The sequence below is a fragment of the Eleutherodactylus coqui genome, chromosome 6 (genome assembly GCF_035609145.1).
Source record: "Eleutherodactylus coqui strain aEleCoq1 chromosome 6, aEleCoq1.hap1, whole genome shotgun sequence".
Lineage (NCBI taxonomy): Eukaryota > Metazoa > Chordata > Amphibia > Anura > Eleutherodactylidae > Eleutherodactylus > Eleutherodactylus coqui.
This window is the reverse complement of record NC_089842.1, coordinates 81,759,131-81,881,026: the sequence shown is the minus strand read 5'-3', so window position 1 is coordinate 81,881,026 and position 121,896 is coordinate 81,759,131. Positions and strand designations below refer to the sequence as shown.

Sequence of the window (121,896 nt, the reverse complement as noted above, 5' to 3'; positions counted from 1 at the left end):
TATCCTAAGTGGAGGCACTGACTAGAGAAAACTCACTATTATGCTGATTCTTCCAATTAGCCAAGGTGCCAGGTCTCTGTGTACCACACAGGTTAGTGCCAGGGCCTGTTGGGAAGGGTCAATATACAGTATATATTCCCCCCTATACAGGATTACATTTGGAGGCACTGCTGAGATACAAGTAGGTTTACTGTAATATGAAGAGACAGTATGGCTCAGAGGGGCATCTTCCCCTAGCACATATGGGGGATTCTGCATTTCCTGATTCCATGAAAGCAGAACCCCTGTTAGCTGGTTACACTCCCAGTATGACCGGCGATGGAAGTTTGACTAGCAAGAGCGTAATGTGTACCTTAACCGAGTTGACTCAAATGTTGGCTCAGGGTCTGCAGGCCACACATAAGAAGCTAAAGATATTCTTTGGCACGATACCAGTGCCACAAAGAGAAGAGAGCTTTGAGATATGGAAACAGCACACATTTCAATGTTTGAAGGAGTGGTCCTGCAGTGAAGAGGGTAAGAGACGCCATATTAGTGAGAGCCTGCGGATCCCTGCTGCATAATTAATTCACTTGTACTGAGATACTCATGAAGGAACAAGTGCAAAAGACTATATACAAGTATTGTCTGACCATTTTCAACGATCCTGAATAAATGGTTGTTGATTATAGAATAACTCATCAGAAAGAAGGGAAGAATGTCTCTGTTTTCATTAACCAATTACAGCTTCTCCTATCACGTCTCATGTATCATTCAACTATACCCAATTCAGCTTTGGATACAATGAGGAGCAGTCAGTTAGTGAGAGGATTACTGCCTCATCAACCTCTTGCTCCAGTTTTCAAAATTCTGTTGGCTCACAAAGTCCTTCCCCCTTCATGAACTAATGCGTTGGGATCTCACAGCCTGCACACTCAGGCTCTTACTACAAGGGCTGCTTTAGCATAATCGTTATGGCCTACGTGAGTGCAAACTATGAATTCCTGATGGTAGAAGTCAGCAAGAATAGGCAAGTAGCGGATTGCAGTGTATTAGACCACACCAAATCCATGGAGATGTTACAAGCAAACAGGCTGCAACTGCTAAGCAATACAAAATTTGAATTTTGTGTTCATTGGAGAGGAGTCCTTTCCACCACAGGCACATCTACTAACACCTTTTCTCCAAAGACTATTGGACACTGAAAAGAAAATATATAATTATCGGCTGTCAAGAGCAAGACCTATGGGGGAGAATGCTTTTAGCATTATGGCCAACCAATTCTGCATATTTCAAACCACAATTAATTTGCTTCCAGAAACCATAGGCAAGGTAGTGCTGGCCTGTTGTGTCTTGCACAACTACTCGAGAATTTGTGATACACTGTCCTACTCCCCATCTTCAATGCTCAATAGCGAAAACATAGAGAGCATTAAAATGGGGAGTGGTGATCTGAAGCACCAGGGATCTTACCTCTCCAGCACCTTCATGTTCACTGTGCTTGTGATGATGCCATTTGCTGTCGTGAGTGCTACAGCACATATTTGAACAGTGATATGTAGCAAGTTGGTGTAACCTGAGTATCTTCGTTACATATTATATGACTTCTACACATATATAATTATATACTGCACATATATAGTTACACCACATGGTACCCGCTCCTCTCCTCTGGTATCAGACATCTCCGATAGGACCAATCGCAAGCAGCAATGCACTGATAAACAGCAGATATGAGGAATCACAACTGCAGTCAGTGGTAGGGAGGACTGCACACCAGGGAGTCTGCAGTGTTGAATTGGCTGCAGGCTGCCTCAGGTAATGACCCTCCCCCTCCCTGAGTGTCACGCAGAGCTGGCCCATGGTGGTGAAGCAACATATAGTGGTGGCCCATGAGCCTCCATTCTCTAAGGAGTTGGGTGACTATTGCGACTCCTGTGACCCCTAGTGGTACACCAGTGTTTACACCCCCTATAGTTTCAATACTATATATCACACATGTTACATGGATGTTATTAAATAATTGATATATGCATGTGAAGTTTTATTATAAAACCTTTAAACAGCAATTACCATATTTTTCGGACTATAAGGCACACCCAGGATTAGACAAAAGAAAATAGACTAAAAATATTTCATGCTAATTAAAACTTCCCTGGTGGGCTAAAAAAGTGGAAGGGTAAAAACTGAAAAATGCATGGGGTTCAACTGATCTTGAAAATGAATGACCTGCACCCCCTACTTCACAGTGCAGTATCCCTTTTCTTAGCTCTGTAATGTAGTTGCCAGGTCCGGCAGCTTTGGGGGTCTTTGTGCCCGCACTACTAGTCCTAGTACCTAGGCTGTGGGGGTGCAGCGCAGGGGAGACCCGGTTTTTGGGACCTCTCCTGGCCGCCGTGATCCAGTACGCCGGGCTCCGGGTGCGCACTCCCGTGTGCAGGAGGCGTGCGCCTAGTTAGTTGCTGGGATGCGGCGGGTGCAATCCCGCACGGCCTTTCCCGGTGCCATGACTCGTGGGCATGCTTGCCTATCTTTAGCAGGAGCCGGGGGCTTTCTTCCAGCATCCAGGTTTTGGCTTCTGCTGCTGTCAAGCTTCCTGCCACAATCAGCTGCTGGGGCAGGAGTTCTGACAGGATTTAAACTTCTCAGTTCCTGTGAGTATTTGCCAGTGTATGTTTTGGCCTCCAGCTACACCTGCGTTCCTTTGTATCGATCTCCTGCTTTGACTTACCTGCTCGGCACTTGACTTTGCCTTCACCTGACACCTTGTACCGTGTTCTCTCTCGTTGCTGACCCGGATTACCTGATCTGCCTTTGTGTTTGTTTGTTTCTTGTATTTGTCTGTTAGTCTGACTCTGCCCGCATCCCTAGGGAGTCTAGGGATTGTCGCCCAGTTGTCACCCTAGGGCCTAGCCTAGGGGGACAAGTAGGTACCGACAGGGGTTGCAGAAAGTTTTCAGGAACTCCCAGTTACCTGCAGCCCAGTTCCCTGACAGTAGTTGAGAATGGTCGGCTGGTTGGACATCTGCAGCTGTGGCTCCATTCACCTTAATGGCGCAGACAGATAGCCATGCCCTATTTTTGTCAGTCCCATTGAAATGAATAGTGCGTTGCGATCCATTGACTTCAATAGGAATGATGGAAATGGCCGAGCACTATTAGTTATCTTATCATCATTAGCTATATCTCTACTTAAAGGAGATGTCTCGAGGAAGCAGTGAATTTTTTTTTTTGCCCAGTCCCCCTAATTAAACATACATTACTAATTACCCCTGTAAATTACTTTCCTAGCTGGTTTCTACTTACCGTTCCAGCGTTTCAGCAACTTATAAAACTTTTTCCCAAGATGGCCACCAGCTCTTTTCGCATCGCTTGCTGTAGCCCGACGTGCGCGCTCCCGAGACGCTACCAGCTGTGTCTCCATGGCAACCAGACGCCCCGGAGCCGCCGACCGGACCCCTGGAGTGAACACGGCCGACCTGTCACCCACCGCCAGGCAGAAGGTAACCGGCGCAGCCCCCCCGGCCCAGCGACAGCCCCCCCCCCCCCCGGCCCAGCGCTAGTTCCCCCATCACAGCGGCAGCCCCCCCGGCCCAGCGACAGCCCCCCCCGGCCCAGCGCTAGTTCTCCCGGCGCAGCGACAGCCCCCCCCCCGGCGCAGCGACAGCCCCCCCCCCCGGTCCAGCGCTAGTTCCCCCGGCGCAGCGACAGCCCCCCCCATCGCAGCGGCAGCCCCCCCATCACAGCGGCAGCCCCCCCCGGCGCAGCCCGGCGCAGCGGCAGCCCCCCCGGCCCATCACTTACCAGGACAGCTGGACGGCGGGACAGCTGGGCGGCTTCTCCGGACAGCTCGGCAGCTCTGCACCTTCCTCTAACAGAGGAAGGTACAGAATGGCCGCTCCAGCGCGCTCCCGAGCAGTGACAGCTCGTCTGCGCATGCGCAGAAGAGCTGTAGCGGGGAGCACACTGAAGCGGCTCGTGCTGAATGGAGAAGACCGGACTGCGCAAGCGCGTCTAAAAAAGCAAGCTGCCGGCGAATTTAGACGGAACCATGGAGACGAGGACGCTAGCAACGGAGCAGGTAAGTGGAATAACTTCTGTATGGCTCATATTTAATGCACGATGTATATTACAAAGTGCATTAATATGGCCATACGGAAGTGTATAACCCCACTTTGTTTCGCGAGACCACCCCTTTAAGCAGAATATGGGGAATACTACAATGCAAATATAATATCTTATGCTTCATAAAACAAATGCAGACAAGATTACATGTAAAAAAGTGAAGGAAGAGCGGCCGGAGGAAATTACAAAACAGAGGAATGTTAAGCAATGAGTGCAAGCAAGAGCTTTCTCGTAAGCAACATGAGAGGAAGAGAGGAAGCTTGGTAAGAACTTTGTCAGTGGAAGGTAACACAGGACAGAGGGGTCAGTCAGAGGTGCCGTGTGTTATATTACCGTTATCTTACACATTACCAGGTGAGTGCTCCAGTCTACACTAAGTCATGCGATAATATAGTTTAACAGGATTTCATCTTTGATAAAGAGACAGTTTCTTTTTGGCTCAAAAATTGGCAAATAGGGGAGCAAATTAAAGACAGAATTGTACAGCTGGCATACATTTTAAGGAACCTGTAATGTCTGTCTAGTTTACTCCTCTAGTGGTTGCAGAGGTATATGTGTGTAACAAATCTGTACAAAGAGAAAGCGAGTAGCATATAGTTACATTAGTTTTTGTTTCAATGGTATTTATTAAAGTTTTCAATTGCAAAATAGAATGCAAGCAGTTAAGCAATCAACTTTCATGGAAGAAAATATGCAATCATATCACCTCAGATAGCACAGAATAAAAGATTTACATTAATTAAAGGATATGATTTGAGTCCATAAACTGAAAACTATATTAAAAAGAAAGGGCATGAAAACAGAATAAATAGGTGCTAAGTAAAAGGGAATTCATTCAGTCAGTGCTCCAAGTCTTTACCATCTTGCTATGGTGGTTAATGGGTGTTTCCTGCATGAGGATTTATAATAAATCAAGTATATAATAGGAGCTAGACCATCATATTCCCCATAAATTATAAAGGTTTTGCCCGCAAGCATTTTCTCATAAACATAAGTCTGATTAACCAAAGCTATTGTTTCTTTTAGATTAGCGACATTAATACTTTTCCAGTGTAGCAATAGAACCAAATCGGATAAAGCTAACATCTTACATCCAAAAATCCGAAATTTCTGTGGGATTGCATGTGAGCCAATGTTCAAAAGTGCAGAAAATGGATTTTCTGAACCATACATGCCACTAAAGAAGACAGCGTCTGGAACACGGAGTTCCAGTATTGTTGAAGTAAAGGGCAATCACACAATATATGCAATAGTGTTCCCCTACCGATGCAATTCTTCCAGCAATCGGTCATGCAGTTGGGGTATATATTGTCCAGACTGACTGGTGTAGACTACCAATGTAGCGTTATGTTTGTTAATGTCTACAACTGTGAGATACACTCAAGTGCTTTGTGTGTCAGATAAAGGCTTGTTTCCATTCTTTGTCCCTGAATACTTGGTTTAACTCCCTCTCCTCTTCCCTTAGTGGATTTTTAAAAGGTTACATGATCATGAAGTAAGGTATATATAGGTTTTATCCCTTTGGTGCCTCTGGAAAACACTTTAAATATATCTGGGTTACCTTGAGGCAGTGAAGGTTTGTGAGCATTTAATCCCTTAGTGACCCAGACTGTTTGTGCCTTAATGACGAGGCCAACTATTGAAAATCTGACATGTCTCACTTTAACATAGAATAACTCTGTAAAGGTTTTGCATATCCAAGTAATTCTGAAATTTTTTTTATGCCACTGCATTTAGGTGACAAACATAGACCGATAGACTTTGTGCATATTTATTAGAAGTGCGAAAATTTGGAAAATTCAGAAAAAAATGTTATTATCTCACATTTTCAATGGCAATTTGTCAAATATGTGCAAACATACTTTACAAATTTTTAATGAGATATATATTTCCATCTATTTACTTTATTCTGGAAGCACACTTGAAAAACTTGTTTTTTTTGCAAATAAGGAGGTGTACAAATTTAACATTTTGAATTAATCTAAGCAAAGCCGAAGGAAAAAATTATGATTTTCATTTTTTTGGGGCAATTGTGTAATTTAAAAAAAAAAATTGTACGGCACACATATGAATGAAAAGCTTTCAGAGCACAACTGAATAAATTTCAGGCCCCAATGCTCAGTTGTAGAGCCATCCAGTAAGATTGAAGAGCAGCAGAAAGACCCAAAATTAAAAAAAAAAAAAGATTGGTGTAGAAAATACAAAGTGTTAGCCAGTAGAGTAAAGTGTGATTGTTTTCAGTAAGAGAAACCTAGTTATCTTGTAAATAGGATACCTTTTAATAGATAACAAAATACATGATGTTATAGCAGGCATTCGGGTTCTATCGACCCTTTGTCAGGCTAATGAATGAAACTAGTTTGGATGGCACACAAATATAACATAAATTCAGAAATTTTTTGAAGAATGTTGCCATCCTATAGGTGGTGCTGCAGAGGTAGTATTTCCATCTTCTATGTGCAGTCTATTTCCATCTCCTCTTAGGTGCATTAGAGATAAGAGACATAAAACTGTCACATACCTCAGCTCAGTGGACTTATTGAGTATTTCTCTCTCTGCTCAGATTGTCTTGTGTTATTCTAAGTCTCAAATTTCTGTGTGTGAATATTTATTTAGATCAAGAGGGGTGTCCCTCCTCCCCTCTTCATCTGTATGTTATATTTGTGTGCCATCCAAACTAGTTTCATTCATTAGCCTGGCGAAGGGTCCATTAAAAGGTATCATATATACAAGATTACTTGGTTTCTCTTACTGAGAACAATCACACAAAAATAGAAAGCAAACAGTAAAACATTCTCTACGCTCATAAGGGTTGGTAGAAAAGATATTAATATTCACTAGGGATGAGCGAGTATACTCGGTAAAGCACTACTCGTCCGAGTAATGTGCTTTATCCGAGTATCTCTCTGCTCGTCCTGAAAGATTCGGGTGCCGCTGCGGCTGACAGGTGAGTCGCAGCGGGGAGCAGGGGAGAGCGGGCGGGAGAGAGGGAGAGAAAGATCTCCCCTCCGTTCCTCCCCGCTCTCCCCTGCAGCTCCCCGCTCCGCAGCGGCACCCGAATCTTTCAGGACGAGCAGAGAGATACTCGGATAAAGCACATTACTCGGACGAGTAGTGCTTTACCGAGTATGCTCGCTCATCCTTAATATTCACGTCACTTAAATGAAGAAGATGGGGTAAGAGACCAAATAAAGAATACTGGCATTCAACCAGTTATCTTGTTCCGTTACTGGATTAAAGAATTTAATTATCGATTGTCTGATAAAAAAGGATGGTGGGGTGGATTTAATCTCATACCCCCTCCTCTTCCTGTAAGTGACACAAATATTCATTTCTTTTCTTCCAACCTTTATGAGTGCAGAGAATTTTTTATCGTTTGCTTTCTCTCTTGTGCCAAATGGGCCCATAAGTGTACATGGTATGTAACAAGAAAAGTAGAGAACAAAAAATTGAGAGATGTAACATTAACAACAAACAGTTCTTCAGACCAGTGAGTGAGGGAAGAAGTGTCAACAGCTCTTCTATAGCTGCACAGTTTGTTTGGGGTATAAGTTCTCAGGTATTTCGGGGGTTATAATGTTCCATAGTTAAACACCAGCAGGGCAAGCTTATCAATTAACATTGAATTTGCATACGAGGTTTCACAGTGCACCATTCTCCTGTCAGCTGTTGAGGATGTTGAGTAGGACCTTTGGTTGGTAAAAAGTCATAAAAGGTTTAACCAGTCTTTCAAAGATTTGACGACGGAGCTGGTGTTGTTGGTAATCAGGAGACTAGAAATCCCCACTTGTATGGAATTTTATTGTTCCACAGTGTCGTAGAAACAGGAAGTAATTGTTGCCTTTCTGCTAGAGTATCTGCAGGTAGATTGGTGTACAAAGATAATGATTGATATGGCGCAGGTAATGGGTTTATTTTCTTTGCAGCCATCAGCTATTCCTCTTTGAAAGAAATGGACTCGGGCCAGGACATCTCTTTGTAAATTGTCTACCAGATGTTTGGGGAAAGAAAGTCTATGTGCTCTGCAAATTACAATGTATTGCCATGAACACTCTGGCAGCAATGTTTTCATAATGTTTCGTAGCTATTGCATCAGTTCAGCGGCGGTCACACTTTCTAGAATCCTTCGACATTTTACATTGCTGCGGCGTGACCTGTCTTCCAGATCCGCCACTTTGGCTTTGAGTCTATCTAGTTTCGATTCTACAATGTAATGTGCATCAATAAGGTAATTGTGCAATACTGCAAACTCTGTAAAGAAAAATATCTGTTTTCTGCCCCGGTAATAGGAGAGTTAATGGGTTGGATTAGCTGAGTAAACTTAGATTGCAGAGATAGTTGCAAAGTGACAGTAGCGTCAGATAATGGGGTATCGTCAAAAGTGTCTGCCATTGGCAAAGGTGAAGTGTTAGTAGGTGATTGATCACTCACCCAAGTACTGTATCACCCCTCTGTAGAGTTGATGCCGTCTTTATTTTGCTGGGCTAGCAAAAGCAGAAGAGGCCACTAATGCCATGTGGTTGTGCAGATGATAATGTTGTTGTTGTGGACTGCTCTCCGAATCACAGGGGTGCGGGAGTGATTTGAACAGCGTGGCCTACATACAAATCTTTGCTTTTCAAAGGTATAGGGCTGTTTCCCAACTGTTACTCAGCAGAATCCATCTGAAGATCGGTCTGTAGGCTCCAATACAGGAGAGCTGCCCCTGAAGCTTCCACAGCTCCATCTTGGTCTCGTTTCGGTGATCAGGAGAAGTAAAAATTAATAAGCTTCTCCGGCTTCGCAGGCGTCTGATTCCTCTTCCACGGCATCCTGGATATCTTAGCAGCAAGTGAGGCCCGAGGAACCTTATATTTTATCTCTGGAAAGTCACTTTTGGGCCCACTTGGATCTGGAGCTTTGCACTGAGCAGCCATTCACTCCAGCGGCAAAACCACATCCCCTAGTTACAATAGTTTTATATTAATCATGGTAAAATAAAATGTAATCATCGTAATAGTGACATAAAATATTCTGCTTTTTATTTGACTTCTATGTTACTCTTAAAGGACTCTCAACAGGACAGACTTAAAGTAAGACCTAATGTGCACTAAAGCATCTTCAATCTATACATGATCTTAAATAAAGATTCGTCTCTGTATCAAGATGAGGCACATAAAGCACAGCAGCATGCGTGCCGGTCTTGTAATTATGCTCCCTCTTTTCTGGAAAGGTAAGTACAACATTTGGCTATCTTGGTAATATTAATCTGGTCTGTTTTGCAACTTTAATATTAATGAAGGCATTGGATATCATTGTCCCACCTCAGGAAGGTGACATCTCTGGTGCTGTCTTGTAGAGTCTCACCTGGAAGAGCCTCTTTGCTATGTATCAAACAATGAATTCCTTTATAGTAAGGACAAATGGACACAGCTGTATTATAGACCTCTGTTATATGTATAATATGAGCTCCCTGCCAAAAAGCACCTGGGCCATATAGGTATGATTTGGGTTGACTACATACCATGACTATAAATTGCCCTAAACTGTCAAATGTGACTTGTCTGTTATCAAATAGGTGATATCATAGAAATACATATTTTACCCGAAACATAGAAGGGAGGGTCTCCGTAGTAAAGATCAAATTGATGCCCTAGTATGGGGATTGCCTTTATCCCCAAAGACAGAAGGGCCTGGTGTTTCCATGGACCAATTTCCTTTCTCCTTACTTGATAACTATGAGATTCCTGTGGAGAGAAAAGTCCTGCATGGGAGCTCCTCTGCCAATAGCAGATTGTATGATACTAATCACGGCCATACCCCCTCTTCCAGTTCTTAATAGCAGCCTCGTGGTCTTCTTCTATAGTATATTTACCCTTATCTATATATTGTATTTGTAGACTATAAGAAGTGCCTGACTATAAGATGCTTCCCATGTTAAAACAATGAAAAAATAAATAAATAAAAGTATTTCATACTAATTAAAAAATCTACCTGGTGATCTAAGGAACTCTGGGGGTTACAATTACTAACAATGGTGGTCTAGGGTTGTGTCTCCTTCTTGAGTATTAGGTGTGAAGGTTAATAGTTAAATGTCTGTTTCTGTTTGCTCAGTGAGTTGTATATCTAAAATCATTCCTCTCTGCAAATTCACTCATTTTTTTGAAAACACACCAGTCCTGACGTCCTACCCCCCGAACATCCCATCTCCACTCTGTTTACCCTTGTTTGCTTCTGGACACAAACTCTAGTAGTTCTTCAATCTGGTTGAGCATGCTCAGGTCGTCCTGCCTTCCCTTCTATGTAATTGCTCTGCCCCTATCTTTAGCACACAGGGTGAGTATGGGCAGAGTAGACACTGTATCTCTGCTTTCTCTCCCCTGCATTCAGTAAGCTCAGCTCCTCCACATCTGACAAAAGGTTACAAGCACTGGCGTACCACTAGGGTTGCATTTGCACCCAGGCCCCTTAGCGAACGGGGGCCGCCCGGCCCACTGCAATTTGCAGTCTCTCTCCCACTGCCCGTGCTCCAGCTGTGGGTGGCAATGAAGGAGAGGAGGGCCATTACCAAGGAGCCGGCAGACAATTACAGTCTGCAGACCCCCTGGGCATGAGCTGCTGCGTTCTACAGAAAGACTGCAGTTGTGATTCGTAACAACTGCAGTCTGTCAGTGCACTGCTGGCTGTTTGATATTGTCGGGAAGCGGAGCAGGAGAGCACAGGAGGAGCAGTACATGTGGTGGTAAGTACTGTACATACTCAACTATGCATGTACTGTACATACTCAACTAATTATAATATAGCAATGGGTGAATGCACCTCTCAACTCGAAGAAAAAAATGGAGGACTTTGTCATTGCTCATAATACTCTCGTGAACGCTCACAATGAAACGGAGGATAACATCGTTGTGATTAACTTGAATCTGCCAGATCTGGAGGACAGATCAAAGAAGGATAACATCCGTTTCAGAAATATTCCAGAAACTATTAGTGACTCACAACTAGTGGAGTTTCTCACTGACCTATATCCAGTGGATTTAGCTGTTCGCAGATCTCTCTCCTGCCACAATCGCCAGGGGAAGAGAATTCGCAAGGTTTACAAAGGCTTTAAGAGAACAACTTCCATCCCTAAACCAGGAATGGTCTACATTTCCACAAAAGCACCCTTCCAAGACCCCTACATAAACATAGAACTGCCTCCTAGCTGCTCCAGTTAGAAGCACCAACTTCCCAAGCTCTTCGAATATTCTGAAAGCTGCCTTAAATCCCTGTATGCCTTGGCCTACTTTCCCCATCCCTGGATGTGGAGACACTTTCCCACTTCTCTCTCATGCTGTCCATCCCACCCTTCCCCATTACAGATGCTTACAAGTGTTTCTCTTACAGCACCCATTTTGGTTCACATATAACCAGGACTTTTGTTAATGTTTTGCTTGATTTTATATTCATATTTTGTTTTGTGTCATGGTCAAGATACTTATATCAATACTTAGCTACAGACTTATCATTGGATCATAGTCACCCCTGATTTACCCCCCTGTTGGCTTCTTCTCATAGTTACACATTGCCTTCCTTGGAGCGGCTTCTGGGGGCAGGGGCTGTGTGGGTGGCCCCTGCAAGTGCAGCGCAAAATGCCACATTATATACCATGGTCATAAAAATTTCTTCAATTAACGTAAAAGGTCTCAATAGACTTTCTAAACAGTCTATCCTCTGGAAAGAAGCCATAAATCCGAATTGTGATATTCTTTGTGGCCAAGAAATTCACCTAAACAAAATAGTCTCTATCAGACTTCAAAACAAAAATTTCCCACATTTTGTATTCTTATGCTACAAAAAAAAAGGGGGGGGGGGGATTGTTAATAGCTATCAAACAGACAGTGGTGTTTCAATCCCTAAATATGGTCGCAAATGAGGAAGGGAAATTTATTATACTAACATGCCTGATCAACAATACCTTATACACTATCCTTTAGATTTATTCCCCGAATACCAAACAAGCCGCTTTTGTATGGGAAGTTCTAGATGGTCTTTCAAGTGTTAAGCAAGGGGCACTGATAGTTAGGGAAGAGTTCAATGCTGTCCCTAACAACTCCCTTGACAATAGTGGCCCACACCCTTCTAGTGATGCTCGGGACATACATGACCTCATATTCCAAAATGATCTATACGATTTTTGGAGAATATACCATGCCAGTGAGATAGATTATACTTTCTTCTCACACCCGCTTAGAGTATACTCCTGCATACTTCTTAATAGACAAATGGATATTACAAAGGTCCCACTAGTCTAAGATAGGCCTTATAATCTGGTCCAACCATGACCCTGTTTCCTGGGCTATCAGTGAGGTGTTTAACCTAGCCCCATCATCACGTTGGAGGCTTAATAACTCCCTTCTTAATGACTTGGACTTCTGGAATAAAACTTGAAACCATTTAGAGAAATATTTCTCCCTAAATGATAATGGCAACACTTCAATCTTATTTATTTGGTGCACTCATAAAGCTGTGATAAGGGTCATTTTCTTTAAAAAAAAAGCAGCATACGAGAAGAAAAAAGACAAAGAAATAGATGACCTCGTGTTACATATTAAACAGGGGCTTAAACAAGCAGAATTTCTCTGATAAAATTTTGATGGACCTGAAAAAGAATCTTGATTTTGTTTATAAAACCTCATGCAAAATAAGTATGAATTTCAATTTCGCAGATCCAAGCTCATAAATAGAGATGAGCGAGCACCAAAATGCTCGGGTGCTCGTTGCTCGAGTCGAGCTTTCCGCGATGCTCGAGAGTTCGTTTCGAGTAACGATCCCCATTGAAGTCAATGGGCGACTCGAGCATTTTTGTATATGACCCATGCTCCACTAAGGTTTTTTATTTGTGAAAATCAGGAAAGCCTACGAAAGTGATGGAAACGACATATTCATTCCAATCCTTTGCCACCTCCATCAGGAGCTGCAAACGTGGGCATAAAGGGGAGTCCGCTGCCAGCCCAGCACTTCTACACATCTCCACAATGCAGCAATACTCGGTGTGGGAAGTATGTGAGCGGGCCCTGGGTCAGCCTCTGTCCCAGCAAACACCTTGTGTGGCCCAAGGTGCTGCGAGTGACATAGCAATGGGGACTCCATGTTTCCACACACTACTCATTCTGTTTGGGTGTCGGAAACCTCATCGACAACGCAAGGGGTAAACCATCTGCACTCTGCACCCTACCCAAGTCTGTCAGTGTTTTGGGGACAGACAGGTACAACTCCGCTATGGCAAGTCTGTGTGCACCCGCAGCATGGGTGGCTAGCAGGAACACACAGACGGTACATAAAGAAATCCCATTGCAGTGCCCCGGATAGCTGAGGTTATGTGAGAGGAAATACATGTTGGCTGCAGCCCACACACCATGCCCTAGACATTCTGTTTTTTTTTAAAAAGTGCCAGGCAGGTACAACTCCGCTATGGCAAGTCAGCGTGCACCAACAGCATGGGTGGCTAGCCGGACCACACAGACGGTACAGAAAGAAATCCCATTCCAGTGCCCCGGATAGCTGAGGTTACGTGAGAGGAAATACATGTTGGCTGCGGCCCAAACGCCATGCCGTAGTCAGTCTGGGGTTTTTTTCGGGCCAGATAGGTAGAACACTGCGATGGGAAGACTTAGTGCACCCATAGTATACACAGACCCCTGTAATATTCCTGTAGCAAAGGTATAAGCTGACCCCAGTAACAGTTATGTTGCAGAAGTCTAGGGAGACCCCAGTAACATTTCTGTAGTAACAGTATAGAGAGACCCCAGTAACATTTCATTAGGAGAAGTATAGGCAGACCCCAGCAACATTTCTGTTGTAACAGTATAGACAGAGCCGAGTAACATTTCTGTAGTAACAGTATAGGCAGACCCCAGTAACATTTCTGAAGCAGCAGTATGGGCAGACCCCTGTAACATTTATGTAGCAGCAGTATTGGCAGACCCCTGTAACATTTCAGTAGCAGCATTATAAGCAGACTCTTGAAACATTTATGTAGCAGAATCATGGGCAGACCCCTATAACATTTTTGTAGCAGCAGTATAGGCAGACCCCAGTACCATTTCTGTAGAAGTAAAGGCAGACCCCAGTAACATGTCTGTCACCGCAGTATAAGCAGACCCCTGTAACATTTCTGTAGCAGAAGCATAGGCAAACCCCTGTACCATTGTTGTAGCAGAAGTATACGTAGACCTCTGTAACATTTACGTGACAGAAGTATAGGCAGGCCCCAGTAACATTCTTGTAGCAGAAGTATAGGCAGACTCCTGTAACATTTAGGTGGCAGCAGTATAGGCAGACCCCTGTAACATTTATGTGGCAGAAGTATAGGGAGACCCTAGTAACAGTTATGTAGCAGCAGTATAGGCAGCCCCCAGTATCATTTCTGTAGCAGCAGTATAGGCAGACCCCTGTAACATTTATGTGGCAGAAGTATAGGCAGACCCCAGTAACAGTTATGTAGCAGCAGTATACGCAGACCCCTGTATCATTTCAGTAGTAACACTATAGACAGATCCTAGTAACATTTCTGTAGCAGAAGTATAGACAAACCCCTGTAACACTCAAGTGGCAGCAGTATAGGCAGACCCCAGTAACATGTAAGTGGCAGCAGTATAGGCAGACCCCTGTAACTTTCTCGTTGCAGAAGTATAGGCAGGCAGGCAGACCCCATAAAAATTTCGGTAGCAATAGTATAGGCCAACCTCTGAAATATTGGGGTACCATGAGCGTAGGCGAAGGCCGGAAAAATTAGTTGGATAAGAGTGTAGGCGTGGGCCCGAAAAATAAGTGTACCAAGAGTACAAGTGTACCTCTGAAAAATTTATCAACCCAGAGGGCAGGTGAAACCCATAAATATTTTTTGAAAGATACAGCTCCCTGTTGCTTAATTTATAACAGAGCCTGTAGGCAGCCCTGTTGAAAAAATTGGTTCCTTTTTAAAGTATCAATACTTTTGAAACGTTGAAAAATTGTCAAAACATTGGTAGATGTAGATGAGCCTTTTGCGCCGCAGAAAAATTGGCCGTTCAGCGCGATGACATGTTGTTTCTGGAGGAGGAGTAGCAGGAGGACGACTAATGTCAGAGACAGATTGACAAAGATAAATGCCCCGTTTTCCTGGTGATAGAGAGGAGTGCTTTTATCTGCGGTTGCAGCAAAAAGAATCTTTAGACTCCGTTGCTCTCCGCCGGTGGAGAAGAGAAGTCTGGGGAAATCCAGGCTTTGTTCATCTTTATGAGTATAAGCATGTCGGCACTGGCAGTTGACAGGCGGGTACGCTTGTCTGTAATGATTCCCCCAGCTGCACTAAACACCCTCTCTGACAAGACGCTAGCGGCAGGGCAAGCCAGCACCTCCAGGGCATACAGCGCAAGTTCGTGCCACGTGTCCAGCTTTGACACCCAAAAGTTGTACGGAGCTGAGGCATCACAGAGAACGGTGGTACGATCAGCTACGTACTCCCTCACCATCTTTTTACAGTGCTCCCTCCGACTCAGCCTTGACTGGGGAGTGGTGACACCGTCTTGCCGGGGAGCCATAAAGCTGGCAAGGCCTTGGAGAGTGTTCCCCTGCCTGCGCTGAACATGCTGCCTGATCTCCGCGCCTCTCCTGCTACTTGGCCCTCGGAACTGCCCCTTCTGCCGCTAGCGCTTCCAGATGCGAAGTTTACCATCAGTTTGTCCACCTGGGCCCTGTGGTATTGCATCACTCTCAAATCCCTTTCCTCTTCGGGAATGAGAGTGGAAAGGTTCTCCTTATACCGTGGGTTGAGCAGTGTGTACACCCAGTAATCCATAGTGGCCAGAATGCATCTAATGCGAGGGTCACGAGAAAGGCATCCTAACATGAAGTCAGCCATGTGTGCGAGGGTACCTGTACGCAACACATCGCTGTCCTCAGTAGGAAGATCACTTTCAGGATCCTCCTCCTCCGCAGGCCATACACGCTGAGCAGATGACAGGCAAGCAGCATGGGTACCCTCTGCAGTGGGCCCAGCTGTCTCTTCCCCCTCCCCTCCCTCCTCCTCCTCCTCCTTCGAAACATGCTGAGATATAGACATGAGGGTGCTCTGACTATCCAGCGACATACTGTCTTCCCCCGTCTCCTGTTCTGACCACAAAGTGTCAGCCTTTATGCTTTGCAGGGAACTTCTTAACAGGCATAGCAGAGGAATGGTGACGCTAATGATTGCAGCATCGCCACTCACCAGCTGGGCAGACTCCTCAAAGTTTCCAAGGACCTGGCAGATATCTGCCATCCATGTCCACTCCTCTGTAAAGAATTGAGGAAGCTGACTCCCACTGCGCCGCCCATGTTGGAGTTGGTATTCCACTATAGCTCGTAGAGTTCCACTGTGTGGGCACGTCGCACAGCAGTCGGTGCACTGGCAGATTAAACCGATGTTGCAGGGTCCGCAGGGTGGCAGCGTCCGTGTTGGACTTGCGGAAATGTGCGCTGACCCGGCGCACCTTGCCGAGGAGGTCTGACAAGTATGGGTAGTTTTTCAGAAACCTCTGAACCACCAAATTAAAGACATGGGCCAGGCATGGCACGTGCGTGAGGTTGCCGAGCTGCAGAGCCGCCACCAGGTTATGGCCGTTGTCACACACGACCATGCCCGGTTGGAGGCTCAGCGGCGAAAGCCAACGGTCGGTCTGCTCTGTCAGACCTTGCAACAGTTCGTGGGCCATGTGCCTCTTCTCTCCTAAACTGATTAGTTTCAGCACGGCCTGCTGACGCTTGCCCACCGCTGTGCTGCTGCGCCACACCGACTGCTGGCAACGTGCTGCTGACACATCTTAATTGCGAGGTAGAGGTTGCGTAGGAGGAGGAGTGGGAAAGTTTAGTGGAGGTGGCATACACTGCCGCAGATACCAGCACCGAGCTGGGGCCCGCCATTCTGGGTGTGGGTAGGACGTGAGCGATCCCAGGCTCTTACTCTGTCCCAGCCTCCACTAAATTCACCCAATGTGCCGTCAGGGAGATATAGTGGCCCTGCCAGCCTGTGCTTGTCCACGCGTCCGTTGTTAAGTGCACCTTCCCAGTAACAACATTGGTGAGGGCGCGCACAATGTTGCGGGAGACGTGGTCGTGCAGGGCTGGGATGGCACACCATGAAAAATAGTGATGACTGGGGACCGAGTAGCGCGGGGCCGCCGCCGCCATCATGCTTTTGAAAGCCTCCGTTTCCACAAGCCTGTACGGCAGCATCTCCAGGCTGATCAATTTGGCAATGTGCACGTTTAAAGCTTGAGCGTGTGGGTGCGTGGCGGCGTATTTGCGCTTTCGCTCCAACGCTTGTGCTAGCGACAGCTGGACGCTGCGCTGAGAGACATTGCTGGATGGGATTGAGGACAGCGGAGGTGAGGGTGTGGGTGCAGGGCGGGAGATGCTCGTGCTTGTGTCCTGAGAGGGGGGTTGGATCTCAGTAGCAGGTTGGGGCACAGGGGGAGAAGCAGTGGTGCAGCCCGGAGGCGGTGAACGGCCTTCGTCCCACCTTGTGGGGTGCTTGGCCATCATATGCCTGCGCATGCTGGTGGTGGTGAGGCTGGTAGTGGTGGCTCCCCGGCTGATCTTGGCGCGACAAAGGTTGCACACCACTGTCCGTCGGTCGTCTGCGCTCTCAGTGAAAAACTGCCACACCTTTGAGCACCTTGGCCTCTGCACGGAGGCTCGGCGCGAGGGGGTGCTTTGGGAAACAGTTAAGGGATTATTCTCTCTGGCCCTGCCTCTACCCCTGGCCACTCACTGCCTCTTCCAACCTGTCCTGCGGCTGCAATTGCCTCCCCCTCTGAAGACCTGTCCTCAGTAGGCTTATCAAACCAGGTGGGGTCAGTCACCTCATCGTCCAGCGGCACTTCCTCCGAATCCTCTGTGCGCTCCTCCCTCAGACTGACTGCCCTTACTACTGCCTCACTGATAGACAACTGTGTCTCATCATCATCATCAGCCTCGTCACCCACTGAAAGCTCTTGAGACAGTTGCCGGAAGTCCCCAGCCTCATCACTCGGACCCCGGGAACTTTCCAAAGGTTGGGCATCGATCACGACAAACTCCTCCGGTGGGAGAGGAACCATTTTTTGCCAATGAGGGCAGGGGCCCGAGAACAGTTCCTGGGAGTCTGCCTGCTCATCTGAATGTGTCATTTTCTTGGAGTGAGGAGGCTGGAAGGAAGGAGGAGCAGCAGCGAGAGGACTCAGAGTTGCAGCAGTGGATGGCGTTGAAGACAAGTTGCTGGAGACATTGCTATATCGTGCATGTGACTTTCCCTCTAAGCGGGGGCTGTCGCCGTCCGCTGTGCGTGCAGTTGACGGCAGACACACAGCGATGTAAACAATTTTGGAATTATTGGCGTGCAGTTGGAAGGAAGCAGCGCTTATGATACACCAACTGCACCCAGGACAAAAAATATAACGGAAGCCTGCAAGCAGGCCTAGCTGTGCAATATGCAATAGTGATGCACCTAAACTGACAGCAGGCACTCAGTGAAATGCAGAGGGTCACAGCTAGCCGTAAGATTTTTTTTTTTTTTAATTTTTGGGAAATGCAATGCAGGCTATATATCGTGCATGTGACTTTCCCTCTAACCGGGGGCTGTCGCCGTCCGCTGTGCGTGCAGTTGACGGCAGACACACAGCGGTGTAAAAATTTTTGGAATTGTTGGCGTGCAGTTGGAGGAAAACAGCGCTTATGTTACGCAAAGTGCAGCCAGAAAAAAATTATGCACAAACCTACAAGCAGGCCTAGCTGTGCAATATGCAATAGTGAGGTACTACATCTCCCTCCAGCCATGGAGTTAAATGCACACGGTCACAGCTAGCCCTAAGAAGGACCGTTGGGGTTCTTGTAGACAGGATTCCCCATTACCCACTGTCCCTGCCTGACCAATACTGTCCCTATACTATGTAGTACAGGCTGCAGCCTGAGAACGCTATAGCTGTAATGGGGCTGCACGCCTGATATACGTGGAAAAAAAATGTGCAAAACTGCTCCCAGCAGCCACAACAGTAATGCACATGGTCAGATGTGGCCATAAGAAGGACCGTTGGGGTTCTTGAAGACGCTAACAGCCTTACACTCTCCCTATTGCAGGAACAGCACCTTCCCTAATCTCTGCCAGCGTGTGTCTGAGGCGAGCAGCGGGTGGGGCTGCCTTATATACTCGGCGGTCACTTGATCTCTCCAGCCACTCACTGCAGGGGGGTGGGATAGGGCTGGAACGTCACAGGAGGAAGTTGTAATGCCTTCCCTGCGTTTCTATTGACCAGAAAATGGCGCAAAACTTTCAGGGAAGGAAATGGAATTGACTCGAGCATTGCGTGGTGCTCGTCTCGAGTAACGAGCATCTCGAGTACCCTAATACTCGAACGAGCATCAAGCTCGGACGAGTACGCTTGCTCATCTCTAATATCTATGTTTATACGCGATGTCATTTCCTATTCACAAATCTTTCTGAATACTATGATATTGTAATGTAAATTCATGACTACAAAAAACTTTAATAAAAATCTAATGTGGAAAAAAATATATAGCTAAAATCAATGTCAAAGTTCAGTTATCATTTACTCTGTTACACACTAGCTAATCCAGAAATGCTGACCAAAGGGAATTGTCATTTTAGCAATAATCCTTATAACCTTTACTTGCCAGATGCTGCTGACTTCGGACCATAAGATGTAGGCCCATTTTAGCACTAATGATATATACAATACTTTGTGTGATTAAGTTAAGATTTGTTGAATTCTGAAATAAATATTGAAGGATTAAGAAAAACAACTGTCAATATCTTTTTGGATGACTTGATAAATGTAAAATACTTACTATGTGAAAATGACATATTTTCTCCTTCTACAGGTATCACATGTCAGTTCTCATATGGCTTTTCTATTAACGTGCCTCGTAGTGTCAGTGTACAGGAGGGTCTCTGTGTCACGATTCCATGTAAATTTACTGCTGCTTATAGAAATAAATTCAGCGATTCCTTTGGATACTGGAGGCTGGATCCACCCAATTCAAATTATATTGTAGCAACTAATGATCAGTCCAGTGATGTGAGAAAAACAAACTTCATTCTGACGGGAAATCCAGATACTGGAGACTGCAGCCTGACAATAACCGATGCCAGGGAAGAAGATGCCGGGATTTATTTCTTTAGATTCAAAGAAAACGAGAAAAATGGTGTGAAATATAGTTTTAATAACGCAAAAACCACTATTACTGTAATTGGTAAGTGTAAGTGACGACAGGGATCCTGCAGTAACAATAAGATGTAATTCATTTGGATCTTTATGTACTACAATGTTATAATTAGTTGTAGCAAATCAAGTGACATTAGATTTTTGGAAATTCCTATATTTAATGGTAAAATAAGTTATTGATAAGAAAATGCATATTTGCTGAATGCTGCAGTTTTTCCATTGAACTATAAAATGACACAAATATCCCACAAAGTTGATTAATATGTGTTAGGCATATTTACACAACAAAATTTGCATATTCTCTGTGTATTACTTTTTTGTTTTTACACTGGTGTTTACGTGCATAAAAAGAAATGCATGAATGCTCCTATTAATTTCAATGGGCAATCGATTTTAATATGGTCTATTTTATTGTGCATTTCACAACAAAATAGGACTAGAGATGAGCGAGCATACTCGTCCGAGCTTGATACTCGTTCGAGTATTAGGGTGTTCGAGATGCTCGTTACTCGTAACGAGTACCACGCGATGTTCGAGTTACTTTCACTTTCATCCCTGAGAAATTTGCGCACTTTTCTGGCCAATAGAAAGACAGGGAAGGCATTACAACTTCCCCCTGCAACGTTCAAGCCCTATAGCACCCCCCTGCAGTGAGTGGCTGGCGAGATTAGGTGTCACCCGAGTATTAAAATCTGCCAGCCCGCGGCTCGCCACAGATGTGTTCTGACATAGAGGAGGGAAAGTGTTGTTGGTGTCGGAGCTGCTATAGGGAGAGTGTTAGGAGTGATTGTAGGCTTCAAGAACCCCAACGGTCCTTCTTCCTTTCTATATGCGCTCAATGGGGCCGGCGGCAGCAGCGCCGACCCCATTGAGAACATATAGAAGACAAATCATTCTTCTCTGCCACAGCTGTAACAGCTGTGGCAGAGAAGAACGATGTTTGCCCATTGAATTCAATGGAGCCGGCAATACAGCCGACTCCATTGAAAGCAATGGGCTGCCGGCGTGCGCGGGATGAATTGTCGGGAAGGGCTTAAATATATAACCCCTTCCCTGCAATTCATCCAGAAAAGTGTTAAACTAAAAAATATATATATACTGACCTGCTCCCGGCAGCCAGAGTTCCACGCGGCCGTCCTGCAGTGGGTGTGAAGGGGTGTGAGTCAGACCTGCCCCCTGATTGGCTCAGCGCTGAGCCAATCAGAGGCAGGTCTCACTCACACCCATTCAGTGCGTGTGAAGGGGGTGTGAGTCAGACCTGCCCCCTGATTGGCTCAGCGCTGAGCCAATCAGGGTGCAGGTCTGACTCACACTCCCTTCACACCCACTGCAGGACGGCCGCGCGGAACTCCGGCTGCTGGGAGCAGGTCAGTATATATATATTTTTTAGTTTAACACTTTTCTGGATGAATTGCTGGGAAGGGCTTATATATTTAAGCCCTTCCCGACAATTCATCCCACACTCGCCTGCAGCGCATTGCTTTCAATGGAGCGGGCTGTATTGCCGGCTCCATGGAATGCAATGCGCTGGACAGCTCCGCCCGATTTTCGGGCACCGGTCACGCGATTTGCGGATGCGCATCCGTCATGCGATCCGCAAATTGCGCAAAAAAAACGCCCATCTGACTAAGGCCTTAGTCAGACGGGCGTTTTTCGCGCGATTTGCGCATGCGTCCGGCGAATTTTTATCGGACACATGAGCACTTTTTATGCGCTCGTCCGATAAATTGTAGAACAGAAATCGCAGATCGCACCTATCTGCGATCTGCAATTCCTGTTCTCTTCTCTATATGCGCTCAATGGGGCCGGCGGCAGCAGCATCGACCCCATTGAGAACATATAGAAGACAAATCATTCTTCTCTGCCACAGCTGTAACAGCTGTGGCAGAGAAGAACGATGTTTGCCCATTGAATTCAATGGACCAGCAATACAGCAGGTTCCACTGAATGCAATGGGCTGCCGGCGATCGCAGGATGAATTGTCGGGAAGGGGTTAAATATATAACCCCTTCCCTGCAATTCATTCAGAAATGTGTTACAATAAAAATATATACCGGCGTATAAGGCAACGGGGCGTATAAGACGACCCCTCAACTGTCACCTTATACGTCGGGAATACAGCAGAGCAAAGAATAAAAATCATTACTTACTTCTTCTGACGTTCTGCGGCGCTGCTGCAGGCTGTCACTCCCTCCTGGTGTTCTGCGGTGCTCCTGCAGGCTGTTGCTCCCTCCTGGTTCCCGGCAGAGCATTGATTTCTCTACGAAGGGCTTTAAATCCCCGCCTCCAGAAACACACGTGCCTTCAGCCAATCACAGCCAATGAAAATGATGTCATTGAATGGCTGTGATTGGCTGTGTTTCTGGAGGCGGGGATTTCAAGCCCTGCATCCAGAAAGCAATACTCTGCCGTGGACCAGGAGGGAGCAACAGCCTGCAGGAGCGCCGCAGAACGTCTGAAGAAGTAAGAAATGATTTTTATTCTTTGCTCCACTGTATTGCCGGCGTATAAGGTGACAGTTGGGGGGTCGTCTTATACGCCCCGTCGCCTTATACGCCGGTATATATTTTTATTGTAACACATTTCTGGATGAATTGCAGGGAAGGGCTTATATATTTAACCCCTTCCCGACAATTCATCCTGCGATCGCCGGCAGCCCATGCATTCAGTGGAACCTGCTGTATTGCTGGTCCATTGAATTCAATGGGCAAACATCGTTCTTCTCTGCCACAGCTGTTACAGCTATGGAAGAGGAGAACGATCTTTACGCTGACAGTGCGGGGGGGGGCACTCTTGCCGCTATTGTGGCTTACTAGTGGGACCTGGGAACTTGAGATGCAGCCCACTATGTACCCCTCGCCTGCCCTATCTGTTGCTGTGTCGTTCCCATCACTTTGTAGAATTGCCCAGATTTTCACAAACGAAAACCTTAGCGAGCATCGGCGATATACAAAATGCTCGGGTCGCCCATTGACTTCAATGGGGTTCGTTACTCGAAACGAACCCTCGAGCATTGCGAAAATTTCGTCCCGAGTAACGAGCACCCGAGCATTTTGGCGCTCGCTCATCTCTAAATAGGACATGTTGTTTTTTTTTACGTTACAGAAATCTGCTACATAAACACAAACATGTGAAGAAACCCATAGAAAGAAATGTGTTTTATTTACTGCATAATATGATGCCTATTTACACCTGTGTGAATCAGACCTAAGTGGGCAATAACAGTTTTGTATGTTGTAGAAAAGATATTTATATCAATAAATGATACGGCTTAACTAAGAGATAGTATCATGTTCAGATTAGTGAGCCTACGGATTATAGTATTGGCGGAGCCCCATCGTGGTTGGAATAACTTAGTCTCATATAATTCCTCCAGCAGTAGAAAAAGTAGATGCCTTTAGATTTCTGGTTGGCAGTAATTATAAAGTACAGTTGAGATGAGTTTAAGTTGGTGTCATTAAGGAAATTAAATTGTAGAAACGATCAGATTTGTTGAACTCTGTTAGAAAATTGGTATTTTTGCATTAAAGATGTGAAGTATAAAGTATAGTTTAAATCTAGTAAGTCAAAGAGCGTTGAAATTCCCTTGTCTTCCCAATTATCCAATCCTAGGTTAGGAATAAAATTATTCAGAAGTGATATAGGTACTTGCTCTTTTGGGAATTTTTGCATTTTGGGCAGTTTACACACATTGTTATATCTCACAGCTTGTTCCTCCTGTAGATTTCACAGAAGAACCAGTCATCTCAGATCCTGGGACAGTCATGGCTGGTATAAATAAGACACTGACCTGCACTCCTCCAGGAAACTGCTCTGCAACATCCTTAGTAATCCAATGGAGGAAGAGTAATGTGGCCGGCATCTGGGAGAATTCATCCACTGTAACATTTACCCCATCTCTATATGATCTCCAGGAGAACATTACATGTGAGATGACAAACTCCAATGGGATGACAACTCAAAAAACTATTCTTCTTGATGTCTGCTGTAAGTACATATTAGTTTGACAAATATCCTTCATCATGGTTGGAGAGACCCCCAGAGAGGATCAGAGGATCCTACAGAGGGCTTAGACTCTTTTATACAAAAATGAGTCAGATTCCCAGAATGGCAACCCCATTTTGAGGTGACTCTGGAACAATTACTTGCCTCTTAGTTTTTTTTCTTATTCAATTATTTACAAATATCCTATTAGTTCTTATTATGGTATGTCTTACGTGTACAACAGTAAGAGAAATTATGATGTCCCCATACTAGCTGTATGGTCATTTTCTGTGGCAGATATGCTCCTGGATCCCTATGACTTATTATGAAACCATTTTTACATGGAATTTTATCCTTTAAGAGGACTTAACTGTTTTGTATAAATCATTTCTTGAGGACCACCAGTATCCCCTTAAGATGAGGTAGAAACCTTAGACTATCCTAGAAGTAAAATCCTGGGGAGATTCAAGCTCCCCTGAAACTCTAAAAAAGCATTACACAATAGCATCTATTCAAATGATTTCCCATAAGTCTTGTCACCTCGACTACCCAAACTTCATTGATACAGTGAAAACCCCTTTGATGTTAAAGTCACAGTAACCGGCCTATCATTCTGAATCAAACTATTGATTTTGCTAGAAAAAAACTTTTCTGGTCATACAATGTAACATTACATGTCAGCCATGCAAATGAATGACTGTCCATACACTACAGTACATGGATGGTTTGAGTTTGCCTAAATGGGTGCCTTCTCCATGACATCCACATACCCTAATAGGAGTCAATTCCTTTAAAGATCATGCAGTGCAATTGGAGTAAAGAATGCATTTAATATTATTATTACCTTATTATCAAATTGACATATCATATATATTTATTCTGTCTTACAGGTCCTCCTGCAATCATAATCACATGGGAGATCAATGGTAAAGTCGGATGTATTTGATTAACTGTCTGTCTCGTGTGCTGTGATCATTTATTGAAGTATAATAATGTTGAAGGTTTCATTTATGTCCTAATTAGAGATGAGCGAGAACCAAAATGCTCGAGTACTCGTTACTCGAGTCGAACTTTCAGTGATGCTCGAGAGTTCGTTTCGAGTAACGAACCCCATTGAAGTCAATGGGCGACTCAAGCATTTTTGTATATGACTGGAGCTCCGCTAAGGTTTTCATTTGTGAAAATCTTAGCAAATCACCAAAGTCATGTAAAAAACACAGAAATGGATAGGGCAGGCGAGGAGCAACATGCAGGGCTGCATTTCGGGCTCCGAGGTCTCACTATTAAGCCACAATAGTGGCAAGAGTGAGACCCCCCCCCCCTGCACTGTCAGCATAATGATCGCTCTCCTCTGCCACAGCTGTAACAGCTGTGGCATAGCAGAAAGATGTTAGCCCACTGAATTCAATGGAGCCGGCAATACAGCCGGCTCCATTGAAAGCAATGGGCTGCCGGCGAGCGCAGGATGAATTTTCGGGAAGGTTCTTAAAAATATAAGCCCATACCTGAAAATCATCCTAAAATGTGTAAAAAGTAAAAAAAAATATATACTCACCTTGTCCCGGCAGAACGATGTTAGCCATTGAATTCAATGGAGCTGGCAATACAGCCGGCTCCATTGAAAGCAATGCGCTGCCGGCGAGCGCGGGATGAATTTTCGGGAAGGGCTTAAAAATATAAGAGCTGAGAGCTGCCCCTGATTGGTCCCTGCTGAGCCAATCAGAGGCAGCACTCACTCACCCATTCATGAATTCATGAATGGGTGAGTGAGAGCTGCCTCTGATTGGTGAGCCTGTGACCAATCAGAGGCAGCTCATTCAGCAGGCGGGGATTTTAAATCCCCACCTGCTGAATACTACAGAAAGCAGTTCAGGAGAACTGCCGGCCAGACACGCTGAACTCCGGCTGCAGCGGAAAGGTGAGTATACTTTTTTTTTTTTTTTTTTTTACACATTTTAGGATGATTTTCAGGTAAGGGCCTATATTTTTAAGCCCTTCCCGAAAATTCATCCCGCGCTCGCCGGCAGCCCATTGCTTTCAATGGAGTCGGCTGTATTGCTGGCTCTATTGAATTCAATGGGCTAACATCGTTCTTCCGGGACAAGGTGAGTATATATTTTTTTCTTACTTTTTACACATTTCTGGATGAATTTCAGGGAAGGGCTTATATTTTTAAGCCCTTCCCGAAAATTCATCCCGCGCTAGCCGGCAGCCCATTGCTTTCAATGGAGCCGGCTGTATTGCCGGCTCCACTGAATTCAATGGTCAGTGCTCGTTTAATCGAGACGAGTACCGCGTGGTACTCGTCTCGAGTAACGAGCATCTCGAGCACCCTAATACTCGAACGAGCATCAAGCTCGGACGAGTATGCTCGCTCATCCCTAGTCCTAATGAAAACCACAGCTGACACCTCATGTTGGACACGTTACACTAAAACCTTAGTTCTCAGCTCTGCTGCCTCTAAAGTTGCAATTTGGATGTTTTTAAAGTAAACTAACAAAGTGCATAAAGTAAGAAAGGAGTAAAAAAGTAGGTTTGGAGTGACAAAAAGAAGGAAATTGAAAATGAGAAGAAAAAATATGGGTAAAAGGAAAAACACAATGGTAGTTGATGATATAGTCATGTTTGTGTGGAGAATCACACAGAGTGGGACATGTTTTCTTTTAAAGAGTTTCAATGGATATCAGGTCAGATGACATAGAGAAAGAATTGATATACCCAAACCACAGGGACAAGGTCTGAAGGCATTTAGAATTTTGAAGCACATTTTTCATAATTTATGTACCATTTTTGAAATTAAACATACCACCGATCGTCAATGCTTTGGCCAAAATTTGCAATGTTTCAAGGAATATACTAGTATAATATACACTCTGGAGAGAGGTTCTTGTAATTTCAGCCGTTATTTTTTCTGGAGTAGCTTGCTTGTGCTTTGGGTATATTGTAAGCCATAACAGTATAGATCATTGAATCACAGGGGAAAATGTATTTATACCGCCGTTTCAAACACCTGGTCTTAATATAATCACTGTCATACACAACATGCTTAGTATGTGAAAATGTGCATGTCTCATCATACATTAGATGTATCTCAGGCCAACCGTGTGCCTTCATGGAAATCTATGTCACACCAGTTTGGGGGGCAAATTATGTATATATCAGGTCAGGCAGCCAAACCCTATCTTGACAAGTCATGACTCTTTTTCTAAAATGAGGAGTAAGTTGACATTCATGGCAAAAAGTTGCAATTATTTTGCAGAACCAAGTCTTGCGCCAAAATGTGTAACTGTTCTTGTCAGTTTTAACTTCATAAATATCCCCCAATAGAGTGTATTTTGTGCCATAACCTGGTCACTTTTCATTGCTGTCTACAAGGTAGAAGAAAGATGGAGGCCTGAACCCAAAATAGATTATGTATCTTTGGATAGTTATTTTCCTTTTTATAATTAAAAGATCAATAGGGAAATCTTTTATTTCCTGATGAATTTGCTGAATTAAAGTTGTTTTTTAATTAAAGACTGATACTGTAGGCTATCGATAATTTTATTAAAGCTACATAGAGTTGAGAGGTCATCATACCAAATGGTTAACATGGTGACCTCCTGGTATTGGCTAACACCATGACAACCCTAACCAACTAGGATAGGAGGACCTGAGTCTTGTTTGCCTCATTACCATTCTATGATCCTTGAGCAATTATCCATAGTTGTTTACTAAAGTTGTAAGGTCTGTAGAGATGGGATCCCTGAATTCTGTGCTTAGTCCTCTCCCTCTCTGTAACTCCATAGCAGCCACATAAGTTCAATGGTACAATATTGCCTTACCAACAAATTTGCTCCATTTCTTCTATAGGTTCTTTTGGACAGATAATAAATAAACCAGCCTCTATCGAAGTGGATGAAGGCTCATCAGTGACATTGATATGCTCATTACAAAGTAACCTACCACTTAATGTAACTTGGATGGATGGGAAGAATGATGTTCTCCAGCATGGGATTGGAACAGAGCTAGAACTCAGATTAGAAAACATGACAATGAACCATACCGGTACCTATACCTGCTCAGCATTGACTAAACATGTGATAAATTTCACAAGTATCAATGTTACTGTACAATGTAAGTATGGTTATTGCATATAATAGCTGTCATATTACCACTTAATAGCTCCTGGGGTGAAGGATATTAGGAGTAGTTACTGGTCAGGATACAGTACAATGCACCATCATGTTCAAAGTGTAACTGCACTTTCTAAAACTCTTGATATGTGATAGGACATGTCAAAAATTTAAGATTGCTGGGGTCCAGCTGCTGAGATCTTTACTGATCGCTAGAACTAGCGAGCCAAAATGCTCGCCCAAGCACCATCATTGCTAGATGAAGATGGACCCATAGACTTTCTACTGAGCCCATTATGGCGAGCAATCACAATGCTCAGGAAAACGCTTCAGCTGGCTTATTCTAGTGATCAGTGCAGGTCTCTGCACCTTCAACAAGCAAAACTTTTGACATGCACTTAAGACATGTCAAAAATGTTTAGAAAGTGCAGTTACACTTTAATGGAAAACTGCCATGACCTCTGAGCCCCATAAACCATGTTATGGGGCTCAAAGGTCAGGAAATGGAGAGTCTGGTTGCGCTGTTTTATACTCACTGAACGCCCCATTCCTGATTGGTAGAGTAAGTGCCCAGAGCAGACTCAGAAAAGTGACACTGTGTGCATACGCAGAATTCAGGGGGGATACAGCGCAGGATGAGGGTTCCAGGTGAGTATAAAATAACACACCCTGGATTCTTTGGTCTCTAACCTTTGAGTTACATAATGTAGTTTATCGGGCTAAGGGGTCATGAAAGGTTCCCTTTAAATGTTAAATATTTCACCAATTGATAATTATAGTATGGTAATTTCACCATAGAACTAAAATGCTGATAATGCTAATAACAATAATGGTATTATTTCGACTGTCATTTATCTGTATGATTATGTACTAATGTAAGCAAAGAAAGAAGAAGAGTGAATACTAGGAATTTTGTTGTGTTGCAGGGTTTCCCTTCTTCGTTCGTGCGCAGCTTCTAACCTGAGTATCCACCAATTGAACTTTTAATCCTTGAAACCTTTCTTAAGCCTTAACGTTCTCCTGGAGAACCTTCAGAGCCAACTCTTCTGTAAATATTGTGGCGGATATAGTAACATAGTATGTTAGGCTGAAGGGAGACAATGTCCATCTAGTTCTGCCTGTTTCCACCACCCCCTTGTTGATCCAGAGGAAGGCAAACAATCTTTAACAAGGCAAAAGCCAATTAGCCCATTTGGGGCGAAAAAATCCTTCCCGACTCCATAAAAACAGCTAGAATAATCCCTGGATCAATGTTTTGAAAGTTCCTGCCTGACTCTAAGACCCGGATCAACAACCCTACTGGTTATTTAATATCTATATCCTGTAATATCATACTGCTTTAGAAAGATATCTAGTGCCCTTTTATATGGCTAATATAGAGCTACTGTGGTACTACTGGAGACTATGACTTTCACTTTTATAAGTGTACCTTGATTGTCACTGTGGTAGGGGTACTATGGTTGTTATTGGGACACTGTGACACTTGTCAATGTTTTTATTAGGGTACCAACATTGTTACTGTTACAAGGCATTATGACAATCACTGAAGCTGTAACTGTCATTGAAACACAGTGGCTGCCAATGTTATGAGGGTTCTCTGATTGCAACTGTTATGGGAGTATTATAGATTTTTGTATTATGGGGGCGCTATTGTTTTCTGTGTTGTGAGAGCATTGTACCTGTCACTTTTACTTGTGCACATAGACATAGTGAGTGATACTTGCTTATGTTATTGTACTTCAGCTTAATGGCCTTTTAAGGAATATCTTCAACCAAGATAACCGCTTTCAGTTTTGAGCTGCTACCTTTGAACAAAAATTAATATAAGACACTGTCTTATTTTTGGGGAAACACGGTACCATCAGCCAGGAACCTAACCTGCAACTGCTGCAGAGGGAGGGAGGTAATACTTGAATCTGCCAGAATGGAAGCTGATCTTAGAGAGTGGCTCTCTATTTTGGTTCATACGTGGGAGCTGAAAGGGAGACCCCGATTTCATGTTATGCATAACCCCTTATAGGTCATATGGACAGTAGTTGCTTCCATAATACAACATCTTTATTCGTCAGTTGTATTTTGTTTCATGTAAATCTATGTAGAATTTTGCACTAATGAATAACATACCAGTATATTATTACATCGTTAATGAATTACCCCAAAAATTGGAATGTATTTTTAAAAATATTTTCTTACAGACCCACCTAGAAATATGAAAATTACCATCAAGTCAACCAAAGGTATATTTATTCTTATTATTGCATATTTTACATGTAGAAAAGCTGAGCTTTAGGCAATAGAACTGAATTTGTTATTTGGCACCAAACTCATTATGGTATCAAATATCTTACAGCGGGTTTGTTGTCATAATATGCTGCCCTTTACATAAGCAGCCTTGTATGGGATGGGTCCCGTGTATTATTTGACAAAGCAGCACAAACATATTGTGTCATTTGGCCATAATCCTAGTACAAAATAAAGTTGACTCATTTATGAGTTTACTATATTTATGAGGGGGAAATCCCCTCCACCCCTCACCTACCTCACCAGTGATTGAGGGCTACTATGTGTGCAGGTATAACTGCAGCCCATCAATCACTGAGGAGATGGAAGGTATGAGAGACCCTCTCACCATAAATAGAGTAGATAAAGATCCACCATGTAATGCACAGACATGCCAGGTCTTCCAAAAAGAAAGATGTTCGAAGCCCAATATCTTCTTCTAAAGTATATGAACAGTTGTAGCAGCATAGATGCTTCTTATGAAGAGTACTCATCCAGTCCCAGAATATCTTCCTATTTATTTCACACTCTTATCAATATGTTGCACTTTGGTGGACATACTTAAAAGCCCATAGTCTCTAGATTATAGTCCATAACTTAATTTACCTACCTGATTATAATCTGTCCAGAATCCCATGGGAAGAGTTTCTTAACTAAACTATTAAAGGCATTTCCCATTCCAAGTAGGCGTTCACTTCATTTCTTGGCAATTTATCAAGCCTTATCATGAGCTTGGAAGTGCTAAATGCCATATTATAAAGGATCGTCTGGTGTAGAACCTCTATTTCAAAATATTGTTTTAGGATATTCTAAATTATGGGAGATAGAGTTGGGTTGGGTATTCTTTCTCTCTGTTGGACCTCATACATCTATGCATTACATAGACGACCAATGTAATATTTTATTGTTCCTCTGGACTCTTGCTGCTGGGTTTACCAACAGATTACAGCTGATCAATAATGGGAACCTGTCACATTCCAACAGCGCAATAATATTTCCTTTCTGCATCCAAGTTACATTTAAAATTACAGAATTTAAATTAAAAAAAAACAACTGGATGAACTTAAAAAGAATATAACTTGCACATATTTAGAAAATAGAAGACCCTCTAATGGGAATCCTGCTTAACTCATGTTGGGGCCGTCATTAAAATGATGCAGTCCAAACTACCTAACCAGGGTGGTCGGTCTGCATTCCAGCTTGGAATGCAATGCTATCAGTCTTACAAGGGTGGATCCGCTCAACAGCACACATTGAGGCCAATTTAAAAAAGAAAGGAAAATGCAATATGCATTCCACCCAGAGACACATCTTCATGAGAGTTGGCGAATACACAATAAAAGCATGTACTAAGCCAATTGCAGAAAGGGTGTAACCCATGTTCCCCACTGGACCACATCCCCTGCGTATGCGTACCACCGTGAGATTTATAGATAGAATTCAGATCTTCCCCATATAATATTAAATTCCCAGATCAAGTTAAAATGGTACATTACTCAATTTTAAGAAAGAACATTAAAAAATGTATATAAATATATCCAGATCATCCACAGACACAATTATATGTTAAAAAGTAATACAAAATGTACATAAAAGTCTTCATCAAATAATTATAAAAAAAATTGAAGTGAACACGTTTATTTTTTAATTGTAGAATGTCTATAAGGAAACCTTACCACCATTGATTTAACTACTGGCTTTTACACTTTACGTCAACTGCAAATCTCTAGTGTTCCCTATTAACATTTGTTACCATTTATCAACACTTGCCCATGGTCTGATACTTATTGTCCCTAAAGTTTATCTTGACTTTTGGTTTACATTTTCATTACTTTAACCCTTGCTCCTGTTGTCTCATATTTCCTTATTGTGGTGTGCCGTATCTTGCATTGGTGTAACTTATGTCCTTTGTTGCGTTTGTGCTCATTGGAGACAATAAAAACCATTGAAAAATTTAATGAAACATTTTTTGACTGTTATTATGGTCAAGGATATTGTTTTTATTACAAAGCAACCAAGTTTGTGAATTCTTAACAACTCCCTTAATGTAATACTTTATGGTGAAATGTTTGCAGGTAGAGAACGTACCGCAAATCAACAAGTGATTATTGATCAAACAGAAATACTGACCTTTGTCTGCAAAGTGGATGGTAACCCAGCCGTTAGCGTGGTTTGGGTAAAGGGTGAAGTTGACACTGAAATCCCTAAAACAAGTAACAGTGAATTATCGGCAATGATAAATGTGACATCTTCAAAGCCAGATGTTTACCGATGCTTGGCATGGAATGCCCTTGGACTGAAGGAGCAACGTATTCATGTTGTCTTCAAACAGGGTAAAACAAATTGTATATTTACTATTAGAGTGGTTTTAAAGTTGGGGCTACCCGAAATATCTTCTGAACAAAAAGAGATGTAAGAAACTTTGTAGAACACTTAGATGGGGGGAGATGGGAAGCATTTTGACACTATGGTGGATCTGTTCTGGATTGTTTACAACCTGTACTGGTACCTGGAAAGATATGTAATTAGTGTTTTCCATACCACAAAATTTATTCGTAACAACTTTATTAAATATTCAACATGACATCCATAACTTGAAAGAGTTGTATAAGTCCTTGGGCCCAGGTTGCATCCCACCGAGAGCACTTAAAGAACTCCAATCTGTGATTGCCAAACCACTACAAGATTTGTTAAACCATTCTCCTCTAACAGAAAATGCTTCTGATGACTGGAGAATGGCCAATATTTTACCTGTCCATAAGAATGGTAGCTAAACTAAAAGAAAATCTCCTGAATAGGGGATAATTGCCCACTTAACCTCCAAAAGTTCATCTCTTTTCTGCAGGAAAAGGTCATTACAGTTTTGGGTGAACAAAGCTCATTCTAATTCAAATTTCTGCAGCTCCAGTTATAGAATTTTAAAGCCAAGGTTCTTGGCTTTTTTTTTTCATTAAAATTTTTTATTCAAGTTTTTACAATTTGGTTTTATAATCAGGTTTAACAATGATTCAGAATGCGGATACATAAGTATATAAAGTCATGATTCAAGTCTAGCACAATATTTTTATATTCTTCATATATTACTAACAATAAACTTTAGTAGGTAAGGAAGGGGAGTAACCTGGAATAAAAGAGGTGAAGAAAGGGTGCATGAGGGCTAGTATATCTAGAATATTTTACCTTTTTGTGAGATTAAGGTCTAAGGTGTTGCCATTAAGGCCACATGCACACGGGTGGGTCAGATTCTGCATGCTGAATCCCACAGCGGAATCTTGCCCTGAAACCAGCGACATTCGCATGTACCTGCTTTCTTTTTCTTGCCATCAGACATGTGTGGTACAGATTTTTTTGTTTAAACTCCTGCCTCTCCTGCAGAGTCCGCAGGTCGGATGGCTCCTATTGACTTCAATGGAAGCCGTCCATGCGGAATCCACGAGCGGAAAGCGTAATTGGGTTCTGCTTGTGTGCATGCAGAATCACTTTTGCATTGCATGCTATGGACAGTATTTGCTGCGGAATACGGAGGCGGTTGCCCGCTTCGGATTCTGCAATTCAAATACGCTCGTGTGCATTCACCCTAAAAGTAATTTTAGCAACCTAAGGTCTGTAACAGCTTAATACCAGTTCTCATCCTGTTCACTGGTGTCTTGGGAACCTTGCCACCCCCAAATCTTTCATAAACAGGAAATCTATAGAGCCAAAGACCCCAGCATAAGTGGAAGATGGAGAACCTATTTTGCTTGAAGAAAAACATGTGTTTCAAAAGCCAATGGTTGGATATTAAATCAGAGACTCCATAGATGGAGAGATGGAGGATGTCAATTTCCTAGCAATCAAAAACACGGCTGATTGGAAAATTAGTCTTCTTTTGCTCGTGGGGAACCATTAATGCCTATTGCAAGTAGATTTAGCCCTGGATTCATTGCAATAGATATGTTAGTTAATTCAGACACCAGCCTGAAAATAGTGGACCGCCACTGATTGATCTTCGGGCATTTCCAGAAAACCTGTAGAAGAGTTATCAGTTGGCCACAATTGCACCAACATAACTTTTAGGATCCTGAGAGTAGCTGTGCGAATTTGAAGGGAAAGTACCTGCTTTCCCAAAAATAAGACCTACCCTGAAAATAAACTCTACCCTGATTTTTAAAGATTTTTAGGGAGGCTTGAAATATAAGCCCTACCCTGAAAATAAGCCTTAGCTCCATTACATAAAAAAAATACATTACCTAGCAGGCTCAGTCCACGCCCCTCCCACTGCTCTCCGAAGCTCCAATAGGTTTCCTGCAGTCCCCAGCCATCCACAGAAGATCACTTCCTGGTTTTGGGATTCATAAATCCCATCTCTAGGAAGCAATAGCTTTGATTGTTTCTCGAGTGCTGCTAAGCCAATCAATGTAGCACTTGATGAACCAATGCGATGGGTGTTATTGGTTCATCCAGCGCCGCATTGATTAGCTGAGCAGCGCTCGAGAACCAATTACAGCCATCGCATTGTGGAGGAAAAATTTATGAATCAGGAGGGATGTGGACTGACCCTGCTAAGACATCCCCAAAAATAAGACCTAGTGCCTCTTTTGGGGCAAAAGATAACATAAGACAGGGTCTTATTTTCTGGGCCATCTATCTAAGATGAGCAGATCAATTCTAGAGAATGTTTTATGTCTGCTCGAGTAGAAGGAATACTCTCTTGATGCCATGTTTAAACATCTGAATGCATCAAAGAGATCCTTCTTGTGCAGCCAGGGTAGTAAGGTTGGGGTATTGGTAGTGCGTTACTTGAGCTATCTAGAGTTTAGGTCTGCACATAAAATCAGGAGTCCTTGTTGGACTTGCCTAATTTTCTTCAGTTCTCTGTTCAGGAAGTGTATTTGGGAGGAGTTTTGGTAGATATACGTTGGTAAATGTTACTACAGAGGAATTTAGTTTGCAAATCAGGATGATATACCTACCCTTGGTGTCCTTTTAGAAGTCAATTAGGTGAAAGGTTATTGTTTCCTTAACAGCAACATGAACCCCCTCCATTTTTGTAGTTGCATTGGCCATGAAGATGTTAGGGAATCGATTGTGGGAGAACTTAGGAGGGTTGGAGAGGACAAAGTAGCCATAAAGTCGCAGCATCATAGAAGAATTTGGGAGTCTAAAGCTTTGGCCATTTTTGATACCCTCAAGAATGAGAGGAACCTTGAAGTGGGGTTCTTGCATCAGTGCAGAATAAGAAAGGTCTGAAGGAGGTCAAGAGAGCTGTCCTTAAGGAAAGCACCTGGGAAGGGGGTGTGTGGAGACACGTCAGGGGTGAGTGGGTCAGGGGATGGTATTGTCTCTTCCCAATGAGAGCCCCCAGAAGGGGTGCTATTCCCAATTATTGTTTTACAGACTTGGTAAAAAGTCATACATTTATTTGAAGGAATGCTGTCAATAGGTGGCATTGGGACCCCTAACACCAATTTAGTCTGCCTGTCCATGGGCGTTGCAAAATCTCACGGCGGATCTCCACCACTGGAGACGCCGCCCAGGAGCAGGAACCGGCAGATGGATCTCCGCTGTCAGCCTTTCCTAGTAAGTGTCTAATAGGAATTAAAAAATCGGAAATATAACATGAAGTGATGCATAAAGAGGAATCTAATGTACAGACCATCAAATGAGGAACAACTGATGCTATAAAGAATAACTCAAACAGGAAGTCAAACACAAGAATCTGGAAGAACAGAAAAGTCTATTGCAGAGCATTAAAGCTTAAACAGTGTTAAATTTAAAGTTCTAGTTTTTGGATTTATGGCACCAGATAAGTAAAAATAAGCAGAGATTGAGAATATATTTCTTATTAAAGGAGTTGCTTTCAGCTATAAGCAGTGCTGGTCTACAGGCTATGTGTGTTAATGCAGCTCAGTTCCATTTAAGGCAGTAGGTTAAGCACATGAATGGAAGAAGCACTGTTTCTGGAAATAAAAAATACCTGAGACAAATACTTTATTTTATCAACTTCTGTAAATTCTGTTCAGATAACATTATTTCATGTTTGTAATGTGATTTCTACACTTTTCCAGATAATCCAGAGACAACAGCTGCACCGAGGAGTGGTAGTAAGAGTTTACTTTTCATTCCTTTTCTTACAGTTTGTTTCATTTTGTCCATTTTATATGATCACTTCTCCGCTTTCCTTCTTCCCATTTGTCTCCTCGAATTTCTTTCCTTCTTTTCCTCCTTTAATTCTTTCTCCATTCCTTCCTCCTTGGTCATCTTGTTTAGTACTTTCTCTTTCTGTTTCTCATTTGCCCCATCTTATGTGTGGCAAGGAATTTCAACCAAAAATGTATACTGTGCAGCGTGCTTGAGATACGCCATCATGTACAGTCCAAAAAACGCTGCCATACGCAGCAATAGGCCAGCTTACTGACTGCTCCACAGCAGTAATATAACGGTTTTACACTTGAGTTTGTGTGAGCCCGGTCTTATCTGTGCTTCTTGTACAGTCTTGTCTATTTTGCCTATTTCTCCTGCATTTTGCCCTACCCTCTTGTGGTTTACTCATGATTCCCCTTTACCTCTGCCGTCCCTCATGTCTGAGTTATTCTCGTCTAGTAAACCTTGTGTTATGTCTTTTTCCTTTCCTATTTTCACCAAGGATAAGTAGGGAATCCAACAAGGTTCCAGAGGTGGGGTAGCCCTTACTGGATCTGCTGGGATCACTGCCGGGTTGACGGAGTCCGGTGTTGGCTTTAGACATGGTTCTGCACCTTCTAGCTTAGTAGGTGTGACACAATGTGCTCACCTCTGTATGATTAGATAGCTATTTAGCTGGGATGGAGAGGAAGCTTAGGTGCACTAAATTGTCATTTGCTCACTGTCTGAGCTGCCAGTTAGTGGCTCCTGTGGATAGCCTGGTGTCCATGGTTCCTTACTTCGGACACCTCTGTGTACTGCGGCTTACTCTACTAAAGCTAAGTGCTGTGTTTTTTTTTTGTTTTGTCCCTTATCAGTTTGCCTAAGTAGAGTTACTTAGGCCCCAGGAACGAGTGCAGGCTCACATCTATCAAGGCGATCAGTCTGCCGTGTCAGACAGGACCCTCTCCCTCGTTCGTTACGTGTTTAGGGAAAGACTTTAAGATTTATTATTTGTCAGTTTGTTTTTGCCTGCTCAGCAGGTCTAACTGTTTCCACTATTATTACTGTATTGGGGTATACCACCCATGTCTTTATTTCTTCAGCTCTTTCACAGTGTTAAAATCACCCTCTGGGCCTGAACTAACAAAGATGAGCACATTGGTATTCATCATTAGTCTGAGACACCACATATATGCTAGGATTAATCAGTGTTGCCCACCTGACAATAACTGACCAGTCACATCAGCATGGGGTGTCTTAGACTACCAATGCATACCATGCACAGCATGCATAAGGTTGTCAGAGAAGCAGTGCAGCCATCTTTGTTTTCCAGGCCTGAAGGGTCACTTTAAGTGTTCCAATAGAACTGAACCAAAAAAGTATTACTAATGTAATTATTTTTTCTTGTACAGATAAAATTTCATACTGGAATGTAGCAATTGGATTCATATGTGGAATCGGTCTAACAATTTTAATCCTTCTGCTATACAAACTAATTACAAGGTAAGAATTGACTGGCTGTAATGGTCCTGGGAAGCCACACAGTGCCTATAGTTCCATCATATGGAACTATAGAAACATGACGCATATAAGCATCCTGCACACAACTACGCAGCATGAATTAAGCCTAATTTACATTTAAAACAATCAATATTATACTTACTTGTAATACCCAAACTAACCACATGATGTGCTCTAAACACACAAATATGTTCATTTTAATATGGTACTCCTAGTGGTCTAAAATGTGAAAAAAAAATTGGATTTTTTCCCAAATCACTAGAACATATACAATATATCATTTTCTGACAACTTATTCAACATATTTTCAGGAAAAAAAAAAACAAAAAAATGATCAACATGACAGCGGAAGAATCGTCTGCCAGCACGGAACCACCAACAGAAGACATATATATGAACGTCAGTTGCCCTGAAGAAAAAGCTGAGGTACATAGGGTAGATTTATATATATATATACATATATGGAACTGTGACATCCATCTACCTGTCACCAAACCCTACACTGTATTAATTCCTTAAGATATTACTTTTTTTTAATACTAAATGTAAAAAAAAATAAGAGACTGGGCTATAACAAGACAAACAAAACACATAAGGATCCACCACCCCGACCAAAATTCCAGAAGGATAGGCTTCAATATTATCCCCCAATAGCAGCTAAAATATGGGGTATAACCCCCCCCCCCCCCCATTTGGTTAAGGGTAATTACAGAAAGCCAAAGTATAGTAACAGTCTATATGTCTAATGAAGTCTACATTCTAAAGGTGTGGTTAGTAATTGACCACCTATTTTAGCTGGAGATTGCTTCACTGAGGTCTGCAAGGATGTATATTGAGACCACTAGTTAAAAATTATTCTCTCAGCCCTAATTTAGAACAAAAACGACCGTACTGGAATGGTGTTAGTGGAAGCTGATAACAACCACGATCCTAACAAAGGTCTGATAGTGGTGTTCTGCAAATCCCTTTTTGTCATTGGAAATATCAATGAGATAGATTCTGGTTCATATGGTACAACTCTCATTCATGTTATTCATCATCAAAAGTTCCAATGAGATTGATTCTAGTTCATATGGTTCAGTTCTAATTCATATAGTTCAGTTCTAATTCATGTGCTTCAACACATTTCTGTTGAGTATTCAACTAGCAATGACAGACCAGGACCAAATATGGAACACACTCTACAAGATGCTCAGATGCTACAACTGCGCCGACATATAGTGTGTCCTCTGTTATACAGCCTGGGTCCTAGACTGTCTGCTAGCCTGAGTAGAACAGGGCAGATAGACTTGTTTCTAAATACTTGCACTACCTGTGCCTTTAAAAATAGAGCAATGTCTATCGCTGGACCCTATGGTGATCCGTCCAATGACCTGAGTTCTCTAGCGTTGCTCCCCAGAACTAAATATAAATGCCCAGAGATTCTGGAAACCCTAAACCACCAACACAAATCAAAATAAACAGAAGAGGTCTAGCAGAGCCTTCAGCCTTGAAGGTAGACTGGAGACTAATAAACATTTTTTTTAATATATAGTATTATTAAAAGTTTTATATTTTATGCAATTAATCCAGTGAAAAGGTTGAAGTATAGTCAATGCCTCTGCCTCAATGAAATCGTTTAAACCCTACACTGTAGGTTCATCTATGAGCATTATTTTTTAGACTAAATATAATCTTAACTAAAAAAAGATGAACAAGTCTAAGAATTTTTGCGAATCATTCACCAGTTTTCACTGAACCAACAATGGGGCCACATTTCTGCTATAAAAAGTCATTGGAGACTAAAATACAGAATCTGTCACTTTTTAAAGGGTTATTCGCATCTCACGGAATAATCAGCTGTATGTTGCGGATAGAGGTGGCTGGTTGTTCTACAATGTGTCCATAACTGCCATAAAAGGGAATGGGAGATACGGAAACTAACATGGGTGCAGTTGAAACAGCTGAGTGATGCTTCAGGTCATATGTGCCTCCAACTTCTGAGCAGGAGCATTGTTAGGACAAGATGGAAGGCTGCATGAGCGAGTAGGGGTGGATTTACTAATAAAGCAGAACCGCACAGAAGTAGGAATAAAGATGTATTAGTAATTGGCGCTTAATCAGCATTATTAATTCATTACTGTACAGAACCAATAAAGTGGTCATCTCCTTTAATTGCTCGGCCAAGTTGTTGAAATAACAGGATGTCTCCTTTAAGACAATTTGTGAACATGAACTGGGATGATAATATCTTCACTACTGTAAACTTAAACCATGAGAACTGCAAAAATGCTCATGTGGTCTGACCAACTTTCTCTGACAGGAATACCCCTTTAACTTGGCAGCTCGAATCAGTAAGTACAGTTGTGCAATTAATACGATTTGAGGCTGCATGTGAATAAGAGCTCACTCACACAGGCATATGTGGTCGCATATGTTTTACATGTGTAACATGCAGTACACAACAAATGCGTATTTGCCGCATGAATGATAAATCCCTATAGCCTATATTAGTGCATAAATAGGACATGCTGTGTTTTATTTTTCACGCACATAATACACACATTAAAAAATGTAATCAATGTGCTTTTAGCACTGAATATAATGTGCATGAAAAATATTGCATAAGACACAGTGATAATGCGCCTGTGTGAGTGATCCCTAAGGGTAATACAGTTGCAAGAAAAAGTGAAGTCTGTGGAGTTTACTCTGTCATGGCCCGGGTCAAAGCTTTCTCTTTACCTTTAATTCCCCTCTGCTCTTCACTCCACAACACCTTGTCTCTGTTTTACCCTATTGCCCCTCCCACAGGACCTTCCCTTGTAACACCGCTACTGGGCTCCTTACCCTTCCCTGTGGTATGGGTTCTGTTTTAGGCCATCAGCTCACAATGCTAACACCTGAAACAACCACAAACAATGCAACACAGCAACAAAATAAGGAGTATACACATATACAACATTTAGTCTCTGTCATTATTAGAAATACAATGAATAAGAATGGTGTGCATGGAAGGACACCACAAAACAAGATGCTGCCCAAAAAGCTATTGTGGCTTGTCTCAGGTTTGCGTGAGACCACCTGGATGTTTCACAGTTGTTTTGGGAAAATGTTCTATGAACAGATCAAACAGAAGTGGAAGTTTTTAGCACAAATGCAAAATGCTGCGTTTGGAGGTAAAATAACACTGTACATTAATACCGAGACCTCATCCCAACTATGAAGCTTGATGGAAAGAGCACCATGGTTTGGGTCTGCTTTGTTGCCTCAGAGCTTGGATGCTTTGCAGTCATTGGATGGACAATAAATGTAAAATGTATCAAATCATTTTATAGGAGAATGTGAGATCAGCAGTCCAGGACCTCAAGCTGAAGAGATGTTGGGTGATGCAACAAAACAATGACCCAAAGCACACAATTAAATCAAAGAGTGCGTGAAAGATTTGTATTTAAGAATTTTAAGTCCTGACCTCAACCTTCTTGAGGTGTTGTGGCATGACCTAAAGGAGGCTGCACAAAGAGGCATTCCACAAATACTGATGAACTGAAACGCATTTGCAGGGAGGAATGGTCCAAAATTGGTCATAATTGTGTGAATCTTATTTGCAACTACAGGGAACATTTTGTGCAGATGATTGCTGCTAAAGGGGGATCTACAGGTTATTAAATTCAAAGGCTCACTTTTTCTGCCTATGGGTGTTTATTCAATAAAAGGCAAGAGTGTATAAATATCTGTGTGTTATTAGTTACTGTTACTTCAGTGCAGGTCTTATTCACCTTGCCTAAATGCAATCTATTTAAGGCTGTAGGGAAAGGATATAGAGATGTACACAATTGGACATCATGCACGCCAAACATTAAACCAAAAGTCCTATCACCTAAGGATAAAAGGAGTTACACCAAACATATACCAAACATGCAAGAAACTAAGGAAAAACAGGGACAAAGACACTACAGCCCAACAAGGCAGATGTAAATATCAACACATATAAGGTATTAGTTAGTATTTTGTCCAAAATACCTAAGCTCACAAGCCCACATCAAGGGTCCTTGTGTCTTGTGAATCCCTACAAATAACAAAATTACAAAAAGGGAACCTTGCCTACAAGCAAGGCAATCGTGCCAATAAAAATGGCCCTACACTGGAACCTAGAGAACACCTGTCTTGACCTAGATAGGAATAGGCAGGAATACCAGATGAGGACATACTACACAACAGGCATCTGCACACCTTCAGACACACACAGCACAAGACATTGCTCACACCAAGTATCTGCACATCTACAGATACACATGTAAGGGGCAGAGTGTCAGACAACACCCATCTAAGTGCTCAAAGGACATCTGATGTCTGGGACCACACCTGACAGAAGGGTATGGGGGCAGGGGCCCACAGAACATGCAAATGGAAAATTCAGGTGTCCAGACCATCTTCAGAGAGTGTGCGTGAGAACAACTCAAACTAGCCTTACAGCTTGCATGACTCCAAACGGAGTTCTGAGAGGGAAGGATGAGGAATGGATAATGACCTGCACTCTCTAGTAAGAGGGCCTGGTACTTATATGTACAGTCGTTTAGTGATTGGCTGGCTGGAGAACTCCATACGATCAGCCAACCAAATCAACCACACCTGAGGCAGTGTGCTCCTGGAAATCCAACAGAACCACAAGTCCCAGGAGCACAGTGTGACAGTTACACTGCATTTATCTATAATTGTCTCAGATAACGATGAGACCACGTTTTATTAATATCAATGCAAAATTTTGTTTACATACAGAGGGGCTACATATTTTTTCTTCAAATGTAAGGTTCTATAATAGGTGCAATGAAGTTTTTGTGCCCCTTTCTATCATAGTGTTCATGTAAGAGTGGAACATCAATTATCTGATATTTTATAGCTATTTTTTTTTTATTTGTTGCACAGGAAGCCACAGACAATATGCAACTGGATTCAAGTGGGGTCACATTGGATGAAGATAACCTGCATTATTCCGCAGTCGCTTTCACTGCTAAATCCTCCAAAGTGCCTTCAAGTTATCCAGAAACAGAATATGCAGAAGTAAAAGTGAAGTAGACTGAGCCAAGGATGATGATGATAATGTGCAATCCCATCATCTTGTGTGGATTCTCTGTAATTTATGCTGTTTAATATATGATGATAAGCTAAACATCCAGTATGTTCCACTGTTTGATCACACATATTACCCGTTTATTACTCATTAAAAAAAAAAAAAAAAGACATTCCCTAGAAGGAGTTGTTAGAATCGAATGAAACTTTCTCTGTGTGGTTGTAACGTTGATGTCACATTCGTCCTGGACTGCCTACAAGAACAGGGTACAGGGGGCAGCCAAGACGGACACGGGAACTAGCTTGTACAGGTGGCTAGATGCAGAACGGATAGAGAGCACTTCTGCAGGAAGGTGAAGGCCTGTATATCTTGACCGTGCCACGTAAATGCAAAATAAACTAAGGGAAATCCTCTCCCTGCAAACCCAAAATTAATCGGCAACGCCCAGGCAGCAAGAGCTGATTCTTATAGGGAGGAGGGAGAAGACGACTGGCTGACAGAAATGTCAGTCACCAGTCACACCTCTTAGACATTAGCAGGACTAATTAACCTAGACTATAAAGCACAGGAGCTGTTAACCCTGGCTAGTCTGGATAGAACCTACAGAAACTAGGTGTGCTGGCAAATAATTAACCGTGTGCTGACCAAGACGTGACAGTTGATATAAGTGATTACAATATCAGAGCAAAAAGAAAATATATTGTGGAAAAAACTTGAAGGGAGGCTCTAGTACCCTGTTGTACCACCTCTAGCTTGGATACAAGATGTGATACGGGCAGGCATGGAGGCTCTAGTACCCTGTTGCACCACCTCTAGCTTGGATACAAGATGTGATACGGGCAGGCATAGAGGCTCCAGTACCCAGTTGTACTGCCTCTAGCTTGGATACAAGATATGACACAGGTGGGCATAGAGGCTCTAGTATCCTGTTGTACCGCCTCTAGCTTGCCTTAAATGGCAAGACCGTTCATCTAATCACACCACACTTCTAATCGTTTACATATCTGCCTGAGATGTGACAGCATGCCAAATTTTGCAACAAAATGACAACATCTTCTAGGTGCTTTATTATAATTTTTTTTACAAAGAGTGTAAATGTACTTACATACAGGACACTTGCCTATGGTTGGCCCAGAGAAATTTGAGGCTGATAGAGAGAAAATACATTCAAGCACACAACTGATCATTGCTCTTTTTTATGTTAAGGATATGAAAATTGTTAACTAGGTGACACAGTGCTCTAGGATGACAAGAAGACCTACAGCTAGAGGAAAATTATGTATGATAGCAGTCCCTTTTTCACTGGACTCTCCCCACTAACCAGGTCACTTGAAGGGGTGGATCTGTCAGTTTTCAGAGAATTCCTAATTAGGAAAGGAGGAGTAGGGATTAAAAACTAGATATAGAATTCAAATGATAGGAAGTATGTGATTAAAGGAACCCTGTGTGGTGTCAGGCCCTCCGATAACTGCAGGGATAGGGGACTTACCAGTGGGATGGGCCCATGGGGTCCTAGTCTTGTTCAGGGTGCTGATGGGAACTTGCAGTTCAGGCAATGGGATTCTCTTTTCCCATTGGGAGGATTCCAGGACCTGTACACGTTCTTCAGCCACGGTATTTCTTAAAGTGGCTCTGATTGCACTCCTGCATAAAGGTACACAACAATTTGTGCCTATAAACACGATGACCTGGCTTTTATGCTGCAACAACTTTTATTTTAATGCCCAACAGACACATTCAATTTGGAAAATTCCTACTGAAAAGGTCATTTTTTATTGTAGATTTTGAATATATGTCTCATGCAAATGTAATTATGGTGACTTCATCTTTTCACTCCTTTTTTGGGAGAAAAAATATATGTATATGCTGTTAACGTGGTTTGGGTGTCATTTCAAAGTCATTTAAAAACTTTTAGTATGTTGATACGGTTGATAGAACTGAAACTAGAGCCGTTTAATGTATAACAAGCTCTGTTCACTCAAAGCTGTAATGTCCTTATCCTGTGGAATGAACAGAGCTCGTCCTAAACTGAGATGGTGGTCTCTGCTTTGTCTTCCGGAGTTACCAGAGGTTACCTGCATAAAACGTTAAGGACACCGAGTCTCTATTGAATCTTAAAATTGGAGGTGAAAATGTTCAGGTGTAGCAACTTACTCGGTGGTGCATTCCTTCAAGTCCAGCTATAGTTGCATCTGGCAACCATGAATCCTCGGTTTGAGGGTCCCTAACACAGACAGTAGTAGGGCACAAGGGTAGTCCAGTCACTGGCAGCAAATTGCATTGAATGGGGATGCCTTGTGAGCTCTCACAAACAATTAGCAGCTATTCCTGGGAGGCTGTAGGCCAAATCTCGTTAAACTGTGCCATAGAGCCTGATGTAAGACACCATCTGGCAACCGTCTTCCTAAAAGAGAGAGCTGGCATAAACTACGCCCTTGCGAACTTTGTCACTGTTTGGACCGTAAAACGTAACTTTTAATAATATCTTTTAAAATAAAGCAAAACCTAACAGACACACATAGTACATAACTTCATATATCAGTGGTAAAAAATATTTTTTAGTTAATCATATTTGATAGTGCCACTATGGAGTATCCTGGGTGTTATTAAATGTTAATTACCCCCAGAGGCGTAAGGGAGTTTTGAAGTAGCATTTACAATCAGAAGAGGTATGTCGTCTGTGTGATATTAGTCACAGAAGATCCTAAAGATTACAAGAGTGACCGATGGTTCTGTCACAATTTGAAATAATTATATTCTAGATGGTTAAGTAGGTCTATTATGGTCCGACGCATTTCGCTCCGCGTTGGAGCTCCTCAGGGACCTATATGCTCAGTAGATATGCCTCACTGAATATTGTTGGTATCACTTCCCTGTGTTATATCTTTTAGTTATGATAGAAGATAGAGCAACATTAGATGGTAAGTGGTAGTGCAGAGTGCAGATATCACATTGTACTGAACACAATAGTTCATAGAGAAAACTAGAGGCTGACTGTAGAATATCATCCGATGTTAGATTTTAATCTCAGTCAGCAGGATTATCTGTTCAGTCTGGACGAGGTTACCACAGAATCTTCCTTGAAATTGATACAATTACTTCTAGATGAAGAAAAAGTGACTCTGGAAAGGAATCAAAAAATACTTGAAGATTAGATCACTCAGACAAAAAAAAAATTATCTCTGATCCTGAGTTCACCACAAAGGAAAAAATTCTACAGGATCAGATAGAAAAGTGCACACAATACATCAAAGAACGTAAACATAATTCCTTTTTACGTGATTTACAGGATTTTCGCGAAGATAAATCTCGAGACAATCCGAGACCAATAACCGACACTGAAGCCAGTTCTTCTGACTTGGACCCTTCTGACACAGAGGGTCCAAGAAATTATAGATCTTACTTCCCCGCTCATCAAAACAAAGCACGTCGTCCTTATAGAGGCAAAGGGAGAGGACGACAAGGCCAAGAAGGCTTCCTAGATCAACCGATCTCCTAGTATTTTTTACGGGGCAACCGAGTACCCTACAACCCGCGCTAATTGACCCTTCTCCCAGTGAGGGTTCTGACAAAATGCAAATCATTAATCTATCTGAGTATACTCTTTCTAAAGCCGAAATTGACGTTCTTGAGAGGGGGATGTCCTTCGTCTCGACGACCCGATACGATCCGTTTGTCTGGACGAAGGACATCTCCCTCTTTCTTAGAAAATTAAGATGGAAGAAGTTCTTTGTCTAAAAAAATACGAGTCGTACCCAGGAATTAGACTTGTCACTCGGAGACGTAGAAGGGCTCGATATTCTTGAAGCCCTAGAGAATGAGAATCCTGGCACCGGTCCATTTACAAACTTGAAACCAACCAGCAAATCATCACCGCCAAACAGCTATACCCCAGAATTGGACATGTTCGAGATGCTGGTTCTAAGGTATCTGAAAACACTACAGTAGAAGAAATCCACACAACCTTCTAATATGAGAAAAGAAGAATTCCAGGCTCTGAATTCATTAAAAAATAATGAAAATCTCATCATAAAACCCTCTGACAAAGGGGGCAACGTCGTACTCTTGAACGTTGCACAATATACACGAATGTGTCACAACATTCTAAAGGACACCAATACATATGAGATATTAAAAAAAGATCCTACGGTTGAATTCATGACCGATCTAAAAATCTTACTGACAAATGCCAAGGATAGACAACTTATAAGTGAATCTGAATCTGAATTTATGTCAAACAAATCACCGAGAGTCTCCACCTTCTATGCGTTACCCAAGGTCCACAAGGGCCTCGACCCCCTGAAGGGAAGGCCGATCGTTTCTGGCGTGAACAATCTCACACAGAACGCAAGCCTGTATCTTGACAAGATCTTGAGGCCCTTCGTGTCCCAGTTACCATCTTATACAAGAGACACCATGGACCTCCTACGTCAGATACAAAATATACACGTGGAACCGGGTACTCTCATCGCCACCCTTGATGTGGAAGCTTTATATAGCTCCATACCACACAAGGGCGGCCTGAGGGCCACCAAACATTTCCTCTCACAGAGAGGTCGTCTTATGTCAGATCACAACACGTTTGTTCTATCCTTGTTAGAATTCATCCTGTCACGGAACTTCTTCCTATTTGATCGCAAGTACTTCCACCAACTCAGGGGGACCGCGATGGGGACGCCCTGTGCCCCATCGTACGCAAATCTCTACCTGGGCTGGTGGGAGGAAAGGATCGTGTTCTCAGACAAATACCAACATCTGACACAATATATCTTGTTTTGGACAAGATATATTGACGATATCTTTATTCTATGGACCGGGGACACATCCCAATTTAATCAATTTGTGGCACTGCCTAACATCAACGACCTTAATCTAAAATTCATGTCTGTTATCAACACCAAGTCAATCGAATTCCTGGATCTAACGATCCAAATCAATCAGGATGGTACAATTTCAACCAACTTATTCCGCAAACCAACATCTACAAACAGCTTGCTGCGCTGGGATAGTTTCCATCCCTTGAACCTGAAACAAGGCATACCAAAAGGCCAGTACCTGAGACTCCGAAGGAACTGTTCCAATTTGACCTCCTACGACCAAGAGAGTCGAAAATTACAAGAGCGATTCCGTGAATGGAAATATCCGACAAACCTACTGGACCAGTCATATATATCCGCGAGACAGAAAAACTGAGAGTCTCTGTAACACCTCAGAAACATGAGACGCAATCTGTCACTCGGGTAATTGGCACTTTTGACATGGCAAATAAGGAAATACGTAACATCCTGTCAAGATACTGGGATATCCTGCTAAAAGATAAGGACATAAACAAATTTATAACCAAATCACCTTCCATCACATACCGTAGAGGTATGAATCTACGTGACCATCTGATTAAGAGTCACTTCGACAATAAGAGATCAGAGAACTGGTTGACAAGAAGCATTCCAGACGGCACTTTCCCTTGCGCCAGGTGTACAGCTTGCCCATTCGTACCAAAATCTGATCACTTTACGTCTACATCTTCCAACAAAACATACTCCACAAAGAGTTTTATCAATTGCACCACTCTCAACATTGTGTATTTAATCACATGCAAATGTTGCATACAATACGTGGGAAAGACAAATCGTGAATTCAGGAGACGCATTCTCGAACACATCGGCAATGTGAGAAGAAATGAAAGCACGCCGGTGGCTGATCATGTCTGGGAATTCCATGACAGAGACCCAAGCTGTCTGACCTTCCAAGGCCTTGAAGTTGTGCGACGAGATGTAAGAGGCGGTGACGTAGAACAGCTCCTCTTACAGAAAGAGGCTGCCTGGATATTCCGCCTCGATACCATAAAACCGAAAGGGCTTAATGATCACCTAGTGTTTAATTGCTTCCTATAAATCTGATTTAAATAATTTAGAAGACATTCGTACATGTCTAAATCTCTTATCCTTGTATCCCTCCTTGTCTAGTACCACCCTCTATCACCGCTCACCTGCCTTAGATCTCCAACTTAGAATACTCTCGATCCTCCTCTTCCTATTAATTATACGAACAGATGAGATATGTCTTCTACCTACCATCATCTTTGGATTTGCATCCTCTCTTAGATGGACCACACAGCCATCCGGCCATTGATGGTGGGCTGCTACTCCATGTTATTGATCAATCATAGTGACATCTCTCCTTCATCTTTTGCATCGGAGGTTATGTTTGTCCCTGTCATCTAGAAAGTTTAGGAGTTTCTAATTTAAATCATCCTGTATCTGTTACATTATTGACAGAAGAGTTTTCCCCTGCTTACTCTAGCCCCCCAGTATGAACCGCTTTTCTTCTTTTTTCACTAAGGAGAGGGCCTTCCCTTAACCAAGATGGCCACATACGTCCTAAGGTCATGAGACCGCTGGGGATGACCTCGCCGCGATGCCCTGCCTCTACCACCCAGTTTCATTCTAGAGGCGTGGCCCTGACCATATTACACTAAAGGGCTGCCTCACCGTCACTCCCCTCCCAGGGGCGTGACCCCTGGACACTTTGTACCAAGGCATACAACGCCGCGTCATATGGTGGGCGTGATGCGATGATGTTACATTGGGGCGGACCGATCGACGGCCTTCCACACAGCGACGTATATCAGTCGCGGCTGTGTTCTTGGGGTAGTGCCGCTCACTTCTGTCCCAGCGGTGTGGTCCCCACCATACCGCATACAAGGGCCGCCTTCAATATATCCTGATCTCATAAGCATGATCCACGGAAAACACCGTCGGGGGCGTGGTCTGACCACGTGACAGAGTGGGCGGGACGTTGTGATGTCACTCAACAGGACAGATCTCTATACGACAGCATATATCAGCTGCTGTCATACCTCATGAGTAAATGTTCCCCGCTAGTAATACATAATGTATTCCATAGCCCGCTCGCCTCTATTACCCACGGCAACTTCTAACGCCACAGGTTACTACTAGAATAAACTCATACACAGGGGGATTCCACAAGGTGACATCACTTGATAGGCGTCACCTCTTATTTTGATATATACGTCTGCCAGCTTTTTCTCTCTGTTACTGGGATCGAACCGCAACACCTCAATAATCAGATATATTTATGAGCGGCGTCTTATATCAAAATCTAAAATGACATTCAGTAAAATCAGATACTGGATCTAATTAGAGACCTAATTACCTTGACAGATCTATGAACAGCGGTGATTGGCTACCACTGGGACACTCCCCCAGGCAGGGAGGGACTTCAGACACTATTTAACACAGGCTTGTTAGCCTCTGTCAGTATGCCCCGTCCTACCATCAAGGCCGGAGGCTCTGCTACTCGCTCTCTGTACTATGTTTCTTGTGCTCTCAAACTTGCTATGAAATAACCCACACAGGCCCACCATCTATGATCTCGGGTTTATGCAAGGTTAAATGAGCAAACTTTAATCTGGTTCGGTTAATGGGGTCCTATATTGAGCACTGAGTATTTTTAGGACTTAGCCTCAAGCTTTAACTGCACACCTAATTTGTGGTGCAGTTATCTTAAAAACTTTAGGCAAATTGGAACTCTGTTTGCCAGCATTCCATATACATCTGAGTGGTGTTTTCTGGCTGAGAGAATTTCCATTATACCTGCATAAGTTACCATCTAGGAGATTTAAGTAGTCACCAACCAAGTAATAAGACAGTCGGTGCTAGTTTTCCCTAAAGCACCCCTTTACTAAGCTCATCCAAGAGGCATCATCCCTCACTTATGTTCGTGACTCCATCCAGTAGCAATACTCTCATCAAGTCCTCACACAAATTTCTTTTGGGCTAATACCCAATGCTGTGCTCTCAATAGGCTATAGCACTGATATACTCCAGGCTCAGAATACATACCTGGATATATGATATCACCCTCATTGGGACAAATAGACTGGTCACGGTATATATCTTTCCGTAAACAATCCAGTCTTACTATCCAACGAACCAGCCTTTCATAAACTTTATACTCCTGATGAACCGCTGCCATCTTGCGGAGAAACGCGTTGAGTTAGGAGTTAAAACAAATATACAAATAATTTTGTGAATCAAACACATTAAAGTGTCTCAAAATTAAGTATAAACTTTATGAGTTTTCGCTCCGAGGAGGAAACTCAGTCATGATAACTGATTTAACAGTATACCACATTAGACAAGCATATGCATCTTTGTCAATAAGCTATTATGCTGTTCTCTAGAGCTTGTACGAAGCAACTAACTCTATGAGGAACTTGAGACATCAATGCATGTGCACCAGCTATCATACGTCTGATGGTGATCTGTTAATCCAGAAACATAGTTTTTCGAACTATATTGTTGAGTGAACACTAACACACACGACCAACAGCTTTCCTAGCAGACACGTCGTGTCTTGTGTTAATATACTCTTCATATCTTTCCTATCCAGTGGGATATTGGAAAATAATTCATATTTGTTGCCCATTAGTGTCTTTAATTTTAAATTACCTAATAAACTTTGCATGTTTTAAACTAATCCTAACTGTGAAGGGTATCTGTTCAGTCACCACCAATTACTTATTCCCTGAATTAATTTTAATAAATAAATCCCTTGCTTCAGGGGATAACATGTCTGATTAGTTATGTTGCACTAGTAAGCTCCTTTAACTGCCTTATCTTGATAGATTACTGACTGCTCTCTTTATTATTGCATTATCTCCCCAAATATTAACATCTGGTGGGATATATAAAGGACTTAATAGAGCCTAGATATATTTGGATCATAACTCAATGTTAGCTGCTAGTAATAGATGATAGCTATATTGCTTGACAATCAAAGTTTTCACAGCCACTTGATTTTGTAGTGGCAATGAATACCAGCAGTACAAAATAAAAGAAAAGAAGGAAGGGATAGAGAAGCAGTAAGCCCAACTGCCTTGATCGTAGGCAATGGGTATCAATGAGTCTGGTCAAAGGAGTTCACTTAAATAAGGGCCTTAGGGAACGCCCTATGGGGTGTGTGTTGGGAAGCTCCAATCAGCATCCGTTCTATATCTGATGTCAAACTGTGCCATAGAGCCTAATGTAAGACACCATAAGGCAACTGTCTTCCTAAGAGAGAGAGCTGGCATAAGCTACGCCCTTGCGAACGCACCGCCCTTCCTTGTGACACCACAGCCAATCATATCCTTGCTTTACTCACTATGAAAAATATACAAACAGCAATAACAGAGAACAAAAAGCAGAAGTCACACTTATATTACAAGTTGTGTCTACCTATGAAACTGACCAGAGCTCATTACTGCACAAACTCATGATCATAAAACGCTTAACACCAGTATAAATATACGCTCTGCCGATTATCTCTCCCACAGTACAGAGCACATTTTCCATAGACATATAAACTTGATGCAGATTCTATGGTCCCTAGGATACAGCACTGTTTGTCTGCTGCTATATACTGTTTCACTGCAGCTTTTCCTGCAATTTTTCCAAAAATGGGATCAGGCTGACACAATCCGATGTCATCGCCTAGTCGCTCATGATAAGCAACAGTATTAATATATGACACCCTGCAACATTCTAGATCTTGTCACCGGCAAATTCAATGTTCTAAGCATTCTATAGAAACTATATTTGGGCTGCCATTACTCATCTGAGATCTGAACGGATAAGCTATGTGGCTATGCACTTTTCTGCATATAGAATAGGGAAATAACAGAAAAGAGAAGTTTGTGAGAATGATAAGATGTTTCTAATTTACTGGATTACAGACCACGCAGAGAAGTGAAAGGAGACGGTGAGTATCATGCTGGTTGGTAGAGGCTTATACTTTTTATTTGTCTATTATTTGTACACCTTTGTAAACTTGTTGTCTCCAGATAAGGTTGGACTAGTAATCAGCGGGTCTATGGGGTCAACTAAAATGGCTTGTAATGATTTTGTGTTAAGTATATATATTATTACGTGAAGAAACGGAAGGAAGACATCATATTTGGGATCATCTTCAGGGAAAAGATGGATAAAGCTCTGCTGGTCACCACTAAGCTGTGAGCCCATTAGTCCCACAGTGGCTGCTTGCTCTTTATTAACACCACTGGTGGGGAGAAGCCCCAGAGGGACATGAGTTTTGCCCACTGTTGTCCTTCACTGTTGTGAGTTTTCAAAATATGTTCAATGTTATTTTTCAAAGTCTGTAACATGAAAAACATTCCTACAACATAGAAAGTAACAAGTAAATTCCTGGAGTCTCCATGCTGTCTCTGGGCACTCGTTCATATGGATGATGCAACATGTTTAACCCCTGGCTTGCATGAGAGGAGGTAAAAGGTTTAGTAGCCCCAAGAGTTTTTTACTTTGACTTCCTTTCTGTGTTCTAATACATAGATGATATTCTGTTCTGCTCTTCGCTGTGTTACAATTTAGCAGAGCACAATAAAGTCCTTATTCAGATGATTAAAAGAAAAAAGTCTGTTACGGTGTTAGCCTGTTGAGCAAAATGTGATTGTTCCCAGCAAGAGAAACCAAGTAATCTTGTAGATATGATACCTTTTAATGGTTAACAAAAATACATGATGTTATAATGAGCTTTCGAACACACTCAGCTTTCACTGTGGCAGAACAATCAACTGTTCTTTGAATATACTTTTCACTGTAATGATTCTTATCTCTTTATTAATAACTATATTAAAAACAATAAGGCCGAACTGACTGACACACACAAAATCCCTTTCACTAATCTGATGGAAGGACAGATAAAATAGAAAATGCAGTAAGGACTAATTCTGGAAAAAGTGATTGCAATTCATGCAATCTTGTAGTTGTCACCTAAATGGATGGATGACATTCCAAAACCGTCATCCAGGTACGAGAATAATGGTTCCTAACAAGTGGAGAACCACAATAATCTCAATCTATCCTGGAAAAATTTTTACTGCACTATTCTCAGAATTTCTATAGTAGATGAATTTTTGCTGTATTGAATTAGAATACCAGGATTGTTTCTACTGTATTCTTATCAGTCTAATAGACATAAGGAGTGTTCACAAGGTTCAACGCGTTTCTGCTACAATAGTGCAGCCTCATCAGGAAACTAAAGTTTCTATTCCAAAAGGATAATCCAAGTGGTGAATTTACCCCCAAGTAGTCTGGAGGAGCTTGGGCTATATAAGAACTGACCCAATATCTGCATGGTTTAATTCATGTGCGGACGCCCATACTTCCCTGTGGGTGACCTGATTTGCAAATCTTCTACGCAAGTGACCTACGAGGATTCCGTAAATCAAATCCGCTTGTTGACTGGGCTTTACAGATGACAAACAAAAGCACACTGATTAAATGGCTAGTCTAATTAATTCCAGATGTGTTCATTTTCCAACGGCATTACACAGTGTATTACTCATTTCCTTGAATATTTTGTGCACATTTGCGCACCCCTATGAGGATCTTTGGTGTGTACATGCGCAGAAAAGGAGAGCTTGCAGCGGGGTTTTTTTGCGGAGCCAAAATGTGCAAAATATGGAAATGTGAATGAACCTATTAAAATCAATGGGCTCTATTCTCGGCATATTGTGGACATAAATACTCCCTTGTGAAATCTGCCTTATGCTTCCTAAAACAAATACAGAGACAATTTCAAAAAGAGGAAGTGAAAGAAAAGCGGCCAGAAGAATTTACAAGATGGAGACATATATGGGACTTTTCATACATGACAGAATATTACGTAACAGTGTTGCAGAATACATCATTCTGAAGAAAATATTCAGCCCAAACATCCACACTGCTAATGTGCAGATTTTGATGCAGAAGTGAAAATAGCAGAGTCCTGCCAGCAATTCTGCATCAAAACACACATTTCGCTTTGGAATTCAGGGACGGCAGATTAGCAGCGCTGTTGTGGAATATTCCGTCCCATGTGAAAGTTCCTATATTAAGTCATAAATGCAAGTAAGAGCTTTCTAGGAAGCAGAAGAGGAGGAAAGAGGAACATGGTGAGAATTACTTCAGTGGGAGGTAACAGTACAGGGGGGTCCGTCAGATGGGCCATGCATTATATTCCCATTGTTCTATACATTACCAGGTGAGTGCAGACTATTACTTACCTTTATATATACACTAACTGATATACCCGGCTTCACCCAACTTACCTTGGTATATGTGTTTACCTGTTGTTCGCAATGAAAATTCTATGAAGTCGTGGTTACTTCAGAGGAACCGAGAACTAAAATATGTTCACTATTTTGCATGGTTCTTGGCGTTACCCAGGAAACACCACGTGGAGGTGACCATGTAGACAGGAACCATCTGAAGGAGTATTTACTACTATATCGTGTCCATCACCAATAATGCATTCAATGGATATTTTGTTTAGAAATAAGTTTAGATAAAATAGATTTAATAGTTCAATGGGAAATAGATTTAATTTTACATACCAAATTTTCAAGATTTGCCTCTTGATTGCGAATTATCGTGGTTGGACAATGATTTCTTTTCAAAAAGGCCTGCTTAGTACGCCTCCATGACCTGAAGGTAGTGTGTGTGCAAAATACCATTTCCATAGGCTTTATGGTTTCTGAGAAAACAATTATCTCATGTATCACATTTTTTTACGGATTTTCGCACTTCGAACTGACTAATTAAGTTGTGACCCCTTTACATTTCCTATTTAGGACCAAAAGAATGGTCATGCCAAATTTCACCTTTGTTGGAGAATTAGTTGGAAAGTTGGAGAATTAGTGGTCAGTAGGATAGTCAGCGAGAGCTTTCGCATCTCTATATATAAAGCCGAAAGCCCTCACTCACTCACTGACTGACTCTCCACTAACTCTCTAACCTCCAGGTGTCATACAAACATGAAATTTGGCACAACCATTCTTTAGGTCCTAAATAGGAAAAGTAAAGGGGTCACAACTTGATTATTTAATGCTAAGTGCAAAAGTAAGTGCAGCCCTATGTGCAGCAGTTGGGCAAGACCGGGAATGCGAGGCTCCATGGCTCTCCCCCACAAACGGCGGCAGCATATGAAATAACAATAAGTCTCTAGTTTGGCATTTTCTTTAGCGTGATGCTATCCGTCGGCCAGGCAGGGTGGTAAATATTATTAATTTTGTTAGTGACGCCAATATATGTAATGGTCGGGGGAGATCGTGGCAACCGGAGATGCGCGGCTGCCGGTGACAAAATGGCAGCTGGCCTTGACCCAGCAGACTTTTTCTTGCAAGTGTGGGCAGCAGTTCCAGCAGCTACATATAAACAAGTCTCTTGTTTGGCATTTCTTAAACTACTACCCGTGGGTTGGGCAGAGCATGGTGGTAAATTGAGAATTTGTTTGTGACGCCAGCCCTTGCTCAGAGGGTCTGCTACCGTTTCCTTTCCTCTATAAAGCTCAGAGGGTTAGAGGTATCATGTCCTTGATTTTGGAGGCTCAAAAGGCTTGCAAATCTTGTCCCTTGCTTTAAGGCTCAGGAAATGTTATCCGGTATGTTTGTGGTACGTTTCTTTTAGGCACAGCGGCTCAATCCTGTTCGCTTTAGGCACAGCGGCTCTATCCTGTTCGCTTTAGGCACAACGGCTCTATCCTGTTCGCTTTAGGCACAGCGGCTCTATCCTGTTCGGAGACTTCAAAGCTGTAGCATAAAAAATAAAGTCTCTCTAGTTTGCTGTTTCTTACATTGCTGCCCGTGATTCGTTCAGGGTATGGTGATAAACTGGTAATTTGTTCATGACGCCAGCCCTACACCAGCCTCCTCCGGGCAAAAATAAATAAGAAGGAAAAAATAAAATAAAAATTGGGGAATGGTCCTTTTTCCCTGGAGGATGGTGTGGTGCTATTCAGTGCTGGTGTTATGGTGGCAAGAAGGAGACAAGGATAAGCAGTAAACCAAAATAACAGTTCATTTTCTTTGAGAGCAGTCCTCAATATATTACAATTCTCTGAGGTAAATCCTATTTCCTAGAAGTACAGGAGCCGCATCTGAACAAGTAATCAGTAACACTTCCTCTAAATGTATACAGGCAACACATCTGTATTTTGCATCCTGAGGTAAATAATTGCAGGCGACACACTTCTTGAGGTAAATTATTTCATATATGACTACAGGAACCACATCTGGACACTGGGCTTTCTCTATCTATTTTCCTGTTAGAAAATCTTCTTTTAGGCTATTTCTCTTTCAGACTGTAAATTTCTCTTTCGATTCAAACAAAAATTGTTTATTTTAGTTCTTTGCTCTCTCTTCTCCTTTGTTACTCACATATCTGCCTTCTTGCCGCACTATTCTAACTCTTCTGCCCTTGTCTATGCTTCCTTAGGCCCCTTGTACACAGGTGGAAATTCTGTGGCGGGATTTCCCGCAGAATTTTTTCCCATGCCCGCCTGCATAGGATTGCATTGCAGATGGCCGCAATTTGTACATGAGAAAACACACTTGGAAAACAAATCGTGGCATGTTCTATCTCTGTGCGGGTCTCGCAGAGGCCCGCACAGAAATGTCAGTGGTGATGGGCTGGCTCCTCTGTGCCCATGTAGAGAGGAGATGCAGGAAGTGGGTAAGCCAGAGGGCTGTGCAGGGGCACGGGTCCACATCCCGCTGCGAGAATTCTCGCAGTGGGATCTGACCCGGCCATACTACTTGACTACTGAACTCCACCTCTCTAGTCCTAACTGAAATTTGCTCTGACTGGAAATCCTTCAGCAATCACAGACCTATTGCTGGGTGGTGACATGCCCAATCAAAGTAAGACTCCTGACAGCCAATCAGGAAGGCTGCAGGTTTTCTGGCAGAATGTGTAATAAGCAATGAATATGCAAAACTAATTTTAAAGGCACATACACAGATTTTAAATACAAGCAATCTTATTTACTTTTGTAGTGCCCAACTCTGGGCTACTACACTATGTGATGTACCTAATGCCATACAAACTTGAACTTTGGCAGGACCATTCTATAGGTGCTAAATAGGAATAGTAGAGGGGTCACAACTTGATTATTCTATGCTAAGTGCAAAAGTAAGTGCACCCTTATGTAATTTACCTAATCTAATTCTCTAACTTCCCTGTGTTGTACAAACTTTAAATTTGGCATTACCATTCTTTAGGTCCTAAATAGGAAAAGTAAAGGGGTCATATAATGAGATTATTCAATTCTTAGTGGAAAAGTAAGTGACCCCCTATGTTATGTTTAGATCCTAAATAGAAAAAGTAAAGGGGGCACAACTTGATTATTCAATTCTAAGTGCAAAAATAAGAGACCCCCTTTGCAATATACATAATAACACACATCAGTGCCGCACAAACATGAAATTTGGCACAACCATTCTTTAGGTCCTACATAAAAAAAGAAAAGAGGTCGCAACTCGATTATTCAATTCTAAGTGCAAAAGTATGTGACCCCCTATGTTATGTAACTTCCCGGTGTTGTACAAACGTGATCATTCTTTTGGTTCTAAGTAGCAAAAATAAAGGGGTTGCAACTTGAATATTTAATATTTAATTCTAAGTGCAAAAATAAGTGACCCCCCTATATAATGTATGCATATGCGTATGTCCTGGGGAGAATATAACTGATCTCTGTATGTATATACTGAAGAGAATTGTCCTCACCTCTATGTGTATATACTGAGGAGAATATAACTGACCTCTGTGTGTAGATACTGAGAATATAATTGACCTCTGTGTGTTTATACTGAGGAGAATATAACTGACCTCTATATGTATATACTGAGGAGAATCTTCCTCACCTCTATGTATATATACTGAGGAGAATCTACCTCACCTCTATGCGTATATACTGAGGAGAATATAAAAGAATATAACTGACCACTGTGTGTATATATTGAGCAGAATAAAACTGACCTCTAAGTGTATATACTGAGGGGAATCTAACTGACCTCTGTGTATATACTGAAAGGCTGTAAAGTACATAAAGAAGCAACCATGAACTACAGGGATGGAGCATGCCTTTAAGGCTAAGAAGGGGCTGCAACCAACAGTCTGGGGGTAAATTTGATTAAAAATGGGCGTTACCTTTAAGAGTAAAAAATGAGAAGAATGGGAGGGGGGGCACATTCAGCAGAGGGACATTGGTACATGCAGCCTGAGGAGAATCTAACGCTCCTCTATGTATATACATATTTTATTCCTCCATTCCTCTGAAGTATCATGACTTCAAAAGAGCTGTGAATCTCGCCCTCATATCGCTTTCCCCACTATAAAAACACCAGTGGATGTGAGGTGCTTTGATATGAAAACAGCCTTGCATCTACGGGGATGAAAGGATCCTTCAACTCTGCTGTCATGGCCATGGCAAATGATGACACAGTTTCTCCTATTGCTTTCAATGGGTGCTTCAATATCACACAGACACATATAACATGCCACAATTTGTTTCCCATGCAATTCTATGCGGGAAAACATCGCTCATGTGTATGAAACCATTCAAATGAATGGGGTTCATATTTCTGCGAGATTTGTGCGTCTCAAAACACACAAATCTTGCACGATTTTATCGCCTGTGTGAAGCCGGCTTTATAGTAGTTTTATATCAGTCATAGTAGAATATGTTGTAGTCCTCATAATAGTGATGTAAGATGTTCTGCCATATATGTTACTCCTGTGAAACTCTTATAGGACTCCCAACAGGACAGACATAAAGCAAGAACTAATTTGTTACAAAGAATCAACAATCCATACATGATCTTACCCACGGGTTCATCTCAGAATCAAGATGAGGCACATAAAGCACAGCAGTCTGTGGGTCGATCTTGTGATTATCCTGCCTCTCTTCTGGAAAGGTAAGTACAACATATGAATGTCTTGCTGATATAAAATAGACCTGATGTCAATATTAATGAAGCTATTGGATATCGTTGTCACATCTCAGGGAGGTGAGATCTCCGGTCCTGTCTTGTAGAGTCTCACCTGGAAGAACCACTTTTCTGTGAGTCAAACAATGAGCTGTACAGTAAGGACATACGGAAACGGCTGTATGGTAGATCTATATTACACACATATTATGAGCTCCCTGACCAATAGCACCGTGTATTACAGGTTCCTGGGCCTCTCTGAGTATGAATGGGGTGGAGGGCATGCCAATAACTATGAATTGCCCTAAACTGTCAAATGTGAATTTTGTTAAGAACACTTTTAGTCTCATTTAGGTCTTCTCTATTATAAAATAGCATTTCTCATAGAAATACATATATTGCCCCATGCATAAAAGTAAGGTGACCAGAGTTTCCCAGAGTTAAAGCAGGACAAAGGGTTCAGCGGCGGGGCTTATCACAGCGTATGATTTTACGTTCGTTGTTATAAAAATCACAAGACCAGTTCAAAAAAGACAGGGAGCAAATTCTGCAGCATTTCTGCATCCAATAAGCATTCAAAATATGTACCATTGTTTGCAGATTTTGACTGCAAATCAGCCAAGTATCCGCAGCTGATTTCATGCTATGCGGCGCTTCCCCTCACCTCCTTCAAAGGCTTCCAGCTGTCATCGCTCCCTGGCTTCCCGTTCCCAGCTGCCTGTAGTGGGCCCACCTGACCAGCGGCGCTGCTCCGGACCAGGCCACTGGGACTGGAAGCTAGGGAGCGCTGACGGCGCTGCACACACACCAAGTTCACGCACACAGTTCTACTACACACAGGATGAGTCGGAGGATCCGGCTCACATACACAATCAGTTTGGCTACAAGTATCTTATTCATTTTAATCATGGCTATAAACACTTGTGTATACTAGACTAGTAGACGGTGTTAGGGCTCCTTCAGAGAAGCGTATATTAGCACGCAATGTGCAGACAATAGAACCCATTGTTTTTGATGGGTTCACTCTCATTTTCACTTTTGTGCGAGCATTTCACGTGCAGCATGCTCTCTTTTAGGGCACATTTACATAAGAAAGGCCCTATAGCAGTCTATAGGGGGTGTGCAAATGCACACCCATGACCCACATGATTGTGCAATACACATCGGTGACAGATTAGGCTAAATAGCCTTTTAACTCAAGGCATGTACCATGACCATGGGAACAATCCCGGTCAGTAAAATGCACAGATATGAGCTCAAAAGCGTGACGTTCACAGTACAAACACGTTGCGCTATTGCGTGTATACTCATGGGAAGCCGTACGAAGTCTTCAGTATCTCCAACAGATGCCCCATTTACACCTGACAACTGTCAGAATAACAATCTGTGCAAGGGGGTGATGTCACCACTAATTGTTAGCACTCATGCAGAGGGTTTAGACAGGCAGATCACCACTGACTATCGCTGATTTCTCGCTGACTTCTGGGTCAGTGCTTCTCATTGTATGTGAAGCACTGAGCGGGAAAAGTCTAGATTTTCATGCTGGTTGAAAGTGAGCGACAAACTAAAAGTAAACAAATTGTGCACGGCGGCTTTACATTTTTGGTGCAACAATTATTGTGTATTTTCGTTTGTTTGAATGAATTTTGCCCGATAGTCATCCCTTGTAAATGGCCTTTACTCCTACAGTATATCTAACAGCTGAATGCGATGCTTCCTCTTGTGCCCATCACTGATTACACGGATCAGTATTTCCTGCTGCACACATCTCAAAGATATCCGGTTGAATGCTTTAGCAGCACTCTGGATAACTGTTGACGATATAGTCAGGGAGGTCTGGCACTGGCAGATCCTTTTGAGTTTGGACTATAAGACTTTTTAGCATAATATAGCACACACTATAATTACTATGATTAGGTTCAGTTTTATAGAGTTGTGAAAGAAACAGATAAGGATTAAGAAAAAAAAACCTTCAATATCTTTGTGGATTATTGGATGAATGTAAAATACCTGATATGGAATATTTACATATTTTCTCCTTCTACAGGTATCACATGTCAGGTGGCTGGCTATTCTATTAACGCGCCTCCTAGTGTCAGTGTACAGGAGGGTCTCTGTGTCACGATTCCATGCAACTTTACTGCTGATCATAGAAATACATTCAAGAATTCCTTTGGATACTGGATGCGGGATCCACCCAAGACACCTAACGTACCAACTAATAATAAATCCAGTCCTGTGAGAAAAACAAACTTCATTCTGACGGGAAATCCGGACACTGGAGATTGCAGCCTGGCAATAACCAATGCCAGGAAAGAAGATGCCGGGACATATTACTTTAGATTTGTAGAAAGCAAGACCAGTGCAGTGAAATATAATTTTAACAGTATGAAAACCACAATTACTGTAATCGGTAAGTGATGGCAGGGATCCTGCAGTAACAACAAGCTGTAGATCTATATGTACCTCATTGGTATGAATGGTTCAGCAAATTAAATGAAATTACATTATTAGAAATTCCTACATTCCTCATTAAAATCAGTTATTAATAAGAAAATGCATATTTGCTGAATACTGTAGATTTGATATTAAACTATAAAATATCTCTTGAATCATTCGTGTGTTCACAGAATCTGCTCTCTGTGCATCCAGGCCGTGTACAGACCATAATGTGATATTGTAGTAGACAACTGGGGGACAGAAGTTTTCACAGATTCCCCTTTTGTTGTTTAGTATTTATTGTTTTATCAAAGAAGTTGTACAAAATAAAACAAGTAGAACATTCTATAATACCAGATATTTAGATTACCCAGTATTACAGATGTATCGATATAATTGGTTATGCTAATTAGATCGAGCTGTCCAATAAAACATTAACAAAAAAGAAAACACATGACAAAAACTGAGGCTAACTTCACACGGTGAATGTGATATTGGGCCATGAATCCCGCCCCCATATCGCGCTTCTCACCATGGGAAATACCCAAGGATGTGAGGCATTTTCATGTCAAAACAGCCTCGCATCACTTTAGGGATGCAGCAAAAATGCCCTGTGCATGCAAAAAGGTACAGTAAAATCTGCTGATATGCATGCAAACGCACCTCGTTCACGCACATATGTGTTGCACTGAAGTGTGTTCAAAAACGCATACAAACGTGTGAAGCTGCTCTCATATACAGCAAAATAGGACATGCTGCATTTTATTTTTTAACGTGACAGAAATACGAATGTGTGAAGAAACCCATAGGAATCAATGGGTTTTATTCACTGCCTAATATGATACTATCAGAGATAGCATCATGTTCAAATTAGTGAGCCTACTGATGAGAATATTGGTGGCGCTCCGTCGTGGTTGGAGTAACTTACAGTCCCATATAATGAGGACTAAAGAGCCAATAGAGCGACAATATCTCCAGCAGTAAGCAGAGCAAGTGGGATATATTCAGTGCAGTTTGCTTCAGGTGAGATACCATCCTAAGGGTGCGGGCAGACGAGCGCATAAACGGTGCGTTTTTGCGACCAAACGTATATACGTGACCATCTGAGGCAATGGTTTCGAATGTATTCGTTCACATGGGCGATTTTACGGCGCGTAAAAGCGGCAATTCGAAAAAAACGGAACATATGCGACCGAAATACGCGCCAACGCATATTCGATCGCCAAAAAGACCGTTTGCAAAGTAGGAACAAACGAAAATATGCTTTCTAGCTCTGGTCGTGATCGGTGAAAAACGATCGCTCGGGCGATTATACGTTGCGCTTGTGCGAACGTAAATACGCCTACGCTCGTCTGCCCGCACCCTAAAGGTCATGCTCAGAGCTTCTTGGGGGTTTGTGTAAAGTACTGTGTATCAGTCTGAATGTGCTGCACCATTCATCTGAAGAGGAACTGGGATTGAGGGCGATCCACCACTTGTTCATATATTCTGGTAGAGGGTTGGCGATTTTTTTTAGTTCAATTGATTGTAGAAAAAGGATATTCGTTTAGATTTCTGATTGGCAGCAATTAGAAAGTGCAACGTAGAGGAGTTGAAGTTGATGTCTTTAAGGGAATTATGTTGTGGAAACGATCACATTTGTAGAATTTCTTGCTGGAAAGTTGGTATTTTTGCATTAAAGATGTGAAGTATAAAGTATAGTTTGAATCTAGTATGCCTTGGATTGGTGAAATTCCCTTGTCTTCCCATTTATCCAAACCTAGTTTGGGAATATAATGATCTGGAAGTATATGGGTATTTGGGAATTTTTGCATTTTTGCGCAGTTTTTCTATATTCTCATAGCTCACTGCTTGTTCCTCCTGTAGATCTCACAGAAGAACCAGTCATCTCAGATCCTGGGACAGTCATTGCTGGTATAAATAAGACACTGACCTGCACTCCTCCAGGAAACTGCTCTGCAACATCCTTAGTAATCCAATGGAGGAAGAGTAATGTGGCCGGTGTCTGGGAGAATTCATCTACTGTAACATTTACCCCATCTCTAAATGATCACCAGGAAAATATCACATGTCAGACGACAAACTCCAGGGGGATGACAACTCAAAAAACTATTCTTCTTGATGTCTGCTGTAAGTACACATTATTTAACAAATATCCTTCTTCATGGTTGGAGATACCTACCAGAGAGGATCCTACAGAGGGCTTAGACAATAATGGCCCATAAAATTTAAAATTACCCTGCTCCCGGCTAGCATGAGTAGCTGAGCGCAGGGGGATGTCACCAGGGGCCGTGGTATGCTGTCCCTGGTCACATGATCACAGTTATCCAATAGATAATGGTGATCATATAAAGTTAAAAAAAGTGTAAAAAAAAAAAAAGTTTAATAAAAATTTTAAGTTTTATCTCCCCTTATGGATCATATCCAAGAGGGGAGATGAAATTACATACCTAAGGCCCCCGGATTTAACCACAGACCTTATCCCAGTGTTTCGGTACACCTGTTCGTCATCAAAATGGCGGATGCATGCACAAAAGGCACAGATTGCCAGGGTAATTTAAAATCTCCCCACTTCTAGCTACCAAACATAGCCAAGAGCCAGGAGATGTCACGGGGGCCGCGGTATGCAGTCCCTGGGGACGTGATTGCCGTTATCCATCTGTCGATGTTCCTCAACGGGATATTTATCCAGTCGCCGAAATAGTGGACGCAAGTGCAGAAGCTGGGGAGGGCCTGGGAAATTTAAAATTTACTTACTCTTGGCTTAAAGGTAGACGTGAGCCTGGAGCAGTGACTGGAGGTCTCTTTGAGTGGTCCTCGGTCACGTGACAAACAGGTAACGATCTAACTTAGGCCGGTCTTTTGAAACCGGATAGGAATTGAGGATTCTGCATGCATTAAATCTGCAGTAATATGCGGCTCATTCAAATTCCACAATTCTGCTCACATCAGCGGGTCAGAATTACATAATCCACTGACATAAAACAGAACGCAGCATGTTCTAGTGTACTGCAGATATCTGCAACATAGCCCATTGTGCTCTATGGTCGTGGATATACCTGCAGCCCATACACAACTACATTGTGTACAGGCTGTGGGTACCCGCATCATTGCTTAGCGATGGTGCGGGATATATAAAGAAAAAAAGGTGTACTGTGCATGACCACCTGTGTGAGTAGGCAGTTATGCGCAGTACACTACGTGGCCGTATACAGGGCCACGGCCACGCTCACAGCTGGGATTCGCTGCGGGCCTCTGCAAGCGGATTCCCCATATGGCCATGTGAGCCCGGCATTATTCCGATCGCTACCTATAAATCATAGTTTAAAAAAAGCGCCCGAGAACGCTCGCTTCCTGCAGTTCCAGGAGCAGCTTGTTGAGCGCCTTCGGTGTGAGACCGCCACACCTTAGCAAGCTTACGAATAGAGATGAGAGAGTGTACTCGTCCGAGCTTGATACTCGTTCGAGTATTAGGGTGTTCAAGATGCTCGTTACTCGAGGCGAGCACCACACAGTACTCGACTCCATTACATTTCCTTCCCTGAGAAATTTGTGCGCTTTTCTGGCCAATAGAAAGACAGGGAAGGCATTACAACTTCCCCCTGTGACATTCCAGCCCTATCCCACCCCCCTGCAGTGAGTGGGTGGGGAGATAAGGTGGCACCTGAGTATTAAAATCTGCCCCGCCCGTGGCTCGCCACAGATGCACCCTGAGAGAGATCAGGGAAAGTGCTGTCTTGCTGTAGCTGCTATAGGGAGAGTGCTAGGTGTTATTTTAGTCTTCAAGAACCCCAACGGTCCTTCTTAGGGCCACATCTGACCGTGTGCAGTACTGTTGAGGCTGCTTTTAGCAGTGTTGCACAATTATTTTTTTTTTTGTATATCAGGCGTGCAGACCATAGTGTCCTCAGTCTGCAGTCATTTTACAGAGTATAGGGGCAGTACTGGTGAGGTAGGGAAAGAGGTATACTGACTATATAGGCAGTGGGCTTTTCCCCAATAAGTGGAAAAAAATACTATATTTGGCCTGCCTGTGACTGTCTTCAGTTTACTGCGTGTCTGCTGGGGGTAGTAGTCGCTGATTAATACCCAGCCTTGCGCATAATTGTTTCCTGGCTGCACTGGCCTTTCAGTAACCACAGTCCTCCTCCAACAGGGAAATCCAAATACAGGGTATATCAGAAGCAGTGGGCTTTTTCCCAAAAAGTGGAAAAAAATACTATATTTGGCCTGCCTGTGACCGTCTTCAGTTTACTGCGTGTCTGCTGGGGGTAGTAGTCGCTGATTAATACCCAGCCTTGCACATAATTGTTTCCTGGCTGCACTGGGCTTTCAGTAACCACAGTCCTCCTCCAACAGGGAAATCCAAATACAGGGTATATCAGAGGCAGTGGGCTTTTTCCCAAAAAGTGGAAAAAAATACTATATTTGGCCTGCCTATGACTGTCTTCAGTTTCCTGCGTTTCTGCTGGGGGTAGTAGTCGCTGATTAATACCCAGCCTTGCGCATAATTGATTCCTGGCTGCACTGGGCTTTCAGTAACCACAGTCATCCTCCAACAGGGAAATCCAAATACAGGGTATATCAGAGGCAATGAGCTTTTTCCCAAAAAGTGGAAAAAAATACTATATTTGGCCTGGCAGTGACCGTCTGCAGTTTACGGCGTGTGTGCTGCGGGTAGTAGTCGCTGACTAATACTCAGCCTTGCGCATAATTGTTTCCTGGCTGCACTGGCCTTTCAGTAACCACAGTCATCCTCCAACAGGGAAATCCAAATACAGGGTATATCAGAGGCAGTGGGTTTTTTCCCAAAAAGTGGAAAAAAATACTATATTTGGCCTGGCAGTGACCGTCTTCAGTTTACGGCGTGTGTGCTGCGGGTAGTAGTCGCTGATTAATACCCAGCCTTGCGCATAATTGTTTCCTGGCTGCACCGTGCGTTCCGTAAGCGAAGTCAGCCTCAAACCACAGGCCAATAAGTGGCACATTTAATTACAGCGTTCTCTTTCTGCGCTACTCGTAATACACCATGCTGAGGGGTAGGGGTAGGCCTAGAGGACGTGGACGGGGGCGAGGACTCGGAGCCCAAGTCAGGGTGTGGGCACAGGCCGAGCTCCTGGTCCAGGTGTATCGTAGCCGACTGTTGCGGGATTAGGAGAAAGGCAAGTTTCTGGGGTCCCCACATTCATCTCACAATTAATGGGTCCACGCGGTAGACCTTCATTAGAAACTGAGCAGTGTGAGCAGGTCCTGTCATGGATGGCAGAAAGTGCATCCAGCAAACTATCGACCACCCAGTCTTCTACGCCGTCCACAGCTGCAACTCTGAATCCTCTGGCTGCTGCTCCTCCTTCCTCCCAGCCTCCTCACTCCATGAAAATGACACATTCTGAGGAGCAGGCAGACTCCCAGGAACTGTTCTCGGGCTCCTGCCAAGATTGGGCAGCAATGGTTCCTCTCCCACCGGAGGAGTTTGTCGTGACCGATGCCCAACCTTTGGAAAGTTCCCGGGGTCCAGAGGATGAGGCTGGGGACTTCCGGCAACTGTCTCAAGAGCTTTCAGTGGGTGAGGAGGACGATGACGATGAGTCACTGTTGTCTATCAGTGAGGTAGTAGTAATTTCAATAAGTCCGAGGGAGGAGCGCACAGAGGATTCAGAGGAAAAGCAGCTGGACGATGAGGTGACTGACCCTACCTGGTTTGCTAAGCCTACTGAGGACAGGTCTTCAGAGGGGGAGGCAAGGGCAGCAGCAGGGCAGGTTGGAAGAGGCAGTGCGGTGGCCAGGGGTAGAGGCAGGGCCAGACCAAATAATCCATCAACTGTTTCCCAAAGCGCCCCCTCGCGCCATGCCACCCTGCAGAGGCCGAGGTGCTCAAAGGTCTGGCAGTTTTTCAAGGAGAGTGCAGACGACCGACGAACTGTGGTGTGCAAGGTTTGTCGCGCCATGATCAGCCGGGGAGCCACCACCACCAGCATGCGCAGGCATATGATGGGAAAGGACCCCACAAGGTGGGACGAAGGCCGTTCACCGCCTCCAGGTAGCACCACTGCCTCTCCCCCTGTGCCGCAACCTGCCACTGAGATCCAACCCCCCTCTCAGGACACAGGCATGACCGTCTCCCGGCCTGCACCCACACGCTCACCTCCGCTGTCCTCGGCCCCATCCAGCAATGTCTCTCAGCGCAGCGTCCAGCCATCCCTAGCGCAACTGTTTAAGCACAAGCGCAAGTACGCCGCCACGCACCCGCACGCTCAAGTGTTAAACGAGCACATAGCCAAATTGGTCAGTCTGGAGATGCTGCTGTATAGGCTTGTGGAAACGAAGGCTTTCAAAAACATGATGGCGGCGGCGGCCCTGCGCTATCCGGTTCCCAGTCGCCACTACTTTTCCCGATGTGCCGTCCCAGCCCTGCACGACCACGTCTCCCGCAACATTGTACGTGCCCTCACCAACGCGGTTACTGCCAAGGTCCACTTAACAACGGACACGTGGACAAGCACAGTCGGGCAGGGTTACTATATCTCCCTGACGGCACATTGGGTGAATTTAGTGGAGGCTGGGACCGAGTCAGAGCCTGGGACCGCTCACGTCCTACCCACCCCCGGAATTGTGGGCCCCAGCTCGGTGCTGGTATCTGCGGCGGTGTATGCTTCCTCCACTAAACAACCCTCCTCCTCCTACGCAACCTCTGTCTCGCAATCTAGATGTGTCAGCAGCAGCACGTCGCCAGCAGTCAGTGTCGCGCGGCATGGCAGCACAGCGGTGGGCAAGCGTCAGCAGGCAGTGCTGAAACTACTCAGCTTAGGAGAGAAGAGGCACATGGCCCACGAACTGCTGCAGGGTCTGACAGAGCAGACCGACCGCTGGCTTTCGCCGCTAAGCCTCCAACCGGGCATGGTCGTGTGTGACAACGGCCGTAACCTGGTGGCAGCTCTGCAGCTCGGCAGCTTCATGCACGTGCCATGCCTGGCCCACGTCTTTAATTTGGTGGTTCAGCGGTTTCTGAAAAGCTACCCACACTTGTCAGACCTGCTCGGAAAGGTGCGCCGGGTCAGCGCACATTTCCGCAAGTCCAACACGGACGCTGCCACCCTGCGGACCCTGCAACATCGGTTTAATCTGCCAGTGCACCGACTGCTGTGCGACGTGCCCACACGGTGGAACTCTACGCTCCACATGTTGGCCAGGCTCTATGAGCAGCGTAGAGCTATAGTGGAATACCAACTCCAACATGGGCGGCGTAGTGGGAGTCAGCCTCCTCAATTCTTTACAGAAGAGTGGGCCTGGTTGGCAGACATCTGCCAGGTCCTTGGAAACTTTGAGGAGTCTACCCAGATGGTGAGTGGCGATGCTGCAATCATTAGCGACTTCATGGCTGACTTCATGTTCGGATGCCTTTCTCGTGACCCTCGCGTTACACGCATTCTGGCCACTACGGATTACTGGGTGTACACACTGCTCGACCCACGGTATAAGGAGAACCTTTCCACTCTCATACCCGAAGAGGAAAGGGGTTCGAGAGTGATGCTATACCACAGGACCCTGGTGGACAAACTGATTGTAAAATTCCCATCCGACAGCGCTAGTGGCAGAAGGCGCAGTTCCGAGGGCCAGGTAGCAGGGGAGGCGCGGAGATCAGGCAGCATGTACAGCGCAGGCAGGGGAACACTCTCCAGGGCCTTTGACAGCTTTATGGCTCCCCAGCAAGACTGTGTCACCGCTTCCCAGTCAAGGTTGAGTCGGCGGGAGCACTGTAAAAGTATGGTGAGGGAGTACGTAGCCGATCGCACGACCGTCCTCCGTGACGCCTCTGCTCCCTACAACTACTGGGTGTCGAAGCTGGACACGTGGCCTGAACTCGCGCTGTATGCCCTGAAGGTGCTTGCTTGTCTGGCGGCTAGCGTCTTGTCAGAGAGGGTGTTTAGTGCGGCTGGGGGAATCATCACAGATAAGCGTACCCGCCTGTCAACTGACAGTGCCAACAGGCTTACACTCATAAAGATGAACAAAGCCTGGATTTCCCCAGACTTCTCTTCTCCACCAGTGGACAGCAGCGGTACCTAAACAATACGTAGGTTGCACCCGCGGATGGAAGCATCGTTCTCTATCACCATAAAAAACGGGGACCTTTTGGCTTCATCAATCTGTGTATTATATTCATCCTCCTCCTCCTGCTCCTCCTCCTGAAACCTCACGTAATCACACCGAACGGGCAATTTTTCTTAGGCCCACAAGGCTCAGTCATATTACTTTTGTAAACAATGTTTTTACGTTTCAATTCTCATTAAAGCATTGAAACTTGCACCTGAACCAATTTTTATTTTAACTGGGCTGCCTCCAGGCCTAGTTACAAATTAAGCCACAGTAACCAAAGCGATTAATGGGTTTCACCTGCCCTCTTGGTTGGGCATGGGCAATTTTTCTGAGGTACATTAGTACTGTTGGTACACCAATTTTTTTGGGCCCTCGCCTACAGTGTAATCCTAGTAATTTTTATGGGCTTTGCCTGCACCCATGGTACAGCAAGGTGTGTGGGGTTGGCCTACACTTTTGCTACATAAATGTAACTGGGGCCTTGTCTATACTGCAACTACTGAAATGTGAAAGAGACTGTTATCTCCCTAAACTGCTGCAACGGGAATGTTACTGTGGCCTGTCTTGACTGCTACTACTACTGAAATGAAACTAAGACTGTGCTCCCCCTATACTGCTGCTAGTGATATGTTACTGGGGCCTGTCTTGACTGCTACTATTACTGAAATGGAACTAATACTGTGCTCCCCCTATACTGCTGCTAGTGATATGTTACTGGGGCCTGTCTTGACTACTACTACTACTGAAATGGTACTAATACTGTGTTCCCCCTATACTGCTGCTAGTGATATGTTACTGGGGCCTGTCCCTAATGCTACTGCTGAAATGTTACTAATTCTGGGCTCTGCCTATACCGCTGCTAATGCTATGTCACTGGGGTGTGGAAACGGAGGCTTCCCAAAGACATGATGGCAGCGAGGCCATTTCCCACCAACACGGTTACTGTTAAGGTACATATAACCACGGACACATGGAGAGGACACGTAGTGCCTCAAAAACATCCCCCTCCTCCTCCAACAATGAAAACATTCTTGGCAAATACCTTTGCATTGGTCCGTCTGGTGGCAGTCCAAGAATTTCACTTTTAACGACACAACAAGAGAGACCCCTCACCATCCCCCCGCCATGGCCCACTTAATCATGGCCAAATTCTGAAAACCAACTAAATAAAACCGCGCTACTAGGTCCACAGTCGCGACCACATTCCCACCAACGCGGTTACTGTTAAGGTACATATTACCAGTCTGACTGGGTCATGCACTGTGGGCCGAAGCCCACCTGTATTGTATCTGACGTTAGCTCTGCTGAGCAGGGCACTGCAATGGGATACATTTATGTACCGCTGATGGGTTCCAGGGAGCCACCCATGCTGTGGGTCCACAGGGACTTCACATTACGGATATGTACCTGCCAGTGTCTATGTATTAAAAACCCCAGTCAGACTGGGGCATGCAGTGTGGGCCGAAGCCCACCTGCATTTAATCTGACGTTACCTCAGCTGTGCTGGGCACTGCAATGGGATTTGTTTATGTACCGCCGGTGGGTTCCAGTGAGCCACCCATGCTTTGGGTCCACACGGACTTCACATTAGAGAGTTGTACCTGCCTGTGTCTACTTATAAAAAAAACCCAGTCTGACTGGGGCATGCAGTGTGGGCCGAAGCCCACCTGTGTTTAATCTGACGTTACCTCAGCCGTGCTGGGCAATGCAATGGGATTTATTTATGTAACGCCGGTGGCTTCCTGGGACCTACCCATGCTGTCGGTCCACACGGAGTTGTACCTGCCTGTGTCTACTTATAAAGAACCCCAGTCTGACTGGGGCATGCAGTGTGGGCCGAAGCCCACTTGTATTTAATCTGACGTTAGCTCTACTATCCGGGGCACTGCATTGGGATAAAATACAGGAGCTATACAGCGCTAATGAGACGTGCACAGCTACGCTAGCATTGGAGTCCGCTGTAGGCACGCGATTGCTGAGGGTTTGTGCAGAGGCCTATGTCCTGGGTACAGTGAAAGTCCGCTTCCAGCCTAGGATTGCTGAATCTGTGGGCCGAGGCCTATGCCGTGGGCGCGGTGCAAGTCTGCCATGTTTGGCCGCTCAGATCAATTTTTTGTTCATGTCTTGGGTTTCCTAGGACCCACCTATGCTGTTGGTGCAAACTTAGTTCCCATTGCGGTGTTTGACCTGTCTGGCACAAAGGCACTGACTGACTTGGGTAGAGGGCAGAGCGCTGACGGCTTTCCCCTTGCAGTGTGGATTGAGCTATGTGACAACTTGACAGAATGAATACTGTGTGGCACATGGATTCCCCATTGCTATGCCCATGTTTGCAGCTCCTGACGGAGGTGGCACAGGATTGGAGTTCTTATTGCTTCTGTACAGCATTGTGGGCTATCGCCCTGCCCCTTTTAAAGAGGGTTGCTGCCTGGCCCTGCCAACCCTCTGCAGTGTGTGCCTCTGGTTCCTCCTCATGGCAGACGCACTTATAAATAGACATGAGGGTGGTGTGGCTATGAGGCCAGTGTGTGGCATGAGGGCAGCTGAAGGCTGCGCAGGGACACTTTGGTGTGCGCTGTGGACACTGGGTTGGGCAGCATGTAACCCAGGAGAAGTGGCAGCGGAGTGTCATGCAGGCAGTGCTTGTGCTTTATTGGAGGTAGTCTGATGCTTAGCTAAGGTATGCCTTGCTAATGAGGGTTTTTCAGAAGTACAAATTGTTGGGGGGGTGCACTGTTGCCGCTATTGTGGCTTAATAGTGGGACCTGGGAACTTGAGATGCAGCCCAACATGTAGCCCCTCGCCTGCCCTATCCGTTTCTGTGTCGTTCCCATCACTTTCTTGAATTTCCCAGATTTTCACAAATGAAAACCTTAGCGAGCATCGGCGATATACAAAAATGCTCGAGTCGCCCATTGACTTCAATAGGGTTCGTTACGCGAAACGAACCCTCGAGCATCGCGGAAAGTTCAACTCGAGTAACGAGCACCCGAGCACTTTGGTGCTTGCTCATCTCTACTTACGAAGCTTCACGGAGCACCACTTTTTACACCCCATCCCTGCTGCTGATGTCAAGAAATACCTCAAAAAAGCATGGGAGGAAGAGGGATCTTTATTGCCTCATGTGCCAATAATTGTCCCATCCAAACCAGCCAAATTTAGAGAATGCCATACAAGGGGGAGGGTGGTATTATTTTTAGGGAGTCAATTTTTTTCTGCACAAATGAATAATCGGGCCTAGAACATATCCAACTGATGTTCCCTCCATTACAGGCCTAGCCATGTGTCCTATAAGTAGATTAAGGCTACAATGAGTATGTTTCTGAACAAAGTAAAAACGGGGGTATCCATTTTGGAGTGAAAGGGTTCATTCATATGTATGCTGTACAGAAAAAAACTGTTTTTAAAATGACACGATTGCTAAATTGGGGTCCTTTGTGGGGGTTCTTAATCATTTTGGATGCTCAAGGGCTCTACAAGCAGGCAATGGGGCTCAAAACACCTTCAAGCAAATTTCTTTTCTGAAAGCCACGGACTGCTCCTTTCAGTATGGGCTCGGTTGTGCATACAGACATAAGATTAGGGCCACAATGGGTATGTTTCTGAAAACAGGACAAACAGGGGGATCCATTTTCAGGTGAAAGTTTCCATTCATACGTGTGCTATACAAAAAAACCCTGTTTTTAAAATGACACAATTGCCAAAAAAATGAAAATCATAGTTTTTTCCTTCTGCTTTGTTCAGATTCATTTAAAAATGGTGGAGTCAAAATACGCAGTGCACGCCTTGTACTGGATGGCATTTTCTCCAGCAGGTTTCAGGGTATTCTGTAGCTTCCTAATTGTGTAATATGGTATGCGCACACCACCCAAGTCAGATGCAAGATATAAGTCTCAAGTCTAAACTGGATCTGGGCGTACAATGCTCAGAGCCTCAGGTTTATTGAAACACATAATACCTGCCCTTTATGGGCGTATAAGACATTCATCAGTAACATATAGAATTCTCCCCGCCCCTCCCCACACCTCTCTCAAGTCCAGTGTATGAGCTAGTCTTTGTATTTTCAACATGTGGCCAGGCAAAAGTAGTTTCTTTGTCTCAGAAGTTGAGGGTGGGGGAGGGCTGGGAAGAAGCCCAATGTGGATACAGTAACAAATATAGCAATGTGACTTTAACTCTTAGAGGCTGCACCAGTGCTTTACATTAGGTTAACATTATAGCACACATCTTTCACCATGCCATTGTCCAGCAATTACCATAATGAAATTATGCAGCCATTAGCCTCTACAGAGTTAAATCACTACAGCTGCGTAATACATCTAGCTTATACAAATCAATAGACATTTTATGCTAACTAATCATCATGTCTACTACAATCCCCCCTTGAAATGTCTATCCTCTAACTCTCCCTGGTAATTTTCACAGTCCTCTGCATGTGACCCTATAACTGGAGCACGTTGAAGGTTGGATTTAGGGTCTTCAAGGGGGTGTAGGACTTGTCCACTCCTTCTGGGGATACATCCAGCAAACTCATTGTGGGAGCGTCTTTTTCAGTGGCAGTTTCACAGGTCTATCTGACACAGGGGATAACACAGCAGACTAGAATGGAAAAGATAATCAGTACACATACAACAGCGACGCCTATCTGAGCCAGGATCCTTTGCCATCCGCTCATCCATGGAAAGTACTGGTCCCAAGGATTAGCTTTTTTTAGTTAGTGCGGTCAGCTTCTTAATGGCAACTGTGTCTTTACCTGTGGGTCCCGTGTTGTCTGGGATGTAGGTACAACAAGTCTCCCCTATCATCTTACAGACACCCCCCTTTTCAGCTAAAATCATATCCAAGGCCATTCTATTTTGAAAAGTCATAGTCGAGGTAGGTCCTAATTGGTCGACTAGTCCCTATAAGGCATCTCTAGTATAAATTATAAACCGTCGCTAATTATAATAAACACAATTAATCCAGTCAACATTTTATTTACCATAATGATTGGAAAAATGGACTCGAATCCAGCTTTAACTTGGTCTCTAGTTTTAAAACTCTTCAGGTACCCCCCTTGGTTGTCCTATGACGTCAATGTACATGTTTAGATCAAAACTACCAGCACCAGCCTCTCTCTTCGCTCTAGGGTAGTGTTACAATACTAGTAGTGTGCACAGGTATGCATGGTGCGGGACTCCCTGACCTTCACCCACAACAATGTCCCTTCCTGGAGATAGCCCTAAAGGTGGACAGGTCCAGGCCGCCAACACTGAGCCCTACGCTGCCTAGTGACAAGACTAGAAGGAACCGCCGTACCTATGCAGAAAACAAGGATGGACCAACATGACAGGAAAACCACAGAACACAGACAGAGTTGGATTGAGATAAGGTAACTATTGGGGGTAACCTCATTATCCTTAATGCTGTCTGACAGGATGTGGAGGAGCATAAGGGCTTTGCTAAGGCACACTCCCCTATCCAATTACCTTCCAGGCGGGTCCTCCACCTCATGTTCCCGCAAAGCCAGTAAACATCTCCTAAGGACTTGACCTGGTTCTGCGTCCATTCCCCTCCTAATGTACTGTAGGAAGAGCAATGCCCGTTGGTGAGTTCCCCAAAAATCTCCCTCCACCCTGCCTGTTTGCATAGCAGGTGTAGTTCCCAGGGTAGTCAGTAATACTCTCTCCGGGGCAAGACACTTAAGTAGTTATAGAGTATTCCTTTTTCCACTTCTCACAAGCAGTGTAATTAGTGGAAATGTTTGTGAAGAGACTAAGGAAACACTCTTTAGCATCTACAGGGAGATTTATGGGGACCGTCCCCGAGTGTGGTCGGGCACTAACGCACACGTAACAGTCAGACTTGTTGCTCTTGTACCTCATCCACTCCAGCTAGAGATTCTGGTCAGAGTAGCCAGTCTCTACTGTCAAGGAGTCCTCAAAGGTAGGGTCGGCTATGATCATCATGTTTTGCAAGGTTTTTTATTCTAGGGTATAGGGGGTTAATTACGGGCACAGGCTAGGTGAAGGCTTCCACTCGGGAGAATCTACCATATCCCCTATAGTGGCAGTCTTCTCCCCAGACATTATCAGTGGCGCAAACATATTGTATTCCCCAGAGCTAAAATTCAGATTAGGAAACATGACAATGAACCATACTGGTACCTATACCTGCTCAGCCTTGACAAAATATGTGATAAATTCAACAAGTATCAATGTAACTCTACAATGTAAGTACAATTATTGCATATAATAGCTGCCATAACATTAGTGAGTAGCTCCTGGGTTGCAGGGTGTGAGAAGAAATTACTGATCAGTGCTCAATACAATGTACCATCATGCTTAAAGTGTAAGGACTAGAGATGAGCGAGCGTACTCGGAAAAGCACTACTCGCTCGAGTAATGTGCTTTATCTGAGTATCGCTGTGCTCGGGTCTGAAGATTCGGGTGCCGCTGCGGCTGACAGGTGAGTCGCAGCGGGGAGCAGGGGAGAGCGGGCGGGAGAGAGGGAGAGAAAGATCTTACCTCCGTTCCTCCCCGCTCCGTGCCGGCACCCGAATCTTCAGACCCGAGCACAGCGATACTCGGATAAAGCAAATTACTCGAACGAGTAGTGCTTTTCCGAGTACGCTCGCTCATCTCTAGTAAGGACATGTCAAAAGTTTTTGATCACTAGAACTAGCCAGCTGAAGTGCTCATCCAAGCTCCATAACTGGTACATGTAGATTAACCCATAGACTTTCAGTCACAGTGCTCAGAAAAGCAATTTACCTGGCTTATTATAGCGATCAATGCAGGTCTCTACACCCAGACCTTCAACAGGGAAAACTTTATAGTAAAGTTAGAGGTTTGCAGCAGGGAAAGTCGTCCACTGAGGATTTAGGGCTGAGTTTTGTCGCTGGGCAACCAAGACTTAATGGAATGACCATCACTATGGAGCAAATATTGTTTTTTATTAGGTGATAAGATTAGTGATCTGATGGTGGTTGAGGTTGCACAACCCAGTGGTAGATTCGGAAAAAGGGGACGTTGTTAAGCGGCATACTTCTTGTAGGCATAACTGCATGTAAGTAAATATTTCCAAGCCGTAGAAATACCAAAGTTTGTCAGGGAGTTTGCTGATGTCTTTTTTAAAGAAGAAGCAGGTAAATTACCACCTCATAGAGAAGGGAATTGTACTATTAATCTTATTCCAGATTGTAAATTACCCAAGAGTCACATGTATAATTTATCTGGTGCGGAAAGACAGTCCCTCAAAGATTTTATTGCCGAGAGCCGGAAGAAGGAGCACATAAGACCATCTAATTCCCCAGTGGCCGCTGGGGGTCTTTGACTGTGTCTGGATTTTAGAGAACCATATAAGGGCTCAGTCACACGGGAGTTTTTCCACACGTCAAAAAATTCACACTAGATAGAACCAATTCTTTTCAGTAGCAGCGGTCACATGTGCGAATTTTACATGCAGAAAAACGCCTGTGGCAAAAATTATAGGACACTAGTTCGCAGAACGCATGTAACTGCGTTCCGCGGCAAACCAGTGTACTGTGTATGTGAAACCCCTGGATGCTGTCGCATCCAGGGGTTTCACCTTGCACTCTACGGGGCTGGCGGCAGCAGCGCCGACCCCATTGCGAACATATAGTGAAGATAGTGATTCTTTGCCACAGCTGCAATACAGCCGGCTCCATTAAAAGCAATGGGCTGCTGGCAAGCGCTGCAGTGATTTTCGGGGAAGGGCTTAAAATATAAGCCTTTCCCTGAAAACCATCCTAAAAATGTGTAAAAAGAAAAAAAAATCTATACTCACCTCTCTGCAGTTGCCCGGGCTCAGCCACGTCCAGTCGGCTCTTCTCCTGCACTGCTCTAAGGAGTATTCAGCAGGCAGGGATTTAAAATCCCCACCTGCTGAATGGGCTGTCTCTGATTGGCTGAGCACTGTAACCAGAGGCAGCTCTCAGCTATTGAATGACAGCTGAGAGCTGCCTCTGATTGGTCCCTGCGCTCAGCCAATCAGAGGCAGCACTCACCCATTCATTAATTCACGCAAATTTTTAAATGCATAACTGATGCGTTCAAAAGTTTGTGCATCAAAACGCCCGTGTGACTGAGGTCTAAGATCACTAAGTGAAATCCCTATCGGTTACCACTCATCCCTGATCTATTTAACCAGTTGATTGGTGCCAGGAGGTTCTATAAGTTGAACTTGCACAGGGCATACAACATAAGATGGATCAGAGAGGGGGATGAATGCAAAATGGCTTTCAACACTCCAAAGGGGCATTTTGAGAATCTAGTGATGCTTTCAGTTTGGCTAATGCTCGTGCAGTGTTTCGGGCCTTCATAAACTAAGTGTTTCCGAAGTTTATTGGATGTTTTGTACTAGTTTACTTACACAATATTCTTAATTCAAAATTATGACATAGTGATAGGTTAATAGCTGTTGGCTATTAAATGAGCCTTTGAGGAGTGACAACATCTCCTTGAAGGGACTCAACATAAGGTGATGATTTTTGGGATAACAAAAATTTAATATATTTAGAATTGGTTAAGACACTTAAACCTAGACAGGCGAGATGGTCGTTGTTCTTTTCTCATTTCGACTTTGTGGTCACATACCATCCTAGTAGTCAAAATGTCAAAGCAGGTGCTTTCTCTAGAAGTTTTGTCCTGGTGGTCTCTGATGAACCCCCTGCGCCTATTCTGTCTGAAGTAGTGGTGGTGTCAGAAGTGACTCTGGATCTAGAGGAGCAGATTTGTAAGGCCTAAGACTTGGCTCCTTTGGACCTGCCAGAGGGGAGGCTTTTTGTCCTGCTATATTTGAGGCTTCAAGTACTCTCTGAAATGCATAGTTCTGTTCTGGAGGGCCTCCAGAAATTAATAATACTCTAAGGTTGGTAACCAGAATCTTTTGGTAACCAGAATTTATATTTTTAGTTAGGTTTCCTCTTGTGAAGTTTGTGCTAGAACTAAATAGCCTCGGAGCCTTGGACCCATCTGTCCATGGGTTTATTCACTGACTTGTCTTCTTTTGAGGGAAACACTGTTATCTGGGTGGTTGATCGATTCAGCAAGATGTGTCATTTTATCAGTTTGCGTAGTCTTTCTAATGTGAAAACATTAGCTTAACTGTTAATAGCTCATGTTGTTTGGTTACATGGTGTTTTATATAATTTTGTCTCTGACCAGGTTGTGCAGTTTGTATCTAGGTTTTGGCTCTTTGTATGTCACTGGTTAGGAGTACAACAGTCATTTTTTTCTGCTTATCCTCGAGAAACAAATGGTCAGATGGAGAGGTGTAACCAGAGTCATGAACGGTAACTGCGGTGTTTTGTTTTTGGGGATCAGTAGGGCTGATGTGGGTACTTACCTCCTAGCAGAATTTGCTCTGAGCAATAGATCACTAAGGGCACATCTCCTATATTTGCAATTATGGTCTTGATCCGTGTTTTGGTTCATTTTCTAAATCTATATCTGAGGTACCAGAATAAAATGAATTTTCGTACAGCCTAGAGGCGGTTTGAGAGGAAGTCCATTGAAATCTTAAAAGATTTGTAAGGACTTACAAGAGGATGGTGGATAATAGTCGATCAGAGGACGTTAGTTTTCAAGTTGGAGATTTGGTCTGGTTGTTTACTAAAAACATCAAGCTTCTGCATAAGTCTTCAAAAATTAGGTTTATGTTTTATTGGTCATTTTAATGTCAAGGAGAGCATTAACCCTATATCATTCAGGTTGGAGATTTCCATTAGCTGAAAATAACCTATGTGTTCCACAAATCCTTAGTTAAGATATTTGTTCATCCAATGCATGGGTCGTCTCCTTCTTCTCCAGTAATGGTGGATTGGATTCTTCAATTCAAGTCCAACCGCAGCATTGACTCTCATTTAATCAGGCGCTCATAACTGTACCTGGTACATTGGCGAGGGCACGGTACTGAGGTGAGGACATGGCTACTAGCCACTGATGTCAACATGGAGCAGTTAGTTAAAAGCTTTCATATACATAATCCTAGTAGAACAGGTCTAAAGGGTCCTGATGATCCTCCTTTGAGGGAAGGTACTGTCATGGCTTGTCTGTCATAATGGTGTTGTGGTACATTAACCACAATGCGGAAGCAGACTGGATCATCTGCTCCTATACAGGTTGCGGGTATTTCCCTTAGAGGCCCCCACCTCTGAGAGAGGTTTATTAGGTGTGGTTTCTTCTCTGGTCTACCTATTAGCAGGTAGGGAGGCTTTATATTCCTACCCCTTCCTTAGCTAATTGATGGGTTTTTTTTCATTTCACTTAGCTGTCATCCTTAGAGCCATGTCCAAGTCCTCCTACAGTTAGCAGTTCATCCATCAGTAAAGTTACAGTTTGTTTTTCACACACTGGGTTATTTATACTTTTGTTTAGTCTTCTCCCTTACCCCCTGTTAGGATCAGGTAGCGGGCCAAGGGACATTTAGCAGGTTCGCACTTTTCAGAGCAGTCTATTGGCTTTCAGGTAGGAACCTTTCCCGGTTGTGAGCAGGGTCAGTTTTCCTATTTGTCCAGTGTTGACACAAACTTGCGTCTGTTCTGAGCATGTTGTGCATTGCACCCCGGAATGGACGTAACAAAGAAGGGAGAAGAATAAATGCTGGGTTTTTTGTTGTGTTGCAGGGATTTCCCTTCTATGTGCACAGCTTCTAACATTAGTACCTGCCACTTGAACTTTTAATCGTTGAAACACTTTGTCAGCGCTCGTGCAGAGCGTTTAGATTGGGCTTAGACATCGCTGGGTTTCTTGCTGGCCTCTCGCTCAGCACTTCACCTTCTAAGTGAAGCGCTGAGTGGGGAGTGTTTACACATAACGAGAAGCCAATGATCCATCAATAGTTTTTTCGCTGACTGGACCACAAACGAAAAGTGAGTGATTTTTTTCCCCCCTATTTACACTGTAAGTTTATCGCTCAAATTTGTTTGTTTGGATGAATTGTGAGTGATTGTTATGTGTAAATGGGCCATAAGTCTCTTGTAGATATTGTAACAATTTTGGCTGATATAAAGATACTATGCTACTGTTATATGGCCACTGTGGCTTTCACTTTTATAAGTGTACCTTGATAGCCCCTGTGGGTAGTTATTGGGACACTGCGAAATTGCAAACTTTTGTTAGGGCACTGAAATTGTTACTGTTGTGGAGCATTATGACAATCACTGTAGCTGTAAGGCTTGTGTCACACGAGCGTATGTGTATTTGCATGGGCATTTGCGCTGCATTTTTGTAAAATCGGTGTGGATTTTGACTCAAAATCTTAGAACATACCATGCTCCCTCTCACTTGAAGTCTTCATGCTCTTGGCAGCTTCTTCACCGAGCACACCACAACCTCTAGTGAGTGCGGCATCCCTGTTCAGGTGTTACAGAAGTCCGCAATGGTGCTGCGCTCCTTAAAAGTTGCCAGGAGCCTGAAATATTGAAGGTAAAATCATACGTTGTGGAATGCCCCACCCTTAACTCTTCCCCTGGCTACACTCTTTTTTGGTCCTAGTGCCCATTGTAATTTTTTTTTCAGGGGTTCCCTAAGGGTGAAAAGGTTGAGAAACACTTAAGTAGATTATAATGGGTCGCCATATAATGCACAGACATGATGGGTTTTCCAAAGAGAGAGATGCTCAAAGCCCAAGATATTCTTCTAAAGTATATTAACAGTTATGACTGTAGAGATGCTCCATGTGGAGAGTGTTCATTCAGTCTTGCAATATCCTCCTAATTGTTTCACAGACTGCTCCACTTTTACCAATGCACTCATGGTGGACATGCTTAAAAGTCCATAGTCTCTAGATTAGAGTCCATAACTTAATCTACCTATCTGGTTAAATTATATCCAAAATCCTGAGGAAATAGCTTATCAACTTAAACTATTAAAGGTATTTCCTGTTCCATGTAGGAAATAACTTGATTTTATTGCAATTTAGCAAACTTTAGTATGAGCTTGGAAGCGCTAAATGCTAGATTATAAAGTATTGTCTGGTTTGGAAAATCTATTTCAAACTATTATATTAAGAAATTCTAAGTTATGGGGACAGAGGGGGTTGGGAATTCTGTCTCACTATGGTGGGTTTATTAGTGGATAATTATGATGTTTTCTTTTTTAGTTTGGACACCAGTGCCCTTGGGCACGATTTGTAGTAGTGAGTAGTGAGGTGCTGAATAACACATGGAGCCAGATATTTTGCTTAAAGGGGTTGTCCCGCGAAACAAAGTTGGGGTATACACTTCTGTATGGCCATATTAATGCACTTTGCAATGTACATTGTGCATTAATTATGAGCCATAGAGAAGTTATTCACTTACCTGTTCCGTTGCTGGCGTCCTCGTCTCCGTGGTGCCGTCTAATTTTCAGCGTCTAATCACCCGATTAGACGCGCTTGCGCAGTCCGGTCTTCTCCGTGTTGAATGGGGCTGCTCGTGCTGGAGAGCTGCTCCTCGTAGCTCCGCCCCGTCACGTGTGCCGATTCCAGCCAATCAGGAGGCTGGAATCGGCAATGGACCGCACAGAAGACCTGCGGTCCACCGAGGGTGAAGATCCCGGCGGCCATCTTCGCAAGGTAGGTAAGAAGTCACCGGAGCGCGGGGATTCGGGTAAGTACTATCCGTTTTTTTTTTTTCAACACATTCATCGGGTTTGTCTCGCGCCGAACGGGGGGGCTATTGAAAAAAAAAAACCCGTTTCGGCGCGGAACAACCCCTTTAACTTGTAGTAAACACTGTGTTATTCAATCAGACAGGGAGATGAGGTAATTCTCTTCAACACACACAGCGAGTAACGAATGATATACAATTTGCAACAATGAAGATATTTGAGTCTACCATGTTTATATACTTGGAGCTTACTCTGAATTTCGTTTGTCCATCCCTCTTCATATTTACATATCTTTATTAGAGATGAGCGAGCAACAAAATGCTCGGGTGCTCGTTGCTCGAGCCAAACTTTCCGCGATGCTCGAGGGTTTGTTTTGAGTAACGAACCCCATTGAAGTCAATGGGCGACTCGAGCATTTTTGTATATTGCTGTTGCTCGCTAAGGTTTTCATTTGTGCAAATCTTCAAAACCTACGAAAGTGATGGAAACGGCACAGATACGGATAGGGCAGGCGAGAGGCAACATGCTGGGCTGCATCTCAGGTTCCCAGGTCCCACTATTAAGCCACAATAGCGGCAAGAGTGAGCCCCCCCCCCCCAACAATTTTTACTTCGGACAAACCCTCATTAGCAAGACACATCTTAGCTAAGCAACACACTTCCTCCAACCAAGCACTGCCTGGGGGACACACTGCTGCGTCTTCTCCTGGGTTACATGCTGCCCAACCCCCCACCCCTTACCCCCGCACGACCCTGCGCCCACAGCGCACACAAAAGTGTCCCTGCGCAGCCTTCAGCTGCCCTCATGCCACACGCTGGCCTCATAGCCACACCACCCTCATGTCTATTTATAAGTGTGTCTGCGATGAGGAGGAACCGGAGGCACACACTGCAGAGGGTTGGCAGGGCCAGGTAGCGACCCTCTTTAAAAGGGGCGAGGCAATAGCCAACAATGCTGTAGAGAATCAAAGAGAAATTGATGATCGATCTTCATTCCAATCCTGTGCCACCTCCGTCAGGAGCTGCAAACGTGGGCATGAGTTACATAGCAATGGGGAATCCATGTGCCCACACAGTATTCATTCTGTCAAGGTGTCGCATAGCTCAATCAACACTGCAAGGGGAAAGCTATCTGCACTCTGCCCCCTACCCAAGTCAGTGTCTTTGTGCCAGACAGGTCAAACACCACGAGGCGAACTAAGTGTGCACCAACAGCATAGGTGGGTCCTAGGCAACCCAAGACATGAACAATAAATAAATCAGAGCGGCTAAACATGGTAGACTTGCACCGCGCGACGACGACACAGGCCTTGACCCACAGCTTCAGCAACCGTAGGCAGAAAGCGGACTTTTACTGCACCCAGGACATAGGCCTCTGCACAAACCCTCAGCAATCACGGGCCTACTGCAGACTCCAATGCTAGCGTAGCTGTGAACATCTCATTAGCGCTGTAATGCTCCTCTAGTTTGTCCCAATGCAGTGCCCTGGATAGCTGAGCTAACGTGAGATAAAGTACAGGTTAACTTCGGCCCACACTCCATGCCCTAGTCAGTCTGGCCTTTTTTCATAGTCACAGGCAGGTACAATTCCGCTCTGGGAAGTCTGTGTGGACCCACAGCATGGGTAGGTCCCAGGAAGCCACAAACGGTACATAAATAAATCCCATTGCAGTGCCCAGAATAGTTGAGCTAACGTCAGATAAAATACAGGTGGGCTTCGGCCCACACTGCATGCCCGAGTCAGACTGTTTTTTTTTTAATTAATAGTCACAGGCAGGTACAACTCCGCTCAGGGAAGTCTGTGTGGACTTACAGCATGGGTGGGTCCCAGGAAGCCACCGATGGTACATTAATAAATCCCATTGCAGTCCCCCGGATAGCTGAGGTTACGTCAGATAAAGTACAGGTGGGCTTTGGCCCACACTGCATGCCCCAGTCAGACTGGGGTTTTTTTATAAATAGACACAGGCAGGTACAACTCCCCTATGGGAATTCCGTGTGCACCCACAGCATGGGTGGCTCCCTGGAACCCACCGGCGGTACATAAATACATCCCATTGCAGTGCCCTGCACAGCTGAGCTAACGTCAGATAAAATACAGGTGGGCTTTGGCCCACACTGCATTCCCCAGTCAGACTGGGTTTTTTTAGAAATAGTCACAGGCAGGTACAACTCCGCCATGGGAATTCCGTGTGCACCCACAGCATGGGTGGGTCCCAGGAAGCCTCCGACCATTCATAAATAAATCCCATTGCAGTGCCCCGGACAGCAGAGCTAACGTGAGATAGAATACAGGTGGGTTTTGGCCCACACTGCATGCCCCAGTCAGACTGGGTTTTTTTAGAAATAGACACAGGCAGGGACAACTCCCCTATGGGAATTCCGTGTGCACCCACAGCATGGGTGGCTCCCTGGAATCCACCGACGGTACATAAATACATCCCATTGCAGTGCCCTGCACAGCTGAGCTAACGTCAAATAAAATACAGGTGGGCTTCGGCCCACACTGCATGCCCCAGTCAGACTGGGGTTTTTTATAGATAGACACAGGCAGGTACAACTTCCCCTATGGGAATTCCGTGTGCACCCACAGTATTAGTGGCTCTCTGGAACCCATCGGCGGTACATAAATAAATCCCATTGCAGTGCCCTGCACAGCTGAGCTAACGTCAGATAAAATACAGGTGGGCTTCGGCCCACACTGCATGTCTAAGTCATAATGTTTTTTTAAAATTATTAGTCACAGGCAGGTACAACTCCGCTATGGGAAGTCTGTGTGCACCCACAGCATGGGTGGGTCCCAGGAAGCCACCGAAGGTACATTAATAAATCCCATTGCAGTGCCCCGATAGCAGAGCTAACGTCAGATAAAATACAGGTGGGCTTTGGCCCACACTGCATGCCCAAGTCAGACTCGTTTTTTTTCAATAATAGTCACAGGCAGGTACAACTCCCCCATGGGTGGCTCCCTGGAACCCACCGACGGTACATAAATGAATCCCATTGCAGTGCCCTGCACAGCTGAGCTAACGTCAGATGACTTACAGGTGAGCTTCGGCCCACACTGCATGCCCCAGTCAGACTGGGTTTTTTAAATTAATAGTCACAGGCAGGTAGAACTCCGCTCAGGGAAGTCTGTGTGGACCCACAGCATGGGTGGGTCCAAGGAAGCCACCGATGGTACATTAATAAATCCCATTGCAGTGCCCCCGATAGCAGAGCTAACGTCAGATAAAATACAGGTGGGCTTCGGCCCACACTGCATGCCCCCAGTCAGATTCGTTTTTTTTCATTAATAGTCACAGGCAGGTACGACTCCCCTATGGGAAGTCTGTGTGGAGTGGACCCCCAGCACGGGTGGCTCCCTGGAACCCACCGACGGTACATAAATAAATCCCATTGCAGTGCCCCCGATAGCAGAGCTAACGTCAGATAAAATACAGGTGGGCTTCGGCCCACACTGCATGCCCTAGTCAGACTGGGATTTTTTAATTAATAGTCACAGGCAGGTACAACTCCACTCAGGGAAGTCTGTGTGAACCCACAGCATGGGGTTGCAGCAGTGGACGGCTTAGAAGACAGGTTGCTGGAGACATTGCTGGATGCACTTTCTGCCATCCACGACAGGACCTGCTCACACTGCTCATTTTATAATAAAGGTCTACGACGTGGACCCAAAAATTGGGATATGAAGCTGGGGACCCCAGAAACTTTCCTCTCTCCTAATCCCGCAGCAGCCGGCTGCGATTCACCTGGAACAGGAACTTGGCCTATGCCCACACCCTGACTTGGAAATCCGCGTCCTTGCCCGTGTCCACGTCCTCTAGCCCTACCCCTACCCATCCGCATGGTGGATTACGAATAGAACAGACACACAGCGGTGTAAAATTTTTTGGATTATTATTGGCGTGCAGTTGGAGTGATACAGCACTTATGTAACACAAACTGGAGCCAGGAAAAAAAATAATTCGGAAGCCTGCAAGCACGCCTAGCTGTGCAATATGCAATACTAATGCACCTGACCTCACAGCAGCCACGCAGTGAAATGCAGAGAGTCACAGCTAGCCGAAAGAAGTATTTTTAATATTTTTTTATTTTTGGGCAATGCAAAGCAGGCTATATTGCGTCTATCTGAGTTTCGCTCTATTGGGGTCTGTCGCCGTGCGTGCAGTTGACGCCAGACACACAGTGGTGTAAAACATTTTTGAATTATTAGCGTGCAGTTGGAGTGAGACAGCGCTTATGTAACGCAAACTGCAGCCAGGAAAAAAATAATTCGGAAGCCTGCAGGCATGCCTAGCTGTGCAATATGCAATACTAATACACCTGACCCCACAGCAGCCACGCAGTGAAATGCAGAGAGTCACAGCTAGCCGTAAGAAGTATTTTTTTTTATTTTTGGGCAATGCAATGCAGGCTATATAGCATCTATCTGAGTTTCCCTCTATCGGGAGCTGTCGCCATGCGAGCAGTTGACGCCAGACACACAGCAGTGTAAAAAATTTTTGAATTATTGGCGTGCAGTTGGAGTGAGACAGAGTTTATGTAACGCAAACTGCAGCCAGGAAAAAAATAATACAGAAGCCTGCAAGCAGGCCTAGCTGTGCAATAGTGAGGTACTACAACTGCCAGCAGCCACGGAGATAAATGCACACAGTCACAGATAGCCCTAAACAGGTGCTGTTTTGGGGTACTTGTTGACAGGATTCTACAGTAGCACTGTCCACGCCTCACCAATACTGCCCCTATACTCTGTATAATTGGCTGCAGACTGAGAAGGCAATAGTCTGCAGAGCCCAAGATGGAAAAAAACATTTGGTGCAAAACTGCTCCCAGCAGCCACAACAGTAATTCACACGGTAAGATGTGGCCCTAAGAAGGACTGTTGGGGTTCTTCAAGACAGGATTCCACACTATCACTGTCCCTGCCTCACTAATACTTCCCCTATACTCTGTATAATTGGCTGCAGATTGAGAACGCAATAGTCTGCAGAGCCCAAGATGAAAAAAAAAAAATTGGTGCTAAACTGCTCCTAGCAGCCACAACAGTAATTCACACGGTAAGATGTGTCCCTAAGAAGCACCGTTGGGGTTCTTGTACACTACCCACTGTCCCTGCCTGACCAATACTGCCCCTATACTACGTAGTACAGACTGCAGCCTGAGAACGCTATAGCCTGCACGTCCGATATAAAAAAAAAAGGGCAAAACTGCTCCCAGCACCCACAACAGTAGTGCACTAGGTGAGCTGTGGCCCTAAGAAGGACCGTTGGAGATCTTGTAGACACTAACACTCTCCCTATAGCAGCAGCAGCACTGTCCCTAATCTCTGCCAGCGTGTGTCTGAGACGAGCAGCGGGCATGAAAGATTTAAATACTCGGCAATCACCTGATCTTGCCAGCCACTCACTGCAGGGGGGTGGGATAGGGCTGGAACCTCACTGGAGGAAGTTGTAATGCCTTCCCTGCATGTCTATTGGCCAGAAAATGGCGCTAGCATTTCAGGGAAGTAAATGTTATTGACTCGAGTAACGCGTGGTGCTCGTCTCGAATAACGAGTATCTCGAACACCCTAATACTCGAACGAGCATCAATCTCGGACGAGTATGCTCGCTCATCTCTAATCTTTATCTCTTTACCTCCCTCTCCTCATCTCAGCTCTCTCTCTTATCTTTCCTCTATCAACTGTCACAGCTGACTCTTCTCTGTTTAACACTGTTTCTCTGGTTCTTCTCCTGTTTCTCTCTTGTTTCTCTCCTTCTCTCCTGCTTCTCTCTTTCCTTCTCTCTTTCTCCTCGACTTCTCACTGGCTTCTCCCTGGCTTCTCTGCTCTGCGCTGGTTGTGTCCCACTATTTATCGCTTCTGTCACTTGACCAGTCTGTCTGCAGCCAATGACAACTTTTTTGGTTGCTAGGCTACCTGAATAATCTGAGGAAAATGACTCAGATTAAACGCCTAAGGACGGTTATTATATTACCAGTCCCCACAGCTAGACAGCATTTGTAGTGTCCTTTTTCAGGCTACTACATCCCTGTTAGTCCTCATACTTCTATACATTACATAGACTACCTACTAATGTTAATAAGACGTTTTTTGTAATATTATTTTATAACATTTTGTAGTATTTCATTTTTCCTGTGAACTTTTGATGTTGGATTTACCAACAAATTACAGTTAATTATTAAAGGGAATTTGCCACGTCCCCAAAGCACCCTAAACTAAATTATGGTGCTGTTAGGGGACGTGACAGAGAGACAGGTGATGTATTTTTACTCAATGGCTCATGCTATACAGTGGTGTCCCCTTCTGAAATCTGACTCTTTTCAGAGTCTCATGCCTGCTCTCTTCCATAGACTTGTATAAAAGAGCATGCGCATGGGACTCTGACGTTGGTGCGCAACACGAAAATCTGACTCTTTTCAGAGGCGGACACTGCTGAATCACTTGAGCGGGTGAGTATAAAAATACATCACCTGGCTCCCTTTCATGTTCCCTAATACCGCCATAACGTAGTTTATGATGCTATGGGGACGTTACAGGTTCCCTTTAAGGTTTTCAGCAGTTGAGGACTCTGATCAGAGATAGGAAACAAAATCCCATTTTTCAGATCCTGGTGGCACCAGAAATAATGGGCAAACAGAAGTGAAGTCATAGTGAAGAATCTTGAAACAAATTGTTTCATTACTATTATAGAGTGGTTCTAAAGTCAGGATCACCTGGAATGTCTTCCAAACAAAAAGAGATTCAAGTAAAAAACTTTGTAAAACAATTATGATGAGTGGGAGGAAACGTTTTGGCACTATGGTGGTGCCTGTCGGCCATCTTGATGTCTCCACGACACCCCTTCTAAACCTCTTGGAGAACAGTGACTTAAAGGGTTATTCCCACCTCAGCTTTTCATAGCCAAGATGGGAATTCACTGCTATGGCTACCTGCCAACTGACCAGAGCGTACTGAAAGAGCCAGGCTTCTAATTGAAGTAAATGGGAGTTATGCTGTTTCCGTAATTCCATAGCTCCCATTCACTTCAATGAGAGCTACAGAAAGAGACCAGCCCTAAGTACTTGGCTTTTTCCGATAGATAGTCAGAACAGAGATTCTGGGTTTTCTCATCTCAGCCATGAAAATCTGTGATGGAAATATCCCTTTAAAGTCTCCTTAAATATGAAGGATCTCCACAAGGAGAATAAGATACCTAGGAAAGCTGTTCTTAGTTACTAAAAATTGAATTATAAAAATAAAGGATACTTTTTAAATCTCTACTTTGTTTTTACTGATTTTGGCTTTTTTTTCCTATTATTAAAACTTCTTTTAACTGTATTTTTTGTTCCAGATTTTCCATCCTTTACAGACAAGGAGGATACAAATGGTAATGTCTTACTAATATAATTCTAAATCCTTTCACTGCTTCCCTTCACATCCTCAGTGAAATTATACAATTCTGTCAACCTGAAGTCACCACTAGGTAGAACCAATGGTGAAGCTAAAGACTTATGGGCCCTGGTGCAAAAGTTCAACTTGGGCCCCCTGACCCCCTTCTCCCGCACGACTATTCTTTATGGCTGGCAGTTGTTTTCCATCCATCACTTTTCACTGCAAATAAAGGATACTTTTTGAATCTCTACTTTGTTTTTACTGATTTTGGCTTCTCCTATTCTTTTATTATAATTTCTTTTAACTGTATTTTTTGTTCCAGATTCTCCATCCTTTACAGACAAGGAGGATACATGTTGTAATGTCTTACTAATATAATCCTAAATTCTTTCACTGATTCCCTTCACATCCTCAGTGAAATTATACAATTCTATCAACCTGAAGCCACCAGTAGGTAGAACCAGTGGTGTAGCTAAAGTCTTATGGGCCCTGGTACAAAAGTTCAACTTGGGCCCCCTGACCCCTTCACCCGCACGACTATTCTTTATGGCTGGCAGTTGTTTTCCATCTATAACTTTTCATTGCATTGCTGGGTCTTTTAAGTGACCCATTGCTGGAGCTCTAGCAGCTATAAACATTACTGGAGTATTAAAAAATTAGGTGCACGATACCCAAAATGTGTTTTGCTGCCCACATCCAAAATTAAAGTTATATATATGACATATCTATAGCACAACTTTTATAAAATGATGGGTTTAGATATTGTAGCTCAGCTCTAGTATAACTCTAAATAATGCAGTCACCACATAATAGTCCTATACCAGTTCCACAGAGTGATAGTGATTACAGGTGAAGTAATCTCCAATTAGTGTCATGTGGATGTGCTATGAAAGTCTCAGGTGGGAATAACCCATTAACCCCTTTAGTAGCACGCCCAGAAATTTTCCAGGAGGAGCTTCACTGCCCATAGCGATATAGCCCGGAAGATTTCTTGGCTATGTTTCACTACGGGACCTGCAGAGCACAATGCCATAAGCTATGGCATTGTGCTGTGCCAGCACAGTCCCGCAGAGAACACTGCAGAAGTTTTAAAAAAAGCAGGAAGATTTAACTGATCTGCAGGCAACTTCCTGCTTCTTTTTTTAAACTCATACGCTGCTTTGTTTACCGGTTGCTACGGAGACCAATCGTCTCTATGGCAGGGAAAGCTAGTGCTCGGCTGATTGAGGATAGCCAGGCACCAAGCTCTTACAGCAGAGAAAGGAGAAAACCTTTGCTCTCTGCTGTTTAACCCTTTATATGCCTGTGGTCTATGCGACTGCAGCATGTAAAGGGCTGTCAGCATCGGACCCCCTGATGGGTCTATGCAGCACCCGGAGGCTTGACTATAACCTCCAGGTCTGCCAGCAATCTCTGGCTGTTTAACCCTTTACATGCCGTGGTCTGTGCGACCACAGCATGTGAAGGGCTGACAGAGGAAGGGGGCTCCTTATGTCACCATTGGACCCCTGCAATGTGCTCAAGGGTCCTGATGGGTCTCTGTGGCAGCTTAGGCTATGATGCCCGAGTCAGACTGGGTTTTTTTAATAGTCACAGGCAGGTACAACTCCACTCTGGGAAATCTGTGTGGACCCACAGCATGGGTGGCTCCCTGGAACCCACCGACGGTACATAAATAAATCCCATTGCAGTGCTCACAATAGCTGACCTAACGTGAGATCAAATACATGTTGGCTTCGGCCCACACTGCATGCCCGAGTCAGACTGGGGTTTTTTAATAGTCACAGGTAGGTACAACTTTGCAATGGGAAGTCTGTGTGAATCCACAGTGTGGGTGGCTCCCTGGAACCCACCGACGGTACATAAATTTATCCCATTGCAGTGCCCCGAATAGCTGAGCTAACGTGAGATAAAATCCAGGTTGGCTTCAGCCCACACTGCATGCCCGAGTCAGACTGTTTTTTTTTTAATAGTCACAGGTAGGTACAACTTCGCAATGGGAAGTCTGTGTGGATCCACAGCATGGGTGGCTCCCTGGAACCCACCGACGGTACATTAATAAATCCCACTGCAGTGCTCCCGATAGCTGACCTAACGTGAGATCAAATACAGGTTGGCTTTGGCACACGCTGCATGCCCGAGTCAGACTGGATTTTTTTTAATAGTCACAGGCAGGTACAGCTCCACAATGGGAAGTCTGTGTGGACCCACAGCATGGGTGGGTCCCAGGAAGCCACCGACGGTACATTAATAAATCCCATTGCAGTGCCCCCGATAGCTGAGCTAACGTGAAATCAAATACAGGTGGCTTCGGCCCACACTGCATGCCCGAGTCAGACTCGGTTTTTTTAATAGTCACAGGCAGGTACAACTCCGGTCTGGGAAGTCTGTGTGGACCCACAGCATGGGTGGGTCCCAGGAAGCCACCGACGGTACATTAATAAATCCCATTGCAGTGCCCCCGAAAGCTGAGCTAACGTGAGATCAAATACAGGTTGGCTTCGGCCCACAGTGCATGCCCAAGTCAGTCTGGCCTTTTTTCATAGTCACAGGCAGGTACAACTCCGCTATGGGAAGTCTCTGTGCTTCCACAGCTTGGGTGGCTCCCTGGAATTCACCGACGGTACATAAATAAATCCCATTGCAGTGCCCCAGATAGCTGAGCTAACGTGAGATAAAATCCAGGTTGGCTTCAGCCCACACTGCATGCCCGAGTCAGACTGTTTTTTTTTAATAGTCACAGGTAGGTACAACTTCGCAATGGGAAGTCTGTGTGGATCCACAGCATGGGTGGCTCCCTGGAACCCACCGACGGTACATTAATAAATCCCACTGCAGTGCTCCCGATAGCTGACCTAACGTGAGATCAAATACAGGTTGGCTTTGGCACACGCTGCATGCCCGAGTCAGACTGGATTTTTTTTAATAGTCACAGGCAGGTACAGCTCCACAATGGGAAGTCTGTGTGGACCCACAGCATGGGTGGGTCCCAGGAAGCCACCGACGGTACATTAATAAATCCCATTGCAGTGCCCCCGATAGCTGAGCTAACGTGAAATCAAATACAGGTGGCTTCGGCCCACACTGCATGCCCGAGTCAGACTCGGTTTTTTTAATAGTCACAGGCAGGTACAACTCCGGTCTGGGAAGTCTGTGTGGACCCACAGCATGGGTGGGTCCCAGGAAGCCACCGACGGTACATTAATAAATCCCATTGCAGTGCCCCCGAAAGCTGAGCTAACATGAGATCAAATACAGGTTGGCTTCGGCCCACACTGCATGCCCAAGTCAGTCTGGCCTTTTTTCATAGTCACAGGCAGGTACAACTCCGCTATGGGAAGTCTCTGTGCTTCCACAGCTTGGGTGGCTCCCTGGAATTCACTGACGGTACATAAATAAATCCCATTGCAGTGCCCCAGATAGCTGAGCTAACGTGAGATAAAATCCAGGTTGTCTTCGGCCCACACTGCATGCCCGAGTCAGACTGGTTTTTTTTTAATATTCACAGGTAGGTACAACTCTGCTCTGGGAAGTCTGTGTGGACCCACAGCATGGGTGGGTCCCTGGAACCCACCGACAGTACATAAATAAATCCCATTGCAGTGCCCCTGATAGCTGACTTAACGTGAGATCAAATACAGGTTGGCTTCGGCCCACACTGCATGCCCGAGTCAGTCTGGCCTTTTTTCATAGTCACAGGCAGGTACAACTCCGCTATGGGAAGTCTGTGTGCACCCACAGCATGGGTGGCTCCCTGGAACCCACCGACGGTACATAAATAAATCCCATTGCAGTGCCCCGGATAGCCGAGCTAACGTGAGATCAAATACACGTGGGCTTCGGCCCACACTGCATGCCCGAGTCAGACTGTTTTTTTTTTAATATTCACAGGTAGGTACAACTCTGCTCTGGGAAGTCTGTGTGGACCCACAGCATGGGTGGGTCCCAGGAAGCCACCGACGGTACATTAATAAATTCCATTGCAGTGCCCCCGATAGCTGAGCTAACGTGAGACAAAATCCAGGTTGGTTTCGGCCCTCACTGCATGCCCAAGTCAGACTGGATTTTTTTAATAGTCACAGGCAGGTACAACTCCGCAATCGGAAGTCTGTGTGGACCCACAGCATGGGTGGGTCCAAGGAAGCCACTGATGGTACATTAATAAATCCCATTGCAGTGCCCCCGATAGCTGAGCTAACGTGAGATCAAATACAGGTTGGCTTCGGCCCACACTGCAGCCTTAGTCAGTCTGGCCTTTTTTCATAGTCACAGGCAGGTACAACTCCACTATGGGAAGTCTGTGTGCACCCAAAGCAGGGGTGGCTCCCTGGAACCCAACGACGGTACATAAATAAATCCCATTGCAGTGCCCCCGATAGCTGAGCTAACGTCAGATCAAATACAGGTTGGCTTCGGCCCACACTGCATGCCCTAGTCAGTCTGGGTTTTTTGGGGGGGCCAGATACGTAGAACACTGCGATGGGAAAACTTAGTGCACCCATACTATGCACAGACCCCTGTAATATTCCTGTAGCAAAGGTATAAGCTGACCCCTCTAACAGTTATGTTGCAGAAGCATAGGTAGACCCCAGTAACATTTATGTAGTTACAGTATAGACAGAGCCCCAGTAACATTTCAGTAGCAGCAGTATAGGCAGAGCCCAATATTAGTAACATTTCAGTGGTAACAATATAGACAGACCCCAGTAACATTTCAGTTGCAGCAGTATAGGCAGAGCCCTGTAACATTTCAGTAGCAGCAGTATAGGCAGAGCCCAGTATTAGTAACATTTCAGTAGCAACAGTATAGACAGACCCCAGTAACATTTCCGTTGCAGCAGTATAGGCAGAGCCCAGTATTAGGTACATTTCAGTAGTAACAGTATAGACAGACCCCAGTAACATTTTAGTTGCTGAAGTATACGCAGACCCCAGAAACATTTATGTAGCAGCAGTATTGGCAGACCCCTGTAACATTTCTGCAGCTGAAGTTTAGGCAGACCCCTTTAACGTTAATGCAGTTACGCTCCTCTCCTTTGGCCCAAACAAGTTGTTCCGATAACTGTGGTAACACGAGAGAAAATACATGATGTGCATTGCTGATCCCCTGTCCCCAAGCGGGAGGAGGAGGTGGCATTACAAGGCCAAGACACCATGACCAGGACCCGCTATAGTCTGTGTGGGAAGCACGTTAGCGGGCCCAGGGTCAGGCTCGGTTCCGCGCCTCCACCTTGCATTTTGCCTCCATGGGCAAAATCAAACCTTCAGATACGAAAAAGAGCCAATGGACAAAGGTAAAGCCCCAGAACAAAAGTGGAAGCGACAACAGCTATGTGGAAAAGCTAGAATTTTCTGAGACAAGAGGGGCATTTGATAGTAATGAAAAGGATATTCTAGGTACTAAAAGTCTAAACTCCTCATCATCTCAATCAGAACTATGGAATGGCTTCATTCATATGTTTTCTGTTGACCATTTCAAAGTGTTGGCAATGCAAGTTTCTGGCTATACCACTCATCTTTGTCAGGAATTACCAAAGATGATCACAAGTAAAGGCCTCATCAATCAGTCCAAAATCTGCCTGGGAGTATGTGGATCTCAGCTGGCCTGCTTCCACCAAGGATATGTGCCTGCTGTTACTCTGTCCCCAGCCCTGCAGGGATGCTGTGTTCTATAGTCGGCTCTATTCCTACCTCAGCTGCACACTAAAATATGTAATTATTATCAGTACCAACAAGATGGAAGCCACTATTGCTCTACCGGTCGGCTGAATGCTTCAGCTAGGAATAATCCAATACGACCCCGGTTGTATTTAGTTGTTTTTCAGAACTGTAGCCAGGATTAAGAGGGACGGGGAAGGGGGTGGATTTCTATTGTGCCAGTTTAGGTGAAATTCTTGGACCGGCGCAAGACGGACCACACCGAAAGCATTTTCCAAGAATGTTTTCATTGTTGAAGGAGGAGGAGGGGGAAGGTTTAGAGGAGGTGGCATAGACCGCCGCAGATACCAGAACCGAGGAAGGACCCGCAATTCTGGGTGTGGGTAGGACGTGTGCGGTCTCAGGCTCTGACTCGGTCCCAGCCTCCACCAAATTCACCCAATGTGCCGTCAGGGAGATATAGTGGCCCTGCCCGCCTGTGCTTGTCCACGTGTCTGTTGTTAAGTGGACCTTGGCAGTAACCGCGTTGGTGAGGGCATGATTGATGTTACGGGAGACGTGCTGCTGTAGGGCTGGGACGGCACACCGGGAAAAATAGTGTCGACTGGGGACCGAGTAGCACGGGACTGCCGCCATCATGTTTTTGGAAAGCCTCTGTTTCCACAAGCCTGTACGGCAGCATCTCCAGGCTGATCAATTTGGTAATGTGCACATTTAATGCTTGAGCGTGCGGGTGCATGGCTGCGTATTTGCGCTTGCGCTCCAAAGCTTGCGCTAGCGACAGCTGGATGCTGCGCTGAGAGACATTGCTGGATGGGGCGGAGGACAGCGGAGTCTGCCTGCTCATCAGAATAGCCTTGATGGGTGATATTATTACTAAGGTTGTAACTCGCGGACCCTAGTAACATTTCCGTAGCAGCAGTATAGGCAGAGCCCAGTAACATTTTAGTAGTAACAGTATAGACAAACCCTAGTAACATTTCAGTTGCAGCAGTATAGGCAGAGACCAGTAATATTTCAGTTGCAGCAGTATAGGCAGAGCCCTGTAACATTTTAGTAGCAGCAGTATAGGCAGAGCCCAGTATTAGTAACTTTTCAGTTGTAACAGTATAGACAGACCACAGTAACATTTCAGGAGCAGAAGTATAGGCAGACCAAAGTAACATTTCTGCTGCAGAAGTATAGGCAGACCCCTGTAGCATTACTGTGGCAGAAGTATAGGTAGGCAGACCCGAGTTACATTTCTGTAGCAAGAGTGTAGGCCAACCCCTGACACATTGGTGTACCATGAGTGTAGGCGAAGGCCAGAAAAATTACTTGGATTACAGTGTAGGCGAGGGCCCAAAAAATTGCTGTACCAACAATACAAATGTACCCCAGAAAAGTTGCTCAACCGAGAATGCAGGTGAAACCCATTAATATTTTAGCTTACTGTGGCTTAAAGTGTAACAGAGCCTGGAGGCAGCCCTGTTAAAAAAATTGGTTCATGTTGAAGTTTCAATGCTTTAGTTAGAAACGTAGAAATATTGTTTGAAAAAAGTTATATGAGGCTTTTAGGCCGCAGAAAAATTGGCAGTTGAGCGTGATGACATGATGCTTCAGGAGGAGGAGCAGGAGGAGGACTAATATCATACACAGATTGACAAAGGTAAATGTCCCTTTTTTCCGGTGATGGATAACAATGCTAGCATCCGCGGTTGCAGCAAAAAGAATCTTTAGGTAAAGCTGCTCTCCGCTGTTGGAGAAGAGAAGTCTGGGGGAAATCCAGGCTTTGTTCATTTTTATGAGTGTAAGCATGTCGGCACTGGCAGTTGACAGGCGGATACGCTTATCCGTGACGATTCCCCCAGCTGTACTAAACACCCTTTCTGACAAAACGCTAGCTGCAGGGCAAGCAAGCACCTCCAGGGCATACAGCGCGAGTTTGTGCCACGTGTCCAGCTTTGACACCCAGTAGTTGTACGGAGCAGAGGCGTCACGGAGGACGGTGGTACGATCGGCTATGTACTCCCTCACCATCTTTTTACAGTGCTCCCTCCGACTCAGCCTTGACTGGGGAGTGGTGACACAGTCTTGCTGGGGAGCCATAAAGCGGGCAAAGGCCTTGGAGAGTGTTCCCCTTCCTGCGCTGAACATGCTGCCTGATATCTGCGCCTCCCCTGCTACTTGGCCCTAGGAACTGTGCCTTCTGCCACTAGCGCTGTCCGATGGGAAGTTTACCATCAGTTTGTCCACCAGGGCCCTGTGGTATTGCATCACTCTCAAACCCCTTTTCTCTTCGGGAATGAGAGTGGAAAGGTTCTCCTTATACCGTGGGTCGAGCAGTGTGTACACCCAGTAATCCGTAGTGGCCAGAATGCGAGAGTCATGAGAAAGGCATCCTACCATGAAGTCAGCCATGTGTGCCAGGGTACCTGTACGCAACACATCGCTGTCCTCACTAGGATGATCACTTTCAGGATCCTCCTCCTCCTCCACAGGCCATACACGCTGAACAGATGAGAGGCAACCAGCATGGGTACCCTCTGCAGTGGACCCAGCTGTCTCTTCCCCCTCCTCCTCCTCCTCAGGCTCCTCCCCCTCCTCCAAAACGCGCTGAGATATAGACATAAGGGTGGTCTGACTATCCAGCGTCATACTCTCTTCCACCGTCTCCTGTTCCGACCGCAAAGCGTCAGCCTTTATGCTTTGCAGGTAACTTCTCAACAGGCATAGCAGAGGGATGGTGACGCTAATGATTGCAGCATCGCAGCTCACCATCTGGGTAGATTCCTCAAAGTTTCCAAGGACCTGGCAGATATCTGCCATCTTTGCCCACTCCTCTGTAAAGAATTGAGGAGGCTGACTCCCAGTACGCCGCCCATGTTGGAGTTGGTATTCCACTATAGCTCTACGCTGCTCATACAGCCTGGTCAACATGTGCAGGGCTGGGACGGCACACCGAGAAAAATAGTGGCGACTGGGGACCGAGTAGCGCGGGGCCGCCGCTGCCATCATGTTTTTGAATGCATCCGTTTCCTCAAGCCTGTACGGCAGCATCTCCAGGCTGATCAATTTGGCAATGTGCACGTTTAAAGCTTGAGCGTGCGGGTGCTTGGTGGTGTATTTGCGCTTTCGCTCCAACGCTTGTGCTAGCGACAGCTGGACGCTGCGCTGAGAGACATTGCTGGATGGGGCCGAGGACAGTGGAGGTGAGGGTGTGGGTTCAGGCCGGGAGACGCTCGTGCCTGTGTCGTGAGAGGGAGGTTGGATCTCAGTGGCAGGTTCGGGCACAGGAGGAGAGGCAGTGGTGCAACCCGGAGGCGGTGAACGGCCTTCGTCCCACCTTGTGGGGTGCTTGGCCATCATATGCCTGCACATGCTGGTGGTGGTGAGGCTGGTAGTGGTGGCTCCCTGGCTGATCTTGGCGCGACAAAGGTTGCACACCACTGTTCATCAGTCGTCCGTGCTCTCAGTGAAAAACTGCCACACCTTTGAGCACCTTGGCCTCTGCACGGTGGCTTGGCGCAAGGGGGTGCTTTGGGAAACAGTTGGGGGAGTCTTCGCTCTGGCCCTGCCTCTACCCCTGGCCACCCCACTGCCTCTTCCAACCTGTCCTGCTGCTGCACTTGCCTCCCCCTCTGAAGACCTGTCCTCAGTTGGCTTATCAAACCAGGTGAGGTCAGTCACTTCATCGTCCAGCGGCTCTTCCTCCGAATCCTCTGTGCGCTCCTCCCTCGGACTTAATGTCTTTACTATTGCCTCACTGATAGACAACTGTGTCTTATCATCATCATCGATCTCCTCACCCACTGAAAGCTCTTGAGACAGTTGCCGGAAGTCCCCAGCCTCATCACCCGCACCCCGGGAACTTTCCAAAGGTTGGGCATCGGTCACGACAAACTCCTCAGGTGGGAGAGGAACCATTTTTTCCCAATCAGGGCAGGGGCACGAGAACAGTTCCTGGGAGTCTGCCTGCTCATCAGAATGTGTCATTTTCATGGAGTGAGGAGGCTGGGAGGAAGAAGATGTGAAGCTGGGGACCCCAGAAACTTTCCTCGCTCCTAATCCCGCAGCAGCCGGCTGCGATTCACCTGGACCAGGAACTCGGCCTATGCCCACACCCTCACGTGGAACTCCGCGTCCTCACCTGCGTCCACATCCTCTAGCCCTACCCCTACCTCACAGCATGGTGGATTACGAATAGAGCAGACACAGAGCGGTGTAAAGATTTTTTGAATTCTTGGCGTGCAGTTGGAGGGAGACAGCGCTTATGTTACACAAACTGCAGCCAGACTAAAAATAATACGGAAGCCTGCAAGCAGGTCTAGCTATGCAATATGCAATAGTGATGCACCTGAACTCCCAGCAGCCACGCAGTGAAATGCAGATGGTCACAGGTAGCCGTAAGAAGGATTTAAAAAAAAAAAAAATTGGGGGGGAAATGCAATGCAGGCTATATAGCGTATATCTGACTTTCCCTCTATCAGGGGCTGTCGCTGTACGCTCTGCGTGCAGTTGATGGCAGGCACAGGCGGTGTAAAAATTTTTGAATTCTTGGCATGCAGTTGGAGGGAGACAGCGCTTATGTTACACAAACTGCAGCCAGAAAAAAAATAATACAGAAGCCTGCAAGCAGGCCTAGCTGTGCAATAGTGAGGTACTAGAACTCCCAGCAGCCATGGAGTTAAATGCACACGGTCACAGGTAGCCCTAAGAAGGACCGTTGGGGTTCTTGTACACAGGATTCCACACTACCACTGTCCCTGCCTGACCAATACTGCCCCTATACTACGTAGTACAGACTGCAGCCTGAGAACGCTATAGCCTGCACATCCGATTAAAAAAAAAAGGCCAGAAAATGGCGCAAAACTTTCAGTGAAGGAAATGGAATTGACTCGAGTAACGCATGGTGCTTGTCTCGAGTAACGAGCAGCTCGAACCCCCTAATACTCGAATGAGTATCAAGCTCGGACGAGTACGCTCGCTCATCTCTAGTACTAATAATAAGTACAACCCATCCTGCTAAATAAAAACCCTTACACAACTCCGTTGCTAAAAAAAAATTAAAATGCTAGGGATCTTTGAATGCAGCGATAAAAAAATATTCAGTTTTTTTTAAACTGTGAAAATGTAGCGAAAAAAAATTATTACATTTTGGTATTGGCATAATCGTACTGGCCTGTAGATTTACTTTAAAGGGGTTGTCCCGCGCCGAAACGGGTTTTTTTTTTTTTTCAACCCCCCCCCCCCCCCCGGTCGGCGCGAGACAACCCCGATGCAGGGAGGTAAAGAAAGCTTACCGGAGCGCTTACCTTAATCCCCGCGCTCCGGTGACTTCAATACTTACCGCTGAAGATGGCCGCCGGGATCCTCTGTCTTCGTGGACCGCAGCTCTTCTGTGCGGTCCATTGCCGATTCCAGCCTCCTGATTGGCTGGAATCGGCACGTGACGGGGCGGAGCTACACGGAGCCTGCATTCTGCACGAGCGGCTCCATAGAAGATTGCAGAAGACCCGGACTGCGCAAGCGCGGCTAATTTGGCCATCGGAGGGCGAAAATTAGTCGGCACCATGGAGACGAGGACGCCAGCAACGGAGCAGGTAAGTAAAAAACTTTTTATAACTTCTGTATGGCTCATAATTAATGCACAATGTATATTACAAAGTGCATTATTATGGCCATACAGAAGTGTATAGACCCACTTGCTGCCGCGGGACAACCCCTTTAATATATTATTTATACTGCTCAGAGAATGCAGTGAAAAATAAAAAACATGACAGAATTACAGATTTTGTTATTCTTGTCCCTAGAAAAAATTGAATAAAAATCTATCAAAATTTTACATGTTTCTAAAAAATAGATAAATGAAAACTGGAGTTTATCCCGCAAAAATCAAGGCCTTCTAGAGCTCTGACAATGGAAAAATAACATTACTATGGCTCTTGGAATGCGGCGACACTTGGAATCTACATGATGACTAAATGTTGTGGTTTTTCAGGTTGTAGTTCTGAAGGTCAAAGGTATTCCACTGCACTACTAGATGGGTGCAGGGCTGTCGCCAGCATGAGCCAAACCCGGGCAGTTGTCAGGGCCCACAGCGCACAGGGGCCGAGAAAGAGAAGGAGCCCGGGCTGCTGGGTATGGTACATCAGTCAAGATCCACTTATTTTAATTTTAAAATCTGTTTAATAAAATAAAAACAGTACATACTCGCCTCCTCTGTCGCTTTCCGGCAGCTGTAGTCGGCACCACTGTCCCCGCTGTCTGACTAAGGGGTTATGTAATCATGTGGTTTGCCACATGATCAGTGCAGATATTTCGGGATCACTGAGATCGAGGACGGTCTGCAGTAATGATGTGTGTGTCACATGATTGCATAACTCGAAAGTTAGACTTCGGACCAGTGTCGCCGACTGCTGCTGCCGGGGAGCTACAGAGGAGGTATGTACTGTTTTTATTTTATCCCATTTTTAAAAGGCAGCAAAAGGTGTCACTATTACTGAAAAGTGGCAAGAGAAGGTATTATTACTGACTGGTGCAAAACAGGGTATTATTGTTAACTGGGGCATTGCTAGAAAGAGGGGCCCACTGAGATGTCTTGCATGATCTAATGACAAGATGTAACATTTAGTGGTGGGACAACCCCTGTAAGCCTGTATTGTAGTAGTGTCATACCTGATGAAACTCATCATTGCCATCTTTGTAGTTTGTACAGTTAGAGTCGTGGATTCCATCTTCATTATTGGGATAGTTATTGGGAACATCGCCGCCTTCATTCTCATTAATGTGGCGTCCTATTTCTGTCTGAAGAGACACATGGAGAAAAGACAATTAGGTAAGGGAGGACAGTATTTGGCTGCACTGAGCACAAAGCTCTACAGTTTGGATTTCAATCTATATAAAATGTTGAACGACTTTTAAAATATTTTGCTAGAAGATTATATATAAAGCTGCCATGGACGAGGCAAATGTGCATAGATAGTTATAGATGTACTAGTAGAAAACAGCTTGCTGTTCTTCACTTCTGTTGGCTCTTCGTTGCCTTATTCTCTCTGCAGCTCGGTGCTCCATTTCGCTATATTCAAGGATGTATTAGGATTTTACAGGACTTAAAGGGGTTGTCCCACTTCTAGCTGTTTCGCTACAGGAAGCAGACAGCTCCACACATTGCACAATGACTCAGGTTGGTACTGCAGGCTGAGTCCCATTCCCTTCAATAGGACTCAGCCTGCATTACCAACTCTGGCCACTGAGTAATCTACGGAGCTGTCTGATTCCTGCAACAAAACAGCAAGAAGTGGGACAACCCCATAACTTTGTAATTTGTTAAATCAAGATTTTGCCACTACATGAAACAGTCATCTTGGAACCTCAGCAGATGATTGATAAAAAGTGAACATTTTATGATGTAGGTTTGTGTGTTTGATTGAGAGAGATAGCTTTGCACCACTTGGGTGGATGTAGATGATGTGAGGCGCAAAGTTTGTTGTACAGAATGGGCCACATAACTCATTTGAAAACTGTCTAAAAGAAAATATTTGCTGCCCATAGCAACCAATCACAATACAGCGTTCATGTTATCTCAGCAGTATAAGAAATTAAAGCTACACTGTGATTGGTTACTATGGGCAACAAAGATTTTCTTTTGACAGCTTTTATAAGAGTGTGGTGCCGGCTACCTTACTCGTGGTCCAGCTTTTTGATGCTATGGTGAAGATGAGTGAATGTGAGGCATAGAATGTAGTGACCCAATGCATACACATGAGGGCTGAGCTGTTTCAATAACAAACCACACCATATCAGGCTCACATTTGTATATGTGTATATATATATATATATATATGTGTATATATATATATATATGTATATATATATATATATATATATATATACAGTATATATATATAAATAGATAAGCACTAGCTGTAATCGTCTGAGCGCTCAGCCAATCAGCACAGCCCTTTCAGGAGGCGGGGATTTTTAAATCCCTGCCTGCTGAAAGTGCTGGACAGCAGTGCCAAGGAGCCAGCCGGAGGACGCTTCTGAGCAACGGAGAGGTGATTTTTCCTTTTTTAACCAGTTAATGATGATTTTCAGGGAAGGGCTTATATTTCAAGTCCTTCCCCGAAAATCATACTGCAGGGGTTGCCACAAACCATTGCTTTCAATGAGACCGGCAGCAGTGCCGATCCTATTGAAAGTAATGGGATACCATGCTGCACTTCTGCCACAGCTGTCACAGCTGTGACAGCTGTGGCAGAGGATTCTTTCATCCCTGTGGTCCCTGCGGGGATGAAGGAAACTCCTGCCACAGCTGTGACAGCTGTGGCAGAAGTCCGCTGTATTCTCCCTATGTTTTCAATGTACAAAGTACAAATCACCTTAAAAAAACAAGCCCTCACACAGCTGCCATGATAGAAAAATAAAATGGTGAGAGTCAAAAGATAGCGACAAAGTGATTTTTTTCAAATGTATTTTTTTAAGTACTACTACATAAAAACTATAGAAACTTGATATTGCTGTAATAGTAAACGAGATAACATCATCTTTACTGCACCATGAATGCTGTAAAAACATTCCCACGCTTCCCCACAAAAAATGCCTTTGTCCATTTGGCCCCTGTTAGATAAAAAAAATTAAATGTCAGCGCCTCATCTTTCTCTAGAGATTTGTATATAGGTGAATATTAAGCAGACTCACCTGGTGCTCAGCAGAACTCCCAATCTGAGAGCCCGCTGGCACCCGATATAAACGATCGCCCGTAAACCACCCTGGGTTTCAAATCCGGATTTCTGAGAGCCGACTCGGGAATACAGCCCACCACAGGTTGTGGTACAAAGTAGCAATCCAGGAAAATTTAAAAGTTCCCCACGCTCAAGGATCCCAAGGATACACTATAGGACTCTGCGGTCCATACGATACTATTTTATTTAACATGCAACGCGTTTCGGCAATAAGCTTGCCCTTATCAAGCATAACATAAGTTTAAGCAATACACACATTTATACATTTAAATAAATTACAAGATTTTACTCAGATTCTCTGATAGACGCCACTGTCGGGGCCATCTTGTCATCACATGTTCAACACGTCATTTCCAGACACACACACACACGTGACCCTAAACGTCAGTCATTTACTCAGTGAAACTCATTCATTCATATAAAGACTCTATTCACTCTGTTTACTATCATGGGGAGTGATTCCCTTCTATTACCTCTTTCACCTTCTCATTCGAGGTGCCTTATATTGGTTATATTTAATCTTAAAAGCACTATGAAACAAATATAAATAGTATTCATAAACCCATCTAATTTACTTTATGTATAAATATATAATTTAAAATAAAGGGCTATATCGGCCCATATTTCATTAATGTAGTATATAAAAAATGTAATTATTATGAATATATAATATTTTATTTAGAAAAAAAAATTTTATTTAAAAAAATTAAAGACGGGGATATAAACCTTTTATATTTTTTCTAGTACTTCATTCAGTCCTAGCAGTACCAAGGTGCGCAACCTGTAGATCCAGTACATTTCCTTAATTGGCTTATAGATTTGCTATTAATTAATTCTAAAGGGGTTACTATTAGAGATGAGCGAGCATACTCGCTAAAGCACTACTCGCTCGAGTAATGTGCTTAAGACGAGTATCTCCCTGCTCATCCCTGAAGATTCGGGGGCCGCCGCAGCTGACAGGTGAGTTGCGGCGGGGAGCAGGGGTGAGCGGGCGGGAGAGAGAGATCTCCCCTCCGTTCCTCCCCTCCGCTCCCCGCTCCGCGGCGGCCCCCGAATCTTCAGGGACGAGCAGGGAGATACTGGTCTACAGCACATTACTCGAACGAGTAGTGCTTTAGCGAGTATACTCGCTCATCCCTAGTTACTATTAATTCATCGGACTGACAATTATGTGTTTCCGCATAATGCCGAGACACACTATGCTTACTATAGCCCCTCTTTATGTTAAATTTATGGTTAGCTATACGTGTCCTTAATGCATTTTTTGTTCTTCCTACGTATCTCATCCCGCATTTACATTCTAGCATATATATATAACGTATCTGCTATCGCAGTCTAATCTATCTTTGAATTTTAAAGTAATCTCCTCTTTAGATCCCATATTTATAGATTTCCTCTGTCTTTTTATATGCTGGCAGCATTTGCATCTACTTTTATTGCATCTAAAAATCCCTAATCTATTATCAAGATTGCCATTTTCATTATTTTTTTAGTTTTTCTCAATTCAGGTCTGAAGGGTGCTAATAAATTTTGTATAGATCTATTTTTCCGAAAAATGAGTCTGGGATTCTTTTCCAAACCAACTTGTAATATATACATTTTTTAAAGTTTTTCACTGCATTATATTGCACATGAAATGGCAGCTTTAAAGATGGCAGCACACAAAACTTCAGCATGTTTCCCAAAATCTTGGGTATTAAATCACTCTTAGGGCTTGTTCAGATGAGTGCTGTCAGCCCACAGGATAAGGGCGCCCACCCACTGGCAATTTTTTTCCCTGCGAAATTCGCTGATTTTGCGCGATCGCGATTTTAACATTACAAGTCCCATAGACCCCTGCAGAGAAAAAAATGCTGCGAATTTCGCAGGAAAAAAAAAACGCCAGTGGGTGGGCACCCTAAGGGCGCCCACCCACTGGCGTTTTTTTACCTGCGTTTTGCGTTTTTCCTGCACAGGCATAGAGATAACATGTGTTCCTCTCCACTGGCGTTTTTTTTGCGTTGCGTTTGCGTTTTTAACATAGGAACTGTCAGTTGCATATGTGTCCTTATTTTTCTCCTAATGCACCCATGAATGTCAATGGAAATTAACGGAAAAGCAGCGAAAACGCAGCGAAAAACACCGCGAAAAACGCGCGGAAAACGCAATCGCCAGTGGGTGCTCGCCCTAAGTGTGCACAGAAAACACTTCTATAAGAACCAATGGGTAGCAGCGCAGAATCCCAGGACCTGCGAAAGATAGGACAGGTTTAGGGTGTGCGCCAAAATAGGACCTGTCCTATCTTTGGTGCGTGCTTCCTATAGACTACTATGGGAGCTGGAAAACACGCACGTGCCATGTAATACTCAGGTTCTCCTGTTATGGCCGCTGCAGCAGAAATATGTGGCCAGGTACTTCTGAGAAGCAGTAGTCAAGTTGGGATGACCTCTTTATGTTAATGCTAATGGTAATAACTAGAAGTGGGGGTAAATACTTATCTAACAAAACTGTAAGAACATGCAACTGACTAAAAATATACTTTATTTTCCAGGAAATGCATCTCCTGACTCCAAGACACAAGATATGGAATCCACATATGAGGTACGAGCTCAAAGGAAAATATTAAAATGAGCTGTTTTATTCCTTCCCTTCTCATTGGAACGTGAAACCTCATCCCCTTGTATAGAAAGTATTTGGGAGGAATCATTCCTTAATATGCAGATGTGTCTTTCCTTAAAGGGGTTGTCCCGCGGCAGCAAGTGGGTCTATACACTTCTGTATGGCCATAATAATGCACTTTGTAATGTACATTGTGCATTAATTATGAGCCATACAGAAGTTATAAAAAGTTTTATACTTACCTGCTCCGTTGCTGGCGTCCTCGTTCCCATGGAGCCGACTAATTTTCGCCCTCCGATAGCCAAATTAGCCGCGCTTGCGCAGTCCGGGTCTTCTGCAGTCTTCTATGGGGCCGCTCGTGTAGAATGCCGACTCCGTGTAGCTCCGCCCCGTCACGTGCCGATTCCAGCCAATCAGGAGGCTGGAATCGGCAATGGACCGCACAGAAGCCCTGCGGTCCACGGAGACAGAGGATCCCGGCGGCCATCTTCAGCAGGTAAGTATGAAGACGCCGGACCGCCGGGATTCAGGTAAGCGCTGTGCGGGTTGTTTTTTTAACCCCTGCATCGGGGTTGTCTCGCGCCGAACAGGGGGGGGGGTTAAAAAAAAAAAAAAAAAAAAACGTTTCGGCGCGGGACAACCCCTTTAAGGTTACCTGGACAAACAAAGATGGCTGACAGGGTCTGCATTTGTGGCAGGAGGTTGAAGCACACTGAGTAATTGCCCAGGACCCCCATCCCCTCCCTCTATTCTGAACCACCACTACCACTACTGCCATTCAGCTGCAGCGCTGCCTGTCTTGAGTGATTGGGCAGTGCACAACTGAAAGGCAAGCACAGCTACCTGTCAGTGGCCAGTATGCATCTGCAGAGGCAAGAGCAGGCTTGCTGGGTGTCAGGTTGTGCTGCTGGGATCAATTGTTCTACAGGGTTCCAGAAGCACACCTTCTCAGGTGAGTGAATTTGGCTGGCTGGGTGTGGTGTTCTCCTGCTAGCCAATCACTTCCAGTCTGTTTGCAAGAAGAAGCTGGTATGCCTTTACTCTATGGTTTGGTTTCCCTAGTGAGCAGTCATGGTTACTTTGCAGCTTACTGCGTGTTTGGGGTCTGGTTTCCTTGTCTGTGCAGCTTGCTGTGTGTTTGGTGTCTGGTATCCCTTCACTTTAGGGTTGGTTGGTCTTTCATGCCTGTACATTAGAGATGAGCGAGCACCAAAATGCTCGGGTGCTCGTTACTCGAGTCGAACTTCCCGCGATGCTCGAGGGTTCGTTTCGAGTAACGAACCCCATTGAAGTCAATGGGCGACCCGAGCATTTTTGTATATCGCCGATGCTCGCTAAGGTTTTCATTTGTGAAAATCTGGGAAATTCAAGAAAGTGATGGGAACGACACAGAAACGGATAGGGCAGGCGAGGGGCTACATGTTGGGCTGCATCTCAAGTTCCCAGGTCCCACTATTAAGCCACAATAGCGGCAAGAGTGAGCCCCCCCTCCAAACAATTTTTACTTCTGAAAAACCCTCATTAGAAAGGCATACCTTAGCTAAGCACCACACTACCTCCAACAAAGCACAATCACTGCCTGCATGACACTCCGCTGCCACATCTCCTGGGTAACATGCTGCCCAACCCCCTGCACGACCCAGTGTCCACAGCGCACACCAAAGTGTCCCTGCGCAGCCTTCAGCTGCCCTCATGCCACACACTGGCCTCTTAGCCACACCACCCTCATGTCTATTTATAAGTGTGTCTTCCATGAGGATGAACCGGAGGCACACACTGCAGAGAGTTGGCAGGGCCAGGCAGCGACCCTCTTTAAAAGGGTCGGGGCGATAGCCCACAATGCTGTACAGAAGCAATGAGAACTCCAATCCTGTGCCACCTCCGTCAGGAGCTGCAAACATGGGCATAGTAATGGGGAATCCATGTGCCACACAGCATTCATTCTGTCAAGGTGTCGCATAGCTCAATCCACACTGCAAGGGGAAAGCCGCCAGCGCTCTGCCCCTACCCAAGTCAGTCAGTGCCTTTGTTTGCACCAACAGCATAGGTGGGTCCTAGGAAACCCTAGACATGAACAAAAAATTGATCTGAGCTGCCAAACATGGCAGACTAGCACCGCGCCCACGGCATGGGCCTCGGCCCACAGATTCAGCAATCCTAGGCTGAAAGCGGACTTTCACTGCACCCAGGACATAGGACTCTGCACAAACCCTCAGCAGACTCCAATGCTAGCGTAGCTGTGCACATCTCATCAGCGCTGTATTGCTCCTGTAGTTTGTCCCAATGCAGTGCCCCGGATAGTAGCGCTAACGTCAGATTAAGTACAGGTGGGCTTCGGCCCACACTGCATGCCCCAGTCAGACTGGGGTTCTTTATAAGTAGACACAGGCAAATACAACTCCGTGTGGACCGACAGCATGGGTGGGTCCCAGGAAGCCACCGGCGTTACATAAATAAATCCCATTGCATTGCCCAGCACGGCTGAGGTAACGTCAGATTAAACGCAGGTGGGCTTCGGCCCACACTGCATGCCCCAGTCAGACTGGGTTTTTTTTTATAAGTAGACACAGGCAGGTACAACTCCCTAATGTGAAGTCCGTGTGGACCGACAGCATGGGTGGCTCCCTGGAACCCACCGGCGGTACATAAACAAATCCCATTGTAGTGCCCAGCACAGCTGAGGTAACGTCAGATTAAATGCAGGTGGGCTTCGGCCCACACTGCATGCCCCAGTCTGACCGGGGTTTTTAATACATAGACACTGGCAGGTACAAATCCGTAATGTGAAGTCCCTGTGGACCCACAGCATGGGTGGCTCCCTGGAACCCATCGGCGGTACATAAATGTATCCCATTGCAGTGCCCTGCTCAGCAGAGCTAACTTCAGATACAATACAGGTGGGCTTCGGCCCACAGTGCATGCCCAAGTCAGACTGGTAATATGTACCTTAACAGTAACCGCGTTGGTGGAAATGTGGTCGCGACTGCGGACCTAGTAGCGCGGTTTTATTTAGTTGGTTTTCGGAATGTGGCCAGGATTAAATGGGCCGTGGCGGGGGGATGGTGGGGGGGCTCTCTTGTTGTGTCGTTAAAGGTGAAATTCTTGGACTGCCACCAGATGGACCAATGCCAAGGTATTTGCCAAGAATGTTTTCATTGTTGGAGGAGGAGGGGGATGTTTTTGAGGCACTACGTGTCCTCTCCACGTCTGTGGTTATATGCACCTTAACAGTAACCGCGTTTGTGGGAAATGGCCTCGCCGTCATCATGTCTTTGGTAAGCCTCCGTTTCCACACCCCAGTGACATAGCATTAGCAGCGGTATAGGCAGAGCCCAGAATTAGTAACATTTCAGCGGTAGCATTAGGGACAGGCCCCAGTAACATATCACTAGCAGCAGTATAGGGGGAGCACAGTATTAGTTCCATTTCAGTAGTAGTAGCAGTCAAGACAGGCCCCAGTAACATATCACTAGCAGCAGTATAGGGGGAGCACAGTATTAGTTCCATTTCAGTAGTAGTAGCAGTCAAGACAGGCCCCAGTAACATATCACTAGCAGCAGTATAGGGGGAGCACAGTATTAGTTCCATTTCAGTAATAGTAGCAGTCTGGACAGGCCCCAGTAACATATCACTAGCAGCAGTTTAGGGGGAGCACAGTATTAGTTCCATTTCAGTAATAGTAGCAGTCTGGACAGGCCCCAGTAACATATCACTAGCAGCAGTATAGGGGGAGCACAGTCTTAGTTCCATTTCAGTAGTAGTAGCAGTCAAAACAGGCCCCACTAACAATTCCGAAGCAGCAGTATAGGGGGAGCACAGTCTTAGTTCCATTTCAGTAGTAGTAGCAGTCAAGACAGGCCACAGTAAAATTTCCGTTGCAGCAGTTTAGGGAGATAACAGTCTCTTTCACATTTCAGTAGTTGCAGTATAGACAAGTACCCAGTTACATTTATGTAGCAAAAGGGTAGGCCAACCCCACACACCTTGCTGTACCATGGGTGCAGGCAAAGCCCATAAAAATTACTAGGATTACACTGTAGGCGAGGGCCCAAAAAAATTGGTGTACCAACACTACTAATGTACCTCAGAAAAATTGCCCATGCCCAACCAAGAGGGCAGGTGAAACCCATTAATCGCTTTGGTTACTGTGGCTTAATTTGTAACTAGGCCTGGAGGCAGCCCAGTTAAAATAAAAATTGGTTCAGGTGCAAGTTTCAACGCTTTAATGAGAATTGAAACGTATAAACATTGTTTACAAAAGTAATATGACTGAGCCTTGTGGGCCTAAGAAAAATTGCCCGTTTGGCGTGATTACGTGAGGTTTCAGGAGGAGGAGCAGGAGGAGGAGGATGAATATAATACACAGATTGATGAAGCTAAAAGGTCCCCGTCTTTTATAGTGATAGAGAACGATGCTTCCATCCGCGGGTGCTGCCTACGTATTGTTTAGGTACCGCTGCTGTCTGCTGATGGAGAAGAGAAGTCTGGGGAAATCCAGGCTTTGTTCATCTTTATGAGTGTAAGCCTGTCGGCACTGTCAGTTGACAGGCGGGTACGCTTATCCGTGATGATTCCCCCAGCCGCACTAAACACCCTCTCTGACAAGACGCTAGCCGCAGGGCAAGCAAGCACCTCCAGGGCATACAGCGCGAGTTCAGGCCACGTGTCCAGCTTCGACACCCAGTAGTTGTAGGGTTGCCAGAGGTTGCGTAGGAGGAGGAGGAGGGTTGTTTAGTGGGGGAAGCATACACCGCCGCAGATACCAGCACCGAGCTGGGGCCCGCAATTCTGGGGGTGGGTAGGACGTGAGCGGTCCCAGGCTCTGACTCGGTCCCAGCCTCCACTAAATTCACCCAATGTGCCGTCAGGGAGATATAGTGGCCCTGCCCGCCTGTGCTTGTCCACGTGTCCATTGTTAAGTGGACCTTGGCAGTAACCGCGTTGGTGAGGGCGCGTACAATGTTGCGGGAGACGTGGTCGTGCAGGGCTGGGACGGCACATCGGGAAAAGTAGTGGCGACTGGGAACCGAGCAGCGCGGGGCCGCCTCCCCCATCATGTTTTTGAAAGCCTCCGTTTCCACAAGCCTATACCGCAGCATCTCCAGGCTGATCAATTTGGCTATGTGCACGTTTAACGCTTGAGCGTACGGGTGCGTGGCGGCGTACTTGCGCTTGCGCTCAAACAGTTGTGCTAGCGACGGCTGGATGCTGCGCTGAGAGACATTGCTGGATGGGGCCGAGCACAGCGGAGGTGAGCGTGTGGGTGCAGACCGGGAGACGGTCGTGCCTGTGTCCTGAGAGGCGGGTTGGATCTCAGTGGCAGGTTGGGGCACAGGGGGAGAGGCAGCGGTGCAAACCGGAGGCGGTGAACGGCCTTCGTCCCACCTTGTGGGGTGCTTGGCCATCATATGCCTGCGCATGCTGGTGGTGGTGAGGCTGGTGGTGGTGGCTCCCCGTCTGATCTTGGCGCGACAAACCTTGCACACCACAGTTCATCGGCCGTCTGCACTCTCAGTGAAAAACTGCCACATCTTTGTGCACCTCGGCCTCTGCAGGGTGGCATGGCACGAGGGGGCGCTTTGGGAAACAGTTGGTGGATTATTCGGTCTGGCCCTGCCTCTACCCCTGGCCAATGCACTGCCTCTTCCGACCTGCCCTGCTGCTGCACTTGCCTCCCTCTCTGAAGACCTGTCCTCAGTAGGCTTAGCAAACCAGGTGGGGTCAGTCACCTCATCGTCCAGCTGCTCTTCCTCCGAATCCTCTGTTCCTCCTCCCTCGGACTTACTGCCCTTACTACTACCTCACTGATAGACAACTGTGTCTCATCGTCATCGTCCTCCTCACCCACTGAAAACTCTTGAGACAGTTGCCGGAAGTCCCCAGTCTCCTCACCCGGACCCTGGGAACTTTCCAAAGGTTGGGCATCGGTCACGACAAACTCCTCCGGTGGGAGAGGAACCATTGCTGCCCAATCTCGGCAGGGGCCCGAGAACAGTTCCTGGGAGTCTGCCTGCTCCTCAGAATGTGCCATTTTCATGGAGTGAGGAGGCTGGGAGGAAGGAGGAGCAGCAGCCAGAGGATTCAGAGTTGCAGCTGTGGACGGCGTAGAAGACTGGGTGGTCGATAGATTGCTGGATGCACTTTCTGCCATCCACGACAGGACCTGCTCACACTGCTCAGTTTCTAATAAAGGTCTACCGCGTGGACCCATTAATTGTGAGATGAATCTGGGGACCCCAGAAACTTGCCTCTCTCCTAATCCCGCAACAGTCGGCTACGATACACCTGGACCAGGAGCTCGGCCTGTGCCCACACCCTGACTTGGGCCTCCGCGTCCTCGCCCCCGTCCATGTCCTCTAGGCCTACCCCTACCCCTCAGCATGGTGTATTACGAGTAGAGCAGAAACAGAATGCTGTAATTAAATGTGCCGCTTATTGGCCTGTGGTTGGAGGCTGACTTCGCTTACGGAACGCACAGCAGAGCCAGGAAACAATAATGCGCAAGCCTGTAGTCAGACCTAGGTGCGTATGACTGAGCTACTGGAATTCGCAGGGCAGAAGCAGTCAAGTGGCCAAAGGCCAGTGGTAGGCCTTAAGTATTTTGCTTCAATTTTTTTAAAATGATGAGGTGAAAAACCAGACAGACACCGTATGCAGTGTATATATGTATACTCTTTCCCTCTGGCGGGATGACGGCAATCATCTAACGGACACAGCAGAGCCAGGAAACAATTATGCGCATGGCTGGGTATTAATCAGCGACTACTACCCCCAGCAAACACCGCGTAAACTGAAGACGGTCACAGGCAGGCCAAATATAGTATTTTTTTCCACTTTTTGGGAAAAAAACCCACTGCCTCTGATATACCCTGTATTTGGATTTCCCTGTTGGAGGATGACTGTGGTTACTGAAAGCCCAGTGCAGCCAGGAAACAATTATGCGCAAGGCTAGGTATTAATCAGCGACTACTACCCCCAGCACACACGCGGTAAACTGAAGACGGTCACAGGCAGGCCAAATATAGTCTTTTTTTCCCCTTTTTGGGAAAAAGCCCACTGCCTCTGATATACCCTGTATTTGGATTTCCCTGTTGGAGGATGACTGTGGTTACTGAAAGCCCAGTGCAGCCAGGAAACAATTATGCGCAAGGCTGGGTATTAATCAGCGACTACTACCCCCAGCACACACGCGGTAAACTGAAGACGGTCACAGGCAGGCCATATATAGTCTTTTTTTCCACTTTTTGGGAAAAAGCCCACTGCCTCTGATATACCCTGTATTTGGATTTCCCTGTTGGAGGATGACTGTGGTTACTGAAAGCCCAGTGCAGCCAGGAAACAATTATGCGCAAGGCTGGGTATTAATCAGCGACTACTACCCCCAGCAGACATGCAGTAAACTGAAGACGGTCATAGGCAGGCCAAATATAGTATTTTTTTCCACTTTTTGTGAGAAAGCCCACTGCCTATATAGCCAGTAGACCTCTTTCCCTGTACCACTGTCCCTGCCTCACCAGTACTGCCCCTATACTCTGTAAAATGACTGCAGACTGAGGACGCTATGGTCTGCACGCCTGATATACAAAAAAAAAAAAAAAATTGTGCAACACTGCTAAAAGCAGCCTCAACAGTACTGCACATGGTCAGATGTGGCCCTAAGAAGGACCGTTGGGGTTCTTGAAGACAAAAATTACACCTAACACTCTCCCTATAGCAGCTACAGCAAGACAGCACTTTCCCTGATCTCTCTCAGCATGCATCTGTGGAGAGCCGCGGGCGGGGCAGATTTGAATACTCGGGTGTCATCTGATCTCCCCAGCCACTCACTGCAGGGGGGTGGGATAGGGCTGGAATGTCACAGGAGGAAGTTGTAATGCCTTCCCTGTGTTTCTATTGGCCAGAAAAGCGCACAAATTTCTCAGGGAAGGAAATGTAATGGAGTCGAGCACCGCGTGGTGCTCGTCTCGAGTAACGATTATTTCGAACACCTTAATACTCGAACGAGCATCAAGCTCGGACGAGTACGCTCGCTCATCTCTACTGTACATGTTTTATGTGTTTGAACAGTGGCTGGTCGGGTTTTTGTGAAGGTGGCCAGGCATTAGGTGTGGAGAGCCCTGTTCTGTGTATATGTTGTGAACAGCGCCCTGTTCTATATGCCTGTGCTGGTGGCTAGACATTAGGTGTGATCTGTCCTGTTCTATTTAGTTGTTCTGTCTTGCAGGCTAACCCTAGTGTGTTGGTGTGTGATTTGTGTTCTGCGTCCTAGTCGGTTCTGGTTCCATGTATGAACCCTTCATGGATAGTCAGGACCGAGGTTCCAGCATGGGGCTGCCTTTACCAAGGCGATCACCTTGCCTATTAGGTAGGGTCCTGCCATCCTCCCTTCAGTGTGGGTTGAATTGTCTTGCTAGTGTAGGGACTGCGAGACTTAAGGGCTCTTAATCGCTGGGCTTGAAGCTTAAGTGACTTGGCCAATTCACGAACTAATCCCTCGTATTGATTAACAGCAATTCCACCTGTTATGTGTGCTGGTATGCAAGGTGAGTGTTGGTTTCCTGTTGGCATTCCTTATCCTTGGTCACGTTTCTGTGGGTCCGGTGCTCACTTGCCCACACGAACGCAACACGGGGCCTCTAGTCCATCCTTGTCTGTGCCGACACCACTAACTAGCCAAGAATCCATGGCTGAAGGTCCACTCTCTGCCCTCTCCCCAGCCCTATGACTCCTCCCACCTGATCATCGCATCTATCAGTGCCAGCGGTCAGGATAGCTGCAGCAAGGCAGGGGGTGACATCATCTAGAGAAATACAAAATGTAGGAGATGCCAGACAGGAGGGCACTCTGTTCAGCAGTGCCCAGCGCCAGCAGCAGGATGGAAAGGTTAGGTGTACTGACAGCTATCTACTGCCATCGAAGGCCTTTATGCAACAGGGTGGAGTTGTGATGCAGGTTCAAAAATGGCACAACAGCTAACAGACAGAATAGAATTTAAAAAAAATTACAACTTTACTGAAGTAAAACCAGTAAAGTATTTCCACCGCATAGGAGAGCACCGTGCTTGAACTTCTCATGCATTTTAATAAGCATTCTATGTTAATAAAATGTCTCAATTTTTGGAAAGGCAAGTCACCTCCATCTCTCTGGTTACTTTCATTCTTCAAACTAGTACTACATACTTCATTTCCGGAGATCCATCACCACAATCTAGGCGCCAATGCAACATCTGAGTAGTGGGCCCACAGCCGAGGAGATGGCGGGGTAGATAAAGGTTTCTGTCACTGTGGCTCTACCATCTCCTTCCGTGAGGGTAGCTTGGGACCCGTCCAAGTTACTGCTGGGGGAGGTCACAGGGAAATGGTAACTAGCAGTTACCCTAAATCTTCTTGTCCCTCGTGATGCCACCGTTCTATCCTCTGCGGTGAAACGTGTTGTAGGAAATAACTGAGTCCACACACAGGGATAACTTTCTGGACAAACTGGGAATGGTCGGTAAAGTCCGTTTACTGCACTTTGATAACAACATCCATGGTCAACAGTACATTTGCAGCAGATACAACAGGAGAAGGTAGTGTGACAGGGAGGATACTTAGGGGAATCCAGACATTCCACAGTCTTAGTTATCTGTGAGATCCTGCTCCCGGCGACTCTTTTTCTCTTTCCAACTCTCTACCGCTCCACACTCACGATTCCTGTGCCTTCATCCACCAAGCAACGATCCCTTCCTTAATCAGTATTTAGTAGAGATGAGCGAGCACCAAAATGCTCGGGTGCTCGTTACTCGGGACGAAATTATCGCGATGCTCGAGGGTTCGTTTCGAGTAACGAACCCCATTGAAGTCAATGGGCGACCCGAGCATTTTTGTATTTTGCCGATGCTCGCTACGGTTTTCATGTGTGAGATCTGGGCAATTCAAGAAAGTGATGGGAACGACACAGCAACGGATAGGGCAGGCGAGGGGCTACAAGTTGGGCTGCATCTCATGTTCACAGGTCCCACTATTAAGCCACAATACCGGCAAGAGTGGGCCCCCCCTCCCAACAACTTTTACTTCTGAAAAGCCCTCATTAGCAATGGATACCTTAGCTAAGCACCACACTACCTCCAACAAAGCACAATCACTGCCTGCATGACACTCCGCTGCCACTTCTCCTGGGTTACATGCTGCCCAACCCCCCCTGCACGACCCAGTGTCCACAGTGCACACAAAAGTGTCCCTGCGCAGCCTTCAGCTGCCCTCATGCCACACCACCCTCATGTCTATTTATAAGTGCGTCTGCCATGACGAGGAACCGCAGGCACACACTGCAGAGGGTTGGCACGGCTAGGCAGCGACCCTCTTTAAAAGGGGCGGGGCGATAGTCCACAATGCTGTACAGAAGCAATGAGAAATATAATCCTGTACCACCGCCATCAGGAGCTGCACACGTGGGCATAGCAATGGGGAACCTATGTGCCACACACTATTCATTCTGTCAAGGTGTCTGCATGCCCCAGTCAGACCGCGGTTTTTAATTCATAGACACAGGCAGGTACAACTCCCTATTGTGAAGTCCCTGTGGACCGACAGCATGGGTGGCTCCCTGGAACCCACCGGCGGTACATAAAAATATCCCATTGCATTGCCCAACACAGCTGAGGTAGTAATGTCGTGCTTAATGCAGGTGGGCTTCGGCCCACACTGCATGCCCCAATCAGACTGGGGTTCTTTAGAAGTGGAAACAGATGCATTTATAATTCCCTGTGGACCCACAGCATGGGTGGCTCCCTGGAACCCACCGGCGGTACATAAAAACATCCCATTGCATTGCCCAACACAGCTGAGGTAGTAATGTCGTGCTTAATGCCGGTGGGCTTCGGCCCACACTGCATGCCCCAGTCTGACTGGGGTTCTTTAGATGTGGTTTCAGATGCATTTATAATTCTCTGTGGACCCACAGCATGGGTGGGTGCCAGGAAGCCACCGGCGGTACATAAATATATCACATTGCATTGCCCAACACAGCGGATGTAACGTCAGCTGTAATGCAGGTGGGCTAAAAATTCATTTGATTACACTGTAGGCGAGGGCCCACAAAAATTGCTGTATCAACAGTACTAATGTACATCCAAAAAATTGGCCATGGCCAACCAAGAGGGCAGGTGAAACCCATTCATCGCTTTGGTTAATGTGGCTTAAGTGGTAACTAGGCCTGGAGGCAGCCCAGTTTAACGAAAAATTGGTTCAAGTTAAAGTTTCAACGCTTTTAAGAGCATTGAAACGTATAAAAATTGTTTAGAAAAATGAGTGAGCCTTGTGGCCCTAAGAAAAATTGCCCGTTCGGCGTGATTACGTGAGTTTTCAGGAGGAGGAGCAGGAGGAGGAGGAATATTATACACAGATTGATGAAGCAGAAATGTCCCCGTTTTGGATGGTGAGAGAGAACGATGCTTCCATCCGCGGGTGCAGCCTACGTATTGCTTAGGTATTGCTGCTGTCCGCTGGTGGAGAAGAGAAGTCTGGGGAAATCCAGGCTTTGTTGATCTTGATGAGTGTAAGCCTGTCGGCAGTGTCGGTTGACAGGTGGGTACGCTTATCCGTGATGATTCCCCCCACACTAAACACACTCTCTGACAAGACGCTAGCCGCAGGACAAGCAAGCACCTCCAGGGCATACAGCGCGAGTTCAGGCCACGTGTCCAGCTTCGACACCCAGTAGTTGTAGGTGGCAGAGGCGTCACGGAGGACTGTCGTGCGATCGGCTACGTACTCCCTCACCATCCTTTTACAGTGCTCCCGCCGACTCAGCCTTGACTGGGGAGCGGTGACACAGTCTTGCTGGGGAGCCATAAAGCTGGCAAAGGCCTTGGAGAATGTTTCCCTGCCTGCGCTGTACATGCTGCCTGATCTCTGCGCCTCCCCTGCTACCTAGCCCTCGGAACTGCGCCTTCTGCCACTAGCGCTGTCGGATGGGAAGTTTACCATCAGTTTGTCCACCAGCGCCCTGTGGTATAGCATCATTCTCGAACTCCTTCCTCTTCGGGAATGAGAGTGCAAAGGCTCTCCTTATACCGTGGATCGAGCAGTGTGTACACCCAGTAATCTGTAGTGGCCAGAATGCGTGTAACGCGAGGGTCACGAGAAAGGCATCCTAACATGAAGCCAGCCATGTGTGCCAGGGTACCTGTACGCAACACATGGCTGTCTTCACTAGGAAGATCACTTTCAGGATCCTCCTCCTCCTCCTCCTCCTCCTCAGGCCATACACGCTGAAAGGATGACAGGCAAGCAGCATGGGTACCCTCAGCAGTGGGCCAAGCTGTCTCTTCCCCCTCCTGCTCATCCTCCTCATGCTCCTCCTCCTCCTGAACGCGCTGAGATATAGACAGGAGGGTGCTCTGACTATCCAGCGACATACTGTCTTCCCCCGGCTCTGTTTCCGAGCGCAAAGCGTCTGCCTTTATGCTTTGCAGGGAACTTCTCAAGATGCATAGCAGAGGAATGGTGACGCTAATGATTGCAGCATCGCTGCTCACCACCTGGGTAGACTGCTCAAAGTTTCGAAGGACCTGGCAGATGGCTGCCAACCAGGCCCACTCTTCTGTAAATAATTGAGGAGGCTGACTCCCACTGCGCCGCGCAAGTTGGAGTTGGTATTCCACTATAGCTCTACGCTGCTCATAGAGTCTGGCCAACATGTGGAGCGTAGAGTTCCACTGTGTGGGCACGTCGCAAAGCAGTCGGTGCACTGGCAGATTAAACCGATGTTGCAGGGTCCGCAGGGTGGCAGCGTGCGTGTGTGATTTGCGGAAATGTGCGCAGATCCGGCACACCTTTCCGAGCAGGTATGACAAGTGGGGGTAGCTTTTCAGAAAGCGCTGAACCACCAAATTAAACACATGGGCCAGGCATGGCACGTGCGTGAGGCTGCCGAGCTGCAAAGCCGCCACCAGCTTACGGCCGTTGTCACACATGACCATGCCCGGTTGGAGGCTCAGCGGCGCAAGCCAGCGGTCGGTCTGCTCTGTCAGACCCTGCAGCAGTTCGTGGGCCGTGGGCCTCTTCTCTCCTAAGCTGAGTAGTTTCAGCACGGCCTGCTGACGCTTGCCCACCGCTGTGCTGCCACGCCGCGTGACACCGACTGCTGGCGACGTGCTGCTGCTGCTGACACATCTTGATTGCGAGACAGAGGTTGCGTAGGAGGAGGAGGAGGGTGGTTTAGTGGAGGAAGCATACACCCCCGCAGATACCACCACCGAGCTGGGACACGCAATTCGGGGGGTGGGTAGGATGTGAGCGGTCCCAGGCTCTGACTCTGTCCCAGCCTCCACTAAATTCACCCAATGTGCCGTCAGGGAGATATAGTGGCCCTGCCCGCCTGTGCTTGTCCACGTGTCCGTTGTTAAGTGGACCTTGGCAGTAACCGCATTGGTGAGGGCGCGTACAATGTTGCGGGAGACGTGGTCGTGCAGGCCTGGGACGGCACATCGGGAAAAGTAGTGGCGACTGGAAACCGAGTAGCGTGGGGCCGCCACCGCTATCATGCTTTTGAAAGCCTCCGTTTCCACAAGCCTATACGGCAGCATCTCTAGGCTGATCAATTTTGCAATGTGCACGTTTAACGCTTGAGCGTGCGTGTGCGTGGCGTCGTACTTGCGCTCAAACTGTGGCGCTAGCGACGTCTGGACGCTACGCTGAGAGACATTGCTGGATGGGGCCGAGGACAGCGGAGGTGAGGGTGTGGGTGCAGGCCAGGAGACGGTAGTGCCTGTGTCCTCAGAGGGGGGTTGGATCTCAGTGGCAGGTTGGGGCACAGGGGGAGAGGCAGTGGTGCAAACCGGAGGAGGTGAACGGGCATCGTCCCATCTTGTGGGGTGCTTGGCCATCATATGCCTGCGCATGCTGTTGGTGGTGCCTCCCCAGCTGATCTTGGCGCGACAAAGGTTGCACACCACTGTTCGTCAGTCGTCAGGCGTCTCTGTGAAAAACTGCCACACCGTAGAGCACCTTGACCTGTGCAGGGTGGCATGGCGCGAGGGGGCGCTTTGGGAAACAGTTGGTGGATTATTCGGTCTGGCCCTGCCTCTACCCCTGGGCACCGCACTGGCTCGGCCTGTGCCCACACCCTGACTTGGGCCTCCGCGTCCTCGCCCGCGTCCACGTCTTATAGGCCTACCCCTACCCCTCAGCATGGTGTATTACCAGTGATTTGATTTCCCAGGCAGGAAATAAATTGGCGCAAGCCTGCTGTTAAACGTAGCTGGCTGCGTATGAATTTTTTACTATCTCCACCCACCACACACG

At 45.2% G+C, this 121,896-nt stretch overlaps 2 protein-coding genes across 2 annotated transcripts; both read left to right on the top strand.

The window, feature by feature from the left end:
* The first annotated feature begins 4,350 nt into the window (after positions 1-4,350).
* LOC136633617 (sialic acid-binding Ig-like lectin 13) lies at positions 4,351-107,623 on the top strand. Its single transcript, XM_066609376.1, has 7 exons — positions 4,351-4,458; positions 59,951-60,114; positions 62,174-62,539; positions 64,432-64,695; positions 90,589-90,624; positions 102,976-103,104; positions 107,544-107,623. Exons 2-7 carry the CDS (start codon positions 60,048-60,050, stop codon positions 107,621-107,623), a joined length of 942 nt encoding a protein of 313 aa, XP_066465473.1. The 5' UTR covers positions 4,351-4,458; positions 59,951-60,047.
* On the top strand, positions 9,274-43,638 carry LOC136631365 (sialic acid-binding Ig-like lectin 13). The gene is made up of 11 exons (XM_066605634.1): positions 9,274-9,316; positions 19,963-20,334; positions 24,030-24,293; positions 25,181-25,221; positions 28,157-28,406; positions 30,601-30,642; positions 32,761-33,018; positions 36,733-36,768; positions 38,203-38,293; positions 38,623-38,737; positions 43,214-43,638. The coding sequence occupies exons 1-11, from the start codon at positions 9,274-9,276 to the stop codon at positions 43,361-43,363; spliced, it is 1,662 nt and encodes a 553-aa protein (XP_066461731.1). The 3' UTR covers positions 43,364-43,638.
* Positions 107,624-121,896: the final 14,273 nt, after the last annotated feature.

Coding starts and splice junctions, on each gene's coding strand:
- LOC136633617 (XM_066609376.1), top strand. CDS start 60,048: ATGAGGCACATAAAGCACAGCAGTCTGTGGGTCGATCTTGTGATTATC. Junction 60,115..62,173: donor CCTGCCTCTCTTCTGGAAAG/GTAAGTACAACA, acceptor CTCCTTCTACAG/GTATCACATGTCAGGTGGCT. Junction 64,696..90,588: donor TATTCTTCTTGATGTCTGCT/GTAAGTACACAT, acceptor TTTTTGTTCCAG/ATTTTCCATCCTTTACAGAC.
- LOC136631365 (XM_066605634.1), top strand. CDS start 9,274: ATGCGTGCCGGTCTTGTAATTATGCTCCCTCTTTTCTGGAAAG. Junction 28,407..30,600: donor TATCAATGTTACTGTACAAT/GTAAGTATGGTT, acceptor ATTTTCTTACAG/ACCCACCTAGAAATATGAAA. Junction 33,019..36,732: donor TCATGTTGTCTTCAAACAGG/GTAAAACAAATT, acceptor ACACTTTTCCAG/ATAATCCAGAGACAACAGCT.